Source organism: Oryctolagus cuniculus, chromosome 14 (genome assembly GCF_051225735.1).
Source record: "Oryctolagus cuniculus isolate XC-2025 breed Fujian yellow rabbit chromosome 14, ASM5122573v1, whole genome shotgun sequence".
NCBI classification, from domain to species: Eukaryota; Metazoa; Chordata; class Mammalia; order Lagomorpha; family Leporidae; genus Oryctolagus; species Oryctolagus cuniculus.
Genome location: NC_142880.1, coordinates 71,053,383 through 71,197,561, shown reverse-complemented (window position 1 = coordinate 71,197,561; position 144,179 = coordinate 71,053,383). Strand labels below are relative to the sequence as shown.

Here is a 144,179-nt window from a genome sequence, read left to right as displayed (position 1 = left end):
TGCTCACTTTTAGTTATCTACAATCTGAAAATTTCAAATGAAAGATTTGAGAAATGAACGATTCATGGATTTTAAATTGCTGATCTTTCCGAGTGGAGTAATGAAATTGCTTGAGGTCCTGCTCCGTGCTGCCCTCCTCCCCCACCCCTGCCCTCAGGGATGTGAATCTTCCCTTCTGCTGTATAGGCTACAGTTTGTTATCAGATTGACTGTCATTAACTGTCATTAACTGTCATTGACTGTCAATACAGTACTTGTATTCAGGTAACCTTTATTTAACTTACTAAGGTTATAAAAGACAGGAGTAGTGAGGCTGGCAATTCACATTTGTCAAATAGAATCTGTAAAACACTTACCTAAGTATCATCTCCTATCATCAGAAAAGGAAGCATGAGCAGAGTATAAAATATTTTGAGAGAGGGAGAGAGAGACATTTTTACATTATTTTTGTTGTACTATAGTGCTACAATTGTTCTATTTATTATGTTCTTGCTGTTAATGTTTTACTGTGCCTAATTTATCACTTGAACTTTAAGAGAGTATGTATACACAGAAAAAAAGGAGTTTACATAGGATTTGGTGCTGTCCATGGTTTCAGGCTGAGGGTGTGGTGCAGGGCTTGGAATGTATCCCCCCCCCCCCGCCCCGGTTTGTAGAGACTACTGTGTTATGAAGAGCAGACAGAACCATAAGCCTAAGTGTATTGATGGATTTAAAAAGCAATATTGAGTAAAAAAAGTTAGCAACAGACTAATAAAATAAACTCATTTAAAAACGACAATGTATATTGAGCTAAACTGAAAGCTTGTGATGTGATTTCTCTATACCTTGCCTACACACTTGCAGAACAGGGATTTACCTTTATTTTACTTGTTACTCTTTGTTCAGAGGAGCATTGAGTTTGTGATTATAAAGTAAATTGAAAATATGCTATGGCAAAAAAAAAAAAAAGAAAAAAGGAAGGAGGAGGCAGGGAGGAAAGTATCACTGTATTCTTAGAATCATATCTACACAATTAATGAAATCTGTTTTCTATAAATTAATAAAAGAGAAAAAAATTGGCTAGCTAAATTAAAAACACCTGTACTTCCAAAATGCAGTACCATTTGCAGGGATGTATTTGTATCTGACAGACATGCAGCAAGAAGTCCTGCAGTGAGATGGGAAAAGTGGTGGCAGCAGGGATCAGAGATGAAAGAGAAATGACATAATCCAGGAGAGGATCTTGCAGGTGCTGCTCCCACTTTGTAGAGTACAGTAACTCTATTTGTTGCTGCCAGTTTTCAGGAGAAAAGAAAAGAGCAGCATTGAAAATGAGGGATGTGGAAAGCTCTAGAGGAATTTCATTTTTATGTGCAATGAGCAAATTTTCATTAGTATGCTTACAAATACATAGCATATTAGTAATTTCCTTTGAAAATCTATTGCTGTTGAAGAAGTATTTGGAATAAAAATTATCTCAGGAATTTAAGTACAAAATTTTTACATTTGGGATATTGGGCAGAAAGGACCTTGGATTATGAGCACAGTTCAGGATGGGCTGCAGGGCTGTGAGAAACTAGAGAATGTGGTAAACAGAGGAGTTGTCCTTTTATTTATTTATTTTTTGAAATAATTTTGTTGCATTGAAGAAGTTTAGGCTTTTTACAAACTTATTTTTATTTGAATGGCAGAGCATCAGAGAGAAAGAAGGAAAGAGAAAGAGAGAGAATCGATCTTCCATCTGCTAGTTCACTCCCCAAATGTGTGCAACAGCCAAGGCTGGGCCAGGCTTAAGGTATGGTCTCAAGTACTTGGGCCATCCTCTTCCACTGCTTTCCCAGGCTCATTAGCAGGGAGCTGGACCAGAAGCAGAGCAGCCAGGACTCAAATCTGTGCTCTGACATGGCATGCTTAGGGTTGCAGGTGGTGGCTTAACCAGCTGTGCCTTAAAGCCCACCCCCAACTCTTCCATTTTTATGTAAGTGACTTGAGCATTCACAGATTTTGGTATTCTTAGTGGTCCCGGAATCAATTTCCTATGTATATTAGGGGACAACTATATAAAAGTTGCTCAAAAGATGCTAGATAATTTGATACAAAACCACAAACACTCCTAAGTGACCACTGTTAGGTATCCTCAGTGTTTTTGTCTGTGAGGCAGTATTAGTTCCATTCAAGTGAACAGTGACTACTAAGCCAATAAAAATAAATGAGAAATGAAATCATATTTTGGTCTAATATATAATATGGAAATAATAGACATTACTACCAAAGAAAATGGAAATCTTTATCCTCTGTGTAGCTTTACAATTCAATGGACACATTCAAGTTGCCCAAGGAAGTGTAAAATATGTTTGGTCATTATGCTGTTTTTATTAAAATATAACATCTCAAAGATTTGAGATGTTCTGGATGTTTTATGGAGATTACTTTTGTTTTTAAACTTTCCTGTCATCTCATTTTTACAACTGTGAAAGTACATGCTTAAAAAGAGATGGTGAGATAAAATGAAATTATGAAATACATGCATAGTCCATTTTGCAATTCCTAGTTTCAGAAAATTATCTAATTCATCCAGTGATTAGGTGATTATGCCAAGAAACACTTTTGATCATTTTAACATATGTTAATCTGTGCCAAACTCTGGAAACACACACATGCCTACACGCACACACACACATGTGTGCACACACACACGCAAACACACACACTTTCCTGTCCTTGGGGGTTGTAGGCGTTTAGTCTAGCAGTTAGGCCACTGGTTAGAATGTGTACATCTTTTACTAGAGTAACTGAAATAAATTCCTGTTTCTGGCACCTGAGTCCAGCTTCCTGCTAATACGGATCCCAGAAGGTGGGGGTAATGGCTCAAATAGTTGGGTTCCTGCTACTCAAGTGAGAAACTTGAATTGAATTCCTGACTCCTGGCTTTGACTTCAGCCTAACCTTGACTGTTGTTGCATTTGGGGAGTGAATCAATAGATGGGAGATCTCTTTGTCTCACTCTCAAATAAAGAAATTTCCCTGTCTTATAAAGCTTGAAGTCTAGGGGTGATTTTAGATTTAAAAGGAAACAAATGCCTCTTTGTGACATTCCAGAAACTTTCTCATAGGATTCTTATGAATTCACCTGCAGATTACATTATATTTCCACCAAGACCTTCTTCAAATTCAGTACCTGGAATTGAATATAGATATTTCCTACCAAATTCAGTAAAATGATTAGGTATGAAAACACAGATGGAATGGTCTCCAAAGTAGCATGGTATGTCAATGGTATGCAGGTACATCAAAAAGTTTGTGGAAAATGAAACCAGAAAATGCTTATTTTGGTGCAAAAAATCTTTTGAGATTCATGCATAGCTTTTTCAAAATACATGTTTTCCATGAACTTCTTGAAGAACCCTTTTATATCATTATTGTTTAGGCTTTACAGCATGTCAGCCTAGAGCTGCTTAACTCTATTTTTAATAGTTCCCTTTCATGCAAGATACATGGGGTATTCGGAAGACAGAGGGGGAAACAGCAGTTTTTTTTTTGTTGTTGTTGTTAAATTTATTTATTCAAGAGGCAGAGGCAGAGAAACAAAGAGAGAGCAAAGAGAAATTGCTTTCATCTTCTGGTTTACTTCCCAAATGTTCATCCAGGAGCCAGGAACTGAACCTGGCTCTCCCCTGTGAGGGGCAAAGACCTAACTACTTGAGGCAACACTGATACCTCCTAAGGTCTGCACTAGTAGGACATTGGAATGGCTGGCATCGTAACCACTACACCAAATGCTCACCCCAGCAACAGCTCTTTTGTGACTAACACGTATTATTGTTGCTTTTTTGACTCCTCTCCTTGTGGTGAAGTCGTAGCCAAGCCTGCAACTCTCTAGCTTGTCTTAGGTGAAATGTGGAAATTCAGCTCTGTGGTCAACAACATCAGTTTTTGCAGGATCTCATCATCACCAAGGCCAGCGGCAATAAACACTGGACGGATTTCAGCCCTTACTCTTTGGGTTCCCAGTCGCGCCTTTGATTCAACTTCCCTTGATCTCCCCTACCTTACACTTCTCTCCTTGACTGCCTGTTTTGTGGATGTCATGCTTCAGTATCAGACGCAGGAATAATTGCCTTTCACAGACTGCTTAACCAGCTCCTACAACTGCCCACTTCCCCGTAACAAATTATTTATGAATCTCCTAGTGGTTCTGCTTCTCTGGTTGAACTCAGGCTGGATCAATTACTACACATTTAAGCTTTCATCATGTCAAATTTAATTTTGAAATAATTCACACATCTGCTGATATTTGCTATTTAGAAAGCAGAATATTACTGATGCAGTTAATTCTGATGTCCTCTTGCTCCCATTCACTATGGCATTTGTATTTCTCTGCATGTCCCCTCTCTTAGGTAACCACAGTTCTGAATTACTAAGCTTCTTATTTGGCAAAGTATCATTCTTTTCTTAAAGTTTTCCTATATATTGCTTAGTATTGTGCAGTTTTGAAATTTAAATAGATGGTATAGTTTTAGAAGGTCAAATGACAATGATGATGGCTCACAAAAATTATTTACTTAAACCTGGACAACTCTTGTTTAATAATGTTTTCAAGATAGATGTCTTCCCTCCAGTACCATATTTTCTTCTCATTCAATTCTATTGCATTGATTCTGGATCATCAATCTGGGCTGCCAACATTAGTTGGGAGCTTGCTTCCTTCCTGTAATATATTAGGTCTCCCACCTGCAGCTTTGCTTTCCCTTAAATTTTGCCAGGAGTGTTTTCTAGGTTTTTATTCCGATGATAACCATATTAAGAGGTGCAGTTCAAGGACAAGGTGTGGACACATGCTACTATTAACTTCAGCTGAGAAAGCTCTTCTTGTTCAATTTATATGTTGTGTTGCTATGTTACCAGAATGTTCTCAATAGAATTCTTATCATACCTTGCTGTGTTTATTTACTTATCACTCTCAACAGCTAGTCTTGTCCCTAGTAAAAGAACAAAGTCTAGTTTCATTTTATGTTTTCTGTGCAATCACAACTCAGTACTGAATTGGCATTCAAGAGTTACTTACTAGGCTTATTTAGAAGGATAAACAAAAATTCAGGAGATGAATACTATGGTAAAGGGTGCTTTAGGCAGTGGAAGTAATGAAGGGGCAGTGTAAATTGGGTAAAATCAGAGACAAACTCAGCACTGCTAACTATCCTTTAAAGAATTCATTAAGGGGCCAGCACTTTGGCACAGCGGGTAAAGCCTCCACCTGCTGGACCAGTATCCCATATGAGTGCCGGTTTAAGTCCTAGCTGCTCTACTTCCAATCCAGCTCCCTGCTAATTTGCCAGGGAAAGAAGTGGAGAATGGCCCAAGAGCTGGGGCCCCTGTACCCATGTGGGAGACATAAATGAAGCTCCTCACTCCTGGCATCCGCTTGCCATAGCCCCCATCATTGCAGCTATTTGGGGAGTGACCTGTGGATGGAAGATCTCTCTCTCTCTCTTCTCTCTCTTTTTCTCTTCCTGTATCTCTGCCTTTCAGATACATACATACATACATATATAAATCTTTTTTAAAAAAATAATTCATTTATACACTGGAGCTGGACGAATAAACCATCATGTTGGATCTTCATTGCAAGCATCTCCAGATGTCTCAATGAAGCACCCTTGGGAATGAGAGTGGAGGCCCCTGACAACTGAAAGATACCTGATTTTAAGAGACTTAATGGGACTGGGAATGGGAGAAGGAGGAGGAGGTGGAGTGGGAGTGGGTTAGGAAGGTGGGTATCATGGGAAGAATCACTATAATCCTAAAGTTGTACTTATGAAATTTGTACTCATTAAATAAATGGTTTATTTGGGGGAAAAATAGTATATAGGAGTGGAATTGAAAAAAAAAAAGAGAGACAATACAGGGATCATATCTCTGCTTATATCTTAATTAATTTTAAATGAACTGCATAAATTATTATATTTTACATTTGGAAAAGACTCTCAAAACTAAGGCATTTGAGTGTTGGCTTTTATTCTCTGAAATGAGGCCCTATGGCATAATGGGTAAAACCACTGCCTGCAAGGCTGGCATTCCATATGGTCGCTGGTTCATATCCCTGCTGCCTCACTTCCCATCCAGCTCTCTGCTATAGCCTGGGAAAGCAGTAGAAGATGGTCCAAGTCATTGGGCCCCTGCACCCATGTGGGAGGCTGAGAAGAACTCCTGGCTCCTGGCTTCGAATGGGCACCGCTCTGGCCATTGAGACCATCTAGAGAGTGAATCAACCTCTCTCTCTCTCTCTCTCTCTCTCTTTCTCTGCCTCTGCATCTCTGTAACTCTGTCTTTCAAATAAATAAATAATTTTTTTTAAATGCTGATTTGTTTGTATTATTATGTGTTTATTTTTTTCTTTCCATGCATCAGTGGTTTTGCCTTGTAGGTAGATAGAGGAAGACAGAAGGAATAAGGGAGATAGGGAAAGAGGAAGAGAAAAAAAATTTTTTTTCAAAGATTCTGATTCAGTAAATCTGAAATAGACTATATATTAAAACCACTGCAAAACATGTCCACAATTGATGTTGATGCATAGCTGGGTGCTTTTTCTCATTTTTTTAAAAAAAGGGTTTTTTTTTTTTTTTATTCAAAAGACAGAGTGACACAGAAAGAGGAAGGCAGAAAAGAGAAAGAAAGAGAGAGAGAGAATCTTTCATCTGTTGGTTCACTCCCAAATACCCACAATGGCTTGGCTGGGCCAGGTCAATACCAGAAGCCTGGGACTCCATCCTGGTCTCTCCCATGGGTAGTAGGAAACCAAGTACCTAATTCATCTTCTGTTGCTTTTCCAGGTGCATAAACAGGGAGCTGGATCAGAATTAGAGAAGCTGGGAATTGAACCATTGCTCATATGGGATGCTGGCATCACAGGTGGCAGCTCAGCCCTGCTGTGCCACATGATGGCACAAAATGGGATATAAGAACCATCCTCTAAGGGACATGGTGACGAAATGATAGACAAATGAACACAGGACTATAAAAATTATCTATAATATGAGTCCAGTGTAAGCTACTAATCTACTATTTGAATATCAGTGCCAGCTACAGTTGGGATTGCATCAACAAACATCTTCCTGGTTCTGGATCTCACTTCACAGCTCTCCTCTTTGCTTGTTAAAGACCCTACTTGACCCATGTTCAGCAACCTGGTCATTTCCTTGAAAAGATGTTGATTTTTTAATTTCAGAATTTCTTAGTATCTTTGCAATTAGAATAGATTTGAGATGTGAAGAGTTTTTCAATTGTTTCTGTTGATCTATTTCTTTCTCTATTAATTAAATCATAGGATTATAAATTCAACATTGTTCATGAGGGAATTTATCAAGAAAGATTGTCCTTAGGAAGAAAATTGGGGAAACAGGATGGGTGTGGGGTAGTAATGGAAGCAGATGCTGATGCCTTTTAGGATATGTATTTCTTGGGCATCATTTCCCACATTAAGCATAGCCTGGAATGCTGTCCTGGATTATTCTCTATCATAACACTGGAGATAGGAAAATTCTAAGAAAAACAGCCACACAAAATATGAAGGCATAAAAAACTTCAAAATCAGTACTAACTTGAGTAAAATATAAAAGTATCACAGGAGAATATTATACATTTGGAATTCTGATTTTTGAAGAAAAGTTTTTAAAAATTTGTTTCCATTTATTTGAAAAGGAGAGAAAGAGAGATATTGATTCCACCCACTGGTTCAGTTACAAAATGCCCACAATAACTGGGGCTTATCTAAGCCCATGTGAAGATCCAGGAACTCCATCTGGGTCTTGCAGGTGAGTGGCAGGGACCCAGGCAATTGGGCTACCATCTGTTACCTCCAGTGTGTCCATTGGCAGAAAGCGGAGTTGGACATGGAACAGCTGAGACTTAAACAAGGTACTATGACATGGGATGCAGGCATCCCAAGTGACTTTTTTTTTTTTTTTACAGGCAGAGTGGACAGTGAGAGAGAGAGAGACAGAGAGAAAGGTCTTCCTTTGCTGTTGGTTCACCCTTCAATGGCTGCCGCGGCCGGCGCGCTGCGGCCGGCGCACCGCGCTGATCCGATGGCAGGAGCCAGGTGCTTCTCCTGGTCTCCCATGGGGTGCAGGGCCCAAGCACCTGGGCCATCCTCCACTGCACTCCCTGGCCACAGCAGAGGGCTGGCCTGGAAGAGGGGCAACCGGGACAGAATCAGGCGCCCCGACCGGGACTAGAACCCGGTGTGCCGGCGCCGCAAGGCGGAGGATTAGCCTAGTGAGCCGCAGCGCCGGCCCCAAGTGACATCTTAACTGCTCTGCCAAGATGCTTGCCCTGAGTCTGAATTCTTAAACCAAATTGACCACAGTTGATTGCAATATTAAAATTGCACCTTACTACAATGGTTATATTTCGAGAGATATTTATCTTCAGTAGTTCAAAATTATTTTCTAGTAAAATAGTTTTAAAATCACTAATATCAGTGTGCATTTAAAAATTATTTATTTATGTATTTATTTATTTATTCAAAAGGCAAAGTAACAAAGAAAGAGAGAAATACACATAAGTAGAGATTTTCCATCCATTGGCTTGCCTCCCAGATGGCTGCAGGCTGAAGCCAGGAGCCAGGAACTCCATCCTGATCTCCCATGTGGGTGGCACGGACCCAGATCCTTGCCCCATCTTCTGCTGCTTCCCCAGATGCAATGGCAGCAAACTGTATTGGAATCAAAGCAGGTTGGACTTGAATAAGCGTTCATATGGGATTCCAGTAGTTTCATGTAGTGGCTTAGCCTGTTGTGTCACAATGCCAGTACTGCTTCAGTGTACTTTTGTTCTTTTTTTGGGAGGTAGAGGTGGTTATATAGTATGATTTGAGAAACACAGCGGGTGAAATAAGCTCAGGTTTTGATCTTAGATGGAGAAAATTTGAATTCAGATATAACACTGACTGCTATTTGAAAAGGTTATATTGCTATTTTAATACCACTATATTTCACACACAACAATGTTTCCCATAATTTGTAAGCTCTATATATAATTTCATATTTTAATGTTATATATATAATGTTAATTATATATAATTTCATATTTTACATGTTGAACTTTGCTTTTCATGGAGAAATTTTTTTTTAATCTCTTTTTTTGGAGATATAGGTTTATTAAACTGAAAGTGTTTTCATATATGTGAATTTGAAATATATATAATAACATATTCATACATATGTGTATATATGTGTGTAATTTGAAATGAATTTGTATATTTTAAGGCAGTCAGTCTCATGTGCTTTCATGTGCTAAGAGTATTATTGTGTTGTTACTTGAAAATTTGAGTGTTCTTTTCATCAAATGAAGTAGAATTGAGTAAAATATTCTAGGCAAAGTACTAATGAAGTGTTGTAGTGGCTGGCAAAATGATACAGTTGGATGTCATATGAGAGCTGGTCCCAGTCCTGACTGCTTCACTTCTGATCCAGCTCCCTACTAATGCACCTGGGAAAGCAACAAAAGGCTGCCTGAGTTCTTGGGCTTGTGCTATCCATGTGGGAGACCTGGATGGAGTTTCAGGCTCCTGGTTTCCATCTGAGTCCCTGACTTTATGGCCATTTGGAGAGTGAACCAGCAAATTGAAGATCTCGCTCTCTCTTTCTCTCTCTCTGTCTCTCTCTCCTCACACTTCTGAAACTCTTCCTTTTAATAAATAAATAAATAATCTTCTTTAAAAAGTACTTTAGAGGATTAATTATAACTCAATTTGATGAAGAGTAGCAAATAGATATCTATAAACAATGCTAAAACCTGATATCCAATGTTATACAATAATTTTTCTGCGGAAAAATGTTGATATAATTCTCCATCAGATGGGGATACAGAAAAAAATACAATTTTATATTCTAAATCTGCTTATATACAATGCAGACTAGATATACAATGAATATAAATAAAAGTGAAAATTAAATATGTTTGATAAATAGTTTTTCTTCTACTCATCTTAAATTTAGAAGTGGATATATAAGATATAGAACCCATTTAGTAGACAGTGATAACATATATTATACATGCTTGACAACACAACATTACATTTTTTTAAAAAAAGATTTATTTATTTATTTGAAAGTCTGAGTTACATACACAGAGAGGCAGAGAGAGTCTTCCATCCGCTGGTTTACTCCCCAGTTAGCCACAACCGCCAGAGCTGTGCTGATCCAAAGCCAGGAGCCAGGAGCTTCCTCCAGGTCTTCCCACACAGGTGTAGGGACCCAAGGAGTTGGGCCATCTTCCACTGCTTTCCCAGGCCATAGAAGAGAGCTGGATTGGAAGTAGAGCAGCTGGGACATGAACTGTTGCCCATATGGGATGCAGGCAGCAGCTTTACACGTTACGCTACAGCGCCAGCCTCAGCATTACGTATTTTAAAAAACCAAACTCTGTTTAGAACTTTGGGTAATTCAAATTTGGCTGTTGCTATTAAATAAAGAGTGATCATGAATGCAAGCATGCTAATTCAATCAAATACTAATGCCAACTGAATTTTATTTACAGCTAGTAGAATAGTAGAAATGGGGAAGAACAAATTCAACCATGGAGTGTCTTTAGCAATAGATTGGCAAGAGTTCGTCTCCTATTCTCATGCCATTTTCTTCATTTATATGTAGAAGATGCCACCTGTGTTCCCATCTGTAAACCTGAGTTGACTAGGCAAGTGAAACTAAGACATGTGTCTAAAATTTCAGTTCCATGAAAAGTGATGATATCTAATCTTAAACTACTCCACTTCAAAGATAAATAACTTTGTTAAAACAGTAAGCACAGGCAGTTTAAGGAGATCAGTAGGTCCAATGAGTTATTAGAAATTAGTCCAGAAATTGCAAATTACTGTAGTTTTTAAAATGGGATAGTATTAATTTTAAAAAGTTTTTGCTATATATTTGGAGATACTTATGATACTATTTTAAGTAAAATGCTTAATTCATTTTAAATATTAAACATTTCCTTGAAATATATTATTTTTCTTAAAATATTTGTTTAATTATTTGGAAGGCAGAGTTACAGAGAGAGAGAGAGAGAGAGGTAGAGAGAGAAACAGATCTTCCATCTGTTAGTTCACTCCCTCACAGGCTGCAACAGCCAGGGTTGAACCAGGCTGAAACCAGGAGCCAGGAACTCTATCTGGGACTCCAAAGAGTATGAGAGGGGCCTAAGTACTTGGGCCAACTTCTACTACTTTCCCAGGGCTGACTGGAAGCAGAGCAGCTGAAACTCAAACTGGTACTCATAGGGGACGGTGCTGTCAGAGATAGTGGTTTAACGCCAGTCCTAAAGTTTTGTTATATTATCTTTACTGAAAATACAATATCTATAAAAAACTTGACAATGTTTAAGTACTATATACATAACATATACTTGTATAGTAATCACAAATGAAAGAATAAATTTAGCCCTTCCAACCTGGGAAAACCTTAAATTAGTCTTTGAAAGTACAACCATTTTCTTTTTAAAAAATACACCACCATGAAGAAACCTTTTATTTAAGGAATGCAAATTTCATGGATTTCATAAGCACAACTTTAGGAATGTAGTGAATCATCCCACCATACCCTCCCTCCCACCCAGTCTCCCACCCCTCCTTCTCCTCCCTCTCCCATTCCCAGTCCCATTCTCCCCTAAGATCCATTTTTGATTAACTTTATACACAGAAGAACAACTCTATACTAAGTAAAGAGTTCAACAATTTGCACAGAAAACAAAACAAAACAAAACAAAAAATCTGTTTCTCAACAGTCGAGACAAGGGCTGTTCAAATTCATTGCATCTTGAAGTTAATTTCACTTATTTTTTTTTTTTAGAACTTAACTAACTTTAAAGAAGCACTCAAGAATGATACATCTTTTGCCAGCACTGAGACCTAGTTATAATATAACTCTTTGCGGACAGAGGTCCTGCATGGGAAGTTAGTGAACAGTGACTCTTGTTGTTAATTTTTTTTTAACTTTTATTTAATGAATATAAATTTCCAAAGTACGGCTTATGGATTACAATGGCTTCCCCCCCATAACGTCCCTCCCACCCGCTACCCTCCCCTTTCCCACTCCCTCTCCCCTTCCATTCACATCAAGATTCATTTTTGATTCTCTTTATATACAGAAGATCAGTTTAGCATACATTAAGTAAAGATTTCATCTTGTTGTTAATTTAACAATTAACATTCTTACATATGATGATCACACAAGGCTCTTGACATGAGCTGCCAAGACTATGGAAGACTTATAAATCCACAAACTCCATCAGTATTTAGACAAACTCATAAGCAAAGTGGAAGTTCTCTCCTCCCTTCAGAGAAAAGTACCTCCTTCTTTGATGACCACTTTTTTCCACTGGGGTATCATCCATAAAGGTCTTTCATGTAGGACATTTTTTGCCACAGTGTCTTGGCTTTCCAAGCCTGAAATTCTCTCATGGGCTTTTCAGCCAGACCAGAATGCTTTCTGGGCTGATTCTGAGGTCTGAATGCTATTTAAAGTGATTGTTATTCTATGAGTCTGCTGTGTGTACTGCTTCCCATGTTGGAACATTCCCTTCTTTTTAATTCTATCTGTTATTATTACCAGACCCGTAATTCTATCCATATGATCACTTTAACACTTAAGGTGGTCTTTTACCACTCAGCTTAAGGGGATTTTGGGTCCCCCGGAAAGTTTTTAAACTGTACTCTTAGAAGTAAGTCTATAGAAATGTATGCAGAACTATACAGCTTTACAGTTACAAACTTACACACTTCATAATTACAACTTTAGGGACATAGTGATTCTTCCCACCCTGCTCTTCCTCCCACTCATACTCCCAAACTCACTTCCTCCTCCCTCTCTTATTCCCACTCTTATTGTTTTTACTGAGATCTATTTTCAATTAACTTTATACAAATATGTTTAACTCTATGTTAATTAGAGTTCAAAAAATAGTGTATATAAAAAAAAGCTGTTCCTCAACAGTCAATACAAGGGCTATTCAAGTCATTGCTTCCCAAAGTGTTAATTTCACTTCTATAGATTCCCTTTAGGTGCTTCACTAATTATCACAGGTCAAGGAGAACATATGTATTTGTTCCTTTGGGATTGACTTATTTACTGAGTATGATATTTTCCAGATCCAGGAATTTTGTTTAAATGACCAGATTTCATTTTTTTACTGCTGTATAGTAGTTCATAGTGTACATATCAAATAATTTCTTTATCCAGTCTTCAGCTGATGGGCATTTGGGTTGTCTTACCTATTGTGAATTGAGCTGCAATAAACAGGGGGTGCAGATAACCCTTTCAAAACTGACTTCATTTCCTTTGGCTAAATTCTCAGGCGTGGGGTGGCTGGGCCATATGATAGGTCTACATTCAGATTTCTAAGCTATCTCCACACATTCTTCCAAAGTGGGTTTACCAGTTTACATTCCCACCAACAAGTGGATTTGGATACCTTTTCCCCCACATCCTCCCCAGCATTTGTTGTTTGTTGATTTCTGTATGATAGCCATTGTAACTGGGGTGAGGTAAAACCTCATTGTGGTTTTGATTTGCATTTCCCTGCTGGCTAGTGATCCTGAGCATTTTTTCATGTGTCTGTTGGCCATTTGGATTTCCTTTTTTGAAAAATGTATGCTCAAGCTCTTTGCCCATTTCTTCACTGAGGTATTTGTTGTTGAGTTTCTTGATCTCTTTATATAGTCTGGTTATTAATCCATTATCAGTTTAATAGCTTGCAAATAATTTCTCCCATTCTGTCTGTTGCCTCTTCACTTTCCTGAGTGTTTCTTTTGCAGTACAGAAGCTTCTCAATTTGATGTAATCCCATTTGTGAATTTTGGCTTTGATTGCTTGTGCCTTTTGGGTCTTTTCCAAGAAGATTTTGCCTATGCCAATGTTTGCAGGGTTTCCACAATGTTCTCTAATAATTTGATGATATCACGTCGTAGATTTAGCTCCTTAATCTATTTTGAGTGAATTTTTTTGTAAGGTGTAAGGTGGGAGTTTAGATTCATAATTCTGCATGTGGAGATCCAGTTTTCCCAGCACCATTTGTTGAAGAGACTGTCCTTGCTCCAGGGATTGATTTTAGCTCATTTGTCAAAGATAAGTTGGTTTTAGATGTTTGGATTAATTTATGGCATTTCTATTCTGTTCCATTGGTCATTCCATCTTTTTTCTGTAACAGTGCCAGGTTGTTTTGATTATAACTTCTCTCTAGTATATCTTTTTTTTTTTTTTTTTTTTTTTACAGGCAGAGTGGACAGTGAGAGAGAGAGAGACAGACAGAAAGGTCTTCCTTTGCCGTTGGTTCACCCTCCAATGGCTGCCGCGGCCGGCGCACCGCGCTGATCCGATGGCAGGAGCCAGGAGCCAGGTGCTTTTCCTGGTCTCCCATGGGGTGCAGGGCCCAAGCACCTGGGCCATCCTCCACTGCACTCCCTGGCCACAGCAGAGGGCTGGCCTGGAAGAGGGGCAACCGGGACAGAATCCGGCGCCCCGACCGGGACTAGAACCCGGTGTGCCGGCGCCGCTAGGCGGAGGATTAGCCTAGTGAGCTGCGGCGCCGGCTCTCTAATATATCTTGAAATCTGGTATTGGGATGCTGCCGGCTTTGTTTTTGTTGTAAGTAAAAGAACTGTAAAAGAACTGTGAAGTTCTTTCTCAGATGTGGCATTGTATATACAAAGGCTGTTGATTTTTGTGTATTCATTTTATATCCTGCTACTTTACCAGCATCTTTTATGGGTTCCAATAGTCTCTTAGTGGAGTCTTTTTGGTCCCCTGTATATAGAACCACGTCATCTGCAAATAGGAACAGTTTGACTTCCTTCTTCCCAATTTGTATTCATTTGATTTCTTTTGCTTGCCTAATGGCTCTAGCACTTCCAGGACTATATTGAATAGCAATGGTGAGAGTGGGCATTTTTGTCTGGTTCTGGATCTCAGTGGGAATGCTTCCAACTTTTCCCCATTCAATAGGATGCTGGCATTGGTGTTTTTTTTTTTTTTTAATAGGCAGAGTGGACAGTGAGAGAGAGAGACAGAGAGAAAGGTCTTCCTTTGCTGTTGGTTCACCCCACAATGGCCACTGCAGCCAGCATGCTGCAGCTAGTGCACCATGCTGATCCAATGGCAGGAGCCAGGTGCTTCTCCTGGTCTCCTATGCAGGTGCAGGGCCCAAGCACTTAGGCCATCCTCCACTGCACTCCCTGGCCACAGCAGGGAGCTGGCCTGGAAGAGGGGCAACCAGGACAGAATCCAGCACCCTGACCAGGACTAGAACCCAGTGTGCCGGTGCCGCAGGTGGAGGATTAGCCTATTGAGCTGCAGTGCCGGCCGGCTATGGGCTTTTCAAAAATTGTGCTGATTATTTTGAAAAATGTTCCTTCTATACCCAATTTGCTTAGAGTTTTCATTATGAAAGGGTGTTGTATTTTATCAAATGCTTTCTCTGCATCTATTGAGATATTCATATGGTTTTTTGTTCTTCAGTTTGTTAATGTGATGTATCACACTGATTGATTTGCAAATGTTGGGCCATCCCTGCACACCAGGGCTAAATCCCACTTGGTCTGAGTGATTGATCTTTCTAATGTGTTGTTGGATTTGTTTGGCTAGAATTTTGTTGAGGATTTTTGCGTCTATATTCATCAGGGAAACTGGTCTGTAATTCTCTTTATCTGTTGCATCTTTTTCAGGTTTAGGAATTCAGGTGATGCTAGCTTCATATAAAGAACTGGAGGATTCTCTCCCTTTCAATTGCTTTGAATAGCTTGAGAAGAATCAGTTAGTTCTTTAAATGTTGGGTAGAATTCAGCAGTGAAGCCATCCAGTCCTGAGCTTTCTTGTTGAAGCTGAGAATCAGGAATTCAATCCAGGTCTCCCAAGAGAATGGCAGGAACCCAACTACTGAAGCCATCACCGCTGCCTCCCAGCATCTGCCTTTGCAAAGGTTAAGTCAGGAGTTGGAGTTGGGTGTTGAATCTAGGAGCTATGATGTGGTCTTCAATGCTAGACTATGCACCCACCCTACAACAGCATATTTAACTTTAAACACAAGTGACTTTGGAAGGTACTTTAATGCTTTTCAGATCTTTTGATGCTTACATATTTAAATGTAATATATACTTATTATATGTATGTATGTAGTGCAAGCAAAAAATAATAAAATTTACATTTGGATATAGTTTCACCTAGAAAAAAAGAAATGCAATGTTGGGTTTTAGCTATTATATTTAATATGTTCACATTTTCTCCTTATTAGCTGAACTTATAATAGTAATTTTCAATTGAGACATATTACTACCTGGAATAAGGATTAACCCCCTTGCACAAGTATAGCAAAACTTCATATAAGGTCAGGGTGGGCCTGATAAGCATTGGATAAATGCAGTTACAAAACTCCTCCTCTCAGAAAGTCTCACACTTGTTTTAACTCTATTGTCATTGTCTTGACAGTCTTGATTTTATCTCTGAAATTATGTTTTCTAAGTTTGATGAGAAAATGGAATGTAAACAAGAGCAAAGGAGATACACTCAATATGAGTGAGCACTGCATTCTTTGGCACCCTATTTGCAGATAGCATTTGCAGTGCCCTCTAAGCATAGAATTCTAGTTGACTCATCATGTGTGGGGATTCAGAGAGACTCAAAGTGAAGCCAGGTAACTGTTTTATATCTATGATGGAGAATAGGACAATTGTCAGCTACTGGAATTCGTGTTTTCTTTGGAACAAAGGCTTCCTCCAAATATTCAAAGAAGGCAGTCATTTTTCATGAACCATCTGTAACTGAGGAATCCTGTGAAAACTTTTCTTACTCATGTTACTTCCTTCCCAATCACTTACAATGAAGATGATGACATAGAAGGAAATAAAAATATAAGGCAATATTTAGTTTCTTTTCCTTTTGGCCCCTCCTTACTCATCAGAAAGGCAGAGGTAGAAAAGTGCTATTTGAATGTGAATATATCAAGAAGTAAAATGAAAACAATTGAGCAGCTTTTGTGTAGCATTTCCACTTGCTTGATAATAAAAAAATATAAATGTATATATGAGCTATGAAATAAGAATTGTATCATTCAAGGATTTCACATATAATTATTTTTGAGTATTTTATTTTATTTTACCTAGAAAGATTTTATTTAAGATATACAAATTTCATGCATTTCATTTATAAAAACTTAACAACGTAGTGATTCTTCCCAGTACACCCTCCCTCCCACCCACACTCCCACCCTTCTTCCTCCTCCCTTTCCTATTGCCATTTTTTTTTTAACCAAGATCTCTTATCTTTTCTTTTTTTTTTATTTTTTTGACAGGCAGAGTGGACAGTGAGAGAGAGAGACAGAGAGAAAGGTCTTCCTTTGCCGTTGGTTCACCCTCCAATGGCCGCCACGGCTGGCGCGCTGCGGCCAGCACACCGCGCTGATCCGATGGCAGGAGCCAGTGTTTATCCTGGTCTCCCATGGGGTGCAGGGCCCAAGCACCTGGGCCATCCTCCACTGCACTCCCGGGCCACAGCAGAGAGCTGGCCTGGAAGAGGGGCAATCGGGACAGAATCCGGCGCCCTGACCAGGACTAGAACCCGGTGTGCCGGCGCCGCAAGGTGGAGGATTAGCCTAGTGAGCTGCAGCGCCGGCCTAACTAAGATCTCTTTTCAATGAACTTCATACACTTAAGATTAACCCTATACTAGGTAAGGAGTTCAACAAATAGTATTAAAAAAAAAAAAAAGGTTCCTCAAGAGTTGAGACAAAGGCTATTCAAAATCATCGCATCTTAAAATGTCTTTACTTCTATAAATTATCTTTTTTGGACAGATCAGGGAGAACATATGGTATTTGTCTTTTTCAGACTGGCTTATTTCACCAAATATAATGGTTTCTAGTTATATACATTCTGTTGCAAATAACAGGATTTCTTTTTCTTTTCTTTCTTTTTTTTTTTTTTTTTTTTACTGCTGTGTAGTTTCCCATATAGTTAAATGCTCTTATATAAGTATCTTATATGGCATTGCAAGATGTCATAAAATGCCATAAAATGATAAATCGTAAAATTTTTCCTGATGATGAATTTTTTTCTAAAGAAAGCAAATAAAAAAAGACATGAGAAGTCAACAGAGAAACTTCAGAGGAAATGTAGTAGCTTAGCAGTTTAATACAGTTACTGGAGCTTTTTCCCCTTACTGTTCACATTTTCCGCTTATTAGTTGAACTTATAATAGTAATTTTCAATTCAGACATATTACTACCTGGAATAAGGATTAACCCCTTTGCACAAGTGTAGTGAAACTTGATGTAAGGTCAGGGTGGGCCTGATAAGCAATTTATAAGTGCAGTTACAAAACTCCTGTTCTCAGATAGGTCTCACACTTGTTTTAAATTTTTCATCTAGCTTTGATCAAGGGGTCCCGAGTCTATATTTTTCCCTGGGTCCTGCAGATTGTGAAGGCCCTGGAGAGATACCATGGCACAGAGTCACAGAGGGGTCTGTGACACTGTCTTCTAGGTGCCAGTGTGGGTACCTTTCCTTGTCTGCATCCTTTGTGATTCCATCATTGAGACAACCCTTTTCAGATTCTGTCAGCTTGTTGAGGCCAGTTCACTCAGTCTCACAATGTTGCCCTGGTCTACCCAAAACCTATGTTGTTCATTTGCTTCTCAAAAAGTAGGGCCAACATTTCCAAAATGCTTTTCCCAAGTATCTCAAGGACAATAGAGCTCTTTGCCTTGGCTAAGGAACCCTGCTGAGGTACAAACAGGTGGAAGATACTATGATCCAGCAGCAATAGCTCAGCAACCTGCCTTCTCCAGGGACATCATCTGAATTAACTTGCTGGTCACTTTTCAGGTTGTCTCTGTGCCAATGACTTTGCTTATGGCTCTATAATTTTTGTTTCTAGTCCATGCAAGACCTTATTGTAGATGCCATGAACTGAGTGGGATCTTGGTGTTTAGATTCTAGAAAGTGACAACACTACAATAGCTTACTTTATTACACCAAATTTTAAGACAACTTAATTCATTTACACATTGCTGCAACTGCCTCCAATCCCACTTTTTATTTTTTTGGGTGGATGCTTTGTGCTTTGTGTTGAGTTTTTAGTGCTCTTTAATATTAAGGATGTCAACTCTTTGTGGGTAATACATTGTAAATATTTTCTCTCATTGTGCATTTTGTTTTTACTTTGCAGTGTGTTGTCATGTGTAAGTTTTCTTTAAAATTTTACATAGTAAAACATTTCAATCTTTTCTTGTATCATTAAATTGTATGCATATTATGAAGGCTTTTCCTGTCCCAAAAAGTATTTAAAATTTTTAGAGCTCTTGAAAAAGTTTATAACTTTATCTTCAGATCTTTACAAGTTGGAATTTATTGTTCAATATGGTGTGTATAGCGGGATCCTGATTCAATTGCTTAAATGGAAAGCTATGTATTGGACATGTAATGCACCTCTCCTCTTTTTTGGAGTATTGTATTTTCTGTATACAAAATCTCACCTATATGTGTGTTTATTTTTTATTAGATTATTTGCATTTTTCTGTACTAGTGTCAAAGTGTTAAAACTGTGATAGGTGTGTAGTATATTGTAAAATTCAGGAGGATGGATTCTGCTATAGGCTTCAAGTTTTTCCTGGTTACTATTTTGATTTACACTTTATGATACTTTTGAATCAACTTCTGACAAAAAAAAATCCCTCTTGGAATTTAAATAGAAATTGTATTGAATTTATAGATCAGTTTTGGGAGATCTGGCACCTTTGAAATGCTGAATTCTTTTTGTTTTGTAATGTATTTATGTTTTATTGAGACTTAGAAAATGTTAATATTTCCTCCATATTGATTTTTTTTAATTTTAGCTAAATATATTCATGAATATACCTTTATTTTTGCCTTTGTTACATATATTTTAATATTGTTATTTCTATAAATTGAAATGTATTAACTTATATATACTATCTTAAAACTGGCCATTAAAATTATTTCATTCATTCTAATATTTTTTATTGATAAGCCATTTTGTCTATACAGAAAACAATATAAATTGTGATTAATGGTTATTTCTATTCTCCTTTTTTTTTTTTTAACAGGCAGAGTGGACAGAGAGAGAGACAGAGAGAAAGGTCTTCCTTTGCTGTTGGTTCACCCTCCAATGGCCGCCGCGGCTGGCGCACTGCGGCCGGCGCTCCGTGCTGATCCGATGGCAGGAGCCAGGAGCCAGGTGCTTTTCCTGGTCTCCCATGGGGTGCAGGGCCCAAACACCTGGGCCATCCTCCACTGCACTCCCTGGCCACAGCAGAGAGCTTCTCCCTTTTTAATATTTATTTCTCATTTAATTTCTTGTTTTCTATCATTCTCATTAATGATCATGATACTTAATTTCAAACAGAGTAATCCAAGCTATGATTAATTTTGGCCAAAAAAAAATCCACAAAATAGACATCAATTTAAGAAGAAACTAGAAAACTGCATTTGGAAAACAGGTGGACTAAGCAGCCAGGGTCAATAATAAATAATCCATCTGGTGAACAGATTACTGTTGTTGCTGTTGAAGCAGAATCCACCTTGCGTCAGCAGCACCAGGACAGCACTGATACTTGCTACTTCCACGGGCGCTGCTGCCATCTTGTTCCCTGGGAAGCCATAGTGACTTCTTTTTGTCCTTGTTGCATTACATTGTTTCCAGATTCAAGGTTCTGTTTGAGTGTATCTGATTGGTTAAAACCATGTGATATGCATCTATGAAGTGGCAAGTAAATTTGGGAAAAATATGATTCTTGACTATTTAGAGTTCCTTAGTTGATGAGAAATTTCTACATCATGGAATTGTAGTTTATTGAGCAAGAAACAATTACAAAAACCATTTCATATTTATCAGAACATATTGAGTAGTAATGGTAAAAACAGAATTTACTTTGCGTCATACTTAAATTGGAATTCTTACTGAATTCTCCTGTTAAATGTATTTTTTGTTGTTGATAGATATCCATAATTATATTAAGCAAGCTTTCTTTTATTCCTCACTTACTAGGAGTTTTTTGTTGAAGGCTGCTTAACTGTAAGATGGATGTTGAATTTTTACCAAGTATACTTTCATTGTATATAGAGATAATTACATATTTTTTCATGAGTAGAATAGCAAATTACATAAATAGATTTCCTAGTATTTCAAAATATATCCCAATTTATCTTGTGGGTTTACTAAGTCAATATTCAATGTTTAAGTATTAGTCCTCTGCAAGTATTCTCTCCAGCTAATGATTTTGTTTAATAAATACTTTTGCTTTACTCATCCCTTCTTTTTTTCTTGTGTGTGTGTTTTGTATGTGATTATCCACTGCTATTCTCCTTGATATTGAGAGGATCCTCACCATCTTTGAATAGCCTCTAAGTAAACATTTTTAAAGATCAATAACATCAGATAAAATTCAACATTGTAATTGTTTTATTGGAAACAGTATCCTGGACTGTTTGTCCTGTCTGACTTGGTTATATTCGATGCCTAAAGTACAACTGTTATTCTAGGGCTTCCCTTCTCTGTCAAACTTTTTATTCCTTTGCCTTTCCTCTGACTTGGGTTTGTTGCTTAGGGTCCCCATATTCCCCTTATTTGATTTATTGCCTTGTTGTGTACCAGGGAGTCACCACGTTATATTCATGGGACAAGGGCAGAGGCATAGGCATGAGAGCCCTCAGCATTCCACCTATTGCACCTGACCTGAATGCACATCATGTCTGGTGCCCATTTGTGATCCTAGACTATTCTACAGCATCTTCATGATTCTGGTCCTCATATCCTTCACTTTAATTTTATTTACGCTCTTTATTTTGGGTAAGAAATTCTCCAGTGGCCTAATCAGAAATGTATACATGGAAGATAATTTTTTGAGACAATTTGTTAGTATTTTTTTTTCCTTTTTTTAATTTTTTTTTTTTGACAGGCAGAGTGGACAGTGAGAGAGAGAGAGACAGAAAGAAAGGTCTTCCTTTTGCCGTTGGTTCACCCTCCAATGGCTGCCACCGCCAGTGCGCTGCGGCCGGCACACTGCGCTGATCCGATGGCAAGAGCCAGGTACTTCTCCTGGTCTCCCATGGGGTGCAGGGCCCAAGTACTTGGGCCATCCTCCACTGCACTCCCGGACCACAGCAGAGAGCTGGCCTGGAAGAGGGGCAACCGGGACAGAATCCGGTGCCCCGACCGGGACTAGAACCCGGTGTGCCGGTGCTGCTAGGTGGAGGATTAGCCTAGTGAGCTGCGGCGCCGGCCAGTATGTTTTAATTCTATCCTCATGTTTAATTAACATTTCAATAGGACCCAGGTTAGAAACATTTTCCTTCAGAATTATGAAGACATTTCTCTTCTACTGAGAAAGTTGAAACAATTTTAATTTCTGGTCAGTTCTGTATTCCTTCCCCTTTCTGTGGAGAATTTTCTTCTTATCCATAGGGTTCTGAAATTTCAGAGTTTTTGTGTTCATTCATTTGGTTTGGAATTTAGTAGAACCCTTTAGCCTGCATTTCCTTCAGTTATACTCAATTTTTGAGTTATTCATAAAATTATTCTTGTTGATTTCCTGCCTTCATTTTGTCTGCTATTTTTCTGGTACTTCTGTTATTTGGATAGTGGGTCTCTAGGAATAATATTTTAATATTATATTTCTCTGTTCTTGAAGCTGTGTCTTTGTCTTGATGACAAGATTATTTGTAGGATTACCTCAACTTTATGTTCTCTGTGGGATTATCTCAACTTTGTGTTCTGAAATATCTACTAACTTTATCATTTCTTATCTTGCTTTTAAACATAACATACGCCCTGCTGCAGATATTACCTTCCTTAGTTCTTTTTCTCATAGTTGCAACATGGTCTTTGCATGTTTGACAAACTTCAGTTTTTTGTTCTTGTTCAAGATTGTGGGGATCAGAAGTTTATTTTAATCACCCTTGCTAATGTATGCATCTTTTTGCCTTTGAGCTTCACTTGAAGGATATTTTAAGTGGCATGTTTTTGGTAGGTTATATACACCTGAAAACATTCTTTTAGTATCCCATCCTGAGAGTAAAGTTAACGGCCTTTTTGTAAAGGGAGCTCAGTATTCAGCTTCTGGCATTCAGTATGTGCATATACACTGGTGTTCAGTAAAGTATGCATGTGATCACACACACAGACATCTGTGTGGACCAACCTAAGCGGTCAACTGAGCCCTGTGTATAGAAGGGCCTCAAGTTTGATTCAGTTCTCTGCTATTACTATCTTGAAATTGTTAATACTTATTGAAAAATAAGACCACATTATAACTTTGCACTGAGATCTACAAATTATGTATACAGTCCTTGGTACTTAAATCTTCAAGTCTGCATATCTAAGACAAAAGGCCCTTGGTTTTACCCTCTCTACTTGTCTCTGGGGAAGGAAGAAGCACTTGCTCAATTAACTAACACAGGAGGCTGTAAATTGGATGTCGCACAAAGCTCCCTATTCTAGTGCTGCCTTAGACCCTCCTTCTCTCTCCCTTCAGAGGCCACTGCATCACTGCACTGCTTTTCATGGGCATTAAGGTCACTCCAGTGCGGGACTGACCACCCAAATCCAGAGTGCCTGTTGATAATCCAAAGATATTGCTCTATATCAGTGGTGGGCTGAGGTTCTTCCTAAATGGTTATCCACACTGTGTGCCTAATAGAGCAGGTTGGACCCAGCATGCCTCTCTGTGTGGTTAAGGAGATACTGGGCAACCCACACTATTCTTTCTGGTGATCATATACTTCTTCCATGTTGTCAGTAGAATCTGTTTCTTAACCCATTAGAGTGTCTGAGAATATTTTTTCTGAGCTCCAGTGCACAAAACGACAGCTCCAAATGGATGTATTTTGCACAAAACTACCTCAAGGAAAAAATGTTACTTTTGTATAATCTATCATGACAATTGTAGCAACAGCAGTAATCATCACAGCAAACATTCCTGTATTGCACTTTATCGTTTGCAGTACTGCCAGCACTTCATAATGTTCTGCAGAACACTGGCAGACATGTACTATATTCCTCCTTCACAGGAAAGGAAACTGAAACTTGGAGGGATTATTCCCAATTTCACAAAAAGATTAAGTGGTGCTCTTGAGTCTCAAAACTGCTGCCTCCAACGGAGGCTGTTAACCCCTGTAAATATGCAGGCTGTTAACCCCTGTAAATATGCAAGACTGCCTCACGTCCTGGCAGAGGTTCCTTTTTCAAGTGACGTCTCACCTTTTGCTATTTTGCCTCATTGAATGAAGTTAATCTTCTGTCTTCCTCTTTTGGACAAGAGTTCCTTAACAAACAATGCCCGAGTTTATTAACTAAACACTTTCCTTAGCAATCAGTAATCGTCCAGAATGAAAACAAAGCAGCTTTGTATCAGAACATAGACCAGAGTTACTATTTATTTATTTATTTATGTTGCCACATTCTTCAAAAAACATTTATGGAGAGTATGTTCTTAAAATTAAAATAGAGTATATTTTTTCTGTGACAGTCAATGAAAGAGAAATGAGACTATCACTAAAGCCAGATACCTAGGTTTGGAGATGAATAAATTTTACCTGACTTTTAAATTTCACTTAAACAACTTTTCACAAGACACTTAAAATGCCATATGAAATAATATATTGGCTTCATTTTGAGGTAAATCTCTGCATAAACATTTGGATAAAAATGGAGACTTTTAAATCATCTACTGTGGAAATGTCTTCTTTTATCCCTCTTCAACTGAAAAGAGTGAGGTAACATTTCTCGTATAAGGGCTTTGGCACCCCAGAGTCTGTCCTGTAATTATCTTTTCTCAAAACTGTGAGCATGAATTGAATCTATTGAGGAGTCAGTCCAGTTATGAAATATTTACTTTGATTAAGCTAGATGGTCGCATTATAATTTTCTTGTCCCACTCAAGTATTGAGTTAGCCTTCCCCCTAGTTGTTTTTTTTTTTTTTTTTTTTAATGACAGGCAAAGTTTAGACAGTGAGAGAGTGAGAGAGAGAGAGACAGAGAGAAAGGTCTTCCTTCTGTTGTTTCACCCCCCAAATGGCTGCTACTGCCAGCGTGCAGGAAGCCAGGAGCCAGGTGCTTCCTCCTGGTCTCCCATGGGGTGCAGGGCCCAAGCACCTGGGCCATCCTCCACTGCACTCCCCGGCCACAGCAGAGAACTGGACTGGAAGAGGAGCAACTGGGACAGAATCTGGTGTCCCAACCAGGACTAGAACCTGAGGTGTAGGTGCCGCAGGAGGAGGATTAGCCAAATGAGCCGCAGCGCCGGCCCTTCCCCCTAGTTTTATTCAGACACTGGTGGCTTGTATAAAGATTTTCATAGCTCTCCTTTTCCCTTCTGTAAATTGTTTCATTTTTAAAATCTTCTCTCTCTCTCTCTCTCTTTCTGTCTCTACTTTTTTATCTGTGTAACTCTGACTTTCAAACAAATAAATAAATCTTTAAAAAAATAAAAGTTAATAGAGGTGAGTTTTGTGGTCCAACTGATAGTTTCAAGTCCTGGCTACACTTCCTCCAGTCCAGCTTCCTGCTAGTGTGCCTGTGTAGGCATTGGATGATGGTCCAAATACCTGGGTTCCTGCCACCCATGTGAGAATTCTTGGCACCTGGCTTTGGACTGGCCCAACAATGGCTGTCTCTGTCATTGTGCCTTTCAAATAAATCTTCAAAAAATAAAATGCCATAAAGAAATAGTCCAGAATAGTTAAAAAAATGACTGAGGGCTGTCTTGTGATGCAGTGGGTTAAGCTTCTGCTTGCAGCACCAGCATCTCATATTCCTGTGCTGATTGGAGTTGCAGCTGCTCTGTTTCTGATCTAGCACCCTGCTAATGCACCTGAGGAAAACAGCAGATGGTGGTCTGGGTACTTGCTTCCCCATCACCCACATGGAGACCTGGATGGAGTTCTGGTCTCCGGGCTTCAGCCTGACCCAGACATGGCTGTTGAGGACATTTTGTGAGCAAGCAGCTAGATGGAAGATATTCCTTCTCTCTCAATCTCTCTCTCTCTCTTCCCCCCTCTCCCTTTACGTTTCCATCTTTCAAGTAAATAAATAAAGTCTTAAAATTGAGTGAATTGCGTTAGTGCCAAAACTGAAGAATCAGCATGAAATTTTATAATAAAAGATGGTTGAATTTCAAAGGAAGATGAATCATAAAAGAAACATAAAAGAAAAAAAAACTAGAAGAAAACATGATTTCTTTATTTCATTTATGCTTTTATTTATATTTGAAAGGCAGAGACACAGAGGAAAATAAAGACAGAAAAAGATCATCTTCCATCCACCAGGAAACCAGAATTCAATCCAAGTCTCCTGCAATGATAGTAGGAACTTAAGCACTTGAAACATCTTCTGCCTCCCAAGGTGTGCATTAACAGGAAGCTGGAGGATGGCGCCGCGGCTCTCACTAGGCTAATCCTCCACCTAGCGGTGCGTCGGGGCGTCGGATTCTGTCCCGGTTGCCCCTCTTCCAGGCCAGCTCTCTGCTGTGGCCCGGGAGTGCAGTGGAGAATGGCCCAAGTCCTTGGGCCCTGCACCCCATGGGAGACCAGGATAAGTACCTGGCTCTTGCCATCAGATCAGCGCGGTGCACTGGCCGCGGCAGCCATTGGAGGGTGAACCAACGGCAAAGGAAGACCTTTCTCTCTGTCTCTCTGTCTCTCTCTCTCACTCTTCACTCTGCCTGTCAAAACAAACAAACAAACAAACAAAAACAAACAAAAAAAAAAAACAGGAAGCTGGAATTGGAAGCAGAATCATGACTCCAACCCAGGAAATCTGATATGGGATACTAGTGTCCCAAGCAGCATCTTTTAAGATTTATTTATTTATTTGAAAGGCAGCGATTTAGAGAGAGAGAGAGAGAGAGAGGGAGGGGGAAAAAGATATCATCTGCTGGTTCACTCTCTAAATGGCTACAATATCTGTGACTGGGCCAGAAGCTGAAACCCCATCAGGGTCCCCCAGGTAACTGGCAGGGGCCCAAGGATTTGAGCCATCTTCTGCTGGTTTGCCAGGTACATTTGCAGGCAGCTGGATCAAAATTGGAGTAATTAGGACTTGAACTGACACTCATACAGGGTTCGTGCATTACAGGTGGCAGCTTAAGATGCTGCACAACACGCCCCCCACCCCCCGCCCCCGCCCAGCCCCAAGCAGCATCTTAACTGTTGCAGCAAACATCTGCCCTGGATTAAAAAAAAAAAAATTAAATTTCTTTTTTTCTTCTAGATTTGATAAAATAGAAACCATTAAAAATAGTAGCTAATCTGATGATAACACTCTTTGGTGATAACGCTGAAGGACAAAGGTCACACTGGGAAAAGTTTTGAGCATCTTTCTTTTATTTTGGGACATGTCCACATTGTAAGCTATGTCCTCATACCCAATCAGGACAGAAGCAAAATACTCATTTGACATGCTGATTCATAATTTACAGGAAAACAGGCTATGCACAGATCTTTTAGTTTTTCTAGTAGAAGCATCTGGTTTTTTGAGTTGAATTATTTCATTGTGCAGTGCAGAGTGGCATAGGTGTTCACTGTAGCAATGAAGTAGGCAGGCATACAGGTTAACATTGATTAGGTTTGTGAGCTGGAAGACCATGCCTTTGCCACGCCTCTGTGTGACCTCATCCCCCTACCTGGCCACACCTGAGTGCCCACCAGCCAGTAAGGTTAATTAACCACTCCCCTTTGGAAGTGGGTTAAAAGCCTGGGAAACGATGTGTCCCGGGCCTTCTCTTCTTCCCTGGCCTCTTGTCAGGAGGGGGCTTGCTGTAGCCCTGCGCCTCCAAGGCGCGTGGCCTTGGGGCCACCCGCCCTAGGCTTCCTGGCCTACATGCTCCTCCACATGGCTGGTTCTTAGTGCTCGGTATGAACCCAGATTTACCTCTCTCTCTTAATAAAGCTCTCACTCTCCTATGCATCTTTCTCACTAAATAAAGGCTTAAAATGTACCATCTACCTTGTTTATCTGTGCCAGTATTTACAATTCTTCTCTAAATATTAGGCAAGAACCCTCTTGGGCTTATTAATATTGGGGATTTAGTAATAAGGCCATGGTGAAATTGTATGGCACCCCAAATTCCAGTAGCATATGTGGCACCCCAGATATCTCTTCTGGGGAACTTTAAGGGGACACATTTCTGTATAGATTTTAGGGGGTGATCTCCAATTTCAACATAATTAAAATTTTTTTTGACTTCTAAAATCTAACAATTCCTAAAATCTGTGAAGACAGTTGGGTACATTGGCATTGTCCTCTTCATGTCCATAAAGTAACTTTAGTGGATGGCTGCCTAAACTTGAGATTTCTTCTCCGAGAGTCCACATGATGATTTTGTCCTTTTCTGACTAAACCACCAAGACTGGAATTTTTTTGTTGCTACTAAGAATCACAACTGATAGGGTAATGTGTAAAGAGTTAAAAGAAAAAGACATATAAAAATGGAAATTTGGGGTAATTCTCAGGGCACTGTGGGATTTCCACATTGAAGGGAAAGGCAGAGTGAATACCACCAATATTAAAGGAAAGGGCTATTGTTCTGTATAGCATATAGTGATCCAGCAACTAACCGAAATATCACCTCAGTGAAGCGCTGTTGGGGCAGCTGTTTGGCACAGCAGTTAAGCATGTTTGGAATGCTCACATCTCATTTCAGAGAGCTGTGTCCCTGCTCTTCTTTTCATCCAGCTTCCTGCTAATGTGCACCGCACCCTGGCGGGGAGCGAGTATTAGCCACCATATTGAATTCTGGGTTACTGGCTTCGGCCTGGCCCAGTCCCAGCTGTTGTGAACATTTGGGGGATGAGTCAGTATTTGGAAGATCTCTGTCTATCTGTCCTATTCTGCCATTTCACCTTTCAAGTAACTAAAGATAAGCAAATAGAGTATGGAAAAGAGAGCTTAAGTATGAAGGGCAACCGATGGGTAGGCCTTGGATGTTAAGTACTGCAAGTAAGGAGGAGGATGTTAAGTTTGAGAATTTAGACTGTGGGATATCTCCTGATTTCCAATTGTGCTGGAGAGCCGGAAGGAAGGAATGAATACCAGCTTCAAGTGAGGTTGAACCCAGCATAAACAGAGTATCTTCTCAACAGCCAGTTTGCAAAGGCCAACATGTTAACAGCAACCTTCATGAACTGGATGCAAAATTTACATTCTCAAGCTTGCGGTCCAAAGAGCCAGTTACATTGCATAAGCAGCAAGTACCCACAGAAGCATACATGGGGGTGGATTCTGATGGTTCTTGACGGGGGATGCAGAGTGGGAGAACATAACTTTGGGTAAAATAAAGAGTTTAGGTAGAGGAGTCTTTAGGTCCTAAGACAAAGGATTACCACCATGTCAAGACCTCAAGCAGACAGTGCAAATTCACTAATAGGACAGTTCTTGGAGATGTGAAAAGAGCCCTGCTCCATGCCTAAATCTCTGTCTGATCTCAAAAGAAAGAATAAAAGTCTCAGTAATTTGGATGTGTTAGAATGAAATACATACAACCATAGGATGGTACAGAGGATACACCATTCATAGAATTAATAATAAAAAAATGTGTTGGGGAGAGGGGAATCAGCATCAACAAAATGTTCAGCTGTGCCTCTCCTCTGTAAGGGAGTAAGAGTGGTTGTGTCAGAATTAGACTCACTGATAACAAGAACGGTGATCTGAAATAATAGAGGCCGGGTGATTGATGACACTTACCCATCAGAAGAAGCTAACTGGACAAAAAGTTGAAGGGGCACAAAGGGTCTTGACCAACAGGGGTCTACAGGCATAGTTAGAATGAGGCTCTCTTGGCATAAACTAGATGAGTAGTCAATAAGAGTATTCAACTGAACAATCAAAGGAAATCAAAGATGGATGGTCAGTAGGCTAAGGTCAACCACTCTAATAAAAGTCAAGGCTCTTTGCTTAGAAATATGACCTGGGATTATGTAATAAATGAAACCCTAGTCCAGGTTTGCCTCACTGTGGATGCAATGGTTCTAGAGATCATTTTTGGTGTCAGTCTCTGAATGCAAAATTGAAATACATGTACTTTGTTTTTGGTATAATACTCATATTAAAGTTTTAGATCCTGGAATAAGAGTTATAATAAGGAAGGCTAAGTAGAAGCCTCTTAAAATTTCCTTAGCTCCAGCCAAGACAATAAATCAAAACTAGTACCACTTCTCAGGCAAAGTTACTGCCAATCTTAAAGATATAAAAGCATGCAGCAATGGTAATCACCATTCTTAAAAATATCTAGCATGAAACAGAGGTGCATATACCATTTAGGTCACCAGTCTGTCACCCAACGAAACTGCCTCCAAAAACAAATACGAAATGTATGGCTCCTGTAAGATCACAGTGCACGATTGCAAGATTACCTAAGTAGTAACCCGATTGCAGCTGCTGTACCAGATCTAGTACCCTTGTTAGAGTAGATCAACTTAGTCTTGAGTGTCAGTATGTATTTTTGTTAGTCTGCTAGTGTTTCCATAACAGACTGGACGGCTTAAACAACAGAAATTTATTCTTTTAGTTCTGGGGGCTGAAAATTTAGGTAGCAGCAGGTTTGGTTTCTCCTGAGGTGTCTCTCCTTGGCCAGCAGATGGCCACCTTCTCTGTGTTCTCACATGCCCGTTTCTCAGTGCACGCATTTTGCTGGTATCTCTTCTTATAAGGATTCCAGTCATACTGGATTAAGCTCTTCCTTATGACATCACTTAGCCTTAGTTGCCTTTTAAAAGGCTCTATCCCCAAATATAGTCACATTCTAAGGTGCCAGGAATTTAGTCCATAACACTAGAATTTTGCAAAGATATTCTTTCACTCTCAGCCTCCACCCCTCCTTCCTTCAAATCAGAATTAGTTCATATTCATACATTTTCTATCATGCCATGGTGTTACGCTAGTTCTCTTCCTCTTCTGTAGTAATATAGTCTGGAGATACCCGGACTAACTGAATTTCCTGTGGAATACCACATTGAAATTCTATAGCAATGTCATTATGTTAAGCAGGTTGAAAGAACAAGAAGTGGCTAGAATATTAAAGTCCTTGGTGTAACAGAACATTTACATTCCAAAAGGTGAGAAATGAACTCTTGGAAGATTTAGGGACCCATCACTGTGATTTAATTCTTAGGTTTCCAATGGTCTGGGGTCTCTGAAATGTTTTGTCTAATATTAAGGGAGTATCTATATAATTTTTATCTTACTCTGTTCAGAACTTAGCAAAAGATTGTCAGGTTTGGATGCAGCATTTTCCATAGCAGAACATAGTTCTCTAACCCAAGCACCTAGTGGTATGAAATGTCCATAATAGGAGAGGTCTTTGCAGATTTTTGTCAGACCATATAACCTGGTTCACCTTGTGATAGTAGAGGTAAAAATGCTAGGGAAAGTTGTCATACAGGTTTTAGGGAAAGGCCAAAAAGAATCACAAATCACCCCACTGGGAACTACAGCAATGTCATACCAACTGAACCAGAGGACTATATACCTCTCAACAAAGAATTTCTTTTGTGTGCACTGGAACTCTGGGTCATGTATAATAACTGATTATATGGGCAAAAGAGTCCATCAGTACCGTCACACCTAAGCTAGGATGGGAGTGATATATATAGCCAGGACAGAGCATGAGCAGACAGAGAACAGGAGTAAACTGAATGAGAAGGAAGATTAGCCTCCAGGGCTCTCAACACCTTTGCAACAGCACCTCACCCAGCTCTCACCATGGTTGAATTGAGCATCCCACATGACTAACTGATAGAGTAAGAAAAAATATGAGCTTGTTTCATGGGAGGGAGCTGCATTCAAGCCCACTCTGAAAATCAGTGGTGAAGAAAAATACTCCCAAGGGGCAGAGCCACAGGAGGTGCACTGAATCATTCAACTTGAGGAGAAAAAAATAACTCAAAGTTAGTTTGAATATGCACAGTTTATGGACAATGGAGAGTATCTTAATCAACTGGTCAGGAATGTTGAATAGAAAATACCAAATATCTGAGGAAAAAGAGATCTGGAGAAAATGTCTGTAAATGGACAATTGGGAATGGGTGCAAAGCTTGCATTAATGCTAATGTCCACATGGTCAGCTGACATCAGGTAGGCTCAATGTTGAGATAACGGTCAGTTGTACTCATGATTAAACATGGTGGCTGGGATGGAAGCTAGACAAGATGCCAACAGCAGGTGTTCCTACTTTCCAAGTATATTAGTTTTGTTGGTCTGCCACAGCAGAGTGCCACAAAATGGGTGGCTTCAAAAATGGAAATGTATCATTTCACAGTTCTGGAGGCCAAAAACACAGTCAAGGAATGGGCAAGGTTGGTTCCTCTGAGGTTTATAAGGGAGAATCTGTTCCTTGCCTCTCTTAGCCTTGGGTACTCTGAAGTGTATCTTAGTTTGTAGACAACGTTCTTTCTGCATGTTCATATCATCTTCCCTCTGTGTGTTTCTCTGTCATTTCATAAGCCATTTGCTTTTTCTGGGACAGCAGTCATACTGGATTAGGGGACTACCACACTCCAATATGACATCATCTTTATTAGGTACATTTGCAACAACATGTTATTTAAATAAGGACATATTCTGAGGTACTGGGGGTTAGAATTTCAACATAAAAATTGATGGGGAACTCAATCTAACCAACAACAATAAGTCTAATTTAGTTTCCATTGACATTGAATTTAAAACCTATTATTAGCAAAGATTGCTGTTGTGTTTCTGATACAACACACCAAGTGAATGAGCCTGGTTGCTTGCATTGCTCCCCTTAACCCTTGGAAAGGGTAGTGATCGATTTTAACCGAAATAGACGTGCATTCTGGGTATGAGTTTGTCTTTCCATCTCACAGGATCTCAGTCTGTCCTTCTCTCTCATGGCTTACTATATGTTTGATCCAGCCCTGTATCCTACACAACATTGTGGTCAATAAAGGGGTTTATTTTGTACCAAAAAGTTAAGGAGTGGCCATTGATCATGGGATCCACAGGACACAATGTACACTTTAAATCAACAAGTTCATGTGGGTCCAAAAACTAACAGTGGAAATTAGGGAATCTGCATTTTTACTCCCACAACTCTAGGTCCTGTGGATTTAAAGTACCTGGTTCTCAAAGAAGGAGCACTTCCACCAGAGAACATAGAATTTCATTAATTATAAGGTGTCACTGTCACCTGGAAACTGCCATCATGACAAGGAACCAGAAGGCAACATAAGGAGTCACCATCTTGACAGGATTGGCACTCTTATGATCCACTCATGGTAAATGGACTGAAAAGGCATAATGGCCCCATAAGGCTTGGTGACCTGGATCCCAGGACACTTTAAGATAAGGGTCTAGGCCAGCTCTCTGCTGTGGCCCCGGGATTGCAGTGGAGGATGGCCCAAGTGCTTGGGCCCTGCACCCACATGGGAGACCAGGAGAAGCACCTGGCTCCTGCCATTGGATCAGCGTGGTGCGCCGGCCACAGCGCGCCAGCCGCGGCAGCCATTGGAGGGTGAACCAATGGCAAAGGAAGACCTCTCTCTGTGTCTCTCTCTCTCACTGTCCACTCTGCCAGTCAAAAAAAAAAAAAAAAAAAAAAAAAGATAAGGGTCTGTGTATGTATACAAGTTAGAAACAAAAACAAGAATAGCTGACAGAGGGAACCAGATTGCACAGTTGACAAGGAAGATCATGAGTACAAAGTGTGCTGCTGTCAAGACTAGCTGCAGCATGGCAGGTGGTCTAATTTTTCCCTCTTATACTCTATAAATTGCAATTACCACTATAAGAGAAAAAAGTTGTGGTGCAATTGTAATTGTGTATCCTGTATTATAAAATATATATCTGATAGGACAATTTCAATTCTGAATAACTGCTATTCAGAGTTGAAATATTGCTTCAAATTTGGCTGATGACTAGAACTCTCCCAGATCATCTCCTGGATCCATACATTTGTAACCTGCTATCTCTTTCACTCCATACTTAATTCTGTCAAGTCACAATGTGGGGTGAGTCATAGAGCAGAAACTCTGTATACCCTGAAGCTATTTCTATACTGGGATGGCTAGCAACAGTTTGCCACTATGCAGAAGATGCTACAAAATGTCAACCATATTATAATTCCCTACTAAATGTATCCTTAACTGAACTTTTTTTAAAGTGTGCCATCTGACATGTGGGGAAGTACGATGAAAGAAAAATTGGAGTAGAAATAAATGACAGTATTAAATAATTTCAGTTAAAACAGCTTGTTTTAGCAAATTTTACTGAAGCATATAGCAAAATAACATATTATTAGCTCCTCTTCCAGTATCTAAGAATATATCTCCACAAATCAGGAATTTTTCCTCACTTTTAATGAGACTTGCCCTTTCTAGGGTGTTCTCACTGGAAATGAGTGGAAGGTATTATATTGGGGGAAATGTCTGCTTTTATTTCAAAGGGTAAGAAGAACTGTTATCTGTTCACAGTGAGAAGTATTGAAGAGGATCTGTGACAGAGTCAAGGATTCTTGTCATATGTTGTAAACTTTTTATTTCAGAAAATTTTCACATTATAAATCCTGCCTTCTGCAACTGAGGTCAGAGCTCAAACACCAAGCTTCTCTTGCACCTAGTACTCAAGCATGTGACCTAGACATCCAACAACAGACACACCCGTGAGATTGGCTTAAAGATTACAATGCAAGGCTCTCATTTTCCTAGTGTAGGTGGCAGCAGGAATTCCAAGGGCAAGTACCTGATTTGGTAGCACTAAAGCATAGAGGCAGCAGTAGATGGGGACATTTAGTCCCTGGAATTTCATGTCTGATGGATGAGACCCTGAAAGTATCTCTATCATGCCAGTTTACTGCATGGTTTTTGGTTTTCCTGGAAGTTCATCATAGTCTCACTTTGTCAGCAGTCTCAGGCGGTACCTAATCACCATTAGGAGGTTATATTTCTGGTTGAACTAGACAGACAAGATTATATTGTTTCCAACATGATTTGCACATCATATTTTAACATACAAAAGTGCTCACCTTGACTCATAATAAAATAAATGCAAATTAAACTATATGTCCTTGCCACTTTTAGCCATCATATTGACAAAGATTTGAAATTTGATCTGTAGGCATTCACTAACATTGGTTTGGGACACAGATCGTCTTATTGTTGGTGAGAATGCAAACCAATACAATTTTGAAGGAAGATAATGTGATAATATTCATCAAAATTTAAAATCAAATATATTATTTTGCCAAGAAATATAATTTCTGTGATATATTCCACATATGTATTAATATGAACCACTAAAGAAATACATAATCATGTTAGTTTTTGCATTATTTATGATGGAGAATACAGTTAACTGACAATTAGCAAATACAGATACTCCTGGACTTACAATAGGATACATCTCAGTAATCCCATCCTAAGTTGAAAATATCATAAGTTGAAAATGCATTTAATATACCAAGCATACCATAAATCACAGCTTACCCTAGTCTATTTTAGACATGCTCCAAACACATTAGCTTACAGCTGGGCAAAATAATTGAACAGAAAGCTTATTTTGTACTAAAATATTGAATATCTCATGTAACAAATACTGTACTGAAAGTGGAAAACATAATGATCATATAGGTATGGTTTTGTACCACTGTTGAAATACCATAGTTGAAAAATCCCAAGTGAAGACTTATGAGTTGAAGAGCATCCGTACATTGATGAACATCTGTATGATGGAATGAGTAAGATTTAGCTGTTTAGAATAAAAAGCGCTGTCTGGGAACCAGTAGATGTATAGTTAAAGTAGAGAATTTAGGTGTGGGATAAGGAACACTGATGCTCCCACCTGTGGAAGATGGATAGGCAAAAAAAAAAAAAAAAAACAAACACAAAACCTGTTTGCATGGATCTGAAATATATCTGGAAGAAGGTGGCAATTTATAGCTGCTCTCTCATGGAGAGATTCTATTTGGGGACACTTCTGGAAATGGTTAGTTTTTCAAGTATACCTCTTTTTAGCTTTTGAATATCATTCAGCTATATAACAAATAGCTACTGAAAGATGACTGATATATACTGTGCACATTAGACACAAAGGTAAACCAGATATGGTCTCAACATCTAAGGAGCTCAGTCACAGAGGTAAAACTGATGACTATAGCACCATATGTTGGGATTACGACATACACAAGATGCTATGGAAGCCAAAGAAGTTTTTGAAGGGATAATCAGAGAATCTTTCTGGAAAAAAGGTCATAAAGAAATTGAACTGATATTTAGGCAGCAGCACCATAGAAAAAGCTATTCAAAACATTAAAAAGAAGAAGAAAAAAGAGAGAGAAAAATCAGAAGCAACGTTAATGAGGCACACAACACAACTAGTTGAACAAGGAGAATTTGGGAGAGGGAAGACATTGAAGGTAAATTCAAGAGTTGTTTAATGCCAATGGCATGAAAGACCATATGTAATGGATATTATCCTAAAAGCAAAGGTGAGTCATTCAATGTAGAAGATAGATGGAGAATTTTATGTGGAGACTTAGATTTAAGGCGCAGTACAAGACTTATTATTCAAACTAAGGCAAGCCATAGAAACTCCTGGAACAGACTGAAATATATTTAGTGGCCATTAACCAAAATAGATAGATAGACAAATAGATAAAAACAATAGTTCTGTAATTAATCAGCTATTACTATCATTATTACTGCACACGAGGTCTGAAAGTAGGCATCTCAGAGTTGGTGCAATAGCTCAGTGATGTCACCAAGGAATCAGGTTTGTTTTTTCTTTTTACTTTACTGTACTTGGAAAAGTTGCCATTTCCAATCTCTTAATCCTGGTTATAGTCAAGGCAGGAGGGAAGAGGCAAAGGGGATAGGGCAATGACTTTTCTCCATTTGAGATTTTTTTCCCCTTATTAGTGAGAAATTCTTAACAGCAGATTTGCTTTTATATCTCATTAACTGTGCTTCCCCCTTATTCTCATCCCCTCTGCTAAAGGGAGTGAGCTTATATTCATCAGTTAAGAAAGTTAGATGTATCGCCTGGGATTAGAAGGAGGCTTTCATCCCTGAAATCAAGGATTCTCCATACTTTGTTTATATAATTTAGGATATATTAACTTAGCTATATTAGTGGAGAAGAGCAAGTAACTGTCAGTTCATCTTAGGTCCAAAATTAGAAATCATACAATCTATTTATTCTAGAACTTTTCATTAATTCTTAATATTATCAAAACTGGCCAGAGTAATTTCTCTTTGTCCATGTTTAAGTATAGAATAATTTTCTTTCGGTATAACTAAAACCACAGCTGATGGCAACTCTATTAATTGTCCATTGCTCAATAACAAGGTATCACGGACCTTGGGCCTCAAAACAATGCAAGTGTAGGATCTAACAGGTCCTGTGAGTCAGGAATCAGTTATTGGGTCTTCTTCTCAGAGTCTCATAAGGCTGCAGTCACAAGGTGTTAGCTGGAGGTATGATCTCATCTGAGTCTTTGGTGCCTCTTCCAAGTCCACTGGTCTTTGGCAGAAATCAATTTCTTGGGTTTGCAGAACTGAGGTGCTCAGCTCCTGAAGGTTGTCCTTTTCCACAAGAAGGTCACTGTGTGGTTTTTCACTTCTTCCAGACAAGTACAGGTATATTTCTTTCACTAGATGTTTAAAACAGAGTCTTATCAAATATAATTACATCAAGCCAGTGGCTACCCTATCATATTCACAGATCTGCCCAAACCAAAGGAAAGGAAATTATATAAAGTGTGTGTACTAGGGGCAAGTGCCTTGGGGGCTATCAAGTATTTTGTCTAATATATCCTGAGAATTATATTTGTATTTTTAATTTCCTATTTGTTTATTTTCTACTAATGGACAGCAGTAAATTCTCACCTTTATTTTAGTACTTCATATACCACTCACCCCATGACATATGTTTTTCTCTAATCATTCTTTAAGATCAAGTTATTTTCAATAAGAAATGACCTACATCCATAATCCCACTCTGATTTCCATATCTTCCTAGGACCTTGTCATATAATTTCCATTCAATGAACGTTTATATATTAAAATGTGAAAAATATTTGTAACATTATTTTGCAAACACATGAACTTTAGCAAAAAGGAAAAAAAAAGGAAAAACTGTCTTCCATATATTATTTTTAATAAATACAAAAAATAAAACAAAATTTACTATTATTTATAGAACTATTTGCAAGAGCTAAACAGAACTGTAATCTAGTTGGGAAAGAAAATATAATCGCACAAGAATTTGAATGTGATAAAATATTTAAATTGCAATTCTATGAAGCTCAAGTCACAAAGCTATAAATTATTAATTGCCAAACTAATCCTACAGGCAGTCTGAGTTCAAAGGAGAATGTTCAGATTATTTATTGAATGACCCAAAACTTAGTGGCTAACAAAAATTATACTATACTTCACAACTGTATGGGCCAGAAGTCAGGCAAAGGTTAGTAGAGTAATTCTTCTGCTCTAAGGAGTATCAACAGGACCATTGTGTGACACTCAGCTGGGGATGGCCTTTTCTGAACACTCCAAGAAGAATCTCTCACAAATCTGACACCTCACTGTTTCTCAGCCATTCTTTCTCTCTCTGCTTGGCATTTGATCTTTCAGGAATGTTAAAATCAAAATAGGATCGACAGTTTGAGCATACCCTTGGGCCAACCACCTACAGCCACATAAATGAAACGGCAACTATCCTACTTTCTCAGAAATACAAGTTTTTACCTGAAGAACTTGAGCATTTCTGCTTTTTCAGTATGATAAAAATTCAATCAATTAGCTAACACAGTAAGTTTATCCAATTTTGTTTGCTCAAAAGCAATATGCTTATACTGTCCAAACACAATAGAAATCAATGCACTTTCTCACTGATTAAAAACAAAAATCATTTGAGAGGCAGAGAGAGACAGAGAGAAGGGAGAAGGGGGTCGGGGAGAGAGAGAGAGAGTTCTGTCTACTGATTCACTCTCCAAATGACCACAGCAATTGGAGTTAGGCCAGGCTGAAGACAGGAGTCCAGAACCCAGACCAGGTTTCCTATGTGGTTGGCAGGGATCCAAGTATATGAGTCACACCCTGCTGCCTTGTAGAGTGAACATTAGTAGGAAGCTGGATTGGAAGTGGAGCTGGAATTTTACCCCAGTGACTCCAATATGGGATGCAGACATCTGAAGTGGGGACTCAATTACTGTGCCAAATATCTGCTTCCTCACTGATACTTTTTAAGCTGTTTTGTAACTCTCCTGAGCTGATCTTCCTACTTTTGGTTTGAACTCCTCCAGCTTATGAATTGTTGTTTTTTATATATAATAAACACTTATATTGCCCTTTTTCACTTGATCTCACTTTAATTTTTATAGTTCCTGGTGTCAGAAGTCAGATTGGAAGATGAGCCTCAAAGCTAGTGAATAACCAGGACTTATCCACTGAGCCCACAGTGCTCACTGCTTTCTTGCTGACCACAGAGTTTAAGGGTAAGACTCTCCTAGACTGGAGCTCTACTATCTGCATTGTTTTATTTACTTAGTTATTTAACAGGTAGAGTTAGACAGTGAGAGAGAGAGACAGAGAGAAAGGTCTTCCTTCCATTGGTTCACCCCCCCAAATGGCCGCTACAACCAGAGCTGCGCTGATCCGAAGCCAGGAGCCAGGTGCTTCTTCCTGGTATCCTATGTGGGTGCAGGTGCCCAAGCACTTGGGCCATCCTCCACTGCCTTCCCCGGGCCACGGCAGAGAGCTGGACTGGAAGAGGAGCAGCCAGGACCAGAACCCGGCGCCCATATGGGATGCCAGTGCCACAGGTGGAGGGTTACCCAAGTGAGCCACGGCGCTGGCCCCTGCATTGTTTTTAACTCTTCCACTTTCTTATGCTTTCCTATGCTTTACTGAAGCTTCTTTCTGGTCACTTTTCTGTGTGTAAGGGCAGAAAACCCATTTTCCCCTGGGTTTCTGGGCAGTAATAGAATTATCAGGTTCCCTATAGAGCCATTTCAGGGAATCTAAGGCAACAATAGTGTCCACCTGGCTGATAATCCCTTCCCAAACTCCCTCTAAAACCTTGGCTTCCATGTATTTACACTATGGATGAGGATCTCATGCTCTTTTGGGAAAAATGGGTTAATTTTACAAAGGATAATTTGAGACTACAGTGATCAAATAAGGGAATCTTCAACTTAAACCAAATAATTTACTTTTAGGGTACCCTTGCAAAGAACCTGGAGGCTTTTTGAGGCAGTGGAATGCGGTCTTCAACGGGTATGTGAAGGCTTCCAAAACACAGAGTAACTCAAAAATAGCCTTTCCCAAAGAATCTCTACATAGATCTTTGTAAAAATTAAGAGTGGGAATGTGAGAGGGAGGAGGAGGAAGGGTTGGATAATGGGCAGGAGGGAGGGGAGGAGGTACTGTTACTATGCTCCTAAATCTGCATATATGAAATACATGAAACTTGTATAGCTTAAATAAATGACAGGTTTTTCCTTTTTTTGCCTCCACAGCCTGGTTCTTCTGAAACTACTGATCCCCTCAGTCTCTTGCCTTTTCTGCTCAAACATCCTCAATACCAACTTCCTTAAAAAATTAGCCTTCAAATGATCCAAGAATTCCTGTAACTGTTGAATTCAAATCTTGGTTTGCACAGAACTCAGAGCCATTACAAAAGATTTTGGTGATCCACAATAGGTCAAACCAAATTTAGAGAATTTAAAAATCTTCCAGAATCCTATGATTCACAGCTGTGTATTTGTACCAACTTGTCCATTTGATAGTAGGCAAGGAATAAACCTGAAAGTGACCAAGAAAAGTTGGTTGGGGTAATTGAATTAGATGTCTCCCTAGTGGGAATAGAAAGTCCAGATACATGGATCCATGGTTATTAGAATCTATCCCTGAAATACTTCTAAGAGAATAGAGTGGGTCAAAATCCAACATTGAAAACAAACAACAGATTGGCTGTAGACTATGGAATACATCTACAGAGGATTTTCAAACAATATTCCAGTCTTAAGGGCAAGAATGATGAAATGTCTTAATCAGTTCATTTTATTAACACACTATATGCAGAAATAAGTGATTCATAAATCTGAATGGGACGTAACTCCTCTAACAGAACCATGACATCGAGTAGAATATTTTGAAAGAAAATTAGATCAGCATGATGGTTTCTAACTACATAGAAAGTTCTGAAACAATGTACTTTCCATAGAAGGAGAACAGTTTAAGGTAAATAATAAATGGTAATTTAACTTAAGCATTATAATTAACCATAGCACATTTACTTTATAATCCCTTAATAAATGTTAATTTCCTTCACATTCTATTTCCCAAATTTTCTTTTTCTATTCTTTCTTTTTTTTTTTTTCTTTTTGACAGGCAGAGTGGACAGTGAGAGAGAGAGACAGAGAGAAAGGTCTTCCTTTGCCGTTGGTTCACCCTCCAATGGCTGCTGCAGCCGGCGCACTGCGGCTGGCGCACCGTGCTGATCCGATGGCAGGAGCCAGGTGCTTCTCCTGGTCTCCATGGGGTGCAGGGCCCAAGGCCTTGGGCCATCCTCCACTGCACTCCCTGGCCATAGCAGAGAGCTGGCCTGGAAGAGGGGCAACCAGGACAGAATCCGGCGCCCCGACCGGGACTAGAACCCGGCGGAGGATTAGCCTAGTGAGCTGCGGCACCGGCCCCCAAATTTTCTTAACAATTTACAACTGATAACAACATATCTGCAAGGAACAGCCTTGAGACACTATTTAAAAAGCTTGAATTCCATCTGGGATGGTACCAAAATTTAGTTAAACTTCAAAATTCACAGTACTGCTTAGAAACGTGTAACACTGACTAGATGGGACCACACCTCACTGGGGGTGATTTCATGGTGTCTCTCCAAGCTCCTGATAGGGTACACTGTTTGTAAGCTATGAATCTGTAATGAGAATACCCTGTATCCCCAAATAAAAACATCTCAGAACAGTGACTGTCCTGCCAAGCATTGTGTCTTACTGAAGCAGGTATTTCCAGGGTCCCAGAAATGTTATTCCCTCAGCTTTCTGTCAGCAGAAATTGTAGGGAGACACCTGGGAGACCAGTGCTACATTTCCAGAGTTCCTGGGAGTAACGCCAAATGGTGATAATACTTCTGTTTGACACCTAAATATACTTGATTGACTTAGATATAAATTGTGCTCTTAAAATCAAATTTAAAAATTGTATTTGTAATATTTATTTGTTTATAAATCACCATACAGTTAAAAAAAAAAAAAAGAAAATTAGATCAAAAAAGAAACCATCAGGCAAACAATCCAAAGACCCTATAGTTAAAACAGTTGTAGGAACCTTGACCTAACTTTTTTTTTTTTTTTTTTTTTTTTTTTTGACAGGCAGAGTGGACAGTGAGAGAGAGAGACAGAGAGAGAAAGGTCTTCCTTTGCCGTTGGTTCACCCTCCAATGGCCACCGCTGCAGCCGGCGCACCGCGCTGATCGATGGCAGGAGCCAGGATCCAGGTGCTTTTCCTGGTCTCCCATGGGGTGCAGGGCCCAAGCACCTGGGCCATCCTCCACTGCACTCCCTGGCCATAGCAGAGAGCTGGCCTGGAAGAGGGGCAACCGGGACAGAATCCGGCGCCCCAACCGGGACTAGAACCCGGTGTGCCGGCGCCGCAAGGTGGAGGATTAGCCTATTGAGCCACGGCGCCGGCTTTGACCTAACTTTTAGAAAACCTGCTTCCTGCATGGGTGTTGTGGTGCAGTGGCTTAACCAGACACTGGTGATGCTGTCATCCCATGTCAGGGTGCTGGTTAGAGTTTTGGCAGCTGATCCAGCTCCCTACTAATGTGCTGGGACAGTAGCCAAAGATGGTGCAAGTGCTTGGGTCCCTGCCACCTACATGGGAGACCAGGATAGAGTTCCTGACTCCTGGCTTTGGCCTGACCCAGTGCTGGTGTGGCCATTTGAGCAGTGAACCAGAGTATGAAAGTTCTCTCTCCGTCTCTGTCTGACACACTAATGTTTAAATAAATAAATATTTAAAAAACTATGTCCAAGTTTGATAGAGAAGCCCGGGGTTACTGTGAGCAGAAAAAGCACTGAAAAAAGGCTGTCCTTTGCTGAATAAGAGGAAATAGGAACAACCATGACATTCCTTTAACAACGTCAATGTTTATGTTGCTTCAAGGAACTCCCTGATTAGCTACCTCCAATAATTTCTTTAAATCTACAAGGAGAAACTAAATTTAAAATAAATGCAGAAATTCATACTATGTTGATAAGAGTTCCCAAAGTAACTCTATTTTAACCTTCACCATGATATCTCAAGGACTTCCTCAGTGCAATAAAAATATCTCAGTGGTGAGAATTCAAAGGTCTCCTTTATTGGAGCTCATATCTATCACTCTTAGCCATTTTTCTAAAAATCACATCTTTTATGATATCATGCTGCCCCAGTGAATCTCCTAGGTAGAGATTTGCTTTCTTATGGGAGTCTAAATAAATTCTTCTTAAGAGAAAATAACCTTAGAAATTGATCCATCAGATAATGCAAACTGTTGGTTCTTTAGGCTCAAACTGATTGTCTTAAAGAAACTGTTAAATATCATAAATATACAGTCATACACATTTCTGCAAGTCTTGACAGTCTGTGAGCTTCTTATTCTGCACATATGGGAAAGATTAAAAGCACCAAGTCTGTTAAATTTCTGATTGGCCCCTTAAACTACTTCTAAACTTGAAAAAATATGGAGACCCACAGAAACTCATGCTGATAATGGAGGACCTACTAAATGAAGGACTAATTATTTCACTTTCATTCTATAATCCTTGGCCAACTCTTATCACAACTGTCAAGAAATCCTGTGCACAGGGATGGAGACTTATAGGACCTTAAGACTCAATAAAATTATAGTACGAAGATTCCAGTGGTACCAAATCTAAATATTTTGCTGGAAATGGTGCCAACTGAATGTGTGTGGTTCACAGTAGAATTATACTCCCTTATTTGTTTTTTATTTTTTTAGCTTTCCTGTAGACAAAGAGTGTTAATATTTGTTTTACTTGGTAAAAATCAACAATGTTCTTGGACAGTGATGCACTGGGAATCAACTGTGACTCCCTCATACTCTTCACAAGTTTTGATCAGGATTTGAACACTGCAATTTTCCAGAAAATCTACTTTGATTCACTCTGTGGATGCTACATTTTTTTTTCTTTTCATGTTAGGAGGACTCAGAAATGGATTCTGTATATCTATTATACCAACTGGCTTATCAGGGCCATAGGCCTCTTGAGATAAGCTTTAGTTCTCATAAGGCCTGGGACATTATCTAGGTCATGGCTTATCTGCTGCAAAAGCAGTAGGAAAATAAAGCTATCCAAAATTATCCCAGATCAGTGACTAAAAGGCAGCTCAGAGGGTTTGGTGTTCTTGTGGGATATCGCTGGTCTTAGATCCATAATTTATACATATACATATACATATACATATATATATAAAGATTTATTTATTTAAAAGGCAGAGTTAGAGAGAGAGAGAGAGAGAGAGAGAATCTTCCATCTGCTGGTTTATTTCCCAGATGCCCGCAATGGCCAGGTCTGGGGCAGGCTGAAGCCAGGAGCTTTATATACATCTCCCATGTGAGAGAAGATGGGTTATTTTCCAGTGCTTTTCACAGGCCATTAGCAAGGAGCTGGATCAGAACTGGAGCAGCTTGGGCATGAACTGGCACCCATGGAATGCTGGTGTCCCAAAGGGGCAGCTTTACTTGCTATGCCCCAATGCTGGCCTCCTCATTTTTCTATACTAGTCTCTCCAATTTATGACTTAATTAGAAATAGTATGCTGAGAGCATCTCTTTTGGGAAAGAAATCATAAGGAGGCCTTTATTGAAGTTAAAACAGGCATTACAAAAAGTCCTCTTCCATTAGGATCCTACAATTATGCTTCATGTTGTTTGTGAATGAAACAATAAGGTTTTTGGGGTCCCATCTAAAAGATCAGATCCCAGTAGTCCACAATCAACTGATATTTAGTTGGTTGTATCAAAGCTGTCTGGGACTGTGGCTTTGAGGTATTTTCCAAACTCTTGTTACCATGTTGTTAGTCATATTAACATTCCTGGTGCTGCATTTTCTCAGGAGTCCTAAATGTTGGTCAGCAGTCAGCAGTCACTGATTCATCAGGTGATCTCCATGAGGATTGAACACAAAAACTGCATGAATTTGAATCATTTGGAGAACCTACCAAAACCCCATTTGTGACCTTTTCATGACCACGAAAAAAGAAACAACATGTGGCTAAGAGTAGTGCTTAAGAGCTGGTCAAACTCTCAGTTCAACTGAGAAGATGACCAAACGGGAGACAGAATTGTTAAAGTATAGTATAAAAAAAAAGGAGGCCATTAAAAAAAAAAGTTTGGCTATGTCCCTACGCCAATCACTCCATGGCCATATAACAGTATCTTAAGCTATCCTGATTTGTCTGAAATGCAAACTCCAACCATATAAAAAATAAGCTCTCAAGTAGGCATGTTGTCTAGACCTTGAGACTCTGGTTGGGAAGCCCACATCCCATGTCCGAGTGCCAGGGTTTGCGTTCCAGCCTTGCTCTCAATCCCAGTTTCCTGATAGTGTGCATCTTGAGAGACAGCAGGAGATGGCTTAAGTTTTTCAATGCCTGCCATCAATGTGGGAGCCCTGCAAAGCATTCGTTTTTCTTTCCATTATATGATAAAATTGAACCAATCAGCTACAACCAAGTAAGTTCATTCGGTTCTACCTGCCCTAAAAGGAGTGCTAAGATTTTAATAACCATTCGGAATAGAGATCCGTGCATTTCCTCACTGATGATTTATAAACTGTGCTATAACACTTGTGAACTGAGCTTAGCATTTTATCACTTTTTGCTTGCAGTCTCCCATTTCATGAACCGTTCTCCTGCATGCTAACATTTCTTTTACTCACTTGAGATGATTTGGTTTGACACGGCCCTTCGTGTAGTTTGGGCTTCTCACGGTGTGGTCTCTGGGTCATGGTACTTCTACCTGGAGGCTGTCCTTTAAGTGGGAGGCGTTTGAGAAAAGGCAGCGGAAGCTCTGTGGTCTAGAGCAGGAATCTCGTGCATGACATTACTGCAGCAACACTCAGTGCGTCAGTGGAAACCCAGAACCCATCCCAGTCAAGGGAAAAACATAGGAACTTCCTTCCTCTTCAGTATGCCTGAGGACGAGGAGCACGTCAAAGCATGTGTGGCTGCATTTAGCTCTACGTGGAGGTAAAGGTCAATTTAGAAGGGAAAGGTCAGAGAAAGCTGTACAGGAAAGACAGTAGATAAATGTTTGAAAGGTTACAGAGTATTTGAAAAAGTGGAATGGGCACAAGGGGGAAAATCACATTAAATATGAAATAGTGACAGTTGTGAAAAGACTTTCACAGTGCTTAGCAAAACAAGAATTATATTTCCTTCTCAATTTACTTTGCTCTAACAGAAGTGGCAGTGGGAATTAGCCTCAACTTGAGTAAGTTTTCAGACAGACTGATTTGACAGGAAAGACAATTTTTCCTTAAATGAAGTCAGCTCATTTGAAGAAGGGTGAATTTGAGCTTGAGGATTTTGTAGCACTAATTGGGAAGAGTCAGTCAGGCTCAGTTTGTTCTGTGAAGCACTTATTGTTAAAACTCCCCAAAGGCATAAGGACATGTTGGTAATTAGTCCTGAAATTATATGCAGGGTACCAAGACAAAAGCCTGATTGGATGAGCAAGCTCAGTGAAGGTGTTCAGAGGGTCACAGAGTGTAACTGTGGGTCCTTCATGGCCTCTCATGAGGATCTGTTCAGGAAAGTTAAGTGATCATAAGCATAATTTCCTGGCAAGTAGTGGCCTTTCACAGACTGGTAGTCCTCAGATCAATAGTTCTCTGGGTTAATTATCTTGCATGAGCTCCTTGCTGTAAACGCAGTCTATTTTGAGCACAGTGCCTGGCATTTGGTAGTACTTAATATTGCTGATTAAATCGTATCCTTCATATTCTTTAATGCCGATTTGAATAATCTATCCTCTCTTTCAAAGTTTTGCCCCAAGCACATTTTACTAATATTTACCAACTGAAAATGAACCACCTCTGTGGGGTAGGTTTAGCTCTCTTGTTCTGTAGCTTAATCTTCAAAATTCATAATATCTGTTAATGTGTTCTTACATCCCGATGAATCATCAAATCTTACTGCTCTTTGATGTTATAATGTGGAGTTCTCCTTTTTATCCCCAATGCAACAATGACTTTTAGTTTCTTTTCTTTTCTTCTACTTTTTGTCTTTTAACGTGGTCGGGAGCACTGAGCAATCATCATCGCCTTGCTGTGTACGGCACAGCATTACCTAACACCCGTTCTGTAGGCTAAGGCCAGCCTCTGGGTGCTGTTTACAAAGTATCTCCTTACTGTAGGTTTTGTTTCCTGAGCTCTAGGTGGTTCTCAGAAACTGTTAGGCCAAGCAAACAATAGGAAAATAAGGACAGATACACTGTGGGGCCTTGGGCTTCTGGAACTTTAATCTGGACAGAACCAGTTAAGCCTTCAGGGACTGGAGGGGAGGGTGTGTGTGATTGGCAGGCAGAGCGCAGAGCCAGACTGTAGGGCACCTGGAGCGCGCCCCGCACGAGCCAAACAATGAGCCTCTTTCAAAAGGAAGCTTGATGATGTCCGGGGCGCAGAAAAGTGTCCTCTCCCCTCTCCTTCGTGCACTGGCCTCTGACGAACGCCAGGGAGAGTCTCCGAGGTGGGGGTTCAACCTCTCTCAGGTCAAGCTCAGCTGTCGCACCCCAAGCTCCCTCTCCGACCTGCGAGAGGCCCCAGAGGATGCGCCAGCACCGCGGCCCTACACATCCGGGCGCGCCCGCAGCCGGCTTGCGGCTGCATAATTGATGGAGGGCCGGGCGCAGTGCTGGGCCGGCCCCGGGCGCGGTGAGAGCATCTGGGGGGGGGGGGGGGAGGAGGGCAGGGCGGCTGGGCCCCTCCCACTCCGCCTTTTCTCGCGTGTCCTGCCCTCGGGACTGGCAGTGGGCCCTGGACTACCGGCGAGTGTGCGCCAGGGCTCCGGACACCGTCGGCGACTCACCGCGGTAGCAGCCTCGACGAGAACGGCTGCGGACCCGCCAGAGCCATGCGCGCCCTCACTGGCCTTCAGTGTCCCCGGGCGCCCCGGCTGCACTTCCTCTTGTGCCTCCTCCTTGCAGCGCGCCCGAGCTTGGCGGACAGCCAGCCTACAGGTGTGATGGGAACAGGGGCCGGCTGGGGAGCGTGCAGGGAGTGCAGGGAGGAGCGCGCGAGGCTTGGGTCCCCGTGGGCATCCCGGGCAGGGGCGATGGGGAGAGGCGCGGGGATGCAGGCGCGGGCGGGTGCTGGGCGGTGCCGGCGGCCTCCCATTGGCTGCACTCGGGCTACCTCTGCTGAGCGAGGGAACTGGGCGGCTCTGGCTCCCCGGGGCTCTGTGGGGCGACTCCAAAGGACCACGTCTGGCAGTTCGGGGGTGTTGGTGTTAGGCAGGGCTGTTTTTAGCCTAGGAAGAGGGCGACGGGTGTGTGGGTGGGTGCGGGGCTAGGGTGTCTGGATTTCTAAGGGTCACATTCTCCAAGGCCAGCTCCCTTCACTTAAATCGAGGGTAAGGCTCAAATGTCACTGCTTTTCCTCCTCTTCCAGGCAGGTGACTTGGCCTTGAGGCTGGGTTTTAGAGCTGGGTGGAAGAAACGTCATAACGAATCAGACAAAGCCCCCACACCTTACAGTAGGATCATGTGTCTGTCTAATTTTCACATTATGGTCATTGGGGAAAAAAAAACATTTTATTTATTTTTATTTTTTGGTAGTGATGGTTTTGGGCTTTGTTATTTAAGACACTGAAGCAACAGAGAGATTTATGTGCAAAACCTTACCAAAGCCAACAGCAAATTTGCCACTTCAGCATCACCTGTTTATACTTTTTATGTCGAACTGTTCCAAAGCTTTAGCTTACTTTCTAATGCAAGTGTCTGTGTTAATAAATCTGTTAGCATTAGCAGTCAGTGAGGATAACACCACCGGCATCCTTCAAACTGGTAAAAATCAACCACCAGTTACCAAAATCAGGACATTATTGTAAACAAAGGTTTCCCCCTTTTACAGGAATATATTGTTGTGAGGTGATACCACAGAGATTTTTGGTAACATACCATAAAGATGGAAAGATAATCAAATGATAAACTTTTCACTCTTTTAACAGTGTCTTTTCAAAGGTAAACCGTTTGGGCTGTTTCACACCCCTTATCCCTTTTCAGTTACACCATTTGTAGAGAATCTCCAGGGTATTTTCCCTCTCTGAGTAGCTCTCATGATTTGTTTGCTTCACAATCTTGAAGTTCTGAGAAGCAGTGCATTCTGGGTTGATCCTGGAATCGTGATTCTCCTTGGCTGTGTCAGAATTACCAGAGAGATTTAACAACGCAAATGCGTGGGTGCTGTTGGCAGAAGCAGATTCACTTACCCTGGAATTCAGCCCAGATATTAGGAAGTTCAGGAACTGCTTCATATGATTCTAACATAAGCAGAGTGGAACCCACTCCCTTAAAAGATAGGACAAGAGATTGTACTATTAGGTAGATAGCGATTCTGTTGGCATCAGATTTAAGTTAATATCCAGAGCAGATAGACCTCTTTAGAGAAAATAAGTAGTATTATTAATAAGTATTAATAATTAGTATTAGTAATAAGTATTAATTAGTAATAAGTATTAATTAGTAATAAGTATTAGTATTAATAATAAGTATTATTAATAACTAATAATAGTAGGTGGAATAAATGAAGATATCGATAACTAGAGTGAATGAAAGGGGGAAATATGTGTAAGTCTTGTGCTTGTAGCTCCTCTTAGTTAAAATTATGAAACAATGTGCCGTTTAAAAGGCATGAGTTAGTATCTAATTTTGAGCTAGAATTACAAATTGTCAGGCAACCTCAGCTTGTTCTCTTGACTCTGCACTAATCTCCATGAGATTCAGTTTCCTGTTTGATGAAGAATCTTCTTGAGGCTTGCTGGACATTTTCTATGTAGATGCTTTGAACTACTTGGAGACACGTGTTGTGTTAACCTCAGGCTGTGGAGCAAATTACAATAATAAAAATGGTTATCAGATTTATTATGTAATTATGTAACATATTTACTATGTTTGTTATATAACAAATGTATGCAGGGACTGCACTATTTATTTCATAGCTCTTTGAGTTAGATTTCATTGTTCCTGGCTTTCAAATGAGGAAATTGGGGTTTAGGTTAAGTAATTGCCCAAGTACACATACTTGGTTAAGCAGCAGAGCAGGAAATTTAGCAATAGCTAATCTGATTCCAAAACCTGCTTTCCTAAACACAAAGCTTAAATACAATATACAATAGTGGAAAGTGACTGGTTATGCCTGTGAACGTTTGGAACTTTGACAGTGCAACGTATGAGTTGAAATGTCTGATTTGAGCTGGAGGACATACTGACATCTGAGGCCTGGAATGAAGTTAGGCACAGGGTCGTGGCTTCACTCTTTTAGGGCTTTGAAATTAAGTATGACATATAAAATATCTCTGTGAAGGAGAAATATTATGTATCTGTTTGTATTTAAACACCATCATTATTATTATTCCAGAGAACCAATTGGGGGAGCGGATTATGTGTATGTTTTGAAAAATGTTTGCAGTGAAGTTACTTGAAATGATCTCATTTTAACTTGGTTATCTATCTCCAAATGGGGTCATCTTATGAAGTTCTGGGGCAGGGGTGGGGAACCTTTTTTCTGCCAAGGACCATTTGGGTATTTATCACATCATTCATGGACCACACAAAATTATCAACTTAAAAATTAGCCGGCTATAGATTTGTTGAATTTTGAATGCCACCTGCAGTTGTTACTTTCTTTCCTCCTTCCCTTCTCCCTCTCAACTGTCCCTGAAAGGGTCATCTCGCCGTTAGATGGCCAAGGGACAAGGGGCGTTCTCACTTGGGGGGTGGAGCTGAACGGGCCCAATTCCAGGTATCAGAGCCTGAAGCTCATCCAGCTGACATCCAGGTAGGAGGGTGGCCCAGTGTGGAGTGCTAGAGCAAGGAGGGCGCTCCTGCGAAGGGGTGGCTTGGCAGAGGGTCTCAGAGCTGAGAAAAGGGACAAGGCTTCGCTGCTGGGTCAACCAGACAAGTGGTGTCTGATTCCCAGGAAAGCATTAAGATAGAGCAGGTAGGAGGGCAGACCAGTGCAGGAAGTGGAGCCGTCTTCTCTGTATGGACAGGTGTGGCAGTAGCAGTTGATGAGTTATGTATATGCTGGAGAACAGATCAAGATAAGTCTAGTGAGGATGACAGGATCCAGGCTTGTCGCTACAGAGGTGAAAATAAAAATAGTGGGGAAAGCAACATGTGCCCCGTGATATTTAATTGCAATTTGTATTATCAGTGTGAATTCATGACTTCAAATCTCTCCTTACCTGTGTCTGTATCTATACATCAATATGTAGATGTAAATGTCTCTTTGTATAATGTATGATGTATATGCATGTCTATGTATGTATTTTATACACATTATATATGTGTTGTATATGTGTGGTTATGAACATGTAAGTGTATTTTCTTAACATGTTCCCTGATGTGGACCTGTGGCTTCCTAGTAGTAATGAGTATTCTTAGCATCCACAACTTGGATTCTCAATATGATTTTTTACTATTAGTAAGCTGGAATTCTTAGAGAAATGGCTAATTTCAGGGCTGGGATGGAAAAGTATTATATAAACATGGAATATCTTGTGTCAGACAGCAGTAAAGTGCTTGAAGAATGATGAGTCATGTCAAAAGGGTTGAGGAGCCAGTGTGAAGGGGATCCCACTGGACAAATCTGGAACAAACTGAGTCTCAGAATCAATGGTGGTACTGGTAGATTATAACCATACCAATAATAACAGAATTTATGAGTACATACCAACGTAAATGAATTAATAGAAAGTTTGACGGGCACAAAAGAGTACATAGCTTTAAAGTCACTTTCCATAAAATTATTATTAACACAAAGAAAAAAGAGTAATTTTATAGGGGAGAAACCTGGCAAGACACAATTTTAATCAAATCATGAAGGGAAAGAAAATGTGTGCCATCTGATAGAACACAATGATAAGAACACAGCATTAATCTGTGGTATTCTTGCCAAGGGTGTCTGCCTGAAATCTAATTATGTTACAATAAAAGTGTCCTAGGATTTCAGTAAGTATCAAAGTCACGAAAATTAGGAGTTGGTGGAGCTGTCCCAGAGTGAAGGAGACTGGAGATATGGCAGCTAATGGCAAGGATTCTGAGTTGGAAATTTTGCTAAAAAGTCCATTACAGGGAAACCTACCTGGAGTGTGGGGATGAGATACTCATGCACTCATGATAGTTTCCTGGTTTTAATGACAGTGTTGGGGTGGTGTGGGGGAATGTCCTTCATAGGAAATACTTAGCAGTATTTTAAAGGGTCATGGGTTATGAGTTCACTAAGATAGTTCCAGGAGAAAATACTCTGTTCTTCATTGAACTTTTTCTGAGAAAGCTTGAGTTAACATAGGCATTAAGCTAAAAAATAAATAGCTGAGAAATGGTCTTCAGTTTATGTAGGTACTGTTTTCCAAAGGATTATATCATCTTGAATAGAAATGTTATATATATTGAGGCTGTTTGTCCTAGATTGTAATTTTTTTAAGATTTATTTATTTTGCTTGAAAGTTGGAGTTACACAGAGAGAGGAGAGGCAGAGAGAGAGGGAGAGAGAGAGAGAGAGATCTTTTATCTGTTTACTCCCCAAATGCCCACAACAGCTGGAGCTGGGCCAGGCTGAAACCAGGAGCCCAGAATTCCATCCAGATCTTACGCATAGGTTTCGGGGATCCAAATACTTGAGCTGCAGCCTGCTGTCTCTGAGTGTACCTCAGCAGGAAACAGGAATTTAGGGGGAGCTGGAACTTAAACTCCAATGTGGGAAGTGGGTGTCCCAAGCAGCATTTTAACTGCTGTGCCAAATGCCTATCCCAACATCTCTTGTTTTAAACCATCACATTTGTGCAAGTTTCTTATGGTACTGACTTAATTTGTTATGGAAACCAATGCGACCTGCTAGATACACATTGTAATCTCACTCCATTTGTGACAACCAAAATATCTTCAGACATCACCAAATGGTCTCCATGGGACAAACATCACTCCCAATTGAGGATCACTGTATAAATCTAAGTCCTTTCAAAGAATAACCTAGCAGCTGAAACATTTTAAAAATAAATCTGTGGTCTTTATAAATAACAGAATTCCAGCTAATCTTTTGAGTTTTTGCTTTTTTACAAGAGTCTTGTTTGGCCTAAGTGCACTGGTTAAATACCTTAATGACTCTTATAGAAGTGATTTGCAACATCAGGGTTTTGTGTTGCCCGTTGAAATCCATTTTATTTCAAATACTTTATTTTATCTTAAAATTTAATGAATTTATTTATTTTCATTTCACTTGAAGTTCAGAGATACAGACAGACAGATCTTCCACCCAATGGCTTATTCCCCAAATGCTCACAATGGCCAGGCTGAAGCTGAGAGCTGGAAATCAGAGGCATCCCTGTGGGTGGCAGAGACGCAAGTATGTCAGCATCAGCTGCTGCCTCATGGGGTGCACATCATCAGGAAGGTGGAAAAGGGGATGTAACCAAGACTGTGCTGCACACACTCTGATATGGGATGTGTATGTCCAAGTGGTGTGTGTCCTCATGCTATCTAAAAAAGTTGAATCAATTTCCCATCTGGACTTTCATCTGTCTCAGAGTTATGAAAGCAGACGTATACATCACCACATCAGGATAACTTACAGTTTCTTGTCAGTTTCTTTTTTCTTCTATTCTTAACAAACTTTCTCAGGAATATAATATCCAGTACTCAAAGTAACCTTATTCTGGTTTGTTTTCTTTCTACTAATGCAGTTATGGACAGGGGATAAGAACACTATTCCTAGAACCTAGAAATAAAACTATAGATGCATTTTTATGTGCAATATTTTATTTGGTAGTTAGATATTTTCAATCTGGTTTAACCATATCTTGACTTAAATGCATTACTATTTGTCATGGGATGTTTTGGTACTATATAGTATTGGTTCCATGAGGAGGGGCCGGCGCCGTGGCTCACTTGGTTAATCCTCCGCCTGCGGCACCAGCATCCCATATGGATGCCCGGTTCTAGTCCCGGTTGCTCCTCTTCCAGTTCAGCTCTCTGCTGTGGCTGGGAGGGCAGTGGAGGATGGCCCAGGTGCTTGGGCGCCTGCACCCACGTGGGAGACCAGGAAAAGCACCTGGCTCCTGGCTTCGGATTGGCGCAGTGCACCAGCTGTAGCAACCATTTAGGGGGTGAACCAACAGAAGGAAGACCTTTCTGTCTTTCTCACTCACTGTCTAACTCTGCCTGTCCAATAAAAAAAAATGGCATACATCATATATTATCAGTTCCTAAGTTGTAGTATTTCTGTAATTGTTTTGCATGTTTATAATAATATACATCTGAATGTTAAAATGAAGATTAAAATAGTTTTAATTATGCATATCATGGCAGTTTATACAAAAATGAGAGATAAAGAGAGGGAATGATATTTATTTTTAATTATAAGCTTATTTTAAAATTTTTTATATGTGAAACTCAGTCACTTCCAAGATTTTAAACTAAAGGGATTTGGGGGGAATTAGAGAATATTTACTCATTTTAAAAAAAGATTTATGTGTTTATTTGAAAGGCAGACATACAGAGAGAGAAAGAGAGAGAGAGAGAGAGAGATATTTTCTATCCAATTGGTTCTCTCCCCAAAGCCTCAATGACTGGGGCTGGGCCAGGCAGAAGCCAGTAACCAGGAGCTTCTTCCAGGTCTCCCAAGTAGATGCAGGGGCCCAAGTACTTGGGTCATCTTCTGCTTTCCCAGGTGCGTTAGCTGGGAGCTGGATCAGAAGTGGAACAATGTGCATGTGAGATGCCAGCACTGCTAGCAGAGGACTAACTTGTTACTTCTTTTATGATTTAAATAAAAGCAAATCTTAAAACCTAAGGCAATATTCTAGTGTTTTTTGCTCTCTTTTTTCCTTCTCTATTTACTTCAACTAAATGAAGCCCCCAAATTAAATATGTGAAAGTGTTACCTTAATGCTTCAAGTAGAAATGATAGTGTACAGATTTCATGTCCCATCTCCCCTGTAGAAGGAAAAAAAAAGTGTTTTAAACTCTGGGATGATTTTTAGATGTTACTGTTTTGTGTTGGCATCTTTGCCACTACCTATAAAAGAATGCCAGATGGAAAGCTTCCAGCAATGATTAAGAAAGGGGTGATTGTGAGAACTTGAGGAATGAGTGTTATGATCTTGGCACTATCAGTCAATATTTATACAGATTTTCTGATCCTCCCTTTTCTCCCTATGAAAGAAGGTTTATGATAGAAACTTATTGCCAAAGCACTGAACTGGGCGTATCACATTTTGAAACCCCCAAGTAACAAGCTGTTGGCAGAACTTGGACTAGGACACACAAAATTCCTGCCCCTTCGTTTTATACTTCTTTTTGTGACTCGTTCTAATCCTTTCAGGGGGAACTATTCAAACCACATCTGCCTGTTTCTCTTGCCAATTTCTTTTAAACACCAACGTTAGCTGAATCAGCCTTCTGCCAAGCTGTCCTCCTATTGGCAGCAATAAGGTTTATAGTCTCACTTTTTTGACTAAAAAATGTCTTGTCTAAACAAAGAACTTCTCTCTTGTACTCTTTTAATACCATCTGTAGGCTGCCCTGCTTTTTCACTCTAAGCATTTGTGTATCTTGCCTCTCAGAGGGACTTTCCAAGGCAAAAATCGCCATAGTTATTTGTGTTATTTTGCACTTGGGACGTGTTCAGTTGAAACTGGAGCCTGATCAGTATTTGTGTTTTAAAGGGAAGGTAAAGATAGGGTCCAGGTGTTGTTGATTTTACAGCTGTTTGTGCTTTTAATATATGAACTGGCAAATGGAAATGGCCACAAAAACTTGTATAAACTGGAAGGACCTAGATTTCCCCTCTCTGTGAAGCTTATTTTTCTTTCTGTCTTAAAAATTTTTTATTTTTTTTTTTATTTAGTGGACAGATAGAGTTAGACAGTGAGTGAGAGAGAGACAGAGAGAAAGGTCTTCCTTCCATTGGTTCACTCCCCAGATGGCCACTACGGCCAGAGCTACGCCTATCTGAAGCCAGGAGCCAGGTGCTTCTTCCTGGTCTCCCATGTGGGTGCAGGGCCCAAGCACCTGGACCATCCTCCGCTGCCTTCCTGGGCCAATGCAGAGAGCTGGACTGGAAGAGGAGAAACTGGGACTAGAACCTGGCACCCATATGGCCGGCGCCTCAGGCGGAGGATTAACCAAGTGAGCCATAGTGCTGGCCCCATGTCTTAAAATTTTGATTTACTCATTTCTTTTTGGAAGGCAGAGAGACAGAGCAAGATGGGGGCGGGGGAGAGGTCTTCCTTCTGTTGGTTTACTCTCCAAATGCCTGCAACCTCTGGGGTTGGGCCAGGTTGAAGCCAGGAACTTCAGACTCAATCTGGGCCTCTCACATGAGTTCCAAAGACCCAAGTATGCAGCATCAAGCATATATGAATCAGTGCTTTCTGTGATTTATATGAAGGTACTTCTTCTTTTTTTTTTTTTTTTTTTTTTCAAATTTTCAGAGCATGTTTACTCAAAACTGCATATTAGCTGGAAAACCATTTTTATGCCCTCAGATAATTTTGGTATGTAAAAAAACTCACAACTTTTCCAGAATGTGCAGCAAGCAGAATCCCGTGGCAGATACTACAATGAGGCCAATCTAGACTCTAAAGGCTTAGGTACTTCCGAGTATCATTTAGCCACACAATAAATGTCTGCCTCTCACAGTGAAAATTTTCCAAAGCGAAGGTACTTCTTCTTTTTTTTTTTTTTTGACAGGCAGAGTGGGCAGTGAGAGAGAGAGAGAGAGAGAGAGAAAGGTCTTCCTTTGCCGTTGGTTCACCCTCCAATGGCCGCCGCGGCTGGTGCGCTGCAGTCGGCGCACCGCACTGATCCGAAGCCAGGAGCCAGGTGCTTCTCCTGGTCTCCCATGGGGTGCAGAGCCCAAGCACTTGGGCCATCCTCCACTGCACTCCCGGGCCACAGCAGAGAGCTGGCCTGGAAGAGGGGCAACCGGGACAGAATCCGGCTCCCCGACCGGGACTAGAACCCGGTGTGCTGGTGCCGCTAGGTGGAGGATTAGCCTAGTGAGCCCCGGCGCCAGCCAAAACAAAGGTACTTCTAAAATTTTGTGTAAAATGGAATTAAAGGATGTTTCTTTTGGCACAAGATTGTTGAAATTATATATACTTGTATAATTCCTTACTTAAGTGAATAGGGAGAAGAAGAACCGAAAACACTTTTGTAGCTTTGCTGCTCTTGTTATTACTGGTAGTGATAATAATAATAGCGAATGATGACTGACAAATTCAAAGGGTTATGGGCTTGTTTCAAGGGGTAAGAAGTGGATCAGAACACTCTAGATGGACTTCTCTTCTGTGGTAGGCTGGATCAAGAAATGAGAACTCCTTAGCAAGGAAGCAAGCTATGCTTTTGCGAGGTTCAGAGATAATTGCCATTCACCCTCTCCTGGTTTCCCATTCATAAATGAGTGGCATTTGCCTGGGTATTCCCGAGATGTTTTCTCTTTAATACAATCTCTAAATCACAATGTACCCACAAATGGAAAAAAATTAATTTTCATTGTGAAAAGAATGAGAGCCTTTTTAGCTGTGTGCATGTGTATGTGTGGGTGCAAAAAAGAGAGTAAGGATATGAAAATGAATCTGAATGACTGGATGAATATTAGATGTAGGTGGATGAAAAGTCTTGTATCCCTGAAAGCCCAGTGAGAAGCTCAGGGTGTATTTTCCTGTATAACCACTGTCAGAGGGTAGCATGATTTCAGTATGTTATTAAAGGATTATTTTATGAGCAACTGCATTTCAGCTTCCAGAGCTGCATGAGAGGTTATTTTTTTTTTTTTTTTTGACAGGCAGAGTGGACAGTGAGAGAAAGAGACAGAGAGAAAGGTCTTCCTTTGCCATTGGTTCACCCTCCAATGGCCGCCGCGGCCAGCGCGCTGCGGCCAGCGCACCGCGCTGATCCGATGGCAGGAGCCAGGAGCCAGGTGCTTTTCCTGGTCTCCCATGGGGTGCAGGGCCCAAGCACCTGGGCCATCCTCCACTGCACTCCCTGGCCACAGCAGAGAGCTGGCCTGGAAGAGGGGCAACCTGGACAGAATCCGGCGCCCCGACCAGGACTAGAACCCGGTGTGCCGGCGCTGCTGGGCGGAGGATTAGCCTAGTGAGCCGCGGCGCCGGCCCTGCATGAGAGGTTATTAAACCTTTGGAATACAGCCTATTGGAGACTTAGTTTCTGATAGGCACGGTTTTATTTTTATTGGGCAATATTGTAAAAGCCGTGTGTGCAACTGAAGCAACATAAGTGATCCCCAACTTTGATTACATTTTTCGTGCATATAAGAAAAGGAAAGAACTGGAAATCTAATCTTGCACTAAAAATAACTTTCTGAGTAGAGCTTTTTTTCCCCTCACATGTGCAATAAAAAAGACTTGGGCTTGTTTTAAATTGGATGGAAGACTGAAAGACTGCAGCCAGGCTTTTTTCTCCACTGCTCTGACTTAAGTGATTGCATTGGGCTCATTTTCTTGCGTGGTAGGATCTGGGCTCCAAAATGAAAGAACAGTAGGCCATGTCAGAAGCATTCTGGAAGAGTGTTTGGTTGGAAATGGAACCTTGTTTCTCTAATGAAATTTTCAAAAGGAGAGAGCAGTGACAGGAAACAGGAAGTCAGTTGGTAGACATCAAACAGTGTAGCCATAGCTGGAAAACAAATAGCAGAGCAGCTCAATGCCCAGCAAAAACCATTTTGCTCATGGTTTTATTATGGCCTCCAGATTCCTCTCTGGCCTCCAGATTCCTCTCTGGCCTCACCTCCTCTCTGCTTCTTGATTCACTTCCCTTTCGGGCACTCTTACCTTTCTCAACATCTTCAGTTCATTTTGCTTTATAAAGATACTAAAGATAAAAATAAAATACTAAAAATACAATACTAAATAAAAATATTTATATCCTATACTATTGAATTTATCTGTAGAATAAGAAAATGGAAGCTTTTAATAAATAAATCCATCTGGTGTCAATCATTAAGGACTTTTTGGTTAAAAAATGAGAAATTTGGTCACCATTAGCTGCCAAGTGTATTTTTAAATATTTTGAATATAAAACTGAAAGCACTCTGAGATCACTATTTTTTCCTGATTAAACAGTGGTATTTTCCATCTGTTACAAACTGATTTTTAGGTAGTCACTTAGTCTCAATAAGAATGTATAGTCACAAATTGTTTTTCTTACAGATTCAACTTTTACAAGTTTACCTGTCAGAGAAGAAATGATGGCAAAGTACTCTAATCTTTCCTTGGAGAGTCATAACATATCACTGACTGGTAAGTCTATTGTGTTTCAAATAATACAATGTCAAAATAAGTTTTCTCTTCTTTTTGAAACTTTTTGTCTCATGAAGTGCTAATCCCTGTTTGTGGTCTGGTGGCAAAAACAAACCAATTCCTTTTGCAGTCCTGCTGTGATGTGATGGGAGATGACGCATTGTGCTCTGGGGGCAAGGAGGTGGCAGCTATTCCCGACCTGTATGGGGTGAGAAAGTCTCCCAGGAGCACAGACTTCTCAGAGGGGGCAGGTTACTTCTGGTCTGGAGATCCTCTGTATATGCTTTCAACAGTTCCTGCTTGTATATCCATTAAAGTCACTGCATTGAAAGGAGAGTTTGTGTATCTACCGGCAAACCTTTAGCCAGGGAAATTGAAGATGCTATCAAAAGAGTCCATGACAGTGCTGTGGCAAAAGAAGTAAAGAATTGCAAAATAAAACTCAGATTTGCTTTCTCTGCAAGGTCTTGTATAGCTTTGGAGCCCAGCGTTTCTAAAGGAATTGGAGAGTTCTTTAAATTCCTAAGACTAGTTAATCTGTTGACATTAAAATGAGATTATGATTAAAATAGTTTAAGCCAGTTTTTTAAGTCAGTACCTAGTTTTTGTTCTAATCGTGTGCCCAGTTTTTAACTGTTCTGTTGTCTCAGAAATGAGTTCCCTGCTTGTGTTTCAGGTGACTAGAAGCTATACAAGTAGAAATGTGTGTGTGTGCCCCCTAAGCTGATACCAGTAGAATGTTTGCACCCAGCTTTGTTGGTGGAACATTTTTATGATTGGGCGCACCTCTTATTTGTTTGCACATGTCCCCATCCCGATATTTTGAGTGCATCCTTACTTGTAAAAAAGAGTGACAACACATGTTATTACTTGTATTTTGTTTTTGCTAAGTTCTAGGTGTTAGTTGCCTCTATGAAGATGAAATGTTTCTTTAAGAGAGATTCATGTGAAAACTAAGTTCCCAAATGCCTGATCCAGCTTCGCAGTGTTGGCAGCGGGGCGCACCTCACCTACCCAGTACAGCTGGGTCTGGGAACACAGGGACAGTGCCAGAGCAGGAACAAGAAATGGACTTGTGGCCAGCGCTGCGGCTCAATAGGCTAATCCTCCGCCTTGCGGCACCAGCACACCGGGTTCTAGTCCCGGTCGGGGCGCCGGATTCTGTCCCGGTTGCCCCTCTTCCAGGCCAGCTCTCTGCTGTGGCCAGGGAGTGCAGTGGAGGATGGCCCAAGTGCTTGGGCCCTGCACCCCATGGGAGACCAGGATAAGCACCTGACTCCTGCCTTAGGATCTGCACGCCGGCCGCGGCGTCCATTGAAGGGTGAACCAACGGCAAAGAAAACCTTTCTCTGTCTCTCTCTCTCTCACTGCCCATTCTGCCTGTCAAAAAAAAAAAAAAAAAAAAAAGAAAGAAAGAAAGAAAGAAAGAAATGGACTTGCATTTGATGTCAGGCTGCCTATTGACTTAAGCTGTTTAGAAGGTGTAACTCCTGCTTACTCTTATTCTAATAATGCCATTAAAACTAGTACTTCTAAGGTTTTAAAGACAACAGTGATTCACAGTTATCCGTCACCTCTGTCTTGGCTTCATCACACTTTAGTTTGCCTTTTTTCTTAGACCCCTGAACTCTGACTTGCCCCAAGGCACAGCAAGCATTAAGTGCAGAACAGCTCAAGAACTGGTGACTACAGCCCATTAGTGCTGCCTGCATATACTCGCTTGTTTGCCCAATTTCCCTCAAAAGTTCTTAGATTGCTTATTCCTTCTTACAAAAGACAAGCCGTTAACTCTAGTTTTTATTCTGCTTGAATTGGAGACACACATGTTTATCTTAAGTTTGGAACTCTTTCTGTATTGCAGTAGTCTTTTTTTTTTTTTTTTTAAGATTTTATTTATTTATTTGAGAGAGTTACAAACAGGGAGAGGAAAAGACAGAGAGAAAGGTCTTCTATCTGCTGGTTCACTCCCCAGGTGGCCGCAACGGCCAGAGCTGAGCCGATCCGAAGTCAGGAGCCAGGAGCTTCTTCAGTGTCTCCCATGCAGGTACAAGGGTGCAAGTGCTTGGGCCATCTTCTACCGCTTTCCCAGGCCATAGCAAAGAGCTGGACTGGAAGAGGAGCAGCTAGAACTAGAACTGGCACCAGTATGGGATTAACCTACTGTATGCCACAGTGCCGGCCCCCTTTTTAAATAAAGGAATTCTAAATTTATTTTTTTTAACTTTTGATTTGTTTTACTCATTTGTCAGGCTGAGATAGATAGAAATAGAAAGACAGAGAGTTCCCATCTGTTGGTTTACTCCCCACATACCTGAGGGCCAGGAACTCCCTCCTAGTCTCTCATGTGGGTGGCAGGGATCCAACTATTTAAGTCATCACCTGTTTCTTCCCAGGATGCGCATTAGCAGACACCCAAAATTGGGGCAGAGCTGGCACTAGAATCCAGGTATCTGATATGGGATGTGAGTGTCCCAACCGGCAGCCTAACTCATGGGCCAAACATCTGCCCTGGTATTTGTTTTTGTTTCACAAAAGAAGAGTTTTGACATTAATTTGGAAACATTAGAGGGATGAGTTGCGAAGCAGATGGCTGCATTTTCATGTAGGGGTGTCTGACTGCCTTCCCATCAAAAATTTGGTCTTAGGAACCATGTTTACAGAAATGCAGAATTTAAATTTGAACATGTATTCATAATTATTAGGAACTGTAAGCTTTCATCTTACTGGTATCTTTAGGACTTTTGGATCTAACTTCCGTGTGGTGTGTTTTAATATTGTCATATCATTGTTTGATATTTGCCAATGTTGATTTTATCAGTTCTATTAGTCTGCAAACAGTACTTATAATATTTTTATTTGTTTTTTAGTATTTTCTCTTTCCCTTTAGCCGTTTTAGAAGTTGATCTCTGTTAGGATAAAGTGATTCTTGTAGGGAGATTCAATACAGTACTGACATAGTGACCATCTTGGTGAGCTCTTCATACTTTACTTATTGAGAAGAATGGAAACATGGGATCCTGTGCCTGGGAGGATGAAAACTATGTTCTTTGATTCATAAAAGCCTGGTCATCTACTTAATCAATATTTTTTAAATGTTGCTACTTATTTACTTACCAAATTCATGGAGTTGTCTGTGTACCATGTGCATATTTCTAAATATAATTTGATTAATCCTCATAACAACACTAGGACGTGGGTGCTGTTATTTGTAATTTGTGGTTGAGGAGAAAGAGGCACAAGTAAATTAACTGAACTGACCAAGATCACAGGAGCTAAGACTTGAACCAAGGCAACCTGACACTAGCCTCTGTTATGTTCACCCTCATGCTATGTAGCTTTTCTTAATTCCTAGTCACTCATTTCTTCTCATAACTTTAAAAAAAATTAAGCACATTTTAAAGAGGCAGATGTTAGTTTTGAAACGATATATTCAAACACTATGAAAATAAGCTTTTTAAATTGTATTATTCCCAGGTAGGCTATGAATTGTGAAAATATAATTGACTTATTTGAGACTCAAAAGTTTCACATCCTCTTTCCGTCTCTGCTATCACTGGTTTTTTAAAGCTTATCTTTTTGTAATGAACCATTTTTCATTATTGTGCTAAATTTCCAGTGTATGGACTTGCAATTCAGTGTTTGTATTACCACAATTAGAGTGTTCCTGTGTTGTCACTTGCAAGCCTCCCCCTTGTTCCTCTGCATTTGTGGTATGTAGTGTCTCAGTCAGTGTGTCATTGTTTAACCACACAGGTTAAAACCAAAATAAAAGCTGGCAGTTTTCTTTTTTTTTTTTTTAAGATTTATTTATTTTATTTGAAAGTCAAATTTAAAGAGAGAGGAGAGGCAGAGAGAGAGAGAGAGAGAGAGAGGTCTTCCATCTGATGGTTCACTCCCCAGTTGGCTGTAACTACAAGAGCTTCGCCAATCTGAAGCCAGGAGCCAGGAGCTTCTTCTGGGTCTCCCACGCAGGTGCAGAGGCCCAAGGACTTGGGCCATCTTCCACTGCTTTCTCAGGCCATAGCAGAGAGCTGAATTGGAAATGGAGCATCCGGGTCTTGAACGGGCGTCCATATGGGATGCTGGCACTGCAGGTGGCAGGCCAACCTGCTACGCCATAGTGCCAGCCCCCTGGCAGTTTTCTTGACCAGCCGATGACATTGGCATTGGTTCCTATGTTGAACCAATTGTATTTACTGTGTAGAGATGTTAATAGCTGGCCTGGCAATGTTCTTGTGAAGCAAGGAGGTAGCATGAGCAGACACTGGAGGTGCAGATATGTGGGCTAACACACAATGTAAGGGTTGGGAAAATCAGTCAAGGCAAGGCAGCCATGTTGCCTGGATGCAGAAAGGCAGGAGCTCTGGTTTGGGGCACTCAGGTTTAGGGTCAGGTGACTGAGAACACTGCAGAGAGCAGTAGTAACAGTCTCTCTTCTTGGCTGTGCAGCTTATTGCAGAGAAGGTCCTAGAATGACTCCGATGAGGGGGCAAATGTTTCTGATGTTTCTCACAGGGCAGCATCAAATCTGATGTGAAGACTGTGGATGTTTTGAGGGAAAAAATCAGAGTCCTAACAGAGCGTGAGAGAGGGTAGGAGAAAGGTCCACTGTAGCAACACAAGTGGCAGCAGCTGTAAGCAACTTTTGTTCTTCACTAGGGTTTCTCAGTAGCAGAAATACTGACACTGTGCCTGGATAATCCTTTTTGCAGAGCCTGTTTTGAGCACTGAAGGATGTCTAGCAGCATCCATGGCCTTAACTTACCAGCTGTGCAAAACACTTGCTAAATTATAACAACTGAAAACATCTGCAGATATAGCCAGATGTCCTCTAAGGGACAGCATTGTGCTCATATTATGCTCACTACTCTCTACATTAAAAAAAAAAAAAAAAAGATAGCCCTCCAGCTGTGTCCCACCCCCTCACTATGGGAAGACAGATGATTTAATAATCACATAGCTGTTAATATTTCATAAAGCATCTCATCAAGATGTTAGATGATGGTGCTGTACTGGGACATAGAGTAAGTGGGACAGGGAACCTGCCCCATTATAATCCCCCTCTTCCCTCTCTCTTGCTGGTGTTTAAAACTTCCCTATCTTGGAGAATTAAGTTCAAAGCCACATCTTCAATAAAGCACAGATAGAGAAACACTGTTTCTCTGATATATATTTACTAAGTTTGAAACTTTTAATTACATAAGTAAGAACTAGTTTATTTTCAAAAGTATTAAAACATTATTTGTAGCATCTAGCAAATTAAAGACTCTATGAAACTTTCGGCCATACCTAGAGATATCTAAAATACATTAAACAATATTTTAAGTATATAACTGAGGATACAAAAAAGTAAAGACAGTTTTCACTCACCAAAACTGGTGACCAAGGCAGCAAACCTGTGCATTAATGTAATGTTGTTAAGTGTCTTTGTGTTTGCTGCCAAAGCACTTGAGTTGTGAGAGGTAGAGGCATAAAGAAAGGCCTCAGAGCCACATAATAAGGGAAGTTAAGATGGAAACTCTCCAGAAAGTTGATCCTTCCTACACTATAAGCACTGTGGAAAACTTGACCCATGGGAAAAAATCAGCTGACAGCACAAAATCAGTTGACTTCTTTGTTTTGACTTCTTTCTTTAGTAAAAACAAATAACTATTGTTATCTGCCAATTAAAATAATAATAATAAACATATTTGAAAAGCACACAATGTTTTTTTTAAAAGAACAAGAAGTTTCTTCATTACTAAACAGATTAACAAATTTGCAGACACTCAGATATTTTCTGAGGCACATCAAAGATTGCATTTATTGAGAGGTATCAATACATCTTCAGTACTGAGCCTATTTCTAGCACTTACAGTATATACAAAGCAGAATTAGACTACTATGGTTCACATTTGAGAAATACAGATTTAAGCTTTATGCTACAACTTACCAATTTAACATTATAGCTAATGCAGTGACAATTATTCATTTAAATTTTTTTCTTCTGAAACTCAGTAAGCAAGTTGTCATTTAAGTGCTTAGAATAATGTCATTCTTCTTCCTTATAATAATAAATTTTAAAATCCAAATACTTTATATCATGGGAACTTTACCTAGCTGAACAAAGGCTCCCAAATACAGTATAGTCATAAAGTTTCTTCTTTGTAGATTCCATTAATTTATAGTTATTTTAGTACAGATAAATGCAGAACACTGCTGCAGATCATTGGCAACAAAAATGTCAGTGTGTCCCTACCTGTATTTAAGTATGAGCAAACCACAATCACATCCATGGCAAGTAAGTGCCCTCCCATGTCCTCCACTGCTTCTGGGGCTCCTTTCCATGTCATAGGAGCTAGTTTAATGGGTACTGTTGAGTCTCAACCTATCTCTGAAAGTTCCTTTTTTAAAAATTTTGAAATTTAACTAATGGAACCTCTACATTCATAATAAGCTAATTTTTTTTTTCTTATTCTTCACTAACTAGTTCAAATACAATATATAATGTTTTAAATTTTTATAGACATCTTATTAAAATGATTAAAAGTATCTAAAATATCATTAGTGGGTAAAATACTAACCACAAAAATGACACTGAGTGTTTTTTTTTTTTTTTAAATTTATTTGACAGGTAGAGTTATAGACACACAGAGACAGAGAGAAAGGTCTTCCTTCCATTGGTTCACTCCCCAAATGGCTGCTACAGCCAGCTCTGCGCTGATCCGAAGCCAGGAGCCAGGTGCTTCCTCCTGGTCTCCCATGCAGGTGCAGGGCCCAAGCACTTGGGCCATCCTCCACTGTCTTCCCGGGCCACAGCAGAAAGCTGGACTGGAAGAGGAGCAACCGGGACTGGAACCTGTTGCCCATATGGGATGCTGGTGCCACAGGCGGAGGATTAACCAAGTGAGCCATGGCGCCAATCCCACTGAGTATTTTTTTTTTTTTTGACAGGCAGAGTGGACAGTGAGAGAGAGAGAGAGAGAGAGAAAGGTCTTCCTTTGCCGTTGGTTCACCCTCCAATGGCCGCAGCGGCTGGTGCGCTGCAGACGGTGCACCGTGCTGATCCGATGGCAGGAGCCAGGTACTTATCCTGGTCTCCCATGGGATGCAGGACCCAAGCACTTGGGCCATCCTCCACTGCACTCCCTGGCCACAGCAGAGAGCTGGCCTGGAAGAGGGGCAACCAGGACAGAATCCGGCGCCCCGACCAGGACTAGAACCCGGTGTGCTGGCGCCGCAAGGCGGAGGATTAGCCTAGTAAGCCATGGTGCCGGCGAGTATTTTTGAGACTATTTTTTTCCTCACTAGAAATGCTATGGGATTCATAATGAACACAGACATAATGACACTTTAACCCTGCTGTTTTATGACATCCCTAATAAGATAAATTTATGAAGCACAGGAAAGAAGAGCAGGATTTCAGGAGAAAAATCTAATGAACACTTGAAGTTTGGATGCCTCAAACACAAAAGGGTTCACTGTGCTTCTAAGAACTATCATTATTTTCATCCTTTAAGTAGTTCAAATCTTTAGTTCATTTCTAATTTTATTCAGAAATAAAAATGTAATTTATCACACATAATGTAACTTATCAATTTCAGTTTTGAAGTATTCAAGTAATGCAAACCCAAGTATTTTCTTCTGTGGCAACAACATACTTATGGACTGAGCATCAAAGACAGGGAAAAATTCATTTAAAATAACTGATATACTCTTCTGCCCAAAGACATAGGAACTAAGACTTAACACAAGATATTATATATCTTGTGATAACCACACAAGATATGTAGTAAGAGAAGGAAAAAAATGATGGTCCAATAAAATCACTGTCTTCTTTTTAATAACGATTCAAAAACAGATTGCCTTAATATGTGGCTAGATTCCCAGTAACAGAATATTCTGAAATCCAAGGAACTATAGAAGGAAAAACAAAGTAAGTTCAATTTCCCTGCCATTTTCCCATAAATGTTCCTGTTGTTTCCTTTGGATTTCCTTTGTACTTTGACTGGAAGATTCTCTGCCTTTGCCTTCTTTCATTGTGATAACCATGTTCCGTGTGTCCCACATGCTTAAGCAACAAGATTTTTCTAATTATTCAGGTGTGAGCCTGCCCTCAATGAGTTTTAGATTGCAGATTTGATTACCTGCCTGTGCAGAAGAGGAGTAACGCGAGAGTGACACTTGGCAGGCGATATTTCTTCAGGAAAGCACCTGGCAAACATCCCTGGGAGGATGCTGTGTTTGCCTGGCTGTGCAGTCCCTGCTGAGAGCATGTCACAAGAGAGAAACGTGAAGAACAATGAAGCAGCCGCTGAAACTGAGAGTCAGCTAAAGAACAGTGGGATTGGACGTTCTTGAACTTTAGATCGTAGGCATAAGAAGAAACATTAAATACGAGTGGATGATGGAATTACAAATAGTGCCAAGTCCTACAGTGTTTTCTGCTATACATACACCTATGATACAGTTTAGCTTATAAATTATGCACAGTAAGATATTAACAATAGCTAATAATAAAATATAACAATCAGGCAATATCTGGTAATAAAAATTATGTGATTTTTTTATTCAGTTTCAAAACATTGCACTGTACTCTGTTTATCCTTCTAGTGAACATGTGAGATAACACTTAAGGGAAACGTCACTATTTTTGTACTTTAGCCATTATTAAGTAAAATAGGGGTTACTTAAGCACAAGTACTGTGATACCATGACAGTTGATCTGATAGCTAGGGTGGCTACTAGGTAATTAGCAGGTGGGTAGTGCATAGAGTGTGGATGTGATGTGAGGGACAAAGGGATGATTCAGGTCCCAGGCAGGTCGGAGTGGAATGGTGTGAGATTTCATCATTCCTCAGAACAATATGCAGTTTAAAACTTATGGCTTGTTTTAAATTTATTTTCATTTTACTTGAAAGGTGACAAGAGAGAGAGAGAGAGAGAGGTAGTGAGAGACAGAAAGAGAGAGAGAGAGAGAGAGAGAGAGAGAGGTGGGTCAGTGCTGGGCCAGACTGAAGCCAGAAGCTCAGAACCCAGTCTGGATCTTCCATGTAACTGATGGTAATCCAAGTACTTGAAGCCATCGTCTGTTGCTTCCTAGGGTATGCATCAACAGGAAACTGTATTAGAAGTAGAGGATCTGGGACTCAAACCCAGACACTCTGACATGGGATGTGGGTGTCCCAAATACTGCTTTAACTGCTGTGACAGACTCCCAACCTTCATGGTTTGTTTATTTTTGGAATTTTCCATTTAATATTTTTGGTCCATGTTTGAACCTGAGTAACTGAAACCACAGACAGTGAAACCACAGAAAAGGGGACATTGTATACAGTGTATCTCTTCTTAGAAGCCATTAAATATAGTATTGGTGTAAGTCCAGATACATTGTTCTGAAATTGCTTTTTGTCATTTGTAATCAATTCTTGGAGATCTGCCAGTATTCTATATGGATCTAGCTTTTTTCTTTTACTGGCATGCACTGTATAAATGCACAGCTTACTTAGACATTTTTCTCTTAAAAGACTTAGTTTGCTTATATATTTTTTATTATAAACTATATAGCAATGAACACTTTACATATATCTCTCTGGACATAGTTGTAAGTGATCCTTTAGGATCAATACCACAAAGCAGAATTGCTGGGATAGAAATTATATTAAGTATAATATAATTGGATATGTGTGCCTTTTATTTTAATAGATTTAATAGAAATATAATTAATATATAATATTTAATAGAATTACATGCCTTTTTATTTTAATAGATTCTTCCAAATTGCCCCCACATATTTGAGTTGAATTTTTCCTACATTCCGTCTGGCACTTGACATTATCAGGCTCTTTGGTCTTTGCTAATGAATGTGAAAAGCTGTATCGTTGTTTTGGTTTGCACTTTGGAGTTTGATGTGTGTGTGTGTGTGTGTGTATCTGTTTACCTGTTAACATCCTTTATTCATTTTGCTATTGATTTTTTATTTAAATGAGATAGCTTTTCATTTTGGATACTGATTATGTACTTTTTATTTTTCTCCCACTTTAATTTTTGTATTTTTTTTTAAGATTTACTTATTTATTTGAAAGGCAGAGTGTCAGAGAGAGGAAGGGTCACACATATAGATATTAATTTTTAAAGCATTATAATTAAATATTCTTATGCCTTTGTTCTTTTTTAAAAATATATTTTTCTAAATCTTGTTTTTTTATGTAGTTTTTCTGAAAAGCCAAATTCCATAAAGAGCATTTACTGGATTTTGATGTATTTGTCACTCAATCTGTAGATTGCTTTTGGGGAAAGTTAATGTTTTCATGATATTGTATTGTATGTATGATCTAGATAGCATTTGATTTAGAGTACCTTTTCCAGTTAATCTTTGGTGAAGTTTAGTTATTTTAAAATCTTTTGTGCCATGCTTATATTTATGTGGGAACAGAAGATGAGGCAAAGGAGATGCCAATCTTTAGTGCTTTCTCCACCCCTCCAATCTTCACTGATTGTATTTGTAACATATTTTTCGGTTTTATATGTTTATGTTTGAATTGTGTCTCCTCTGCTAACATGATAAATTATTTGTTCACTTCTGTATCACAAGTAGAATAGAAAAGTACTGAATTTGTTTTGGTTAGTGAATGAATCCACTATGTGAAACCAGAATTTCTTGCACATGTCCTGTATACCTCCTTAAGTTCTTTCTATCTTGAATTCCTCATACACTTCCTGATGCAATTTTAATAAGCCCAAGCCTACCGTCTAAGGGAAGTTCCTTCTCTGTCTAGGGAAGAGACTTACTATTTTAAATTCTGCATTCTAGGAGCCATTTGCATTATTAAAATCATTTCAACAAAAACTTATTGGAAGTTTGGTTTAACCAGACCCAGCAGTTATCTTTTTGTTCTCATTTTGTTAATGTCATACAGTTTATATTCCAGTGGGGAGAGGAAATGGATACACAAGTAAACAAAATAACTTTTAGGAAGTCAGGCAGTGTAAAGTATAGGGAAGAAAATGCATAAAGGTGCTATGTTAGAGGGTGAAAGTGAGAGTAGAGTGTTGGGATGGTTAGGGCAGCCCACTCCGGGAAGCAGGCACTTAACCTGATCTAGCCAGTTGAGTGTGTACTATGGCATAGGCCTACAGAATCAATGCCTTTCAGAGGAGACCTCCAGATTTGCATTTTTATAAGCTTGGAAATTGATAGCAGGAGACATAAACTATTAGCATAAGATCAAATCTCAGACTGACATCAAGGTGTAAGTATGTAGTTCATAGAAATTCATTACCAAAGAGGTGTGTCATGCTTTCTACTTATGTTATATGTTTATGGGCCCTTGTCTTGTTTTGCTGGGTACTATGGCTTCTGTGCTTAACTCTTTGATGAAATCCAGTTATTTTTAAATACTTTGTTCTGTGCATGTAGTCATGTGGGAGAAAGAAGATGAGGAAATGAAGAAAGCAATCTTGATTACTTTCTGCACCCTCTCTATTCTTGACTCATTGCACAAACATTTTTTTTTTTTTTAGTTTTATATAATATTTGTGGAGTTCTACTTAAGAGTTCTCCTGATTTGTTTCTATAACAGCTCTGTCTCTAAAATGATATTCAAAGGTACTGGAATAATCCTTTTCAAAATATAAATGTAAATGGTTATTTGTACTGGGGAATCTAATGATTTGACATCTTCCAATTGTTTTTCTTTTATTCCATTATGGTCAAGTGATGGTGTACAAATGGTTCAAAACAAACAAATTTTCCATCAAGCTACAGAAGATGTAAAAATTGAAGGCAAATTGTGATAGCATACCCCTGATTTATATATGCAAAATGATAGTGCAAATTATAAATATGTTGTTACGGTTCCAAAACAAGAGGGAAGGACTTTGCATGGAATCGAGTGTACAGGGCTTGGAACTGGCTCTTCTGAGTCCTGGATCCCTGCCCAGGCCTGAACCACGCTCCCCTGGTAACCTTAGTCATTGCTTTTCAGCTGGACATAATGGTTAGGAGTTTATTCTAGGGCCCAAAAAGTATATATCCTAGATTTTTCTGAGCTGCCAAATGATATAAGTGCCATAAAACTTTAATCATTAAGAGTAAGAAGAACACAAGGAAGTGTCTAATAAATCTTGATAACTAGTATGGAAACATTTTTAATCAATTAAGTAGGAAATAATTCACTGAATGGATTTTGGACCACAGAATTAATAGCTAAGTTCTGGAAATGGCAAGGACCTAGGAAGACAGAAAGGAACACTAAAAGGGTCTGGTTAAGATATTGCCACTTTTACCGTCTTCTTTACCAGTCCCAGAGTAAAGGCCAAGTAGATTTTTATTAAAACTGTTGAATGCGTGGATAAATAATAGGCATAGGTAGATGTTCAGAAATTAAGTGTTGAATGAGTAGATGAATTTATCATGATACACTATCATTGCTAGCCGCCTGTCTGCTTGTGTTATTGTGATTAATTCTAGTTAGGTCCTTAACCCAACTCTCTAACTTTGAAGCCCTGAGTGGTACAGTATGATTAGTCAAGTGGCCAACCTCTAGCCATCAGATATGTGATGTGAAGGTGTGTTTGGCTTTTACGCTTCCATAGTGAGCAGGAGCTTTGCTACTTGCAAAACTTCTGTTATGGGGAGGGGTACTTTGATTCTGGTTATCTAAATAACTTGATGATAATTGAAGTACAAGAAAACAGTGACAAACAGGAGTTTTATTTAGTAAAATTCAACCAGATCTTCTCTGGGATTTTTATTTTGCACAGTGTCCAGAATCTTACTAATTATTTTATAAATTATTTTGACAAAGCTGACTTGTTTGTGTAAAAGCCATCGTGTTTTCTAGTATCTCCACCCCCACATTTTTTTTTTTTTTTGAGGATGCCTGTACAAACAAATTCTGGTAAATTTGGGTGGGAGCTGGTGCTGTGGCATAGTGGATAAAGCACCTGCCTGCAGTGCCAGCATCCCATATGGGTGCCAATTCTAGTCTCAGCTGTCCCACTTCCAATCCAGCTCTCTGCTATGGCCTGGGAGAGCAGTGGAAGATGGCCCAGGTGTTCGGGCCCCTGTACCCACACGGGAAACCTAAAAGAAGCTCCTGGCTCCTGGCTCCTGGCTCCTGGCTCCTGGCTTTGGATTGGCCCAGCTCTGGCTGTTGAAGACATTTGGGGAGTGAACCAGCAGATGAAGACCTCTTTTCCTCTGCCTCTGCCTCTCTGTAACTCTGCCTTTCAAATAAATAAATACATCTTTAAAAAAAAGTTTGCAAATAGGCTCATGTAATATTAGCCATACAGTTTTTTATAGAAAACTTTCATTTAATAAACATAAATTTCATAGGTACATCTTTTGGATTATAGCAGTTCTTCCCCCCCATAACCACCCTCCCGCCAGCAAACCATCCCATCCCCTACTCCCTCTCCCATTGCATTCTTCATTAAGATTCATTTTTAATTATCTTTATATACAGGAGATCAACTCTATACTAAGTAAAGATCTCAACAGTTTGCACCCACATAGACACACAAAGTATAAAGTACTCTTTGAAGACTAGTTTTACTGTTAGTTCTCATAGTACAACACATTAAGGACAGAGGTCCTACATGGGGAGCAAGTGCACAGTGACTCTTGTTGTTGATTTAACAATAGACAATCTTATTTATGATGTTAGTAATCACCCGAGGCTCTTGTCATGAGCTGCCAAGGCTATGGAAACCTCTTGAGTTCACAAACTCTGACCTTATTTAGACAAGGCCGTAATCGAAGTGGAAGTTCTCTCCTCCCTTCAGAGAAAGGTACCTCCTTCTTTGTAGCCATACAATTTAAAGATCTTGAGAACTTCCAAAGGGAGGACTTGGAAATTATATACACATACTTAGAAAGTATATAAGAGAGTAGTTATACTTTTTTATTCAAGTAGGCTTATGTCCTTTTTAGGTTTCTCTGTGTACAATGGTGATTTTTGCATTTTTAAAAAAGATTTGTTGACACTGGCATTATGAGTGAAGCCACAGCCTGCAACAGCAGCATCCCATATGGGCACCAGTTTGAGTCCTGGCTGCTCCACTTCTGATCCAGCTCCCTGCTAAAGCACCTAGGAAAGGAATGGAGATGGCCCAAGTGCTTGGGCCTCTACCACCCACGGGGAGGCTGGGAAGAAACTCCTGGCTCCTGGCTTCGGACCTGCCCAGCTCCAGTTGTTGTGGCTATTTGGGGACTGAACCCGTGGATGGAAGATCTCTTTTTCTCTCTCTCTGTCTACTCGCCCCTGTAACTCTGACTTTCAAAATATACTTCTAAAAGCAAAATTATATATAAAGAGGAAGAGGCAGAGAGAGAGAGAGAGAAAGAGAGAGACAGAGAGATCTTCCATCCGCCCATCCACTAGTTCTCTCCTTAGATGGCCACAAAAACCAAGGGCAGGGCCAGGCTGAAGCCAGGAGCCAGCAGCTTCATCCAGATCTCCCAGATGGGTGGCATGGGTCCAAACACTTGGACCATCTTCTGCTGAGTTTTCCAGCCATTAGCAGGACCTGAATCAGAAGTGGAGCAGCTGGGACACAAACTGGCTTATGTATGGGATGCCAGTGTCACTGACTTTACCTGCTATGCCACAATGCCAGCCCTGTGATTTTGTGTTTTAAGCTTTTGGAATTCAGAAGCCACATGTGTTGTATGCTGTATCACATCAATACTGCACTGATCAGAGAACACAGAAATAACTCAATAAAAAATGATCATGATTCTTCACTTCAATATGAGATTGACTGTCGCTCCCCCTCTTCATGGAGGAACGATACTAAACCCTGCCTAGGCTTCATATCCGAGTCACGGCACCATTATGTCTCTCCCCCTCTTCGCGGAGGAACGACACAGGACCCTGCGCTGTTCTTTTGTCTTCTCGGCCCTCCCCGGGTTTGCTGCTGGTTCTTCCCGGGTTGGCTACCCACCCTTCCACCTCCGTGGAAGGGCGGTTCCCCCTGCCACTTTCCCCATTTCCGCGGGGGAGCGGCACACCGCCGGACGGCTCTCTCGGGGGGCTGCTCAGGTGTTCCTTCAGGTGTTCCCTTTAGATGTTCCTGGTGCATGTTGTCTCTCTCCTCCTTTATAGTCCTCTTCCACCAATCCCAACTCTGCTACCCACATGCCGAGTACGCTGCTCTCCTCCAATCAGGAGCAGGTCCTGCTGTTTATTGGTTGAACTGGAGGCAGCTGTGTAGAAGCTGGTTCCTCCTCTCCCAGCGCCATATGTGGGAGAGCAGATGCATAGAATAAGTCTTAATTCGAGTAACTTAGTCTAATCCGAGTTGCTCCCCACAATTGACTTTTGGAAATAGGTTAAATTACAAGAAGCAAAAAGCAATGTTCTTAAGTTATTTTATACATGTTGGATATACATTTTAGGATATTCTTATATAGAAGAGTGATTGTATAAGTCAATTCAAGTCCATATGATAAAAAGCAAAATATCAATGTTAAAAATAGGACTGATTTCTTTAATTTTATATAGGAGTATTGCCCTCATATTAGTGTGGCTTTCTTATTGTTTCTGTAACGATTCCCATCGTTTCATGCATATTTAGGGTGTAACATGGGACTTCTTTAAGTTCTAGGGTGAGATGAAGGAGAAATCAGGCTGCTGGGGCTCTGCGTTTCCTGTCTTTACTTCTGAGAGACTTGTCCTGTCTTATCAGTTGCATGTGTGTTGCAATGCATGTACTTCTTCATAGTAAGAGTTTCTGCTATATTTGTAAACACTATTCTATGCAAGACATTTAATTGGCTTCCACTTTTTCCCTTTCTATAAAAGAACACAGTATGCTTACATATCAAGTGGTATTTAAGAGCTTTGCTCCTCAGTGGACCCAGCCAGATCTATGCATCAATGCTCTGAAGACTGAAAACTGCTGAAAGGTCCATATACTTGCAAATTGATTATGAAAATACAAGAGGATTTAGACACATATAAAATTAGAATTTTAAGAACAATCTCTTAAAAATATGTTTAAAAGCTGAACAAGTGGCTACAGTCCTAAAAATGCAGATGTCATAGATGTTTTTGCAACATTCAAATTAGCAGGAACACATTGCAATTGTGCAATTTGGAGAAGTTGAAACATACGTTGAACCTTGGTTTGCTGGTTAACCACAAAAGAGTCTAACATTAATAGAAGTTTATACATATTTATGATGTTAAGGATATAAAGGAAGCATTTCATGAAAAATGTGAATGTTTAAAATGTATAGATCACATTGTTCATCTATCATCACATCCATGTTGCTGTAATTCTATATTATAAATTTGATTCATTTTCTGGTAGTATTTTCTTTCATTAAATATCTTGGTTCAGCATTTGAAGGTGAAGAAGTTAATTCCATTACCAAGAGGATTTCATATTTTGTGAGTTGGTATGTACCATTGGCCATGAGAATCTTGCTCAATCACACTTAAATTTGAGATTCAGCATAGCCACTATATATCATTTTGGTCATTTTGGTCAAGATAATTAGTTAATAACTATGACACTTACTTCATGGAACTGTTGTGAAGACTAAATAATATAATAATCATATAAATCTTAGCAATGAACATAATAGTTTTTAGTATATTCCCCAATGAGAAAATGATGAGATGAAGTAAGTGGACGCTTATTGAGCAATTGGTATATTATGCAAGGGCACTTCAAGAGGTTTGTGGGAAAATAGAATCAGAAGATGAATTGTTCTGATGCAAAAATTATTTGAAATCCATGCATAAATTGTTTCATAATAACTTTTTCATGAATTTTCAAAGATCCTTGTATGTGTAATTTCAAAATGTTTCCTCAACAAAATAAGTTTATTCTTTAATTCTGTTTTTCAAAAACTGTTTAAAGTACCCTTATATTACTAGTGCTTTTCTTATATTGCACTGTTTATAGCCTCATGAAATAATGTATTGTCCCATTTTACAAATAAGGAAAGAGGTATCCATTATGAATATAATTTATTTGCAAATGAAAGATATGTATCCAATCATACCAGTTAAATTATCCTACTTTTACTTTTAGAAGAACAAGTTTGGTGTCATTATTAAATAATTAAGAAGAAAAAGTAGCTAATAGAAGGTAGGACGTCATTTGCCTGATTCTGGAGAAAGATATTGACTTTAACAGCAAGAGTTGAAGAGAACAGGGGAAAGTTTGATATTTCAGAGGTAGAATCAACTGAATACAAGTGTGTGTGATTCAGTGTTACAAGTCAGGGGAAGGGAAGGGTAAATGATCTCCCTTGGATATACTGAGTTTGAAATGCATGCGGAATATCTGGTTTAGATGCTGAGTAGACGCCTGGAGCTATGGGCCTGCAGATCAAGAAAGTTTTGAATGGAGCTTAGAGTATTCAAAGCAAGAAAGAGTATTCTAAGTAACAATTAAATGCAACACAGGAGTGTCAAGTTGAGAAGTAGAGAGACCAAAGAGCAAAATCCATGAGGCATCAACATTTAAAGGGTAGTTGGAAGACTTTGGTGTGGCTAGAAAAATGTTTAAAATACATAATATTAAATACAAAATGTTTAACGCTATTAGTAGAAACAAAGTAAAGGAAATTTCAAGGAATAAGTAATCTATCTGGTATTCTAGAGACTTCAAATAAAACATGAACTCTGAAAAGAGTCAGCAGGTTAAACAGGCCATTTTTCACCTAAAACAAAGTGGATTTTATAGTGTGATGAGGTAGGACGCCAGAATATGCTTTATTGAAGCTGGAATGCAAGTGAGGACAGACTGTGTAGCCAGCTAATTCTTTCAAGAGACTGATCAATGAAATAACATTTTTGACAGAGATTTGACTGAAAAATAGGACTAAATTTTAAGTGTATTTTCCAGAGATAAGGGGAAGTGAGGAAAAGTTATAGATGCGTAAGCTTTGGACCAAATACAGTTGATTCTGAAACATTTTATCCTGTTAATAGTACCTACTACAATTTCTGACATGTAGGAGATGCTCAGCAAATATGATGAAATGTGTAAATATCTTCAGTTTTATGTGCTCGATTTTACCCCTTTATAATTGGCCTCCTATTGAGGTCCTAGGTTTTGTTTTTTTCTGTTTTTGAGCATAGAATTCAATTCAGCAAGTATGCGATTACACAAGCAGTTATTTCAGGCATGTGCTCACAAAGCACTTTACGTGAACTGTATACTCCACTGTTTGCAAACTCTGCACCTGGTCATTGCTTAAGAAAGCATTTTGCAAAGTTTTAAGTGTAATTAAAAGTGATTTGACGTTTTACTTAAGTTCTCTGCATTACCTACCACTTCTGAGTGTGAGAAAAGCTTGGGTTTATATAATGTAGTGTCCACTCGCAAGCACACTTCCTTCTCCTTTGAAGTAACTGCCACTATTCTGATTTTTATCTCATCACTTTCATACTTTTATTTATTGCTTTATTACCCAGGCATAATAAATATTACATCCTTAAATTTTACAGCTTAGTTTTGCTTTCTTTTTAAGGCATTCTAAAAAAGTTTCTTTCTTTCTTTAAAAAATAAGAAGAGCAGAGGGAGTCTTTCATCTGCTGGTTCACTCCTCAAATACCCACAACAGCCAGGACTGGACCAAGTTAAGGCAAAGAGCCAGAATCTCAATCCATGTGTTCCTCATGGGTGGCAGGGACCCAAATATTTGATTCATCAGTTGCTGATTTCTAGGGTGCACATTAACAGGAAACTAGATTGGAAATGAAGGACTTGAGCCGAGGTACTCCAATGTGGGATGTGGTGCCCCAAGCAGTGACTTAACCCACTGTGCCACAATGCCACCCCCAAAGGCATGCATTTTTTAGAAATATCATTTATTTTCAGGTTTCCCAAACACAGCTCTTCTGTCTCCATTTATTAATTTATCTGTTGACAAAGCCAGATCATTCATCTTGTAGTTTTCCTGCATTCTGGATCGTCTTGGTTAATGAATGTAGTTTTTTTTGTTTTTGCTGTTTTTTTTTTTAAGATTTATTAATTTATTTGAAAGAGTTACAGAGAGGCAGAGGCAGAGGCAGAGAGAGAAAGAGAGAGAGAGAGAGAGAGAGGTCTTCCATCTGCTGGTTCACTCCCCAGATGACCACATGGCTGGAGCTGCGCCCATCCGAAGCCAGGACACAGGAGCTTCTTTGGGGTCTCTCACGTGGGTGCAGGGGCCCAAGGACTTAGGCCATCTTCTACTGCTTTCCCAGGTCATAGCAGAGAGCTGGATCAGAAGTGGAGCAGCGTCCACTTTCCAGTGTCCATATGGGATTCTGGCCCTGCAGGCAGCGGCTTTACCCACTAAGCCACAGAGCTGGCCCCCAATGGAATGTAGTTCTCCCATCAGCTATTTTCCTGTAAAATGGGATTTGAATATGTCGAAGCCTAATGTTAGGCCTAGGAGAAAAGAATTAGAATTAGACATCTGTGGCTAGCATTTGAGTACCTGGGTTCAATTCCCAGCTCCAGCTTCTGGTTTCAACTTCCTGCTAAGGCAGATCCTGGGAGGCAGTGGTGATGGCTCAAGTACGTGGGTCCCTGCCACCCTAACTCACATGCACACACACAGAGTTACTTCAGAGAGTCCAATGAAAAAAATGGAATTAAAAGGTAACTTTACTTTGATGCAAAAGATTTCTAAAAATCTATTCATAGTTTTTTCATAATTTACATTTTCCATGAGTTTTTGAAGTCCCCTAGGATGTATCGTCAGGGACTTAGAGTATGGGGTGGTTAGAGGATTAAACTGAAGAAAGAAAAGACCATTGGAGGCTCTCAGTGCTTTGCTTTACTGAACCCTGCCCCCCAGCTGGAATAGGAGAGACTGGCAGGGAAAGCTTACCCTTGTTGGCCTGGTCTGAGGTCTGGAGACCTTAGTTGCAACATCTGCAATGAGTGGGATTGGTGGGGACCTGTGACCTTCTCTCCTGTCCCTCGTGCCAAACAGGGAAGAGAAACCTTTCCTCTACCTTCTTAGGTTCAGCCAGTTAAGCTGACGAAAGGTGAATAATCATCCGGAAACAAGGCAGATGTGCTCATGTATATACAGGAGTTTACAGAGAAAAGTGGAGCTCAAAGGAGGTAATTAGAACTGGGGGCTTATATAACATCTTTTAAAATACATATTTCAATTGTTGTAAATAATTTTACATGTTTATGAGGTCCACTGTGACATTTCAACACACGTATGATCAGATCAGAATAGTTGGCATATCCCATCACCTCAAACATTTATCATTCCTTTGTGTTGTGAACAGTTAAAACCCTCTCTACTAACTGTTTTGAAATAGACAGTTCTTGCCAACCACAATTGCCCAACTGTTTTGTAGAGCATTAGAAAGTATTCCTCCTATCCAGCAGTGCCTCTGGACAGTTAACCGTCCAGTGTCTTTCACCCCTTCCCCCTTCCCCAGCCTCTGCCTGGCTCTGGTACTACTGCTCCATTCTCTGTTTCTATGAGATTGATGTTTTTAGCTCCCACGTCCGACTGAGCACTTGGTATATTTGCCTTGTTGTGCTTGACTTATTTCAGTTAACATAATGTCCTTCAGGTTCATCCATATACCATCTTAATAAGGGAAAGGCGAGGCGGAGAAAGGCCACTCACAGAAAATCAAATGGCTTTTTGAAAAGATAAGTGAGCCCTTAGGAGAAGAGATAGGAGATGTGATAGTTTTGTAATAAGGTTTAGGTGGTGTGGAAACTTCTGGGATGAGTCAGTCTTCCTTGATTGCTCCTGGGAGTGGAGATTTAGGACATTTGAGTTCTTTGGAGAGGCTCTGTTTTTAGTCTGAAAAGAGTTTTCAGGACCTCAAATGCCTTATGCTTTGTTGGCATTTTTTAACACATGCATGTGTGCATATTATGTGTATATATATATATTCTGTTAAGATATAACACCATACGAATTCATCCTGGTATTTACAATTCAGTTCAATTTATAACTACAGGCTGCTGCTTCTGTTCTCTGTCTGACGCCTGTTATCTTTATTCACCCCTCTGTGGGTTCTTTCTGGGAAGGAAAGAATATGACATACACCTCCAATCCACATTATGCAGGAAACATTCTTGTAATAATACCAGCAACAGGGTTCCTGAAAAGAAAAAAAATCATTCCATTCTTACCCCACTGATGTGTATCTGTTGTTACAGTTGTTACAGCTGTACTGTTACTACACTGTCAGGGTACTTGGCACACTTTGTACTTGCTCGTTGTACAAATCTCACTCAGCTATAGAGATTTTAAGTAAATCCTGTCACACCCTTAGGGTTTTGTGATTCTATAAATGTTATACCAGGCTTTTTCCCACTGTGGCTGTGAAAGAGCATAAGAAAGAGAAGATCTGAGTTGATTAAGGAATATGCTTCAAAGAAACAAATGAATGTTACACTAAAAAACTATGATACAGTGCTATTGTTAATAACTTAAAATGCATTATATATTGGATTTCCTCCTGAATGTAACTTCTACCACATTTTGCTCCCCTTTGTTGCTAACAGAACAATCCAGCATGCTGATGGAAAAAAATATCACTTTAGAAAGGCCTTGTAATGTAGAGCTCACATGCCAGTTCACAACATCTGGGGATGTGAATTCAGTAAATGTGACCTGGAGAAAAGGGAATGAGTTACTTGAGGATCATCTCATCAGTACCAGGGGAAACATGCTGTCTACTCAGTACATGTGAGTATACAAAGTCAAATCTGCAAGGCTGGCCACAGATAAGTGCAATTCTAACTACTTTTATTGACTGAGCATTCTTCACTTTGCCATCGCTTGAGTGTTATGCTAATATTCTAATTTGCATATTCACAGAATTATTTCTATTTTAAATTTGATTAATTATGTCTTCATTAAGAAATTTTATGACAACAAGCTTATATTAATGACTTGAATTATCTTTAGGTTCACCATTGTTAACAGCAAACAAATGGGAAGTTATTCTTGTTTCTTTGAAGATGAAAAGGTACATAGGGGAACATTTAATATCAAAGGTCAGTATTAATAGCTTGGGAAATAATAATTTCACATTATGTTCTTAGACTTCTGAATCTCCCAAGTTTAAATTATTGCTATAATAATAAACAAAATGCAACTGGAAGAAAATTGTATGCTTTCCATTGAATTACCAGATGTGACCTTAAAATGGTTTATATTCCCAAGTTACTCCCCTCCTGCTTTCATTCTATAGTGTAAAGACCAGAGTTTAGTGCTGAAGACCAGAAAATCAGGTTTTTGTAAATCATCGCAGTCTCTTGAATTTACTTAGTTAGCCATCTAAGTTCAGAGCTTTTACAACAGTTCTCCACATTTCTTAAGTTAGTATGGCCTCAGCTTATTAGGATGCAGTTTGGTGTTTTTATTTTTTTTATTTTTTTTTCTAGGTCAATATAATGATGTTTTATTTTATTAAAATTGATTATGATGGGACATTGTTTAGTTTATGACATCACAAACTATAGGGTATCACATTGGTAGATTTATAATTACAGAATGGCTGTCAGATACCAATTGATTATGATATCACAATTTTTATGACAAAACAGTTAATTTTTTTTAACTTTTATTTAATGAATATAAATTTCCAAAGTACGGCTTATGGATTACAATGGCTTCACCCCCATATCATCTCTCCCACCCGCATCCCTCCCCTTTCCCACTCCCTCTCCCCTTCTATTCACATGAGGATTCATTTTCGATTCTCTTTATATACAGAAGATCAGTTTAGCATACATTAAGTAAAGATTTCAACAGTTTGCTCCCACACAAATATAAAGTGAAAAATAATAGATGATTTTTTAAATGATGATGAAATCAGATCAGACCTATTGTCATGTTTAATCCCAGTGAGAGTCAAGTTGGGAATTGATAATTTCTTTTTTTTTTTTTACAGAAGATCAGTTTAGTATACATTAAGTAAAGATTTCAACAGTTTGCACCCCCATAGAAACACAAAGTGAAATATACTGTTTGAGTACTCATTATAGCATTAAGTCTCAATGTGCAGCACATTAAGGACAGAGATCCTACATGAGGAGTAAGTGCACAGTGACTCCTGTTGTTGACTTTACAAATTGACACTCCTGTTTATGGCATCAGTAATCTCCCTATGCACCAGTCATGAGTTTCCAAGGCTATGGAAGCCTTTTGAGTTCTCCGACTCTTATCTTATTTAGACAAGGTCATAGTCAAAGTGGAGGTTCTCTCCTCCCTTCAGAGAAAGGTACCTTCTTCTTTGAAGACCTGTTCTTTCCACTGGGATCTCACTCACAGAGATCTTTTGCCAGAGTGTCTTGGCTTTCCATGCCTGAAATACTCTCATGGGCTTTTCAACCGGATGTGAATGCCTTTAGGGCTGATTCTGAGGCCAGAGTGCTGTTTAGGACATCTGCCATTCTATGAGTCTGCTGAGTATCTCGCTTCCCATGTTGGATCACTCTCCCCTTTATTTATTCTATCGGTTAGTGTTAGCATGTACTAGACTTGTTTATGTGCTGCCTTTGACTCTTAGTCCTTTCACTATGATCAATTGTGAACTGAAATTGATCCCTTGGACTAGTGAGATGGCATTGGTACATGCCACCTTGATGGGATTGAATTGGAATCCCCTGGTAACAACACAGACTCTTTAAAAAGTACTTTGTTGCAGAATTAATCTTAGCTTGCTCTAATTTTTATACAATAAAAACTTGAAATTTGCAAACTTTTGGACTCTTTTGTAATAACATATAGCTGAAAACTAACCTTCCTTCCTCCCTCCCTCCCTTCCTCTTTTCCTCTCAATCTCCCCTATCCTAGTGAGCAAAACACATGCATCTCAAATCAAAAAGTAAACGTACTTTTTGAATCTCCTTTAAATATGTAAGGAAGGCCTACAGGTCCTGAGAAAATGCTCATCAAATCTTCTGACTTAAAGTGCCCTGGAGAAATTCAACTTTTGACATACATTTTTTTTCTCTTCTAGATGAACTTGTACTCTGGAAATATGTATTATTCATGCTTGTTTGAAGAAAATGTTGAAAGTATTACTTTTTATTGTTAATGCTCTTGTAATAAATGATGTAAATTATATCTGAAAGTGGTCATTCTTGGTTGTAATGTGAAGATTATCCAAAGCATTTTACTTTTCAGTTTACCAGTAAATTTAATGTCAAATATGCCAACGGAAAATCTCTGATTTCTCAGTTATTAACTTGTGAACTGATGTTGGCTTGGTGTCAGGGGCACCAACACAAAACATAGGTTTTAAATCAGGTCTTTAAGGAATACAAAGAGCCACTGAAAATTCATGTTTTTTCTTTTCTAATTTACTTGAAGAAACTTGGTTCACCTATTTTGTTTTTAGTGTTCACTTAACATTAATTTTTTTTGACAGACAGAGTTAGACAGTGAGAAAGAGAGAGAGAGAGAGAGAGAGAGAAAGGTCTTCCTTTTTTTCTGTTGGTTCACCCCCCAAATGGACGCTACAGCCGGCATACTGTGCTGATCCAAAGCCAGGAGCCAGGTGCTTCCTCCTGGTCTCTCATGCAGGTGCAGGGCCCAAGCACTTGGGCCATCCTCCACTGCCTTTCCGGGCCATAGCAGAGCGCTGGACTGGAAGAGGAGCAACTGGGACAGAATTCGGCGCCCCAACCGGGACTAGAACCCGGGGTGCCGGCGCCGCAGGTGGAGGATTAGCCAAGTGAGCCGTGGTGCTTACCCACCTAATATTATTTTTTAAATGTACAGTATATCCTATGGATGTTTATGATGTTAACAAGTTGGGCCCCTCTAGATCTTCCTTGGTAGAATAATTATTCTATATCATTCATTTAAATTGAATATTGTTTGAAGAAATAATTTATTTGAATAGAATTTAAAGGCATCTATGGAATAATTCATATTATACTATTATATGTTATTATTTAATTTTGTATGGTACATATTTTTATAAATGTCTTATTATATTCTTTCTCCACGTGGTTTGCTTATGATTTTCCCAAGAATAATAATTATCTTTTTTTTAGAAGAGTACAAATGAATGTAGATGAAACCTTTATTGTATTTCAAATTGAGCCAAACCAAAATTGCTGCCTATATAGTGTATGAGCTTGAGTCCTCAGACCAATTCATTGGAAAAGTCCCTGCTTCTGTCTTTGAGGGAGCTGGTTGATTTATTACTATAAAATTGTAAAAGAGCATGAATGTCACTGATTAGGACATTGCAAAAAAAATGCTGACTGTGAGTGTTTGGCTATGATGACAGAGCAGGGAAGACTGGAAAAATGCATACAGGAAACTTGCAACTGCTGATATGATGATTACTTTTCACCCAAGAAAGATGAGTGATGGTTCGATGTTTGTTGGTAGTGAGTCAAATATTCTAAGGAAATTGTTGAACACTTTCTGTAATATTAATCATTGTTAAAAGCTCTTAGTAGGAAGTATCATGAACTTAATTGTTAAAGAACAAAATCTTTTGGGAAGTCATGTGAGATTTCCAAATGCTAAGAACATGTCATGGCTCAGGCATTTCTCTGCCCCAGGAAGTATCCTGAAAGTCAAAGCACGGATAAATAGTGTAACAGAACCAGCTAGGAAATTCAGTGTTGAAGTCTAGTAGCTGTCTTGACAATATGGAAGAATCTTTTTCTTAATTTAATAATATCTAAATGTCCCTGAACTGAAAGTGGCATTTAGGCCATGTAGTCTATGAGTATGCAAATATAGATCTACATTCTTACAACTTCAGGGAGCTGTTAATATTATTGAGTAGAACAAAATCCTGTCTTCCTTGACACTAGGCTGAATCAGCAATTTTACCATCTTCAATCTGGATTATTTTAACCCCAAGAATTTTATGTGTCCTGTTTTATCCAAAATTTTAAAACTCAACAGGGCATATTAGAATGCTAGATCAGTATACTTATATGTTAATAAATATTTCCCAGCATTAAAAACAAAACAAAACAAAACAAAACAGTGGTGCAGAACCAACTGTGGCTTCTTGAATAGTTCAAACAAGTTAATACTCCCTGAATGTAGTGAATTTTATAATTTAACCCCACATTGTTGTTAGCAGCCTCCTACAGTAGAGTTAAGGAATGGTTAATGCTGTACTGGGCATTTGTCTAGGGAACAGTGAATAAAAATAGAAGGGATGAAAGCAAAACAGAATTTTGGTTTTGGTGTCTCTATGTCATCACTCAGTCATTGTTACTTGTCTCTAGTCTACAGCCTGATCTAAATATTTAATAATGATGATTTAGTAGCATAGCCATGGGTTCCTCAACTAAATCTCACAGAATACCCAAGGTAACCTTGCAGCTGCTGATTATGTGCCCCCTAGAGACTAGCAAATGAGTTTTTCTCCAAACAGCCTTTCTTCCACATTTGATCTTAGCCTATGGGTAAATTTCAATGTCGTCATTATATTTCAACACAAAATTTCCTGCTGAAGCATGACCTAGTATTCAGAAAGAAATATGCTGAGGTTGAGAAATCTGGAAGATAAACAGCTGGGGAAGGAGAAATTGGCTGTGACTAGCACAAAACACTGTAGGGAAACTGCTCTTCAAAGCACTGTTTGTTTTACAGTGGCTCCAGGAGCATCCACCGTGATGCCTGTGGCTCTCCACATGGAACTCAGCAAGTGTGACTTTGTCCCGTCTGCGGCTCGGAGGGAACCTTGGGGCTTAGGAGAGGAATCTCTGTTATAGCCAAGCTCCCCTTCATGCTTAATCTGAAGGTCCTTGATTGACATCTATCTTAAGCAGGGTTGATTTCTCCCTCAAATAATTCAGTTTTCTCGTACTTTTCCCTAGTTAATAAAACCACACCAGGCGTTGGATAATTTGGAGAGTAGTATGATTAAAATATTGACTGAGATTGATAGTGCTTTGTTGGGTTTCAAGAGTAACTCCTCACAACAAAATTTCTGATGTGAACATATGTATAAAAGAAGGGAGATAAAACACTTTATTGACTTGCTGTGGGCACAAGCCTTGCTGTGGAAACCCTTGGGAAGCTTGACTACATGATTAGCGGGCCTCTTTTTCCCCAACAGGGTCTTATGGACATTAAACCAAGGCTGTCTAGTCTATTCTTTCACAATACAAACTCAGATTGGCACTTAACTGTTCTGGAGAGAAACTTACAACCTCACAAGCCAGAAAAAGTAAATGCTGAGTATGGGACTGAATTATTTATGTCCACAAATTCCCAGTTTTAGGGAAAGGAGCCCAATAAGTGCCCTAGAATATGACCACCCCAGGAGAACCCTCCCCTCTAGGGCTAGAAAACAGGAGAGTTGAAGGCAGGAAGGAATTTATGCAGAGGTCTGTTGGGACCTCAGCCCACAAACCACTGTCCCTAATTCTATTACCATGGCCTCTAATATGTAGGGAAGAAACTGGATCTATCCTAAGAAAAAGGAAACAGAATCAAATGTTCTGTGGTTCAGCCTAATTAAGCTTTCAACATTTTCACATTTAAACTTTTTTTATTTGTTTTTCAAGAAAATGTATTTGTTACATTAGCATCTGCAGATGATCAATTTATTATTCTCTTGGATCTTAGAGTTACTTACAATTTTAATATATTGGATATTTTCCCCCATTTTAGTGCTATGTAGATATAAGAATGAACTCAGTGATAGACTGAGGAAATTGAACCAAAATAACAATACAGGACAGAACATCTATGTGGGAGAAAACTCCTTTACTTTTATTACTGTTTTTTTTTTTTTTTAATTTAAAGAAAAGCTTTTGGATAATAGGTTCCCTTTTATTTAAAAGTTTATCTCATGATTGTGTCAAAGTAGTTTTTGCATTATTCTGCCTTTCTTGTTACAATCAATATGTTGTGAATAGGCTACTTCCTTTTTATTCTTATGTTTCATAATAATATGTAAAACTGTTATTCCACTTTTTCTTTTTGCTCTGTGTACTACATAGATCTAGAAACAAGATTTTAAAAGATTTTTTTAATCAATTTCATTTCTTATGATTGGAAAAGAACAATAATTAGGCACCCTGGTTTGAATTGTTCTAATTTATGCTTAAATTATAAAATTGATACAATAATCTCTTCAATTGTGTTAGCCAAGCACTTGAACGTGTGGTTCAAGTGGTAGAATTTGGGGCAAGCATTTGATGTAGCAGTTTAAATGCCTCATGGGATGCCTATATTCCATATTATAATGCCTAGGCTTGAGTCCTGGCTCCTAATTCCAGTTTCCTGCTAATGCACATCCTAGGAGGTACTGGGTGATGGCTCACATGGTTGGTTATCTGCCACCCACATGGGAGACCTGGATTGATTTTTAGCTCCCAACTTTTGCCTGGCCCCATCTGTGCTATTGTAGACAACTGGGGAATGGACGAGCAGTGGGAACTCCATCTGTCTGTATCTCTGCCTTTCAAATAAATAGGAAACTAACAAACTAAATAAATAAAATTTTTAAAAGCTTAGAGTATTTTTATAGCTTCTACAAAAGTTGATTATTACATGATATTCAAGGTTGGATTTGTGCTATCACGAACATCTCAATTTGCTTGTTCTGTTATTTTCCTGGGCCCTCTTGGCTGTGAATTCATGACCTAATGTGTGTTTTGTTTCACTTTTACTACTTTCCTCTCCATTTTTAGATGGAATGCATTTTCTGAAAGAACTCAGTTTAGAGTCCTTTCCTCATTTTTCTGTGTTTTTACACATCCCCATGGTTCGGAGATATATTCAGGTGAATTTCTAATTCTCATCTTTTTTTCCCTTGTTTTATTTCTTCTCTGTTTCACAAAGCTAGCTAGCCCAGAGCCCATTATCATACATGAAGTTCATCCTTTCTATTAAGCTGGCTAATGACCACTATGTAGAAAGGCATGGCCTTTACAGATTCTAAGAAAACTTACTTAAGAAAGCAGTGTCAGTGCATAATTACAGCAGAAGTTTTAATCTTATGGTGTTTACAATGCACCAAACACTTTACATTTTATGTTCTCTCATTTAATCCTTTAAAACAGCACTGTAAGATGGATATGGTTTACCCTGGTCCTCAGACATAGTAACACCAAAGTGTAATCCTATGTTCAATATATCCGCAATCCAAAACTTATCTGTGTCATGTGTGTCATGTCCATCACTGTCACACTGTCATTGTGTGGACTCCTTCTAATATTCAGGACCCTACTTCTGAAATTAGCCACATGCCCCTTATGTCCCTCAGTATAATGGTGGCCAATTGAAAAGAATGGGACACTCTTAGGTCTCTCAGAAGTGATCTCTGAATGTCGCTGGCAAGGTTACCTCCCCAGTTTCTTTGGCTGCAATGACAAAGTCACTAGCATGTTACCCTGGTCACTCGAACTCATCTCTTCTGTCACATCCCTCAGGGGCACACTACTATTTTTTTCCCTAGGGGTCTATGGACTGTTTGTTGGGAGATTAAAATCTTCAGTTAATGTGAAATTGCACAGCCTTAATCAAACATGTTTACTTGGTTATGAGAAGTATGGGAGCCATAGCTTATTATACATTACCTTTGTTGTCTTCCTTGTGATTACTTGAAGAGTTTACACCTTTGTGGGTGACATACTTCCCTCCTCTGCGTCTCTTCGTTATTAGCAGCACTTCATTCTGTGCCCTGCTGCTCCGCAGCAGCACTGTTGAAGAAGGTGCTCTGTGTGACTAGACTGGAGTCAAGAGGTTAGGCCCGTTTTCAACAAGGGCCAAAAGAAGACTTGCCTCACTCACCAATGGAACCATAATCACCTGAGGATGAAACCCATGAAGAAAAACCCGCTCTCCAACTCTGTTTTTACCATTTGTCTGGTGGTTATATGAATCAGAATTTCTTTGGCTGTTGTTAATATCTTTTCCTTCTTTCTCATCTTTATAATTCCTACATCAAGCAAGTGTTCAGTTACCTTTGCATAGCAAACATCCATGAATGCTTAGAAAACGTACTTAATCTAGAAGCCCGACTTTAGCAATTTAAACTGATTTTTCCATTCCCTATCTTGAGCCTCTCAAATACAAAATCTAAAAATTGAATAACAGGCGAATATTAAATAATATCTGTAAAATTTGTCTACATAGTATAAAATATTTAGATTTTGAAATTTATTTATTCTTTCCCCTGCTGGCAAACTAAACAAATAAAAGATAAAAAAAAAAAAAACAAAAAAAAACAAAGGAGACCAACAAAAAATTCCACAAACTCCAAATCTGCTATAGTTTACATGAAACAAAGTGAAATCAACAAAATCTTTGTTGCTAAGTCTACTTGATCATTAATATTAGTACATGTTATTTTGTAAAATTATATGAAAATATTTTAAATCTGTTTATTTGCTTTAGTCTGTCCTTTTTCTCTTCATTTCCCTGTGCTTTTTTCTCCTGTTCTCACTTTACTTTTGGCTGTCTTTGCATAAGTCTGCAGCAACTCAAGATTTTAAATCTTGGACATTCTGTCTACTCAAATGCCATCTAAGAGTAAAACTTTGAGGAAAATAATTACTCCGTGATACCTTAGTAGTTATGAAGAAAGAACTGATCCAAAAACATGAAATTCTTTCTTGTTTAAAATCTGCAACCATTTTTACAGTGTTTCTAGTTTTTAGGTTCAGAAAACTTTTCTTTTTTTCTTTTTTTTTAAGATTTATTTATTTATTTGAAAGTCAGAGTTACACAGAGAGAAGGAGAGGCAGAGAGAGAGAGAGAGGTCTTCCATCCAATGATTCACTCCCCAATTTGCTGCAAAGGCTGGAGCTGCGCCAATCCGAAGCCAGGAGCCAGGAGTTTCTTCCAAGTCTCCCACGTGGGTGCAGGGGTCCAAGGACTTGGGCCATCTTCTACTGCTATCCCAGGCCATAGCAGAGAGCTGGATGGGAAGTAGAGCAGCCGGGACTAGAACCGGCACCCATATGGGATGCTGGCACTTCAGGCCAGGGCGTTAACCAGCTGCGCCATAGCACTAGCCCCCAGAAAACTTTTCTCTTTTCTGCATTGAAGACAATTATATTGGGGGCCATATAACCACTACTATTATTATTGTTACAGACTGCACTCTAACTACCATAAATTAAATTTATTTTATATATAACTGAAACAATATACAGAAAATTATGCATTGATAAAAATGTCTTCAAGTGGAATACATGCACATTCCCTGTGTTTAAATTCTTTTAGTAAAATGTACATTTCTCTGAATTTTTCTTAGTCCCTGAACTTCATAGAAAAAACAAGCCATTGGTCACTTATGTGGGGGATTCTACCGTGTTGTCGTGTAAATGTCAAGATTGCTCTCCTTTGAACTGGAGCTGGTACAGCAGTAATGGGAGCACACAGGTAAGGCCACGTTTCTTTGATACGAAGAAAAAATCAACAAAACTTTTATTTCATAAATCACAAGATTCTCAACATTCCTTCAAATGTCATCTTTTATTATGTATTCTTAAAGAACTGTGAAAAATGGAATTGTCTTTTGATAGTCTCAGCACATTATATTGTACATCTGAAGGTATTCTTAATGTTTCATTAGTTGGTATTTTGTTTTATAGGTTGAACAATTTATTGGCGTCCTTTGAAAGGAGGTTTCAATTCATTTTTAGTAACTCAGTTTAATAATAACCCCATAAAAACAGATTCTGTTTTTTCTTATCGTTCCAGGAAAGTAACTAGAAAAAAAAGCTTTCTTTTCCAGCTTCTCTCCTGAAATACCTTTGACTTAATGTAATATAATGGTACAGTTTGAAAAAAAGTGAAAAATTAGTAACTTGAACTTAGGTGTTAGGTTTTATCAGTAAATGCCATTGACCTTTTTTTTCTTAGCCTTCCAGATTCCTGTTGGTGGCCAAATATTGCACTTTGAATTACTATTTATTTAAGTGAAATGGCTATTCAAACAGTTGATAGGAAGAAAAACATGAGTATTCTAATAAATCATTTCTGGCTTCCTGTCTTTCTCCCAGAAAACCTCTAATGGCTGGGAAATTAGAACATTGTTCCTTAGGGTACACCCTTCTCTTGGCCTGGTGCTAATGAGAATTGAAATTAAAGTCTTGTTAAAGGCAAGCTGTAATTCTAGAAGGAACATATTAGAGGCTCTTGAAGGCTGATAAAGGAAGGACTTAGACAGGGCAGTGACTGTTTTGTGCCAACACTGGCTTAATTCTTCAAAGAAATAGTTCCAGAGCACATAGCTAGCGACTTCAACTGTGACTGCTTCCGCTTATCTTCTTCCTGGTGATTAGGAACAGCAGTCATTGTGCATGAGCAAATATTTTTTTAAAAAATCATGTAAATTTGTAAAAATAAATCTCAACTGGAATTTGAAATATACAGCCTGGTTACTTATGCATGTGTGATGTTAGACAATCAATAGCCTAAATTTTTTTTTATTTTTTAATTTTTTGACAGGCAGAGTGGACAGTGAGAGAGAGACAGAGAGAAAGGTCTTCCTTTGCCGTTGGTTCACCCTCCAGTGGCCACTGCGGCCGGCGCACCGTGCTGATCCGATGGCAGGAGCCAGGTGCTTCTCCTGGTCTCCCATGGGGTGCAGGGCCCAAGTACTCGGGCCATCCTCCACTGCACTCCCTGGCCACAGCAGGGAGCTGGCCTGGAAGAGGGGCAACCGGGACAGAATCCGGCGCCCCGACCGGGACTAGAACCTGGTGTGCCGGCGACGCAGGCAGAGGATTAGCCTAGTGTGCTGTGGCGCCGACTCAATAGCCTAAATCTAACGTAGTTTTGCATATACTTGAACTTGGCTCCATTTGCTATACTAATCATTATCCTCTTAATTTGGCCCTAAGCATGGGTCACATTGGGGTGTGAGTAAAGTGGAAGGAAGAGGTTATAAGTCAAAACTTTAGATCAAATGCTTCTTCAAGATGTAGATAAATTACCTGCTTCAAAATCTGCCTGGACTTGTTATAAACGTAATACTTAGATTTATTATCTGATTCAGAGAATGTGCGTTTGTAACAGACATCCCAGGCAGTTCTGTGCACAAGAGGTCAGTTTGGTATAATTTCTTTGACAAATAATAAACTCACAGACAGTTCTTTCTCAGAAAATCTCTGAGAATATTTGTATGTAGATTAGCATTTATTGAAAAGTACAGTTGAGTGATAGAACAGCAAAGGCATCAGATGGCCTGAGAATAAAATTTAATTTAAATAAATAAAACAGCTTCAAAATAGCTTTGTATGATTGCTGTGAGCCAAGTGGGGAAACCCAGCCAATCTCAGAAGCTAGCTTGCCTGGAAGAGAAACCCGGATGTGAAGTGCAGCCACCGCAGGAACCAGCCCCACTGAGGGTCTCTATCAGTCCTTTTATGTCAGTCCAAAGGCCCAGGATTTCATGTGCCATTCCAGCCTGTGGAGCTCCCATTATCAAAATGAGTGATTTTCCTTTACAGCGATGGTCAGAAATAGTAGCTTCAGGCTCAACCCCTGTGCCCGTGCTGCTTAGAGAAATAAGCCAGTTCCAAACAGACAGATACCATATGTTTTCTCTGATCTGTGGTAACTAATAGAGTACCTAAAATGTAACGTGTTGGAGTGAAATTGACATTTGGATAGTCGATGATCGTTTACAGCTCTTGTTTCTACTACTGAGGAACAGTGTTGTTTTTTTCTTCATACTGTTTATTGAGCTCTTTACTTAGTGTGGGGTTAATCTTATGAATATAAAGTAAATTGAAATAGATCTTTGTAAAAATTAAGAGTGGGAGTAGAGGAAGGTGGAGGATGAAGTGTGTGATCATGGGTGGGAGGAAGGTCAGGGTGGGAGGTATCTCTATGTTCCTAAATCTGTATATATGAAATACATGACATTTGTATGCCTTAAATAAAATTTAAAAAAAAAAAAGGAAAAAAACCCCTGTGCCTGTGCTTCTGAAGGAAGTAGTCTGAAGCGTAGTCAGAGATTAGAACGTGAGGTCCAAATACTTAGGAATTTTCTGCTTTTAGTTCTGACATTTACCTGTGGTGAGTTATGCCCTTGTTTGTAGTTTCCAGCATTCAGTGCTAAATACTTGCAGAAGAGGATACTTTTTCCTTTGTTTGCTATTTGGGAGATAGAATTCTGTTAAGAGCTCTAATCTGTAAAATAAAACTTCTCACACATTCTAAAAAGATTTACTTATTTATATGAAAGGCAAAGTGACAGAGAGTGAGAGGGAGAGACACAGAAAGAGGGATCTTCCATCTTCTGGTCCGTTCTCCAGATGGCTATAATGGCCAGGGTTGGACCAGGCCAAATCTGGGATCCTGAAGTTCCACCCATGTCTCGTACATGGATGGAAGAGGCCTAAATACTCGGGCCATCTTCTGCTGCTTTCCCAAGTACATTAGCAGGAGCTGAATTAGACATGGAGCACCTGGGACTTGAACTAGCACTCCAATTTGGGATAATGACATGGCAGACAGTGGCTTAACCCACTGTACAATAAAGCTGGGTCCCTTATGAATTTTAATGTGACTTTTCATAGTAAGCAATTTTCTTGGCATTAGCTAACAGCTTTCACCCAAAACTAGATCATATGGGATATGTATATAAAGATATATAATGCAATATGATATAAAGATTTTAATGTCTTCTTATACTAGGTTCCTGTTGATATTCAAATGAATGATAAGTATATGATGAATGGAACACACGCTAATGAAACAAGGCTCAAGATAATGCATCTTTCAGAAGAAGATGGGGGATCCTACTGGTGCCGGGCACAATTCCACCTGGGCGAGAGTGAAGAACACATTGAACTTGTCGTGCTGAGCTTTTGGGTGCCTCTCAAACCATTTCTTGCAATAATTGCTGAGGTTGTTCTTTTAGTGGCCATTATTCTGCTTTGTGAAGTGTACACACAAAAGAAAAGGAAGCAACCAGGTAGGGTTTGTGTTTTTAGATTACATTACACTTAATAATCATAAGTATCACATACGATATGTGTTATGAGTTGGTACATTCCAGTCACTTTATTTATTTATTTTTTTTTTGACAGGCAGAGTGGACAGTGAGAGAGAGAGACAGAGAGAAAGGTCTTCCTTTTGCCGTTGGTTCACCCTCCAATGGCCGCCGCGGCTGGTGCGCTGCAGCCGGCGCACCGCGCTGATCCGATGGCAGGAGCCAGGAGCCAGGTGCTTTTCCTGGTCTCCCATGGGGTGCAGGGCCCAAGCACCTGGGCCATCCTCCACTGCACTCCCTGGCCACAGCAGAGAGCTGGCCTGGAAGAGGGGCAACCGGGACAGAATCCGGCGCCCCAACCGGGACTAGAACCCGGTGTGCCGGCGCCGCTAGGCGGAGGATTAGCCTAGTGAGCCGCGGCGCCGGCCTCATTCCAGTCACTTTAGAGTTTTGAGGAAAGAATCTTAATAATAATGGTGAAAGTATATCAGTCATCTTCCTGTTTCAATTTTTAAAAAATTTTTAGTATTAAGATTTTGTTTTTTTCTTTTTTTTTTTCTTTTGGTGCTCCTGGTACCAATGCACCAACTAGGTAATATGTATGTCAGTACTGGAATATTAGGAAAATCTGTGATAATATGAAAAGTCTTAAACAATTACCTTGTCATTTAGATAGTTCACTGAAAAATGTTTGGCCTTCTGGAATTCTTATAAAAGAGACCTTGTCTTGTCAGTTTCCAACTTTCCTAGTGTCTGCCCAGTGAATGAAGAGTGCAGAAACTGATGGTCCTTTGAGAACTTTATCTTGCATCCTGTATTCTTTCCTGATTTTGTACTAAATCTTTTTGCTAATATAAATAATGGCAAGCTCTAATCAGTCATAGTTTTCGAAGTCCCAGAGCACTGAACTGTGGTTGATTAGAAATGCGGGTAGGGCCTGGAGGGCAGATAAGGGGAAGGCATGAAGGAGGTGCGGATGTGGGAGGCAGCACGCCTCTCCCCCTTTCCCAAGGGGAAGCACAGCACAGTGTATTCTTGGGGAAGGGGAGAGATTAAATTGAACATAAGAAATATCTAACTAACCTTACTTCATGGCCGAATTCTTCTTACAGATGAAGGGAAAGAATTTGAACAAATTGAACAGTTGTAAGTATTACATTTTACAGATTAATTTTCACTTGAGTAAAATAAAAATTCATATGAAGCTGAATGAAGATTCCAGCTGAGGATAAAGCATCAGAATATCAGGCGTGTGTGTTATTTTCTGTGCCACCCTAGCGATGATGAAGCGTGGCATCCAGAACCAGGAGTCTGCATTAGCATCCCCCTCCATTTCCAGAACCAGGAGTCTGCATTAGCATCCCCCTCCATTTCCAGAACCAGGAGTCTGCATTAGCATCCCCCTCCATTGCCTGCTACACTCTTTTCTGTGTGCTTCGGTTTTCCCTCTACAAAGGAGTTCAATAATAGCCCTTGCCACATAGCTGAATGAATATTGCATATGTCAAAATGCTTAGTGCAGGCGTGAAGCACAGGTGTTCGATAACACAGTGATTCTCCACCTTGGCTGTATTGTCAATGACTTAAGAGGATCGTACAAAATACAGGTGCACAGACCTTGCTGGATCTCCTCCATCAGAACCTCTGGGATTGGGGTTTGGGGATCTGTATTTCTTGCAAACATCTCCCAGTTGTTCTGGTTTTGTCACATTGAGAATCACTGGCCTAGGATTCTCTTGCTCATTATTTTTTAGAGAACACCAGTCGTGCCGTGTGTTTGCTTCCAGCTCCCTTGTTTACATGAGAAGGCTAGGGTTAAAATCACCAGGGACATAACTGAGTGTGACTGAGGTGAAAGTGGCTGACTCTCCAAGCTGGGGAACTGAGTGTGGAAGCTGGAGACAGAGCTGCCCAAGTCTGAGGAACGGAGCCAGGGCTGGAGACCAAGAAATGAGAATGAATTAAAGAAGCTTAAAGAAAGCTGAGAAATAGGAGGCCCGAGCAACCGTTCCCAACACAAAACAGCACTTAAAGTTTATCCCTATTAGCCAGCACGTGCTGGGAGGGGCTGGTGTTGAAGCAAAACAGAGCTGGCAGCATTGAGAAATTCATGGACATTGTTCAAGTAGGTGTTTTTGATCAGTTCACATACAGGAGGTAAAATACATCAGCAAGATAGGAACTTCCAAATTAAGGACACAAAATAATTATATGAAAGGTTCCATAATACCAGTTGGGGTAAAAGCAGTGTTGTCTTAGAATGAGAGACTCTCATAGTTGGAAGGGATTGCTCCTCTCCCACGCAGTCAGTCCTCCTGGAGAACTGGGCATCCTGTTTATATTCACTTACGATGTTAATAGTTCCGATTCCCATGTATTGGTCCTTTTTCTTAGAGTTATCTAATAAACATGGCAGCCATTCACATGCTGGAAGGCAGTTGTCTGGGTTCTGCTATTTTCTCAGCTCAGCCTCCCCCGTGTCTCTGATCACTTCTGCGAGATAGAGGTGGAGGGTGCATTCTGGTGTGTTTAATAAATACTCTGAAAGGATGGTGCCTGGACACTGGAATGGACTATAGCTTCTGAATAATTGAATTTTCACTTATACAACCTATTCTACTCTTTAATACTCTCTAGAGTGTTTTAGAAGTAGTGTCAAACTGATTCAGTCTGTAACAGCAAAGGTGGACTTTCTTTTTTGGAAACTCGGGATAATCTACATCATTTTGTCTATTTTATCTGTATTAGAGCTCACTGAAAGTGTGCGGCTTTCTCATCTTTAGGTTGTAACAGTATCCTTAGATTTACTACAAATACCAAGGACATTTGAACTCATAGAGCACCCCTCTATCAACGATCCTTTGAGAATTTTTAGTTGAGATCACTTGGGGGGGCAGAGGTTAATTTAATGTATGATATATATTTATATGTGCATCATGCTTACACATGTGTTTAGATACCCATAATTTATTCAAGATTCTTGATAAAAGTGCTTTAAAATCGTACTAAATGTGTAATATTTTAGAAGGTCAGTCACTTCAAATATTTCAATGAGAGCTCCTCAATTATCTGATTCACTCAGGCATTTAAGCCCTACAGTGCTACATACCAGTCATACCCCACTTTTGACAAAATTGATTAGTTGGTTGGATTTATTATGCAAAGGCTAGTAGCTAACTCGGTAGGCCTGTGCGTAAGACCTTGAAGGACATCCGTTAGGTACCCTGCTTACCTAGGTTACTCGTTCCTAAGAATCTGAAGCCCACGTTTGTGGTCGTGCTCTGATGCACATTGGGTAGATGAAGAACCAACTTTAACCTCTAATTCAATATAATAAACGTATCAGATTATAACACCAGTGGCACACAAGTGGACTAAGTACCTCATTGACTATACTATCTTGCATGTTTCAAAGCAATACATACATTGTGATGATAAGCTCAAGCTCCACTTATGCTTGGGGGGAAATAATCCTTCCTCTGCATAAAAGGAGCAAGCCTTTGTCTCCATCATCAGTGGCAATAGCTGCAGTCTCAGCAATGGCCTAACAATACCATCAGTATTACGAGTAAAATATTTTTAGTAAGGATAAATTCTGTGTATTGATGTTTTACATTTTAACCTGATAGCTATGATAGACTGGTCTACAGACTTAATTTTAGGCAATGTAAGCATCTAATGATTTTCCCTCTTGTTTTCTTTACAGGAAATTAGATGATAGCAATGGTATAGAAAATAATGCACCAAGGCACAGGAAAAGTGTAAGTCACTCTAAATGATATTCCAAATAATAAGTAAATTCAATATACTTCCACCACCTATTTACCCACTTGCTTTTTTTTTTCAGTTTCATTAAAGTCCTAGTCATTCACTATTTGCTTGAATATACTTGTTTATACTATTATAGGGTAAAATATACAATTACACAAAAGTACACGGCATCCTTTTCTACCAGAAAACAGGTAACCACCAATCTACAAGGAAATTGATTATGCTGCTTGTACATTTTTTTTTTCTTTTGTCACATTGGGCTAGTTTATTTTAAAATGTTTCATGTACTCTCCGTCTGGGTCTGTCATGTGGGTGGCAAGACTGAAGTACGTGAACCGTCACCTGCTGCCTCCACAGGTGCATGTTACCAGGAAGCTGGAATGGAAAGCAAAGTCAGAACTCAAACCCATACACTCTGATATGAGATGCAGGTGTCCTGTGCGGTAGTTTAACCACTGAGCCAAATGCCCAGCCCTGCATTTCTTTTTCATTGCTCTTAAGTTTTCTCTACTATTATGTTATTTTATTCTCAAAGATTTCCATATATTTGGTGCTATGAACTGTTCCAAAATAGCCAACATTATTTAGCTGACTCACAACTATCTTAGTTCATCATTATTAGAGTAGGAGTTCTTTGTTTGGGCAGTAATAGCATCCCCCTCTTTTGAGTAAGCCTGCCATGCTAATTATGATTATTGTGCTTTATTTCACTCAGGAATCTGTGGGCCAGTGAAGGGGAAACATCATATCAAGAATCATGGAATGATGTACCATGTGCTTGTATTTCACCTTGTTTGTCCTTCCTGTTTAAAGCATCTGAGTTTTTATTTTTAAAAGGATGAAAATTTATGCAACATGTACAACAGATCATAAATAACATATGCTATCTCTTGTCAAAAGACCTATTTTCATTCTGTAATTGTTTTACATTAGAGCAAAGTGAATTGAATTAAATACATTCTACAAACTATCATCCAGGATAATTAATTTCATCCTGGTCATAGCGGGACACACAAAACAGACACCAGCAAAATCAGCTAATTGTCATATAACAAAAGTCACTCAAGACCTATTTATAACCAAAGAATTAATTAAAGAGAAATTCTTTGTTATTTCTCTTAAAACATTTTTCCAATCATGCCTACTATGTATAGATGTATTTGTAACAGTTCTTCTGTAGTTTATTCTTCTGTGATATTGAAAAAAAAAGTCTTCCTTAGGAAATGTATACTTTCTGCTTTTGCTTATGGTGGTTACTCTTCATTGTCTACAGAATGACTCCTTATCCATAAACATTGACCATGACAAGGAAATAAAACTACACACTTGCCCCAAAGCTCTGTCACTACAAAAGCAAATCTCCAATCTTTATTCCACTCATCTCCACTGCTTCCCTACGTGAAACTGAAGTGCTTCTTAAAGTCAAGCATTTGTTTTTTAAGCCATGAGTGTTGTACTTCTTAAGGTAGACCTGGTATTGATATTTTAAGGTTTAAGTGCCATGTAGTCATAATGAAACTGCTATATTGATGCTTTTGTGGTTCATGGTGTTTTACTATCTTTTATTTGATGTCTGATTTCCTGGTATGCAACACTATTTAAATAGCTAAAAATGAATTATTGGTGCTTTACAATAATAATTAACTGGAAATCCAGAAGTACTGAAGTTCTCCTTTTATTTTGTTCTGAATGCCTTAGGCTTACCTTAAAAACATAGGATATTTAATTTCTGTTGCATGTATAACTGAAATCTTTTATAAACACACTATAACCAAATCAAATGAAATTTAATAGACTTGAAAAATTGTCAGCTTTGAATGAAATATTAAAATCATGCTTCAGGATATTAGGTTAGGCCTGAGATCATGATATGGCACTTGCTGGGTGCCTTGGTGTTTGGTGGGTCCAGTGTCCCGATGTGCACAGGGTAGCAGCTTAAAGTAACGACAATCAGAAGACTGTAGAGCATAGAATGGTGGTGAAGCAGCCACAGTTCTTAGTGACTATGAGATTAAAGCTTGAGGAAGAGGAATTCAATGATTGAAAGGAAAAAAAAAATTGTATGTAAATGTATCCCATGTATTGGCTAAGAAAATTATAAGCCAGCGCTGTGGCTCACTTGGCTAATCCTCTGCCTGTGGCGCCAGCACCCCAGTTCAAGTCCCGGTTGGGGCGCCAGATTCTGTCCTGGTTGCTCCTCTTCCAGTCCAGTTTTCTGCTGTGGCCCAGGAGGGCGGTGGAGGATGGCCCAAGTGCTTGGGCCCTGCACCCGCCAGGAGGAGGTGCCTGGCTCCTGGTTTGGATGGGCCGCAGTGCGCCAGCCGCTGCGGCCTTTTCGGGGGTGAACCAATGGAAGGAAGACCTTTCTCTCTGTCACTCTCTAACTGTATAACTCTGCCTGTCAAAAAAAATTATAATAAAGTCCAATAGTAAAAATTATATAACCTCTTAAGTGATGATTACATTACTGCTAATATGAATAATACACATAGGTGGTGACTTGGAGCTACCCATTATTTTGTTGCTTAAAAAATGTAGTATTTTGTTGTAAAGTATGTTAATTACATATATGTTTTAAAGATTTATTTTATTTATTTGAAGGGTGGATTAACAAAAAGAAGGGGAGAGAGAGAGAGAGAGACAAAAGGATCTTCCATCCCCTGGTTTACTCCACAAATGACTGCAATGACCCAGGGCTGGGCCAGGTCAAAGGCAGGAGCCTGGGGCTTCATCCAGTTCTCCCACATGGGTGGCAGTGTGCAAGTACTTGAGCCCTTTCTGCTTTGCTTTCCCAGGGCATTAGCAGAGAGACGGATCCGAAGCAAACAGGCGGGGACATGAATGAATGCTCCAATATAAGACATATCTGAGTTTTATTTCTCTTTTTAAAATTTTTAAATATTTAGTTAGTTTATAACAATTCGATATAGTTTGTGGATACAGTTCTAAGAAGAATATAATGATATTCTCTTCCTCCTCCCTCTCTCCCCCTCTTTTTGTTTCTACCTTCCTTGGCTTGCCTTTCTTTTTATACTGTTTTGAGATAACATTTTAAACTTGCATTGGAGTAAAGTGCTTAGCATACATGAGTTTATTCTTCGCCCTCAGTGCTATGACTTTATTGTGGTTTAATTCATGTTAGCTTAACAAAATTACCTGGAGTGATACCTACATGGTAGTTTACAACCAGTTAGCTTAATTAATCTAAGCATGTTAAATTCACTGAAAAATTAGTCAAACCTACTCTTTGACTAAGATACAAAACCATAACCAATATGCAGCTCATTTGCAGAATGCATCCTTGCATTTTGCTGCCATGGTTGTTTAGGCTAAAACAGTTTTAAAGCAAGAAAAATTGGTGCCCAAAGGTAAAATAATCTGAAATATTTATGTAGTAAATTGAAATTGTAAGTGACACTGCTTGCTATTTACTTTTTTTTTCCTAGCAAAAACAATTTATCTAAGAAACTTTAAGCAGAAAAAAATTCTCAAAAATTAAGATGAATTTTGGCTTTAAGGAATCTCCTTGGAAGACTTCTAAAAAATTATTTCACCACTGTTAGGCTAAAATGAAATGCTTCCCTTAAATAAACTCATGGAGACGGTGAATGGAATAACTAATAACTACCAGTTGTGGATCAACTGCAGATTCTAAGCAGCAGGAAAGCTGAACGAGGAAAACGACTCCAAGTTTATGTATTACACATCTCAGGAAATCCTGTTAATCTTTCCAGCCAGTGGTTTTCTCAGCATACTAAGTAGATTTCATGATGTTCTTTGTGTAATAAATCTTTTTAAAAAGTCATATGATTCCCAGATACTTTCAGATTCAGTGTATACTAAAACGTAAATCATCTCCCTTTGCGATCTTTGTTTTCCCCCAGCACCTAGTTACTCAGGCCCACACCTAGATCTCACTGTGGTATTTTCTTCTCCTTCATTTGCTGTGCCTTATTGGTCATGAATGCCTGTTCCCTTGACTTTAACGGCTCATGACGTCATTCTGTTGCCTCCCCACTGCATCCCAGCCCGCTGAACAGCTAATGCCTTGATTTTCCTACCTCTGTGTGCTTTCCTGTCAGTCTATCTTGTGCATTGCTGTCAGAGTGCTCTTCTAAAACACAGACCTTGCTATGTAACTTAACGCAGCAGGTTCTGTGCCAAGCCTCTGTGGGCTGGCCTTTGCTCTTGCGTAATGTTGCAGTCCTTCCATTCACTGTCTCTCCCAAGTGTCTTAAAGTAGCCTTGCACTTAGAGATTTGGCTTAGAATGCTTCCCAACTTGACTGACTCAAGGTTGCTTAATCTGATGTCACATTTTGGAGGCTCCCTTATACACAGTGTGATATGTACCATCATATGCACCCAACTAACTTTCTGTGTATTTGTGTTTATTATCCACTAGCTAAATATATTTGTGGGTCTTTTTTCTTGAATTGTGCCTTTTATTTCCATGTATTGTACCCACCACGGTGAGGATGTATTAGAGATATCATGAAATGCATGAATGAATGAAGGCATACATGAAACTCAAGTTGCACAGATTTATGCTTATTTTTAGAGATAGTCTAGTGTGTTGCTTTCAACTTAATTAAATTCTTTTAATCCTCCATGCTTCATGGAGGATAAAAATATAAACCTTATTTTTCATTCTGTTTCTTGCAACATGATTCTTTGACCTTATATATAAGAAATTTTAGATAATTGTATTGTGCCCACCCAATATACCTTTTCATTCCACTTCTCTTCCAGGATTTTATGAAACCTTACAATATATTGAATACAATTCAAAATGTAGTCTTTAACAATTTTTAAAGGTTTCATTGTTTAGTTTTAATTATGGAAAGCACATCTCTCATCAAATTCATCACAAGAAAAAGCTATCAGTTCTGTTTCCTTGTTCGCTAGGTAGACTTTGAGGAACTTAAGTAGGTTTATACAAAATGATTTACTGAATATATACTATACTTCTTAATAGAAAAATGAATCTTCTACGGTTGAAAAAAAATCCATGCAAAGAATTAGAGACTTACTTCCTATTAACATTGTTCATCTTTAGGTGGAAAAAAGTTCAAGTATTTTTCCAGTATTGACTAAAAGGCATAGTTACCTATTCATAGCATGCTCTGAATAAGTATTTATTAAAGGAAAGCAAAGGAGAGGGATGGCTTCCATTGTTTTATAATCTTAAATTGTGTGTATTTAAATACTGCTTGCTTTGGTTTTGATTAATACACCATTAATTTATCCTACTTTGATATAGAGAAAAAGAAAATGGAACTATGGGCAATTCTTTCATGTGGGATTTAGGAATATATTTACACTGTATCTAGAAGGGCCAGTGCATGCCCTTTTTACCAAGTGAGTTTTTCATTAAGAATGTATCATTCTATTCAATAATAATAGTTGACATTTGTTGACTGCATAGTGTGGGGCAAATTGCTTTGAAATGTTTTATCTCATTTAATCCCACATCCTGCTATACTATAACAATATTTATTATCTAATTTTTTGAATAGATAAGGAAACAAGTGTAGAGAGATTAAGCAAATTATCTGAAGCCACCCTACCTGCAAGTGTTAAGAACTGGGATTGAAATACAAGGAATTTGCCTCAAGACCCAAGGTTTAACTTCCATTTTGAACTATTTTCTTCTGCCAGATACACTCTTTATAGAAAACGAAGCTATTAGCTATCACTCATAATTTTTTATAAAAGAAATTTCTCTATTTTAGCAGGCAGTTGTAACTTAATTTCTATATTCCTACTCTCAAGGTTTAGGGGACACATGCTTTGTCAGCTTGTGTCCCTGTAGTGGTGCTTTGGAATCTGCACGATTTAATTTGTTTTAGGAAACTTTTGTTCTTTGGCTAATTGTATTTATCAGTAGTGAGGGTGACCGTAAAATTTATCAGCTGAACACTGAAAATGAAAGAAGGTGCTATTTTTAATTCCTGTAGGACAGCAGGCAGAGACCAGACCCTGTGGTCATATGTTTAACCTGCAGAGAGGAACTAAGTGCTTTATAGATGTTTGACCCAACACAGAGCAGGAACATCCACATTGACTTTGAAAGATAAACAGAAATTAATTTTCAGGGAAATAGCTGTTTTTAGATTATGCAGGGAATTTCCCTTTATTTAGTAAATTCCAGGTGAGTCTCCCTCCAGCAAAATGCCCAAAATGAGGTAATTTAGTAAGCTTAAAGTTTTATTACTTTCCAAAAGTATCTAACAAGATTAAGATTTATTGGCATTCAGAAGTATGATTCACAAGTTACAAGAGAAGCTAGCCAAGAAAGTCATGTTTTTGCTGGCTTATGGAGAGAACATCACTATTCTTTTGACTTGCATATCTTCTAATAACTACTAATAATGCCTTTGTGATTGTCAATAAGACATACCTCATTATGCATTTGTAATAAAATTTGCTTATGACATCAGTGAGAATCACCCATGTATACATTCTAAAGTTACTTTTAATCCCATGGTTAACCTTCATTATCCCAAAGGGAAAAAGCTAGGGACACTTGTTTAAGATATTGGTTAAAATCTATATTTTATTTTTGTGTACATCTGTTTTAAAAGTTTGTTTATAAAAATTAATTTTGTTATATAATTTCTGATTTATCTCAAAATAATTAGCACAAGTTCTTATTTTTCTAAAGTTTGATAAAAATGAAAATATTAGATTTATTTTGTAATTAGCTCTAATGCTACTTAATGTCACAAAAGAATAGTACAAAATGTGATTATATTAACTATTTTGTACCTTTTAAGACAGAAATTTGACCATTTAGATTTATTTAAATTAAGCATCATGGATTTCTTATGACACAATTCTTAAAAAATGTAATGTTCTTTTTTTTTTAGCATGCATATGTAAATTCTCATCAGAATGAAATGCCTTTCTGTATTGTATAAATAGTTCAGAAAATGTCTCCATAGGAATGTTTTAAAAATGCTTTTGTCACATATAACTCACAGAATATATGTAATATGCAATTATATTCAATAAAATGTACTTTGTGAATTAAAATTTAAGTGTTGGAAAATACATTTTCAAGTTTTTCATTTTTAATTTCTTTTTTTTTCTTTTTTTTTCCTTTTTTTAACTTTTATTTAATGAATATAAATTTCCAAAGTACAGCTTATGGATTACATTGGCTTCCCCCCCATAACCTCCCTCCCACCCGCAACCCTCCCCTTTCCCACTCCCTCTCCCCTTCCATTCACATCAAGATTCATTTTCGTTCCTCTTTATATACAGAAGATCAGTTTAGCATACATTAAGTAAAGATTTCAACAGTTTGCTCCCACACAGAAACATAAAGTGAAAAATACTGTTTGAGTACTAGTTATAGCATTAAATCTCAATGTACAGCACAGTAAGGACAGAGATCCTACATGAGGAGTAAGTGCACAGTGACTCCTGTTGTTGACTTAACAAATTGACACTCTTGTTTATGGCATCAGTAATCACCCTAGGCTCTTGTCATGAGCTGCCAAGGCTATGGAAGCCCCCTGAGTTCAGCAACTCTGATCATGTTTAGACAAGGCCATGGTCAAAGTGGAAGTTCTCTCCTCCCTTCAGAGAAAGGTGCCTCCTTCTTTGATGACCCATTCTTTCCACTGGGATCTCACTTGCAGAGATCTTTCATTTAGGGTTTTTTTTTTTTTTTTTCCCCAGAGTGTCTTGGCTTTCCATGCCTGAAATACTCTCATGGGCATTTCAGCTGGATCCGCATGCCTTAAGGCTGATTCTGAGGCCAGAGTGCTATTTAGGACATCTGCCATTCTATGGGTCTGCTGTGTATCTCACTTCCCATGTTGGATCATTCTCTCCCTTTTTTATTCTATCAGCTAGTATTTGCAGACACTATTCTTGTTTATGTGATCCCTTTGTTTCTTAGTCCTATCATTATGATCAATTGTGAATAGAAATTGATCACTGGGACTAGTGAGATGGCATTGGTACATGCCACCTTGATGGGATTGAATTGGAATCCCCTGGTATGTTTCTAACTCCACCGTTTGAGGTAAGTCAGCTTGAGCATGTCCCGAATTGCACATCTCTTCCCTCTCTTTCTCCCACTCTTATATTTAACAGCAATCACTTTTCAGTTAAGTTTCAGCACTTAAGAAGAATTGTGTATTGATTACAGTATTCAACCAAAAGTATTAAGTAGAACAAACAAACAAACAAAATACTAAGAGGAATAACATATTAAGCTGCTCATCAACAGTCAGGGTGAGGGCTGATCAAGTCACCGTTTCTCATAGTGTTCATTTCACTTTAACAGGTTTCCTTTTTGGTGCTCAGTTAGTTGTCACCTATCAAGGAGAACAAGTGGTATTTGAATGGAAACACACTAGATGACAGGAAACACTAAATGTGTGTGTGTATCCCCATTGAAAATTTCAATTTTGTTAAAAAATTCCTTTTTCTCAAGCCCAAGAAAAAATATACCTCTAGCTCGAGCTCTGCTTTTACACATCAAATTGAAAGTCACAAAGTAATTCAGTGTACAAAATATATTTGGAAAGTTTAAATGGCAGCCATAACTTTGATAAAAGTAAATATTTAAAATGAAGCTGTAGAACAAATTTATTTGTTGTCCTAGGTAAATGTTTTTCAATTTTAAGGGTTATTTTAGATTGAATCATTAAAAATGGTTGTGAAGTGTTTCAAAATTTGTGTTCTACAAAAATACCTGCTGTAAAAGAGAATCAATATTCTAAATAGGACATTTTAATAATTCTTACAGGCAAAAAGAAAATATTAGGGAGTATACAAGAATATTTCACTCTGTTATATTTGACCCTTACTTTAACCAAAATAATTTTATATGTACCTTAAAATTATTAATGGCTAACAATGCAGTGTTCATGTTCTATAGCATGAATCTGATTTAAAGGAAAGAAGTAATTGTCTATGGCACTGACCAGATTTAAAAACAGTGATTGGGCTTCAACTTCTGGAGAAATGCCTAGATATACCTTCCCTTCCCTCGTGGGAAGTACAGCTAACAATAGACCACACAAAACCAAGGATAAAAGATTCTGACCACCATTATAACCCACCCCCATCCCTAATAGCAAAGGGATAAACGTGGATCTGGGTATGGGAGCCAAGACTCTCATTCCAATTGATGGTAGTGAGGAAACTCTTCCATACCCTGGGGGATGCTTGAGCCCCTAATCCTGCCAGAGAGAAACCAGGTATCCCACTTCCCCTGGATTGTCATTGGAGGCAGAGTGAGGAACCTGGATTTCTGACTACACCTAACAGAAATGAAGTGAAGTACCTTTTCCTCAACCAATTGTGTCAGGGGAGGCCAGCTAAACAGAATATTTAAGCAATATCTAGAGTCTCATAAAACTAATGTGCTCATTTCAATAAAAACTCATGCCCTATCAAGAATCACAAAATTCTCAACCTGACTGTGGGAAGAAATGATAAACATATGTCAACACCAAGATGTAACAAATGTTAGGATGATCTTTTTTAAATTTTTATCTGACAATTATTTAAAACAGCCATCATCAAAATGCTTCAGAGAAATTACCAAGATATGAATAATAGAACGCCTAAAAGCATGAAAATAAATAGAAGTAACATCAATTCTACGTAATTTCTTGCAGACACTTAAAGAACATTTCTCAAATTGTTTTTATGAAACCAGTTTTAGCCTACTATCCAAATCAAAGACAGTCCAAATAGTAGAAACCTTTAGACTAATGTATTTCATGAGTATAGATCAAAAAACCCTTAACAAAGTGTTAGAACTATAGCTGGGCGATACATAGAAATAAAGCTGTTTCTTTTTGGAGATGACATGATGGGCTACCTGAAAAATTCTTTCTTTGAATAGGTGTCCTGCAGCCATTGTAATAGCTACAGTGTGGTCCAGGTGGTAAGAATAACCAATGAGGGCTGACAATGACTTGGAGTGGCAGGAGACAGTGTGTGGCTAGGGATAACACTCAACAGTGCATGTTTATGAGTGAGACAGACACCTGCCTGATGACATGATGAGCCAGCTTACCTGTTTTTATATAAAACATTAAATTTTATGCAATAATTTTTTTTACTTTAAAAACTACGGAGATTCTCAAAACGATTATCAAGCTACATAGATTCTTCCCTTTGTTGTGCTGTGAAGTTTCTAGAGGTGGAGCAAACAAAAATCTTTCACCTACACATAAAACTTAGAAGTTTGGGGCCAGCGCTGTGGCACAGTGGGTTAAAGCCCTGGCCTGAAGCACCAGCATCCCATATGGGTGCCGGTTCGAGTCCCAGCTGCTCCTCTTCCGATTCAGCTCTCTGCTATGGCCTGGGAGAGCAGTAGAAGATGGCCCAAGTCCATGGGAGACCCAGAAGAAGCTCCTGGCTTCGTATTGGCACAGCTCCGGCCGTTGCGGCCGTCTGGGGAGTGAACCAATGGATGGAAGACCTTTCTCTCTCTCTCTCTCTCTCTCTCTCTTCTCTCTTTCAAATAAATAAAATAAATCTTTAAAACATAGATGTTTAAAATGTTATAAAATAAATCTACCTAAAGACAAATCAAAAGTTTGTTTTTAATTTTGATTTATTTTTAATTGTGATCAGAACACAACTGGAGTTCTACCTTCTTAACAAACTTTCAAGTGCACAATACAGTAGCGTTAAGTATGGACACAATGCTATATAGCAGTTCTCAAGGATGTACTCAGCTTACAAAACTGAAACTTTATACTCTGAATAGCAATCTTTCATTTTACCCTTCCTCCAGCCCCTAGCAACCATCAGTCTATTTCCTGTTTTATGAGATCAAATAGAAGTGGAGTCATACAGTATTTGTTTTTCTGTTATTTGCTATCTCACTAAGTACAAGGTTCTTCAGATTCACTGATATTCTCACATATGGCAGGGTTTCCTTCTCTCTAAAAGCTGAATAATATTTATTGTGTGTATAGATTACACTTCATTTATTCATTTGTTGATGGAAATTATTTTGCTTTAGGCAGTAGTGCTGAAATTAATACAATAGTGCATAAATTGCTTTGAGATTCTGATTTCAATTCTTTTAGATTTATAGCCAGAATGGAATTGCTGGATCACAATTTATATCCATTAAATATTATCGATCTATTAACACTTCTTTACTTATGTTCTTGATATTTTTTATCTTTTAAGTTTCAGAATTAAAATAATTTATGAATACCATTATAGTATGGGTATTATGAGTTTGAATTTATTCTCTTTACTTTTAGCTTTTTTATGGTTCTCTTGCAGCTCATGAGCTCCCTAGAGAATTTTGTGAATCTTATACTTTCATATATTTTCATGTTGCTAGTTAGCATCTTTTTGTTTCTACTAGAACAAATCACTTTGTAATTTCTTTTTTAAAAACTTGTTTTATTTATCTGAAAGGTAGGCTATCAGTGAGAAGAGAGGAAAAGAGAGAGCAAGAGAGAAAAGCAGGTGGATTTTCCATCCATTGGTTCATTCCGCCAAGTGATACAACAGGCAGGGTTTGGCTGGGCCAAAAATCCAGGAGCCAAGAACTCCATCCGGATCTCCCATGTATGTGACAAAGGCCTAAATATTCAGGCCATCTTCTACTGCCTTCCCAGGTGCATTAGCAGAGAGCTGGATTGGAAGTGTGGAGCAGCTGAGACTTGAATTATCTCTGTTATTGTGATGTTGGCATTGAAAGTGGTGGCAAAACCTGCTGGGCCACAAAGACAGCCTCACTTTAACATTTCTTGTAATGAATGTTTTGTGATGGTGAACTACTTCTCTTGTTTTTTAATTTGGGAAAGTCTCTTCTTATTTTCTGTAGGATAATTTTTTTTTCAAAATTGTATTTTTTATTTGATAGCAGGGGTTGTGAGTTGGGGTGAAGACAAGGGGAAAAGAGATTTTTTCCATTTTCACTGGTTCATGCCGCAAATGCTCACAGCAGCCAGGGCAGTTTAGTTTATATACCTACAAACTCCATCGGGATCTTCTGCATGGGTAGAGTGTGGGCAGCATCCACTGCTTTCCCAAGTGCATTAACAGGAAGCTGGATTGGAAGCAGAATAGCCAGGACTTGAACCAGCCTGTGATACAGGACGTGACCATCCCTATAAGCAGCTTATCACACAATGTCACAAGGTTTGCCCCATGTAGGAAAGTTTTGCCAATGATAGTAGTCTTTTTGGCATTACTTTTACTTTTAGTGCTCTTAATAAATCATCTCACTCTCATCAGCCCACAACTTTCCACTGAGAAACCAACTGATAAGAGTCATTTTTCTACTGTTACTTTTAAAATTCTTTGTCTTTTGTTGATTTCATTAGACTTCATGTTGATGTAGATTTCTTTGATTTATCCTCTTTGAAATCTTTTTAATTTCAAAAGTCTGGATTTCTCACTTCAGATTTTGGAATTTTTAGCAATTAATTATTTAAATAAACTTTCTTCTATCTTCCTTCTGAGACACTAAAATGCATATTCTCCCACCTCCAGTGAGGCCCCATAAGTCCAGTAGATTTTCTTACTCTTTTCTACTTTTCACGTTTGTTTCTCTGAGTGGCTTTGAATTCATTTATCTTTTGCTTGATCAAGTCTGCTCTTGAATGCCCATGGTGAAAACCTTAATTCAGCTATTGCATTCTTTTTTTTTAAAGATTTATTTATTTACTTGAAAGTCAGAGTTACACAAAGAGAGGAGAGGCAGAAAGAGAGAGAGAGAGAGAGAGAGAGAGAGAGAGAGAGGTCTTTCATCCACTGATTCACTCTCCAATTGGCAGCAATGGACAAAGCTGCGCAAATCCGAAGCCAGGAGCCATGAGCTTCTTCTGGGTCTCCCACGTGAGTTCAGGGTCCCAAAGACTTGGACCATCTTCTACGGCTTTCCCAGGCCACAGCAGAGAGCTGGATCAGATGAGGAGCAGCCGGCAATCTAACCAGAGCCCATATGGGATGCCAGCACTGAAGGCGGTGGCTTTACCCAACTATTGCATCCTTTAGCTGCAGAATCTCTTTTGGTTCTTCATTATTTCTATCTGTTGATACACTCATTTTATTTATGTATTATTTCCCTGAGTTTTTTGGTTGTCTGTCTGTGTTCTCTTGTAACGCAGAAGCCTCTTGAAGGTGATGATTTTCAGTTTTTTGTAAGGCAGTCTATGTATCTTCAGGTCTTTAGGGCTAGCTACTGGAGATTTGTTTGGTGCTTTTACTGTGTTATGCTTTCCCGATTTTACTGTTCCTCATAGCTTTGCATTGATTCCTGCACATTTGAAGAAACAGCTACCTCTCCCAGCAGCTCTCAACAGACTGGCTTGGATTGAAGAAGACCTTGCAATCAGTCTGGCTAGACATTTCACATTTTGGCTTAGCTGCCTCAGGCATTGAGTTTTTCTTTTTGGTTTTCTTTCTTTCGTCAAGAGCCTATATTCTCTTGCTTCCTCTTGTGTTTGACGACATCGTTTACCTTTAGGGCTCAGTGTGGGGCAAAACACCTGGAGAAGTGACACCTGGAGAAGTGTCTTGAAAGGCTGGGGACGTCTTGGTTATTCTACACTATTTTTCTTCCTTCCTGGGGAAGAAGCCTCAGTTCTGCCCCTTTTCCCAATCTGAGATCTGTGCTAGTTACAGGAAGGTGCATACCCCTTTTTAATTTTTTCTAGCTGCTCTAGGCTTCTGGGTTATGCTGGTTCCTTCACACTCAGTGTGAGTTGGCACAGAAACCAGCCCCACGGAGTGCACTGAGATGCTGAGACACGAGTCTCAGATACACACTCTATCCCTGCCTAGCAGGAGTCATGGGTCAGGGAAACCTCTCTGGAGTCTGAGCTGTGCAGGTCTGGGGAAAATGTTGATGCAGTTAAAGTGAAAATGCTCATTTACCCGTTTCTCTGTGACTGTTCTTGATTTTTACTTATCTTCTAGAATTTTCATAATAGCATTTTAGTGGGTATAGCATTGTTTGGTGTTTCTCTGGAAGAGTAAGGCCTAAGACTTCCAGTGCTCTATGTTGCCAATGGCATTCTTCCAATGTTTATATTTTTAAAGTTATGAGAGTACATAAGTAGATGACAGAAGCTTTACAAATTGATTATTTTGAAATTTTTTATTTTTATTTATTTCTTTTTGACAGGCAGAGTGGACAGTGAGAGAGAGAGACAGAGAGAAAGGTCTTCTTTTTCCGTTGGTTCACCCCACAATGGCCACTGTGGCTAGCGCACCGCGCTGATCCGAAGCCAGGAGCCAGGTGCTTCTCCTGGTCTCCCATGTGGGTGCAGGGCCCAAGGACGTGGGCCATCCTCCACTGCCCTCCTGGGCCACAGCAGAGAGCTGGCCTGGAAGAGGAGCAACCGGGACAGAATCCAGCGCCCCGACCAGGACTAGAACCCTGTGTGCTGGTGCTGCAGGCGGAGGATTAGCCTATTGAGCCGCGGCGCCGGCCCCAAATTGATTCTTAATTTGGAAAACCAGAATAAAAGCTTAATCATTACCTATGAAGCTTAAATTTCTTTTCTTGCTCTTATTAACCAGTGCCTTACTATTTTCTACAGTGTTTTTCTGAGCTCACTAATTCAAAATGAAAGAACAATTTGAATTCATGGTCCCAAAACTTGTCCATTACAGTCAGTTGTAGATTGAAATGATATGTTTCTTTGTGTAATGGTATCACCCACTCAAAATTGTGGGCTTGCTTCCTGGGGAGTCTTAAATCACATCACGAAGAGTTAACATGCAAGCTAATTTGTTTGTAGCAAATAAGAACCTCATGAGGAATAATTTCCAAAGCCATGCCTCCTCGAGGAGAAGACATAGGTATCTTTTATTTTAGGAGGAAGTGAATATGCTAGAGAGGATCTTTTTGCCATCACAGGTAAGGGTAGGTACAAGTCCACACAGGCGTAGTTCAGAAACATGTCAGCATGCATTATAGGTTATGGTAATATGTCTTACGTTCCTCTAGGGCCAGAGATCCCAGTATGAAAATGAGGCAAAGGGTGACTTTTTGACCCACCTCCCCAAGTGTTGCTCTTTCAGTAGGGTGGTAGTCCGGGATGCCTGGCTATTTTATCTTTCCTGGGAATGCGATTGAAAACCTGAAAGACAACTTTAGAGGTCAGCTGGTGCTTTTAAGGCCTTGAAATAGAAATGGGTCTCATAAACACATTTGAGCTACTCAGGGCGTTAGCCAGTGATAAGAGAAACAGGTATTTTCTCATTTTTATCTCTTCGTTTGAGTCTAACCATGTCAAATTCATCTGTCTCTCATCTCTGTTCCAGTCATATCAGTTTGCCAAAATGCTTATTCCTTTGTAGCCATGACTCTGCCTTTGAGCACAGAACTAAATGGGGTCCAATTAATGTAATTGCACGTTTCATAAAACAACTGGTATCCACTGGACTGAGCTTGGACTGGAAGCTTCGCAGTGTGAATGAAAGTTACCAAAGACATGAACTGTGGCTCCTTACACTGGGCTGACTCGGCAAAGAATGATGACGAATGCAGCTGAATTTTTGCAAAATCATGACAGCTAGGGCAAAATGTTTTACATTCTTGATCTTTGAATCAGTGAGATCGTAAGTTAGAACTTAGGCACTCATCATCTATGTTTTTCCTTTACACTAGAGATAACAGAATGCTTTAGAGTTTAGTAGGTTACACAAGACAAGACTTGCTAACCAGTAACTCCAGAGGGAGAGAACTGAGCATCAACAAGCACGTTGCTTCAGCTTGGAAATCCCAAGAGCTTGCACTTGGGGAAGGATGTTGAGGCATTTAAGCCATTTAGGGAGATCATAATTTGGATCTGGCTTTTTTTTTTTTTTAATTAGCTCACAGTTGTGCTGAGCGAAAAGAAACTTTAAATTTCCATGTTTCTTTCTCAGGCTCTTTTCCACTTCAAAATGTTTCCTGGTTTTGAACTGATAGGAATTGTAGAAAATGGGAAGAAATTCTTGAATTTAAAGTTTACAGTTTTTTTTTTTTTTGCTTCATTTGATCTCTTTTATGACAATGCTCAAAAGTGTTTTACAATATAGATGTACTGAAACTTTCCTTGTGCAAATTTTTTTAGCTTTTGTTAGTACAAGGCCTTAGTACCACTTAGGATTCAATTAACATTATTATGACAAAAACTATGTGTATATATTATTTCACTTAGTTCATGGAAATGAGTGTGTTATTTAGAGGATTTGCTTATTCATTCCACAAACATTTATTGAAGGCTTGCTTTCACAGCAGTGTGCTAACACAATCACTATAGGATGAAAGAAGTTCTTCCCTTTAAAGGATTTCTAGGCTACATCTGGATAAAAAGATGAGAAAAAATTTTCAATACAAAATGAAAAGTGCTTTATTTTTTTCACTGAATAGTCCCTGGGATATAAATAGGAACAAGCATACACAAAAGATCTTAGCTAAGTAGCTTTCTTTAAGAATGGCTGGCCTTCCCACAGGCTTTATTACAGAAATGAATACCTTCTCAAATTCTCATTTTTAACATTTATGGAAAGTTTTCAGAGTCCTGACTTTTCAGAGTCAGACCCCTCTAGTTTTTCTTCCCAACTTCTTTATTATTCTTTAATACTGCTGCTTCAGTTGTATTGCCTGGGTAAACTGAAACACTTCTAGGCACAGGACATGCCCAGGGTGAGACCAGAACCCTGAATTTTGGAAAAGGCCTCTTCTTTCTCCCTGACAACTTCATAAGACACAGAGTAATCCTTCCCCCACCCCTTAGATCCTCATGGTGTGCAGAGAAATAATATACATTTTACTGAAGGCTTCATCATACAAAAAGAAAATGCAGCATAGAAAATTATTACGTGGTTGTAGCCCTATACTGCAAGAGTTTCTACCAGGCCCATTTCCTGTTTACATACAGGTTGTCTCCAGCAGTGGAAAAACAGATAGTATCTCATTCAGAGTTTAAGGCAAGTATCCAAAATGTTTAAAGATAATGAAATATGTTCACATTTCTCAGCCTGTGGTACATCTCCTGAAGCTCATCTTCACTAGGATTGACCACCAATATCATTGACTATGGCAATATACATTCAGGAAAAATTCTCCCTCTGATCTTAGAACATTCACATCAAAACAATCAGGAAAAATTCTCCCTCTGATCTTAAAACATTCACATCTAAACAATCCCATGGAAATGTGAAGTCAGTATACTTACAGAATTCTTAATTGTATAATATAAGATAATAGTTTCTTGAGTCAAAAATAATCCAATTTAGCAGGCTGAAGTATAACAAAGTCTTTGCATTAATTTTTACTCTCTTTCCATTAAATGAAAAAAAGTACCAAAGTAAATTTAAGATCTAATCTCATGATTCCTGTAGGTAAAATATGAACCCGTAACATTCATCAACTGGCTCTTTGAAGCCCCTCACGAGACCTAAAACAAACTGACCATCCAAAATATGAGCAGTGTTTAATAGTTTACTGTCTTAACTATCCTAGATACAGAAAATAGTGTATATACTTTATATCATAAGAAAATATATGGGTGAGTGTATGCTTAATGAGTTATTCATACATGCATGCAGTCACTCTCCATATTTGCATCTGTGTGGAATGATTCTTATTCAAAGAGATAGAGTTGGGAACCCAAACCCCCTTAAGCTGGGTGGTAAGAAATAGCATCTTAAATGTTAGAGTGAGCATAGGGATAGGATTAAGTGATAAAGTGATGATATAGATAGGATTAAGTGTTAAAGGGATCATATAAATAGGACTAAATATTTGATAATAATAATAGAATCAAAAAAGAGTGAATGCTCCAATATGGGAAGCATTCCATACAGCAGACTCATAGAATGACAATCATTTCAGATAACACTCTGGCCTCAGAATCAGCCCTTCAGGCATTCTGGTCTGGCTGAAAAACCCATGAGAGCACATCAGGCATGGAAATCCAAAACACTGTAGCAAAGAGGGTCCCTCACAGAGGACTTCTGTGGGTGAGACCCCAATAGAAAGAAGTGGTCATCAAAGAAGGATGTACTTTTCTCTGAAGGGAGGAGAGAACTTCTGCTTTGCTTATGGCCTTGTCTAAATACTGAAGGAGTTTGTGGATTCAAAAGGCTTCCAAAGCCTAGGCACCTCATATCAAAAACCTCCAGTGATTACTGATGTCATACATTGTCGCTCCCCCTTTTCGTGGAGGAACGACACAGGACCCTGCGCTGTTCTTTTGTCTGCTCGGCCCTCCCCGGGTTTGCTGCTGGTTCTTCCCGGGTTGGCTACCGACCCTTCCACCTCCGTGGAAGGGCGGTTCCCCCTGCCACTTTCCCCACTTCCGCGGGGGAGCAGCACACCGCCGGCCGGCTCTCTCAGGGGCTGCTCAGATGTTCCTCAGGTGTTCCTCTTAGATGTTCCTGGTGCATATTGTCTCTCTCCTCCTTTATAGTCCTCTTCCACCAATCCCAACTCTGCTACCCACACGCCGAGTACGCTGCTCTCCTCCAATCAGGAGCAGGTCCTACAGCTTATTGGTTGAACTGGAGGCAGCTGTGTAGAAGCTGTTTACTCCTCTCCCAGCGCCATATTGTGGGAGAGCAGATGCATAGAATAAGTCTTAATTCCAGTAACAGTCTAGTCCGAGTTGCTCCCCACAATACATAAGACTGTTAATTGTTAAATTAACAACAGGAGTCACTGTGCACTAACATCCCATGCAGGACCTCTCTCCTCAAAGAGTTAGATTATGAGAGTTAATAGTAAAACTGATTGCAAAGATTTACCTTGCTTTAATGTATTAAGTGGAGGATATTATCACTGTATCATAAGCTATAATGTCTAAGTGCTTGCAAAATATCCACCATTTTTAGGTTCTTCTCCAAAGTTAGCTTCATCAAATACACACACACACACACACACATTTAGAAAGAGAGAGAGATAAGTCAAACCTCAGAAAGATTTACTTTAACTGAATTAAAAAGTACTTTCTTTCCTTATTTTAAAAATAATCCTGGAGCTGTTGCTGTGGCGTAGTGGGTAAAGCCACCACCTGCAGTGCCGGCATCCCATATGGGCACTGGTTCAATTCCCAGCTGCTCCACTTCCAATCCAGCTCTTTGCTATGGCCTGGGAAAGCAGTAGAAGGTGGCCCAAGTCCTTGGGTCCCTGCACGCACTTGGGGGACCCGGAAGAAGCTCCTGGCTCCTGGCTTTGGATTGGCACAGCTCTGGCCATTGTGGCCAATTGGGGAGTGAATCAGCAGACTGAAGACCTCTCTTTCTCTCTGCCTCTCCCTCTCTCGCTGTGTAACTCTTTCAAATAAATAAATAAATCTTTAAAAAAATCCTGTTAGTGTTTTATTGCACAGTAGGGTAATAGCAGTTAACAATAATATACTTTACTTTTCTAAATAGCTAGAAGAAATACTTCTGAAAGTTCACACCACAAAGAAACCTTGAATATATGAAATGATCGATGCTAATTATCCTAAGAGGATAATTAAAAGGTATGCATATATCCAAATATTACCTTGTACCCCATAAATATGTACAATTACTGTTTGTCAATAAGTTAAAACAGAGAGACGGAGTGGTAAACAAAATAAAGTGTCTATCCTCATGGAAATTACCTTTTACTGAAAGAGACAAACTAATTAGAAACTAAAATATATAATATATTAACAAAGATTAATTACAAAGAAAGATAATGTAGGCAAAGTAATGTTAATATGTGATTTTGAGATACAATGATTAAAAAATTTTCTGAAGAAGATCCAACTAGAGATCAGAGTAATGTTATGTAAATATATTAGAAAAGATGCTGCAATCTGAGGGGCAGAAAGTGAAGAGATCCTAAGGCCATCCTGTGAGGTCTAAGGAGAAACAGGAAGTTTATGCAGTAGCCCATCCTTATCTGTGGGTTTGCTCTCCCAGATTTTAATTACTCATGGCCAATTATGGCCTAAAGATACTAACTAAAAGTAATTATTTCATAAATTTCCATTCTGAGTAACATGATTAAATCTTGCACCAACCAAACTTCCTTGCACAGTGGATGTGAGCCATCCCTGAGTTTAGCTTGTCTACATGATTTACCTACTCATTAATAACTAGTGACCATCTTGGCTATCAGATCAGCTGTCTTGGTACGGTATTGCATTACTTGTTCAGATAACCCTTATTTTACTTAATAATGGCCACAAATTGCATGATCAATAGTAATGGCAATTTTAGTACAGCATATCTTTATAATAGATACATAAACACAGCTGAAAACATAGTATATATGCTGATCAGTACTGCCTGTGGTTTCAGTCATCTACTGGGGGTCTTGGAACATCTTTTCTAAAGGTAAAAGTTGACCACTATATAGATATAAGGGAATGAATGAGTATGAAGAATACGAAATAAGCAAGAAAGTTAAGGACTGAATCATGTCTATATAGGCCATGAAACAGACTTTGAAATTTATTCTCAATATTATGAAAAGGTATAGATTATGAAAGAAGATTAGTTCTCTTTTATACAAGGACATCAATATATAGGTATCCTCGTTCAGCTTTATAAATTTCCAGGGATCTAGGTCCCCCTATCTTGCAGTTCAATTATCCTCAGGAGACGGGGAAGGTATTTGGCATAGTGGTTTCAGTTACCACTTGGAATGCCTGCTCATGTTCCAGAGTGCCTGGCTCAAGTTCCAATCCAGTTTTCTGCTAATGTGCATCCATGCAGGAGATGACAACTCAAGTACTTGAGCCTCTGCCACTCATGTTAAAGATCTAGATGGAGTTAATGGCTCCTGGCTTCTGACTGTTCCTGACTGTTGTGGGTAATTAGATAATGAACCCTCAGGTGAAAGACATTCTCTCTCTCTCTCCTCTCTCTCTCTCTCCCTCCCTCCCTGCCCCCTATCTGTGCCTCTGACTCCTTGCCTTTAAAACAAAATAATGAAAACAAGTACATCTAAAAAAAAATCATCTTCAGGATGTGACTTCTCATTCAGAGACAGAAATGCCTCAATGAATGCTAGCCATCAACTCTGCTGTTAAGCCACCATAAGATGAAAAGGAGCAAAGAAAACGTTTCTGTGTATGAAGTTATATCCCATAAAGTATTCAGGGCTTTTCTGTTTACATTCTACTGAATAGAACTCAGTCTTGTGGCTATGTCTATCTTTGAGAGAAAATAAAAATGTAGTTTTCATGCTAGTCATCTGTGAATACATCACGGCATCACTTTTCAAAGAAGAATCATTAAGTAGGCATTGGTAGAAAATAAATGGCTCTTAGGCCGGTGCCATGGCTCACTTGGCTAATCCTCTGCCTGCGGCACTGGCGCCCCAGGGTTCTAGTCCTGGTTGGGGCACTGGATACTAGTCCCGGTTGCTCCTCTTCCAGTCCAGCTCTCTGCTGTGGCCTGGGAGGGCAGAGGAGGGTGGCACAAGTGCTTGGGCCCTGCACCCGCATGGGAGACTGGGGGGAAGTACCTGGGTCCTGGCTTCGGATGGGTGCAGCGCCGGCTGTAGCGGCCATTAGGGGAGTGAACCAATGGAAGGAAGACCTTTCTCTCTGTCTCTCTCGCTGTCTATAATTCTCTCTCTCTGTCTCCCTCTCTCACTGTCTAAGAAAAAAAAACAAAAAGAAAGAAAAATGGCTCTGATGTAAGAAACCATTGGGTGGTGCTGAGTGAAAGCATGGTATGAGTTGGTTGTTATTATTATTATTAAAGGACTGTTCATGGAAGATTCAAGAGTTGAAACATGAAGAACAGTTAACAGTCTATAATAGCAATCTAAATTCTATTAAGGTCATCTTAATAATAATTCAGTAGATTTCTAGTTCTAAGGTGTACCTTAGATTCAATTACCAATTGTTCATTTTACTTCTCTAAGGTTTAATTTGCTTGTTTACTCACTTTTTTGGCTTCAAAAAATACAAAGAAACCATTGTAATCTATAAGCTGTACTTTGGAAATTTATATTCATTAAATAAAAGTTAAAAAAATACAAAGTCAATTGACAATAGAGGGTTTTCCTACATTTATTCCAATGAGATTCTCATTAGACCTCATTTAAAATTAATTCTGTACATATAATTAAACATAAAACTTCGTGATAAAACAAATTAATGTATGTTTGGTAGACAGCAGCCTTTAGAAAAATTTTTGAAATCAGTGTTATTGGACCGGTGCTGTGGTGTAGCAGGTAAAACCGCCACCTGCAGTGCTGGCATCCTATATGGGCACTGGTTCAAGACCCGGCTGCTCCACTTCTGATCCAGCTCTCTGCTGTGATCCGGGAAAGCAGTAGAAGATATCCCAAGTCCTTGGGCCTCTACACCCATGTGGGAGACCTGGAAGAAGCTCCTAGCTCCTGGCTCCTGTCTTTGGATCAGCTCAGCTCCAACTGGGGAGTAAACCAGCAATGGAAGTCCTCTCTCTCTCTCTCTCTCTCTCTCTTTCCTTCTGCCTCTTTCTCTCTCTCTGTAACTCTGACTTTCAAATAAATAAATAAATCTTCTTTTAAAAAAAAGAAATAAATCAGTGTTATCTATTACAGAGCATAACTCATGACGAAACCCTTTTCTGTCATTCTCTTGCCAGATCAAATTTCCTAGACTTTGAAACAGAATTTCCCTTTAATACAAATATCTCTTTAATGTGGAGATGGAATACAGCTAGAAAAGAAGAAAGAAAGCAAAAAAAAGGAGAAAAAAGTGATACTTATCTTTATAAAAGGCTTTGGCTGAAGGCAACAAGAAAAATAATCTTGAAATTTTACTTTAAGGTTTTGACTATTTTGCTGTGTGTTTTTATATTAATCATTTATACTGAATATTCTTAATAAGGTACACCTTTTTTAACCAAGGACAGAAAAGTTTTGCTTTGTTTCTGAACAGATAGAGCTTTAAACTTGGCTGTGGAAATGCGCTTTGTGTTGTGCACAACTGAACGCAATGTAAAGGGAGAGAAAAATATAAGCAGACGAAGAATCCAGGCAACAAGGCACTACTTTCTCATTAGCTAAAAACAATTAAATTTTATTTCAAAAGTTGTTTGATTTGCTTGATATCTTGGGTTTCAGACAGCTGATTATGCAGTGGTCTCACAGAGGTATTAGGAAAATTCCACTGATTATATTTATTTTCTCCAGCCCTTTAGTTAAATCATACATTTGGGAAAGCCACTCAGAAGATCAGGGGCAGATAAAAAAGAGGACTTCAAAAATTAATCTCCTAAGGAACAGTGTGGTGGGCGATGAGGTAATGGCCTATACATAGTCTAGGAAGAAAAATTTTTCAATATTTTTATACTTCATTTTGATATGCCTTGGAGTTAACAGCAGAATCATCCCAGGAAATTCTTTCGTAAACAAAATATGGCCATCTGAGCAATATGCTGCACTATCAAGCCGGATCTAGACGGATCTCATGTTTATTTTAACCAGGCTTGGCCAATCTCCACAGGGTAAGAACAGTTGTTTTAGGAGTTGTTTATAGGATCTTCTTGGTTTTCACTGAATTACATTTCTCCAAAGTTTCATTTCCTTTTTATTCTGCTATCGGTGTTTCCATATCATTCAAAGAACAGAAGTGATGGTGGAGGTCAACTTTCACAGCTACAAAATACAAGATATAAAAGCATTTCCCTTTGAAAAACAAAAAAGTCTATCTTTTTAAAGTCTGAAATTGCCCTCCAAGCTCATAATTATGTCTCATGTAATGGTTAATCAAAACAGAAAATGAGCATGCTGTGAAAATAAATCAGGCTTTTAATAACTTAAAACCCTCTTAGTCTTTAAACTGTCTCTTTGGAAGAATATGAAATGTTGCAAGAATTGATCATCATAAGCCGGCGCCGTGGCTCAATAGGCTAATCCTCCACCTTGCGGCGCCGGCACACCGGGTTCGAGTCCCGGTTGGGGCGCCGGATTCTGTCCCGGTTGCCCCTCTTCCAGGCCAGCTCTCTGCTATGGCCAGGGAGTGCAGTGGAGGATGGCCCAGGTGCTTGGGCCCTGCACCCCATGGGAGACCAGGAAAAGCACCTGGCTCCTGGCTCCTGCCAGGATCAGCGCGGTGCGCCGGCTGCAGCGGCGGCCATTGGAGGGTGAACCAACGGCAAAAAGGAAGACCTTTCTCTCTCTGTCTCTCTCTCTCACTGTCCACTCTGCCTGTCAAAAAAAAAAAAAAAAAAAAAAAAAAAAAAAAAAAAAAAGAAAGAATTGATCATCATAGTGTTCACCAAGGAAAAGGGCATCAGGGATATCGAAGTGTTAGATGGGAGTACAAGGTTAACAAATCATAGATGATTGATTTAATTGAATTTATTCCTTTCATAGTAATTATATTTTGAATGAGATAAAAATATTACCCCACTTGTATATTGTTTTTAGTCATCTTGCTAGGTGGCTCTAATCTCAGGAGTGGGACATGACTCCTGATTTGATTTCTCTGCATATAATCATAGAGTAAGACTGGAGTGAAAAGTAAGGGGAAAAGCAGAAACCCAAAGGATAGCTGATACGCTTAACTAGTGACTGGATTAATGGAAGATATTTTGGGGGGAGGCATAGAGATGAGAAATACTAGGCAAAATTAAGGAATGCTAATGTGTGTGGCACAGATTATTAAAATGGAAGAAGAAAGTGAGGATCTGGGATTCACGAGCCGGTTGATGAATCTGCAAAAGCAAATTGAAGCCATCTTATGAAGAATTTCCAGTAATATCTTGAGGAACTTGTATTTTCTTCTACACACAATTAAAATTTTATGGATGAAATTATATCCATTTTGTGGATGAAATTATATAACCGGTTCTGTGGAGCCAAAGCAATGCTGCTCCTAAATTCATCCATCTTAATAATCCTTTAATACTATACAAATTAATAAGAACAGCAATACAACCCCACAAATCCCTTCAGCTTAAATGGAAAACAGAGAAAACTATCACTTCAAATCAACTGTAAGTAGAAACTAAACATTCCCCTTTTCCATTTCAGTTTCAATTTAATAGGACTACAAAAATCAGTGGATTGATGTCCAGCTACTGATGCATCCACCAAAAAGATCAGCTCGGGTGATTCCCACCAAGACACAAAAAAGCTTCCCCAAGTCCTGCTGCAAAGATCTTTCCTTTACTAAACTACATCTATGTTGAATGTAAAGTCTCATATTTTAAGCATGAAAAATGTACAAAAGAGGTTTTATTCTCATGTCTGTCCGCTGGAGCCCATCACTGAAATGACCCGGCACTCGCTTCTCAGAGGAATATTTTTTGCTCCTTTGGACATCAGGCTTGATGGTATCACTTCTAGGCTTCCAGCCAACTGGGCACAGTTCCCCGCGTTTGTCAGTAAACTGAAAGCCCTGGCCTGAGCTAGTCTCAGAGTCCTCTTCAGAGAGCTGCTGACAGGAGGTCATTTACGCTCACCTGCTGAAGGATATCTGTGTCATCAATGGTAAGGAGCCCCCCTCCCCTGAAGAGGTGCCTGAATCAGCCTTTAAGATCCCACAATCCTGAGCAATTGTGCACTTGGGGTCCGACTCCAAGGGAACATTCATGGGTCCCTGCTCTCCTTGTTTCATGAGGGTGCTGATCCATGCCAGGGAACAGGTAAGAACCCACAGAAGCACCACTCACTTGGCAGTTGTTTTTCTTAAATTCCTCTGTCTTATCACTGAAAGCAATGACCTGCATGAGGTTTCACAAAGGTGAAATGAAGAGGGTAAAAGAAAAAGCGTGAGTTTTCCTCTGTAGTCAGACAGGTTGATATCTTTGAACTGACCATCTGGCATAACAGCTGTGGCTTTGAAGTTGGGGGCAGGGTGCCCAACTTTGACATTTCCTGAAGACACCATGCTCTCATCGGTCCCAACACACAAGACTTAGAGGACATTTTGAGCAGCCAGGAAGACGTGCCAAACACCACTGTTTAGCGGAGCTGTTTCTTGACTACTCAACCACCTTTGCAGAGAGTAGAAGGAAGTATCATGAAAAACTCAGGGGAAGTTGGAAGGAAATGGAGAGGCTTAGACTGATCTAAAATCACCACCAAAAGAAAGAAATAAAGTCTATGTTAAAATACTAAAACACTGAAAAGGAACTCTTGTATATCAGTGCACTGGCAGCAGATAAGGAACTCCAAAAGATGCAGTCTGGAGAATTATTACTTTTGGGAAGAAAGGAAAAAAAGGAAGGAAGAGATGACCATTTTAAATTGTCAAGATCCAAAAGAAGCAATTAACTAGAAATTTTGGATACTGAGACAAAAAGAAAAAAAAATCACAGAATACAAAACGTAAAAACTGTTTCTTAAGTACCATAAATTAAATAAATTGTACTTTCCTACACTGACAAAGGGTTAGGGGAGCCATCCTTCAACTAAGAATAAAAAATTTCAGGAAGGATGGATTTTGTAGATATAGATAAAAATATTCTAAAATTCATATAAACAGTCACTAATCTAGAATAGTCAAAATATTTTGAAATAAAAATAAAATGGGATCAATGATTCTATCTGATATAAATGCATTCTGTATCACTAAAGTAATCAAGACTTTGGTGTTAGTGGAGAAATACACATATAGTTGCTGAATGACTTTTGACAGAGATGTAAGAGCGATTCAATAGAAGAAAGAATTTTCAACAAAAAATGCTGGGGCAGTTGAGCATCTGTAGGCAAAAAAATAAACCTCAATCTAAATCTCATATCTCATACACAAATGAGTGTCATCAATTACAAACTTAAAGGCAAAATGTAACACCACAGGATCTTAGGAAAAACAGGAGGAAATCTTCGGGATATAGAGCCATGTGAAAACTTCTTGGACTTGATACCAAAAGTATGTCTCACAGAAGTAAAAGCTCAATACAGTAGTCTCATCAAAGCTGTAAACTTTTTCTCTAGAAGAAAAGTTTGCCACATAAAGCATTGTCTCCATTCTGTGAAGAAGATAAATTCACAAGCGACAGATTGAGAGAAAAATATTGCAAACCACATATTTGAAAAAAAAAAAAACTAGAATACATAAAAGAAAAATCTCAAACTCGATTGTAAAAATATGCATTAGAAAATTGGCAAAGAACACGAACATGCATTTACCTGAAGGGAGTATATGGAGGGTAATTATGTGAAAAGATGTTCAGCATCATTTACCATTGAAATTCAAATTAAAACTATGCTGAGAAAGAACTACACACATATTGGAATGGCTAAAATAAAAACAAGTTTTAAGATCAAATGCTGACACGGTGGCAAGGAAAATGGATCACATAAATTCTAGTGGGGATGTAAAATGGAATCATTAACTTGGACAAGCGGATGCAGCTTTTAATAAGATTAAATATGGAACTACTATACAGTCTAACAATCAAACTCATAGGCCTATATCCCAGGGAAATGAAAACTTATGTCCATACAAAATCTATTACATGATTATTTTAAATCAGCTTTATTCATGATAACTAAAAACTGGACACAATCCAGATATTCAACAGAGGAATGGCTAACCAAAGGGTAGTATATCCATAGCATGAATGCTACTCAACAATGAAAAAAGTTGATATTGAAATACACAACAAATAATCCCAAGGTATCACACTGAGTGAAAAAAGACAGTCTAACAAGATTACAAACTGTATGATTCCTTTTATGTATCATTCTTCAAATGACAAAATTATAGAGATTGGAAAAATATTCATTTGTTGGGAGGAGAAGGGGAAGAGAAATAGTATATTGTGATTATAAAAGGGTAGCACAAGGGATCTTACAATGAAACTCTTCAGTACTTTGACTAGAGTGGTACTTAATAAATCTATATATGTGATTGAATTACATGGAATTAAGCACACATTGTGTTATTCAGGGTTTTCCAGATAAAATAGAGCCAAAACTCATGTGTGTATATGGATATTTATTATGGGAATTGGCTCGTATGATTAAGGAAAAAGAGGTTTCATGCTGTACTACCTGCATGCTAAGCAACTAGGAAATCTGGTGCTGTAATTCAGGCTGATTCTGAACCTGAGAACCACGAGAATGAATGAATTGACTGCTACTCTGTGGCTGCAGACCCAGGGAAGCAGAGAAGGGGCCACTGGTATAAGTCCCAGCATTTGAAGGCTCAAGAACCAGGAGTTTCAGTGTTTGAGGGTGGGAGATGGACGTATTACTGAAGAGAGAGTGAATCTGTACTTATTCTTCCATTTTGTTCTATTTAGGTCCCTAATATGTTAGATAATGTCCACCCACAATGATGAGGGTGCATTTTCTTTACTCAATTGATACTTTAAATGCTAATCTCTTCTGGAAATACCCTTAAGACACCCAGTAATAAAATTTTATGGTTAACTGGCATTCCTTAGCCTATTTATATTGACACGATTAATTACTACACACATACATGCATGCAGACACAGATAAATGTGTACACAACTGGTGAAATATGAATGCAGTTGATGTATTCTGTTAATGTTAATGTCCTGGTTGTGATATTATAACATAGCTGGGTAAGCTGTCAGCACTGGGGAAAGCTAAATGAAGGATATACCAGTTCTTTGTATAATTTATTACAAACGCTTATAGGTCCACAATTTTCTTATAATCAAACGTTTAAAACGTATACCTCACAACCTATGGGATACATTTAAAATGATGATCAATGAAATTTAATAGTTTTAAATGCTTGTATTAATGAAAGAATGAATATTAATATAACCCCTAGCTCAAAAAATTAGAAAGAAAATATCAAATAAAACAACACATATACACAGACACACAGAGATTTTTTTAAAATTTTTTGAAAGTCAAGTCAGCAAAATAAACTGCTAACAGAATCAGAATAAAACACCAATACTCATAATACATGACAGGGAGTACAAAATAATTGAAAGAAAATAAATTTAAAACATTTGGCATCACTTTGCTCACAGTCTCTACAAATAGAATGTGAAAGCCTACATGAAAAGATATTGTTTCTCAAAGACATAGTAGGTTACACAAAAGAAATAGAGAAAAATTTTAAGGAAATACCACAAATAAAGGGACTCATGTCAGATGCTCACATAGGAAAATTGTACCATATCTTCAAAAATGAGATGGTCCTAGTGATGCATGAATCGTTTCAGAGTGTAGAAAACTAGGGAATTTCTTAATCTTCTAAATAAGGAAGTATAGCAGTGAAACTCATCTGATGAGATCAGTACAGTAACAGACCAATAACACTTGTTGATATTTTTGCGAAAATACTAAATATTATTGAATCAAACACTAATAAAATAATACATTACACAAAATGGGATGAATTCCATGGATGCAAACCAGATTCAATATCAAAAAATATTGTAATATAAAATACTTAGTGATCCTACTTTTAGAAATAGCTGAGGATACAGTTGCCATGGTATAAAAACCTACATCTTCAGCTTACTTGCATTAATTGCAACATTGCCTGTAATTATGAAACATTAGTAATAACCTTAAATACTCTAACATAGTGATTAGTTGAATAAACTATGGGTTATCCATGCAACGAAGAACTTGTAAAACAATGAGAAAGCTTTCCATGAACTGATATAAGACTTCCATAACATATGTTTAAGTTAAAAACAGAAGATTAATCATACTTCACTTTTCCTTTAGGACAATGAAAAAAATCACACAGACATGTTACGTGTTGAACATTACAAAAAAGCAACAGGGAGAAATTCCAGAAGTCAGTGATCTTGGTTCCTTACAGCAAATGGATGAGATCATGATTGAGGACTGGAAGCAGCAAGTGCATCACAGGGCTGGAGAGGAGTGACAGTCCTCTGAGCATCTATTTTATTTGGTAAACATTGAGTTTTGAAACCATGTTATAATATCCCACTCTAAGATGAATGAATGAATAAAACCAGCAATGATCAAAAGAACTAAAATGCAATACAAATGAAAACTAGTCTATTGAAGTGTATTTCAAACAAAAACCATAAACATACTGAAAGGGGAAGAGAAAACTAACGTGAGTGACCTTTGATTATAGTCTTTTAATGATAAATATAAAACTAAAATATAAATAAACCAATTCTGAACTGCAAATAGTAGCTTTTCTTCCAAGTATAATAGGTTGACAATTTTGAAACTGTTTTAGATGTATTCTAGAATTGAGCCAATAAGTAAATATATAGACAATAATCAGATTCAGATATCTGTGTCAAAGAGAGGAGTCATGGTAATACTCAATGATATTCCCCCGATCCCCCTTTAAGAATCTTTATTTTTTTTAAAAAAAGATTTATTTATTTATTTGAAACACTGAGTTACAGAGGCAGAGAGAGAGTGAGAGAAAGAGAAAGAGAGAATATTTTTTTTAAAAAAGGTTTTATTTCTTTATTTGGAAGGCAGAGTTACAGAGAGAGAGGGAGGGAGAGAGAGAGAGAAGGGAGAGAAATCCACTGGTTCACTCTTCAAATAGCTGCAACTACCAGGGCTGAGCCAGGTCAAAGGCCCAGAAGCCAGGAGCTTCTCCTGGGTTTCCCACATGGGTTACAGGGGCCCAAGGAGTTGGGCCGTCTTCTACTGTTTCCCCAGGTGGATTATCAGGGAGCTGGAAAGGAATTTTTACTGCAGACTCTATCGGCTTCCATCCGTGATGGGGGAGGTGCAGGCGGTGGCTCTACCCACTGCACCACAGTGCCAATCCTGGAATATTTCTCTTGATGCAGGGGGACAGCTTTCATCTATCCACAATCCATGGGAATTATGCCTAGCATGCCACTGCATGTATGATCTAAAGAGACAGCATAGCATAAGCTTTATAGAATTATTTGATTCTTACTTTAAACAATGTGCATGAAAAATAGCGTTACCCACGGTTTTGCAGCAAGTGCGGACTACTGACTGTTTCTGTATTTTTTTTTTAATTTTTTTTTTTTTTGACAGGCAGAGTGGACAGTGAGAGAGAGAGAGAGAGAAAGGTCTTCCTTTGCCGTTGGTTCACCCTCCAATAGCCGCCACAGCCGGCGCACCGCGCCGATCCAATGGCAGGAGCCAGGTATTTATCCTGGTCTCCCATGGGGTGCAGGGCCCAAGCACCTGGGCCATCCTCCACTGCACTCCCTGGCCACAGCAGAGAGCTGACCTGGAAGAGGGGCAACCGGGACAGCATCCGGCGCCCTGACCGGGACTAGAACCCAGTGTGCCGGCGCCGCAAGGCGGAGGATTAGCCTAGTGAGTGCTTCTGTATTTTATTGGGTCAGAGACATAACCAGTGGTTATATATTGACTGGCTGCTAGCCTCTGTATCTAAAATATTGAATAGTTGCATCAGAGACCACAAAGCTTACAAAGTTGAAAATACTTACTGTCTGGTCCTTTACAATGACAACAACAAAATCACCTGATCCCTGCCCTAAACTACAGAATTATAAATTAAATTCAAATGTAGAATTATATTATATTCAGTTGTTATAAAATATGTTTTAAGATAAAAGGACTCATAGTACTTAAATCAACTAAATTTTATCATATTCTCCATAATTAATGACAACAAAAATAAACCCACTCAATTGACATGTTATTGATTGGTACAGCCAAATCCTTTTTTTTTTTTTTTAACATTTCTTGCAAGGAATGTTGGTGTATGTGGATGTTCTTTTTAAAGAGGATTCTGTTATTAATGATTTTGAAATATGGTGCACAAAATCATTCTCCTTGGAAAACCTTTTCTTTTCAAAGATTTATTTATTTATTTATTTGAAAGGCAGAGTGTCAGAGAGGGAGGGAGACAGAGCGAGTGAGAGAGAGAGAGGAAGAGAGAGAGAGAAAGAGAGAGAGATGCTCCACCCTCTGTTTCACTCCCCAGATGCCTGCAACAGCCAGGGCTGGGCAATCCCGAAGCCAGTGGTATATAAGGGACCCAATGACCTGAGCTATTATCTGCTGCCTTTCCAGGTGCATTAGCAGGAAGCTGGATGGAAGGCAGAAGAGTCAGGGCTGGTACTAGCACTCTGATACGGGATACAGGTGTTGCAAAAAGGGATGTAAACTGTTGCACCACAATGCCCTCCCATGCCCACCCCATCCCCCAAAATTGTGACACTCATTGCTCTAATAAAGACTCTAAGGGGGGTGAGCATCTGCCACAGTGGCTAAGATGCAACTTGAGATTCCCACATTTCCCATTAGAGTTTGAGTCACAGCTCTGCTTCTGATTCCAGCTTCCTGCTAATGTGCACTCCATGGAAGAAACAGGTGGTGATTCATGTCCTGGGGGCCTCACCACTCACATGGGAGATCCAGGTGGAGTTCCAGGCTCCTGGCTTTGGCTTGGCCCACCCTATGATTGCTGGCAGTATCTGGGGAGAGAAACAGCAGATGGAAGATCTCTGTTTCTCTATGTATCTTTCTCTGTCTCTCTTCCACCAAATATATAAAAATAAATTTAAAAAAAATTAAAAAGATCTGAGGGAGACAGAATTCTCATTGTGTGTGTGTGGGGTGTGTGAAACAAAGCATATATGTGTAAGTTATACTTTTTAAAACAGATAATAGTATGAAGGGGGTAACAATAGCCTCAAATCTCACTATACAAATAATACTGGTGGAATTAAAAACTATAAGGAAGCTGTATGCATACATGGATAGTGTTATAGATTGAACAGAACGTGGGTTCTCAAACTCATGCAGCTATTTATACTCTGAAGTCTTACGTCAAGGGTGGAAGGATTATTGGTAGAGACTTGATTTCATTATGGCGACTAAGAGACGGGTCTAGTGGAAGGTCTGTAGGTCATTGTGGTCTTTCCCTCAGAAGGCAGTTCTCTCAAGAATGTTGGTTATTTAAGTTGAGTGTAGTCTAGCTTCCCTCTCTGCTTCCTGGCTCACCATGTCATTGTTCCTCTGCATCTCCGCACCACAACCAGCCTTCACCAGATGCCAGAAAATGGGACTTCCTGATCCTGAACCATGAACCTGCAAACTGTGAGCTGGAACAACCCTTTGCTTCCCAACAAGCTCCTCTCATTTCTTTTAAAGTTGCAGTAAGCTAACTTAGACAGATAGGAAACTAAGAAAGACAGAAAATTATAGGATTAAAAAATAAAACATTTCCTTCTCCATTTTATCTCATTCTACCAATCAAAGGTAATCTTTTCTGTTTGGAATTCTTCCCAGTTTAATATTTTTAAGACAGAGGTATTTCTACTTATGCATTCCTTATGTTGTTGTCTTATAGAACAGACATCTTATTATACACACTGTTTTGCACCGTGAATTTTACATTTGATTATGTGCTTTGAACAGTTTGTGTTTTTTTTTTTTTAGTCCAGTGGTTTTCTTTTTCTTTTTAACTTTTATTTAGTAAATATAAATTTCCAAAGTACAGTTTATGGATTACAATGGATCCCCCCCCCCATAACTTCCCTCCTACCCGCAATCCTCCCATCTCCCACTCCCTCTCCCATTCCATTCTTATCAAGATTCATTTTCAATTATCTTTATATACAGAAGATCAATTTAGTATATATTAAGGAAAGATTTCAACAGTTTACATCCACACAGAACATAAAGTGTAAAATACTGTCTGAGTACTAGTTATAGCATTAATTCACATTGAACAACACATTAAGGACAGAGATCCTACATGAGGAGTAAGTGCACAGTGACTCCTCTTGTTGACTTAACAAATTGACACTCTTGTTTATAGCATCAGTAATCTCCCTAGGTTCTAGTCATGAGTTGCCAAGGCTATGGAAGCCTTTTGAGTTTGCGGACATTGATCTTATTTAGACAAGGTCATAGTCAAAGTGGAAGTTCTCTCCTCCCTTCAGAGAAAGGTACCTCCTTTGATGACCCGTTCTTTCCACTGGGATTTCACTTGCAGAGATCTTTCATATAGTTTTTTTTAAATTTTTTAAAAAATTTATTTATTTATTTGCCAGAGTCTTGGCTTTCCATGCCTAAAATACTCTCATGGGCTCTTCAGCCAGATCTGCATGCCTTAAGGGCTGATTCTGAGGCCAGAGTGCTGTTTAGGACATCTGCCATTCTATGAGTCTGCTGTGTATCCCGCTTCCCATGATGGATCATTCTCTCCCTTTTTGATTCTATCAGTTAGTATTAGCAGACACTAGTCTTGTTTATGTGATCCCTCTGACTCTTAGACCTATCAGTGTCATCAGTTGTGAACTGAAATTGATCACTTGGACTAGCGAGATGGCATTGGTACATGTAACCTTGGTGGGATTGTATTGGAATCCCCTGGCACATTTCTAACTCCACCATTTGGGGCAAGTCAGCTTGAGCATGTCCCAAATTGTACATTTCCTCCCTCTCTTATTGCCACTCTTATATTTAACAGAGATCACTTTTCAGTTAAATTTAAACACCTAAGAATAATTGTATATTACATAGTTCAACAAATAGTATTAACTAGAACAAAAAAATACTAAAAGGGATAAAGTATTAAATTGTACATCAACAGTTGGGACAAAGGCTGAACAAGTCACTGTTTTTCATAGTGTCCATTTCACTTCACCAGGTTTCCTTTTTGGTGCTCAGTTAGTTATCACCGATCAGGGAGAACATATGATATTTGTCCCTTTGGGACTGGCTTAGTTCTTTCAGCATGATGTTTTCCAGATTCCTCCATTTTGTTGCAACTGACTGGATTTCATTGTTTTTGACTGCTGTATAGTATTCTATAGGGTACATATCCCATAATTTCTTTTTCCAGTCTACTGTTGAAGGGCATTTGGGTTGATTCCAGATCTTAGCTATTGTGAATTGAGCTGCAATAAACATTAAGGTCCAGACAGCTTTTTTGTTTGCCAATTTAATTTCCCACTGTTGGTGGGAATGCAAACTGGTAAAGCCACTATGGAAGTCAGTCTGGAGATTCCTCAGAAACCTGAATATAACCCTACCACACAACCCAGTCATCCCACTCCTTGGAATTTACCCAAAGGAAATTAAATTGGCAATAAAAAAAAAGCTGTCTGCACCTTAATGTTTATTGCAGCTCAATTCACAATAGCTAAGACCTTGAACAGTTTTTTTTAAATAAAGGATTTCACTTTATTTTATTTTAATTTATTTGAAAGGAGTAAGACACAGACAGACATAGAGAGATCATCTATGTTGGTTCACGCTAAATGCCCACAACAACTAGGACTGTGCAAGGCTGAAACTAGGAACGCAATCCAGGTCTTCCATGTGGGTGGCAGGGACCATGTACTTGAGCCATCACTGCTGCCTCCAAGGTATTTCATTAGGAGAACGCTACAGCTGGAAGTAGAACCAGGACTTGAACTCAAGCATTTCCATTTCAGATACTACAGGTGTCTCAAGCAGCATTATTTTTTTAAAGATTTATTTATTTATTTAAAAGGGTAACAGAGAATGGGAGAGACAGAGACAGAGACAGAGACATCGTCCATCTGCTGGTTCACTCCCCAGGGCTGGCCACACTGAAGTCAGGAGACAGGAGCTTCATCCAGGTCTCCCATTTGGGTGGCAAAGGCCCAAGTGCCTGGGCTGTCTTCCACTGCTTTTCCCAGGTCATTAGCAGGAGCAGCTGGGACTTGAACTGGTGTCCATATAGGATGCTGGCATCGTAGGCTGCAACTTTATCTACTATGCCACAATGCTGGCCCCCCAAGCAGCATCTTAACCACTGCACCAAATGCCTACGCTTGAAGAACTTTTGATATCAGCATTCATTTTTATTTTCAGTGATGTTAATAAGAGGTTTCCAAAACGTCTGTGGAAAAAGCATATTATAAAATAATTATGCTTAAATAAAATTTAATTCCATTTTCACAAATTGTTGAAGTACCTTTATACCTTTGATACTATCCCCAAACTTAGTAAAGGAATTCCCTATAGTTGGAACCGTTGCTTTTAGAATTTACTGTTGTCACTATTTACTAATTATTTTTGCAGTAACAAAAATGTTGAAATGAAATCTTTGCACATGTATTTTTTTTTTTTTTTTTTTTTGACAGGCAGAGTGGACAGTGAGAGAGAGAGACAGAGAGAGAAAGGTCTTCCTTTGCCGCTGGTTCACCCTCCAATGGCCGCCGCTGCAGCCGGCGCACCGCGCTGATCCTGGCAGGAGCCAGGAGCCAGGTGCTTTTCCTGGTCTCCCATGGGGTGCAGGGCCCAAGCACCTGGGCCATCCTCCACTGCACTCCCTGGCCATAGCAGAGAGCTGGCCTGGAAGAGGGGCAACCGGGACAGAATCCGGCGCCCCAACCGGGACTAGAACCCGGTGTGCCGGCGCCGCAAGGTGGAGGATTAGCCTATTGAGCCACGGCGCCGGCGAAATCTTTGCACATGTATTTGATACAGCTATATTTATAGAGTAAAATCCTGAAAATGGATTTCTAGATGAAAACTTAAAAATATAATTAAATTGCCTTCTGTAAAATTAGACTACTGTATGCTCAATAATGAATAATGTTTTTTCTTCACATCCCTACTGGCAGTGAAAATTCTTTTATTTGAGATATATTTAAGTGTCACACACATAAAAGTCAATATTGAGGAGACACATTACTCTATCCTCAGAAATAAGCAAGTGAATAGTGCTTTTTTTGTGAAAATTATAATGGCAAAATGTATAAAGTATATTGAGTTCAAGAGTTCACTAGCTATAAATTAAGCAGCATTAAAGAAGGAAATAGTTCAGTTGCTTATTGAGCAAAGTTAGTTATGTTGTTATTAAATTCATAAGTAATAACTGCTATGAATTTCCTGCCTAAAATTAGACAAATACCAGAGAAAGTATATTGGTGTCCTGTTGATGTTATTTTTATAATTGCTTACATTTGTTTGTTAGAGTTAAATGCCCAGGGATTTGAAACTTACCTAAATGAACTCCTTGTGTTTTCCTGTTTGTCCCTATTGTTAGGCAATAATCCTGCTGGGTATTTTAGATTTCTCCCAGGAATATCACATTTACATCAACCACAGATTAACAATGGTGAATTAAACCAATGGAAAGGAATCAGATGCAGGGTTAGGAGCATAGATATTTTCTTAAAGGAACTCTCTCTGGTAGATCTCTAGTTGTAGGCCTTAGAGACCACCAGTCTTTTCCAAAATTAGAGATCTTTGTGGTGTTGAGTAAATTATTCGCATTAATGAGTAATTGCTGAACGTAGTAAGCACTTACATCTAAAAAAGATTGTAAAATCTTGTAGCCATTGAAAAGCTGGCTTCTTGTCTGTTTGGAAAGTTGAAGTATGAGCATTATCTTAACTAAAGCTGTTAAGAACCGAATATGTTTGTACTGTTCCTTCCCTTATAAGATTATGTGACTTTGTGGTCCAATTGGATTCACTGGCAGTGGCCACTTTTATTTTTCTAAATAAATTCCTTCTGACATTTCATAGACCCAGAGTCAAGAGTTGATTGAAAATGGATGAAAAATTCCATGTTTCTACTGTCAAAGGAATAACAACAAAAGGCTTTTTTTTGTCTTTCTTAAAACCCATTAGAAAGGCATGGGTGTTGGTTGGTTAGGCTGGTTTTCAAGTGGTTCAAGAAAATGCTTATGTGGAACATTGTGCTCAGATATTATTAGTCCCTTTGAGGGGAACACCATGCACCAGTTAAAATCCCAGGCGAAGACTCTGAACTACTTGCCAACTTTTGCTAAGATTATTGGATCTGTCAGGAAGTTTTGTGCAAACCAAGCTGAGTATGAGTTCTGTTAGACAGGATACTTGCACAACAAATCGGGTAAAGTAAGTTTATTACTCACCTATAGGCAGTAAGAATCAACTGAAGCAAAATGAGGTAGTCCCTGAAGGCTCAGGAAAGCTGAGCAGGACAGAAGTTGTTGATGCGTACGCCATACTTTGCACCTCAGCTGAGGCACCTTAACAGCACTCGCTGTGGGTTTTATACCCTGGGGAACTTAGCTAAAGCTTTGGAGGACAACCTGTTCTAGGAGGGCCAAGGACAAAGCATGAGCTGTCTCAACAGTTCCTGCTGACTCTTGGGATGTTGTGTTCTTGGTACATCCTGCCTGATAATTGCAAGCAAGAGGGGAAAGAACTGAGTTTGCCAAGGCCATTCAGGAACTTGTTCATTCCTGACCTTCTGTTGTCCTTTAACCCTCCCCTGAATTGGAACACTGTCTTTTCTCCTGTTCATATTCTACAGGTATCCACAGTTAAAGCCTAACAATTCTCTTGAAAGTGCTTCCTAAACTCTTCAGGATTCATTCTCAGATTCACCTTTGAGTTTCTCCATGAGTGCTCTTTACTTTCAAAAACATTTTTTTCCTTTGATTGCACAATTAAATATGAGATAGGTACAGCACATAGAAATCTGCTGGGGTAAGATTGACCAGCTGGCAAAAGACAGAGCCACAACAAAATGCAAGTGTCCGTCTTCTATTCCAGTGCACTTTTGACTCAATATGCTCCTTTAATTTAACAGCAGCAGAATTTATTCTGTAATTGACTGGAGACTTGATAATCCATTTAGTGTTAAAGGGGGACACAGAAGATGCTGGATGTATCCTGAACTTCTTGTGGAGAAAAGTAAATACATGCAGAATAGCGGAATAATGTAAACTAAACAAATAGTAAAAGGGGACAGACATGATTCAGAAAGATAAAGCTCAGTTGTGTAGTTAGAGCCAAAAGATAGATTTTTATGAATTATTGGAGTTAATGAGTAGACTTTTCAGAGACTATCTTCCCTGGAGTTGTGGGCAATATTGGGAAGTAACGTGGACTGTTAGCTAACTGGAACTGAATGTAGTAGACAGTTGTTCATTTATTCCCTGACATTTCCTTCTCTTTTCTGTTACCCAAAATACACTTTCATTCTCAGTTATGAATTTTGGGTGATATTAACTTCACCCAAATTGCTCAGGTTGATAAGTTTGTACCACCTTCTACTCTCAGTGATCGGTGCAGTGTTGGGCACGAAGCCAAATTAAAGTTAAGGATGTAAAGAGGTATTTTGGAATATTATATGGAATGGGAAGTCTCTCTTTGTCTCTCTTCTTATATAGGAAGTGACATCTGCAACTTCGATAGCTTAGGTATTACAACTAGGTAGAGTTGAGGACTAATCTAGGATCTCAGAAGAGAGAGAGAAAAGAAGAAACATGTGATGATGATATAGTCTGAGCTAGATCAAGCCTGGCCTGAAGGTTTCTCCCAATGTCTGCATTATCAGTAAGCTGGAGTCAGCATTGGCGCTGGCTATTGAGCCCAGGGACTTCAATATAGCATGCATGCATCTTAACTGGTATTTTTTCCCCAAAAATGTTTATTTACTTATTTATATTTGAAAGGTAGGGCAGGGATCTGCTTATCTCTGTATGCCACAACACCAACTCCAGGGCCTCTTAATTAAATGAAGAACCAGAACATAAGGCATAGCCTTATAATAGTGGGTGCAAATACTCCTAGGAACCACGTGTCCCCCTGAACATTGCTTTAACAAATAAATCCTGATTTTGTCATCCTCTTTGCCTTTCCTTATCACTTTGCTGATGTGCCCCCTCAATCTATGGGAAATTTAAGTGTCACCCACATACAGTGAGCATGACATCATTCACACATCCCTGGGCTGTTTGGTCCAGGAAGTATTAAAAAGCAAGGACTCTCAGAAAACTGTGGACATACTGTGACTAAGCTATCAGTCATTTCTTGAAAGAAAAATGAAGTCAATATAGTGAGTCATTTATCAGACCAGATTTATGACAGGTAAATGGTTTTCTCCTCATTCTGTTATTATGACTTTTAAACTTGATGTAGCTATATTTTTAATTTTATTGAGTGATGTCTAGAAAAATATACATGGTTATAAATGAGGGTTCTGTTACGGGCTTGTTAGAGGATCTGCAGCATGTGAGGTATTCTTTCCATTGGTACTTGCTTAGAGAACTGCCTTTTCCATCAAAGCCTGGTTAGTCTGACCCTCCCACAGCAAGAATGTAAAACAAACAGAAACCATCTGGAAACAATGACAAAGCAAAGTCCAGTAAAGGCATTCCTGGGGTGATGGGCAGCAGGTATTTCAGATGAACAGAAAGTCTTCCAAATTATATGTGTTGTAGATCTAAGCAGTAATTACAAGTCATATGTATAACTGGAGTTACAGAAATCCCAGTATTAGGACAGCATGCTATATCGTTGCAAACAAAGCCCAAGTAGAAATCTGTTCTTCAAAAGGATACAAGCTAGCAGCAGCAGCAGCAAATGCATAGCTCTGAGACAAGGAGAAAAGACTTTCTGTTTCTTTGTTACAACATCTTATGTAAGTGTTTTTTTTCAAGGTTTATTTTATTTATTTGAAAGACAGAGTTACAGAGAAAGGTAGAGCTAGAGAGAGGTCCTCCACTGGTTCACTCCCCAAATGACCGCAACGGCCAGAACTGAGCTGATCTGAAGCCAGGAGCCAGGAGCTTCCTCCAGGTCTTCCCATGCAGGTGCAGGGACCCAAAGTCATCTTCCACTGTTTTCCTAAGCCATAGCAGAGAGTTGGATCAGAAGTGGAGCATCCAGGTCTTGAACCAGCACTTAAATGAGATGCTGGCACTGCAAGCCAGGGCTTTAACCCACTGCACCACAGAGCTGGCCCCTTAAGTGGGTTTAAAAAGAATTTTTTTGGTAAGGATGGATTGGAAGCTAACATTACAACATTTATGATGGCTCACTCTGGGACCTCAGAGTGCCTTGAGGTCATCATTATGGAGTTTGTTATTGTACTAATCTTTTCTAGCTGCAACACACTACCCTAAAAACAGTGAATTTAGGCAGCTGATTTATTGCAATCGATTCCCAACATGTTAGAGTGGAAAGAACTTGAGAACTTATCTACCCTCATTTTAAGGACAGAAAATTGGGAGTCAGAAAGTTTAAGAAAATTTCTTTGGTTGTAGGTCTAAAAGTATCAAAACTGTGACACAAATTTAGGTAACCTTTAATGGTAAATGTTTTTGAAATTAGATTTCATTAGAAAATGGATTCTACTAGATTTGTAAACTGAAGCATCATGTTAACTTATAGCCCTCCCTTCAGTACACAATGTAGAATTTACCCTTCAAAGTGTCAATAAATATTTATTAAGAGCCTATTAACTGTCCAGAAGACAAAACTCCTCTTGCACAAAGTAGACCTCCAGAAGGAATTATTCTTTAAAATAATCTTCAAAGTTGACTTTTAATTCAATCTTCATTTATTTGATCATTGCTTCTTTTAACAAATATTTTCTGGCAATAAAATATTTAGGTACTGTTCTAGTCATTTTTCTACTTACTGGGTACACAACAGAGAACAAAATAGATGGCTTACTGCCTTTGTTTATACATATTCCTGTTGTGAAGCCAGAAAATACACATAAAAAGTTACAAAGTTATGAGAGCTATGGAAAATTATGTTGAATGGTAAAAGGGTAATTTGGAAGTGTGAGAGTCTTGTAATTTTAAATAAGATAATTAAGTAGGTATCAATGAGGTAGTGATAATTTTTAAAATTTTTATTATTTTCAATTTATTTGAAAGAGATATGGGGAGAGAGGAGAGAAAGAGAGACAGGAAGGGAGAGAGAGAGAGAAGGAAAGGGAGAGAGACACACACAGAGAGACAGACAGACAGACCGGGCAATCTTCTATCCTCTAGTTCACTTTCCAAATTCCCACAAAAGCCAAGAATTGACTAGGCTGAAGCCAGGAGCTAAGAATTCAATCCAGGTCTCCCATGTAGGTGGCAGGACCCACTACTTTAGCTATCTCCTATTGCCTCCCTGGATGTGCATTAGCAGGACGTGGGAATCAGAAGCGGAGCTGGGACGCATACCCAGGCACTGCAATATGGGATGCAGACATCACAAGTGTTACCTTAGCCATCATACCAAGTGCTTGCCCCAGAGAGAGTGATATTTGAGTGAACATTTTAGGTGGTGAGGAGTTGTATAAAGATATTCCTAGACATAGGAAAAGCCCGAGGCTGTAAAATGGAAGTATATGTGGAAAATAGGCATGCATCTAGGTTATTTAGAAAACAGCAAACAAGCCAGTGTGGCTGGTAGCAGAGAACAAGAAAGGAGCAGACAGAGAAGAGAGGGAAGGGGTCACAGGGTAATATTACTTACGATCAGTGGTAAAATGAAAAAAATCTTAACTGCCTTCCCTACTCTGGAAGGAGGGAAACAAGTTACACACAAAAAATAAAACAAAAATGACCAAAGATTTCTCGTAAAAAGCAACATAAGCAAGACTATCAAATATTTTTAAAAGGAAAAAAAGAGAGTACTTAAGGAAAATAGATGATAAATATTTACCAGCTCATTCTATGAAAATGACATTACATTAATGTCAAAACTAAACAAGGCATTACAATAAAACAAAACTATAGGAATATATGCTTAACAAAATTTTAATAAATAAAACTCAATCTCAATGATATATTAAATGGATAACACATCATAAACAAATAGAGTTTACCCTAGGAATGCAATATTGGTTTAACTTTCTTTTTTTTTTAAGATTTATTTATTTATTTGAAAGCAGGAGTTACACATAGAGAGGAGATGCAGAGAGAGAGAGAGAGAGAGGTCTTCCATCCGTTGGTTCACTCCCCAGTTTGCCACAACTGTCCGAGCTGCCCCGATTCTAAGCCAGGAGCCAGGAGCCTCCTCCAGTCTCCCACGCGGTGCAGGGGCCCAAGGACTTGGGCCATCTTCTACTGCTTTCCCAGGTCATAGCAGAGAGCTCGATCGGAAGTGGAGCAGCTGGGTCTTGAACCGGCACCCATATGGGATGCCAGCACTTCAGGCCAGGGCGTTTACCCACTGAGCCACAGAGGTAGCCCCAAGATTTGTTTTACTTTCAAAAATCAGTTGCTATGGGAGGTGGCATTAAGCCTAGCGGTGAGACACCTGTGTCCCATATCAGAATGCCTGGATTTGATTCTTGTCTCCAGCTCCTGACTCCAGCTTCCTGCCAGTGCAGACCTAGGGAGACAGTGGAGATGGTTCAAGTAATTGGCTTCCCAGCTCCAGCATAATGTGTTTTTTTTTTTGTTTTGTTTTGTTTTGTTTTGTTTTTTAAATCCAACACTCTGAGGCTGGTGTTGTGGCATAGTGGGTAAAGCCGCAGCCTGAAATGCTGGCATCCCATATGCGTACCAGTTCATGTTCTGGCTGCTCCACCTCTGATCCAGCTCCCTGCTAATGGCCTTGGAAAATAGCAGAAGATGGTTCAAGTGCTTATCCCCCTGCTACCCAAGTGGGAGGCCTGGAAGAAGCTCCCCGCTCCTGGCTTCAGCCTGGTCCAGACCTGGCTGTTACGGATACCTGGGGAGTGAAGATGGAAGATCTTTCTCTGTCTCTCCCTCTCTAACTCTGACTTCCAAATAAATAAATAAATCTGTTCCTAAATAAACCTCCTTAGGACTAAAAGTTTTAATGAATTCATTTGGAGAAGGATCTAAGTGAGCAAAGCATTGGGTACAGACAGGAAATGAGGACAATTCTATGATTAGGTACCTTCCTCAGCTTCAAAAAAATGACAGCCAACTGGAGCCAGGCTAATGCTGTCATTGGTAACGAAGCAGCCAATTGCTCATGATACTATACATTATATTACCACATAGAGTACCACATCACAATAAAGAGTTATTACTCTGAATCCACTATCAGCCCAGAGAAGTTACTGGGCTTTTTGTTGTTCAGAGTGAATTTGTTGGTGATCTGTGAGATTGTTTATGTTCAATAGGACAAGACAAGGGCCTGTGCATGAGCTAGCAGAAAGCTTTTAAAAACACAATGGCCTAGTTGTGTCAACTTGGTTCTTGTGTGTCAAGGTCTACTTTTTTTTTTTTTTTTCTTTCCCTAACTATTCTCTGCTAAAGAAGTCAAAATTTTCATAGAGGAAGACGGGTCTCCACCCAGGTATAATCTGATACGGCTTCTTTGAAATCTTCCCTCCCACACTGCTCAACACAGTAGCCACAATTTTAGCTGCTTGATATTTTGAGCTGCTTCATCACATTTTATTATTTAAAATACTTAAATGCCACCTTGTGTGTGTGTGCCTGTGTGTCATTTTTATTAATATGTCATGGACTGAGGCAAAGATTTGTAACGTGAGAGTTGATTTGCCCTGAGATCTGATCTTGCAAATAGGTGAAGCTGGTCAAATCTCTAGAACCCTAGTCCCTGTTGCTCCTCTTCCAGTCCAGCTCTCTGCTGTGGCCCGGGAAGGCAGTGGAGAAATGGCCCAAGTGCTTAGGCACCTGCACCCGCATGGGAGACTAGGAAGAAGCACCTGGCTCCTGGCTTCGGATCGTTGCACCACCGGCCATGATGGCCATTTGGGGAGTGAACCAATGGAAGGAAGACCTTTCTCTCTCTCTCTCTCTCTCACTGTCTATAACTCTACCTGTCAAAAGAAAAAAGAAAAAAGTCTCTAGAACCCGGCCTTATCAGTATTCCGTCCACTGCTTTGCACTGCAATTTTTCTCTTTTTTAAATGACTAGGAATATATTCAGCAAATGACACTTGAAGATAAGGCAATATTGCTGGCTACATTTCTCATATTAATAATGAAATCATGAAGCATATCTAATATTAGATTCATAATTTTATTACTATGTGTAAAGCAATAGATGAAAGAAAAATGAAATTCTTATCTCCGTTTTAACTGAATTTTCATTAAGAAAAGTTTCTTTGGATACTCTACTGGAAGCCATCCTCTTCTTTGACTTCTACAGCTGCATAGATCCATTTCTGTTTTACATTAGTAATTTAATTACATCTCTTCTCTGCAAACAAATGGCATTTTCCAAGGCAGGAAGTGAGACCATTGTGCCTCATTCCTTATTATGTTTAAGTCAGTGCTTCACACAAATGAGAACCCAATGAATCATTTGTAATAACAACATGAATCTGCATCACACATAGTTTTGCTTGAGAATTTGATATTTAATTTTTTTAATGTTCACAAGAGCATTTAGTTTCAATCTCTGATACATAAAATATTTTAGTAAAGAAAAGTTTTGATGCATAAAATATTAATTTCAAAATAATTTTGAGTCAAGTAAAGTGGGAAATAGTACTTTTTAAAAGAAAAAATGAATGACTATTGTTTCACCTCATCCCAGTTAGAATGCCTATCATCCAAAAATCAAAAAACAAGGGCTGATGCTATGGCATAGCAGGTAAAGCCGCCACAGCAGTGTGAGCATCCCATATGGTCTCCGGTTCGAGTCCTGGCTGCTCCACTTCTGATCCAGCTCTCTGCAATGGCTTGGGAAAGCAATAGAAGATGGCCCAACTCCTTGGGCCCTGTACCCATGTGGGAGACCCAGAAGAAGCTCCTGGCTCCTGGCTTCGGATAGGCACAGTTCCGGCCCTTGCAGGCAATTGGGGAGTGAACCAGCGGATGGAAGATCTCTGTCTCTCTCTCTCGTCTTTCCTTCTCTCTCTGTGTTACTCTGCCTTTCAAATAAGTAAATAAATCTTTAAAAAAAATAAAAAAAAAAAAACAATAAATGCTGGTAAGGATGCAGGGAAAAAGGAACCCTAATCCACCGCTGGTGGTAATGTAAACTAGTACAACCATTATGAAAGACAGTATGGGGATTCCTCGGATATCTGAAAATAGATCTACTATATGACCCAGCCATTCCACTTTCAGGAATTTATCCAAACAAAATGAAATCAGCATATGAAAGAGTTATCTGTACCTCCATGTTTATTGTAGTTAAATTCACAATAGCTAAAATACGGAATCAATCCAGATGTTCATCAACTAATAATTGGATAAAGAAAATATGGTATGTATATACTGTGGAATATTACTCAGCCATAAAAAATGAAGCCTGGTCTTTTGCAAAAAATGGATGTAAGTGGAAACCATTATACTTAGTGAAATAAGCCAGTCTCAAAAAGACAAATACCATATGTGTTCTCTGATATGTGACAGTTAATGTAGAATACAAAAAAGTTGAAAGAGTCATTTGGGGATATGATAGTTATTTTATCCCTTGTTTATACTG

General features: G+C 39.2%; 1 protein-coding gene and 1 pseudogene across 1 annotated transcript; one reads left to right on the top strand and one right to left on the bottom strand.

Annotated features, from left to right (window-relative positions):
* Positions 1–48,008: 48,008 nt before the first annotated feature.
* EMB (embigin) lies at positions 48,009–105,245 on the top strand. Its single transcript, XM_008262186.5, has 9 exons — positions 48,009–48,257; positions 59,471–59,560; positions 81,047–81,230; positions 81,453–81,541; positions 90,745–90,872; positions 94,140–94,419; positions 95,550–95,583; positions 98,144–98,198; positions 98,924–105,245. Exons 1-9 carry the CDS (start codon positions 48,152–48,154, stop codon positions 98,939–98,941), a joined length of 984 nt encoding a protein of 327 aa, XP_008260408.1. The 5' UTR covers positions 48,009–48,151; the 3' UTR covers positions 98,942–105,245.
* Positions 105,246–123,343: 18,098 nt separating this feature from the next.
* On the bottom strand, positions 123,344–124,027 carry LOC100343472 (peroxiredoxin-1 pseudogene; annotated as a pseudogene).
* Positions 124,028–144,179: the final 20,152 nt, after the last annotated feature.

Excerpts from the sequence above, each read along its gene's own strand:
- EMB (XM_008262186.5), top strand. The coding sequence starts at position 48,152 with ATGCGCGCCCTCACTGGCCTTCAGTGTCCCCGGGCGCCCCGGCTGCAC. Across the intron at positions 81,542-90,744 it reads GGGAACATTTAATATCAAAG|TCCCTGAACTTCATAGAAAA; the intron begins GTCAGTATTAAT and ends AATTTTTCTTAG. Across the intron at positions 95,584-98,143 it reads TTTGAACAAATTGAACAGTT|GAAATTAGATGATAGCAATG; the intron begins GTAAGTATTACA and ends TTTTCTTTACAG.